General features: G+C 56.5%; 3 protein-coding genes across 4 annotated transcripts; all 3 read left to right on the forward strand.

The window, feature by feature from the left end:
* The first annotated feature begins 9597 nt into the window (after nucleotides 1–9597).
* IFFO2 (intermediate filament family orphan 2) lies at nucleotides 9598–57283 on the forward strand. Of its 2 annotated transcripts, XM_045782302.2 has the most exons (9): nucleotides 9598–10593; nucleotides 42473–42533; nucleotides 43807–43902; nucleotides 45128–45268; nucleotides 46551–46690; nucleotides 50321–50441; nucleotides 50552–50644; nucleotides 51515–51645; nucleotides 52869–57283. In XM_045782302.2, the coding sequence occupies exons 1-9, from the start codon at nucleotides 9923–9925 to the stop codon at nucleotides 52972–52974; spliced, it is 1560 nt and encodes a 519-aa protein (XP_045638258.1). In that variant the 5' UTR covers nucleotides 9598–9922; the 3' UTR covers nucleotides 52975–57283. The 2 variants fall into 2 exon arrangements, with proteins under 2 accessions (XP_045638258.1, XP_087714809.1); XM_087858683.1 differs by lacking the exon at nucleotides 45128–45268.
* A 2478-nt stretch (nucleotides 57284–59761) lies between these two features.
* ALDH4A1 (aldehyde dehydrogenase 4 family member A1) lies at nucleotides 59762–87867 on the forward strand. The gene is made up of 15 exons (XM_045782196.2): nucleotides 59762–59912; nucleotides 68801–68894; nucleotides 69476–69568; nucleotides 74253–74300; nucleotides 75077–75232; nucleotides 76592–76741; nucleotides 76826–76900; nucleotides 77969–78156; nucleotides 80436–80509; nucleotides 82563–82759; nucleotides 82934–82981; nucleotides 83808–83960; nucleotides 84677–84798; nucleotides 85591–85709; nucleotides 86361–87867. The coding sequence occupies exons 1-15, from the start codon at nucleotides 59851–59853 to the stop codon at nucleotides 86471–86473; spliced, it is 1692 nt and encodes a 563-aa protein (XP_045638152.2). The 5' UTR covers nucleotides 59762–59850; the 3' UTR covers nucleotides 86474–87867.
* An 8365-nt stretch (nucleotides 87868–96232) lies between these two features.
* TAS1R2 (taste 1 receptor member 2) lies at nucleotides 96233–115188 on the forward strand. The gene is made up of 6 exons (XM_045782237.2): nucleotides 96233–96414; nucleotides 98269–98569; nucleotides 100003–100776; nucleotides 105381–105590; nucleotides 112988–113111; nucleotides 114266–115188. The coding sequence occupies exons 1-6, from the start codon at nucleotides 96233–96235 to the stop codon at nucleotides 115186–115188; spliced, it is 2514 nt and encodes an 837-aa protein (XP_045638193.2).
* Nucleotides 115189–138747: the final 23559 nt, after the last annotated feature.

Consider the following 138747-nt stretch of genomic DNA (forward strand, 5'->3'; position numbering starts at 1 on the left):
GACTTCCCTTTCCTCACGCCAACCTTGTGAAGTAGGTATTATTGCCCCCAATTTAAAGGTGAGAAAACAGAGGCCTGCAGAGAGAATTGCCTTCTGTTGCCTCTGCTGCTGTAGAAATATTACTTATCAAGCAAGTCTGGGCTCAAAAGCTGCTTTGTCCTGAACGCGCCCCTGGGGCTGGCTGGTGGGGGTGTAGGAATGGGAGAGAAGGAGCTGGCTTTGGGGACAGGGGTCCAGATCCGGTCTCCACTGCTGCTAGCTTCACGGCTCTGGGAAGATTCTGGAGCCTTGCTGAGCCTGGATTTCCTGGGAGGGCAATGAAGGGAGTTAAGCCCATCTCGAGGGCTGCTGTGAGCCTGGAATGGCTCAGAGCAGAAGGCACATAGCAGGTGCTCAATAAATTGTTCCATTGCCCCCAGAGCTATGTCTTTGGTTCCATACTGTCTTGACACTTTGCCCCGTGCCTCTCCTGTCCCACCTACCAGATGTGAACTAGGATGCTAGTTATTTAAGTACCTGCGGCTGGAACCTTCTTGAAGTCAAGGGCCACACCCGTGCATCTTTAGATCTCCCACTTGGCCCGGGGCCTTTTATGTCGCTGGATGCAATCGATTCCTTTTTCAAAGTGAAAATGGTTTTCCATTTTTCTCCTTATAAGAGTAATACGTGCTCATTGCAAAATGGGGAAAGAATTTTATCGACCTTGTCGTCTTGAGGCGAGGATTAGATGAGAGAATACTGATGAAGCGTTACCGTTGTCCCTGGCACAAAGCTTTCGACGACTGTTCTATTATTCAGAAAGTACACAATGGTATTTTTTTAAAAGAAGTAAGAACCATCAGCTGACCTTTGGGATGACCTTACAGACTTTTTCTCTGCGTATACACACAGGCAGCCCCACAGACAGAAGATAAAGACTTTCAAAGTGGAGTTTATAGTGTTTTATCGCGTGCCTCTTCACTTCAGGCTAAATGGTTGGACCCCTTCCTATGCCGATAAATATCGCGTGTATTGGCCTCTGGATTGTCTGCATATTTCTCCTTACGGGTGCGCCGTGGCTCCCTTAGTCAGTCCCCTGTTGCTCTTGAGTTGGGCTGGAAGGTGTGAGGCAGGTGCAGACGAAAGAAGCCTCTGGCGGGCTAAGGCCCTACGGTTTCGAAACAGCCATCCGGGAAATCACCGAGGCTGACACGGTGACTTTTGCAGAGAGTCATTTCGAAGTTGTGCTGAGGACAATTAAGGAGCTGGCCCTGTCATCGGCCCGGGATGAGCTCAGACACATTCCTTCTTTTGTGGCTCTGGAAGGGGCAGTCCTCCGGGAAGGCCTTTGACTCACCCCATTCTTGCTGTCGCTTCCCAGGAGGTGTCCCCGTTGCTGGGACATCTGTTTCAGCAGAAATAGCTCCATGAGGCCACCGAGGGCCTGCCCCACCTGACTGTGAGGGCTTTCCCTGACACGTGAGGTAGCTGATTGCAGACCCGAAGTTGGAGGTGAGGCAAGTGCAGATTGACCCCGCCCCCCCCCCCCGGCTTATGGGGGCATAGCAGCTGGTGGAGGAGAACCCAGGAGGGATCCTGGGGGGTAGGGACTCCCCTGCCCTGCCTTGTGGTTTCTGGAACTGCCAGGGGTCTCCCCGCAACAATCCACTCATCCTGGTTCCCCCACAGGGCTGCAGGGCCCCGCTCCCTGACGTGGGTGTGGGCAGGGCAATTTCCGAGCAGGACCCCACCTAAGGTTTCAGACCTGTGCTCTCTGGGCGCTGGAAAGGGGGAACGAATCTAGCTGCTCCTCGCCAAGTCTCGGTTCCCCATCTGTAAGAGGGGAATGGCGGTCCTTCCCCCCGAACTGATGAGGCTGGGGTAGGCTATGCCGATGCACGTGAAGCCCTCGTACCAGGCCTTGCACGCGGACTCGGGGGCTGGGACTGAGCTGAGCAGGGGAGCACGAAGAATGACTGAGATGCCTCACGGGCAGCAGGGAGAAGGCTCTCGGTAGCTGCCGATCCTTGACATCAGGGACCCATCTCTTTGCCCATCTCTGGGCACTTCATGGAGCTTTCGGATGATGAGAAGAGCCAGGAGACTCATCTCCTTTGAGAGGCTGCAGGCTTTAGAGTGACTTCAGAGAGCCACCCCCTGCCAGGGACACTTCTCGGGACTCAATAGGTAGCATTTCAATTCATTCTCACCGCAGCCCAAGGGGCAGAGGTATCCCTCCCATTTTATAGGTGGAGAAACTGAGGCTCATTGAGGTCTGGTCTCACATACCCGGTAAGGAGCGTCTCCTGGAGCACCGGGGTCGAAATTAATTAGGGCCCCTGAAAGAGGGGGGTCCTGTGTCCTTGGGCCTGGGCTTCTGGCTGCCCTGGAAGACAGTGAGTGTCCGGGGACTGTGGTGATGGGGTCTGGCTTCTCCTTCCCAAGGGAGCAATGGGTCCCACAGATGGTGTCCTCCCCTCCGTCAAGGAGCCCTCCCTCCATGGGATGAGAGTGACAGTGAACTGGAGGAAAGGCCACGGACAAATGAACCCGCACGGGGGAAGAACAGGAGCCCCCTAATCTGGCTTGGGGGGTGCAGAGAGGCTTCCCGGGGCGGCACTACCGTTCACATTCACCAGAAAGTTTAAAATGAAAAAGACCGACTGTAGTAAATATGTACCAGCATGTGGAGCAGTCAGAACTCTCACGCACCACCGATGGGGGTGTGGATTGCGTACCCAGCTTGGAAGGCTGTTCGGCAGTATGGACGAATTCTAAACACACACATGCCCTGCGGCACAGCTGTCCGTCCACCGCCTTATCCCCCAGAGGTGCTCACGTTCACCAAAACACATACATAAGAGCATTCCTACAGCTTTACCCTGCAGGGCCCCCGGCTGCAAAGCACCCGAATGTCCATCGGCAGTAGAAAGGATCAATGATGCAGCCTGTGCTTATGCCCCCTACCACATACACAGCAGGGGGACAGAGGAGCATACTGCTACACAGAGCTACATGGATGGATCCCACATAGATGAGACTGAGCACGAGAAGCCCAAAACGCGCTGGATGATTCCACGTACACGAGGCTGGCGGGGAATCCATGGCGAGAAAAGTCAGAGTCTGATTTCCTTCTGGGAGCCTTTGGGTGTGTGGGCAACGATGTTGCGGGGGTGAGTCCATTGGGGTGTGCACGTGAAGAAATGCATTGGGCTGAACATGTCACATTTGTGCAGTTATTGAACATAAGGTCAACCTCTGTGCAAAGTCAAAACGAGACGGCCCACGAAGGAGAAGTGCTACCAAACTAAGCTCAGGAGGTAAGTAAGAACTGGCCACTAGGAAAGGGGAACCGTGCTCTCGGAGGAGCAACCGGCACATGCAAAGGCCCAGGGGCAGGAGTGTGTGGTGTTGCTTCTTGCCTTGCTCTGGGCTCATTTGATGACGCCCCTGGACCTCCATTCTCTATGCCTCTTTCTACTCATTGGAAGGTTTCCACCGTGGAACAGGCTGGCAGAAATCCCTTTGACAGTTCAGTGTTCCGGTCTACGCTGCCATGTTCTTCCTTTGCGCTGTGGAGGAGGGAGCTATAGCCAGAGTGGGATGGACAGGACTTGGAGTTCAAAGCTGGGTTCAAAGCGCACCTGGGCCATGAATTGTGTGTTCTTGGGTAGCCCTCTCACCCCCACAAAGCCTCAGTTTCCCCATCTGTAAGAAGAGTCTTTAACACATGGAGTTTTGGTAATAGGGTAAAGGGGATGCTTGACAGATGTCGGTCACGTGGGAGTCAGTCAGTAAAGCCTGGAAGTGAGGGCCACCCGAAGTCACGGCTCCCCCCTAGGGTGATCCAGCATGGCACCAATTAAGCCTCTGCAACCCTTGCCTCGATTTCTTGTCACGAGGAACCCAGATCACCACCTAGAATGGCGCCTGGCGGGGTTTCAAGGAACGTTGGCTCGTGACAGCTAGCATATTATACATGCCAGGCACTGCTTTACGCTCTTCACACATGTGGACTTGCTTAATCCCCACAGGAGCCTCACGAATGACTACCCCCCCATTGTACAGAGGGGGAAACTGAGGCACAGAGCAGTTGAGTGACTTGCCCACAGTCACACGGTTAATCGACAGAGCCTGGCTCTGGATCCCCTCCTCATCACCCCACTGCCATACAGCGAGATTATACAGTGCCGCCCAGGTTGGCCTTCATGAGACAGGCCTGGAGAAGGTGCTGGAAGCAACCGGACCCCCCCCCCCCCGCCCCAAGCCTGCTGCCCAAGATCAGCACTGTCTGGGCAGCCAGTGGGACACTCTGGCGCCTGATGGTGGTGAAACCCACGCCCTTTTCAAGGAAGGCAAACCCACCCAGAATAATTGTTGAGACAACATGCAGCTTAAGCCGCTTATAAGCCCGGAGGTGCCCAGGAGGGATGAGGCCTGGCAACGTGCTGCTGGTGCGGGCACAGCCAGAGTCGCCCTTCTGCCAAGCCTCCTTCTTCTCCTTCTTTTTTTTTTTTTTTTTTTTTGGCTGTTGTTGTTGTCGTCATTATTGTTTTCTGGGAGGAGAGACGGAACATCTCAAGAATTTGCCCGTGCTGCTGAAAGAATTAATTTTCACCTCCAGCATCACACAAGGCTTGCAGCCACTCCCTTTTGTCTGTGCCATCACATTTTACTGCACTCTTTCGTTTTATCAGGAAGAAACCTGATGGGAATGTTCTAGAAGCTGCGGCCCGGGGGGGTCGGGGGGGGGACGCAGGGGAGAGGGAGCAGTGTATTCTCCCTGGCAGCAGCACTGACCTGAGATGCCAGAGAGGGTCCCCGAGTGTTGGATGGTGGGAGATGCTTTTTTCTCCTGCCTCTTTACACATTTGTGGGCTTTCTGTAGGTGCATAAGCAAAAGAATGGGAAAAAATGAATGGTGCTAATAGCTACTATTTACCGAGCATTGACTACATGCCCATTTTACGTGTATGAACTCATTTAACCCTGACAACCACTCTATTCGCACTTGGTCCCATTTCCAGTTGAGACTGAAGTGCAGAAAAGTAAATAAGGTAATGAAGGATCCAGACTATCAAAATCTAAAAAGGGGGCGTCAGACAGGGTCATCCACGAAGGCTTCAACATGGCAAAACCATGATGCTCAGTGGAAGAAGAGAGACACAGAAGACCACGTATTGTATGACTCCATTTATATGAAATGACCCACAAAGGCCAATCCATAGAGACAGAAAGTAGATTAGTGGTCGCCTGGGGCAGAAGGCGGAAACAGGGAATGACAGCAAGTGGGCACTAGGGATGTTCCTGGGAGAGATGAAATGTTCTAACACGGATTTATAGTGACGTTTGCACAACTTGGTAAATTTACTGAAATCCAGTGAAGTGAGCGAATTATATAAGTTGGTCTAGCAAGTGTTGGAAGGTTGGGGTGGGAATGGGGTAGAGAGGCTATGAAAAAGCCAGCAAGGACTAGAGAATGTACCTGGGGCTGTCCTGGGGTAGGTGTGGTGCTAATGGAGCCTAAAGGAAGCACTCCACCCCAGACCTGGAGGGTTCTGGAAGGGCAGAGATTTTATGCATGAGTTTGGCACCTGCAGGCTGAGGGGTAGTTACCAGGTGAAATGGCAGGGGAGCGGGGCGGGGAGAATGAAGTTTTGTGTCCATTCATTTATTAATTCTTTTAGTCATTCATTCAGCAACCATTTATCGAGAGCTTGCCGTGTGCTCCTAGCACTTTGACAGAGCAGGCAGGATGGCTGTGACGGGAGGCAGAGGCCATACAGAGGGACTCATGGTTGAAGTTATGCCCTTCCACTGATGAGAAAACCCATCCTTGTTCAGCAGGCGGAGGCTGGCATCCCTCTTGGGGATATTCCTTTGTCTGTGCGAGTGATCCCCCATCCAGTGAAGACCCACCTGCGCTCCCTTTGGATGATGGATCGGGGAGGTGAGGGTGTCCAGGGCTGAGGGGATGGAAACACTGACCTCACTGAGCAGCTTGGGGTGGGACTGAACATCTGCCAGGGAGTGGGCCCAAAATTCTAGACCAGGCTTTGGCACCAATTTTCTGGGTGACCTGGGGCTAGTCCCTAACCCTCTCTGGACCTTGATTCTCTTGTCTGTAAAGTGGGAGCCCTGGGCTTGCTACTCTCCGAGGTCCATCTGGCTGACATTGATCACCAGCACTTCCGGCCTCAGAAGTCTCCAGAGCGACATGGGCTTGTCTTGGTGTGCCTGGAACTTTCTGGTTTTAGCATCAAAAACCCTGCATCAAGGGGCACCCCTGGTCCTGGGCAAATGAAGATAGTTGGTCACCCAATTAGAAGGACACTGGGTTAGCCTCGCCTCTCATCTTATCGACAAAGAGCAAGACACGTGGCTTCTCACTTTGGCACCAAGTGGCCACGGCACTATTTTCTGGCCATTTTGTTTGTACATATCATATTTCTACGACTCCGTTGGAAATTCCTTTTGGCCTGGGTACTGCTTCCCCCATTTCCTTTGGATCTTCTTTTTTTTTTTTTTTTTAAAGATTTATTTATTTATTTATTTGACAGAGATAGAGACAGCCAGCGAGAGAGGGAACACAAGCAGGGGGAGTGGGAGAGGAAGAAGCAGGCTCATAGCCGAGGAGCCTGACGTGGGGCTCGATCCCATAACGCCGGGATCACGCCCTGAGCCGAAGGCAGATGCTTAACCTCTGTGCCACCCAGGCGCCCCTCCTTTGGATCTTCTGGTCTCTGCTCAGCCACCTGCTCCGGGCCAGGTGTCCCTTCTTGCACCCCTCCCCCCAACCCCTTGCCACAGTAAGGTCTTTTGGTTGTCTTCCTTAGTTCTCCCAGGACTCCTTAAACTCTTGCCTTCTATTAGCGCAGGGTCTGAGCTGAAGCGAGTGCTCAGTGAATGATCATGGAACGCCTGAATCTCTCCAATGCCCAGGACAGGGCTGGGTGCCCCCCAAACACCCCAACTCCAGGGCAATGCTCCTGGGTAGGACATATCCTTTCCGGAACAGGGCTGCAGGGGAGCCACTCCCCAGGTGTGGCTTCTTAAACCTTTCTTTCTTTTTTTTTTTTTGTTTAATTGAGATTTCTTTATTATTATTTTTTAATGATTTTTTATTATGTTAGTCACCATACAGTACATTCCCGGTTTCCGATGTAAAGTTCTATGATTCATTACTTGCGTATAACACCCAGTGCACCATGCAATACGTGCCCTCCTTACTACCCATCACCGGTCTATCCCATTCCCCCACCCCCCTCCCCTCTGAGGCCCTCAGTTTGTTTCTCATAGTCCATAGTCTCTCATGCTTCATTCCCCCTTCTGATTACACCCCGTTTCTTAAACCTTTCTGTCCCACAAGCCCCTGGGGCCTCTTATCAGAATAATTTTTAAAAATAGCATTAGGATTACAATAAAAACAATATTTACTAAAATACAGTTATCAAAATATTTAAACAATTTTGTGATATAGTAGTAACATATGTGCTTCTTTACTAACATGTTAAATAATAAGATTTAGTGGTGAGTCTAATATCTTAATTTCAGAGTTGTGGTAGCTTAAATGATATTTTGAGATATCTACGGTAACTGTAGTTATTGCTAGGAAAATATCTTTGATTTTTTTTTTTAATTACAAAATCGTGGGGACTTCTGGTTGCCTGCACTCATGATCAAAGGAGATGCTAAATACTATTTAGAGATTAGTGAAAATAAAGATAGAACTTTTGTCCATCTCTGTGTCATACATTCTATCCTCGAACTTCTTGGGCGGGGGAGTGTTCCGGAACTCCTGCTTTAAGGCAAAGGGGTTTTGATTCTTTAGGCTAGATAAACAAAATCGCCAAGAGCTGAGAGAACAAAGAGTGGAGAACAGTGACCACACTGGGTTGGGCAAAGCAGAGGAAGGTTTTAAGACAGGTGAGTTTCGATGCTGAATGTTGTAAAGGTGAGCCCATTTCACAGGGAGCATGGAGCTGTGGTTGAGGGAAGGAAACACAGGGAGGGTTTGCTCTTGTGACCCAATCAAAAGCAGCAGGTGAACACAACAGCCACGACCTCATCCTGGAGCAAGCCCAACTCTCTTTTGTGTCTCTTTTGTCACTGAGAACATCAAACCATTGTTCCTGTAACACAGGGTACCTGCCCTCAAGCTTACACACGAGACAAAACATAAAAGTTAATAAGACAAAATTAAATTGCAATTCAAAAAATGCAGCTGGAAGAATATGGAACATGCCGCATGTCTGATTAAGTATACACAGTGCAAGCCACAGGCGTTCAAAGGTGTGGGTCCCCTCCCCTCTGACGTTTATGGAGAGGATCAAATGGGAAAATGCACAAGAGGCCGGCAGTGTAGGATTGCGGGTTAGAGCATGAGCTTTGGGATGGGTCGTTGCTCCTCTGGTCTCGGTGACCTGCTCTGTAAAATGGGGATAATAATGATGTATGGCACCTGACATATAGGAAGCGCTCAATAATGGAGCTATTATTATCATTTAGAAAATAATGATAGATATTTGCAGTTTGGTTCAAGAGACTCCAGGAGACTGGGTAACTTGGTCCTTTGGGTGGTAGATCCGAAGAGATTGAATGAACGAACGAACGAATGATTGAATCCTCGTGTTGGCTCCGCCCCCCAGACTGGTTCCGCTCGCAGGCTCCCCCTAAGTGGTTGGATGGAATGTACTCCAGCTGTGGGGTCCCCTGCATCTCAGCGTGTGAGTGTGCAGTGGTGGGGAGGTGGTCATTCAGGGCCGGAAGGGGCAGCAGCCCAGGCTGAGCTTTCAGGTGTCATATTCCGGTAGGGTCTCCGCTCAGTCTTCCCCCCCTCCCCCACCCCTCACTCCGCGCGGCTCCTGGGTGGGCCCGGGGACCAGCGGGCTCGGCAGTGCCCAAGCCAATCTCGGGACTACAAACTCGCGCCTATAGGCCGGGGCAAGCGGTGGAGGAGCCTGCCCGGGTCCACCACGTGGGGGACGTGCCGGCGGAAGCGCTGTCTTATCCTGGGAAGGTCGATCTAGGCCGCCCCAGGTTGGAGTGGGGGTGGGGTGCGGATGCACCTTTGGACGCTGTGGTCCCCCAGCCCTTCCAGGACACGCCTTGGGAATTTAGGGCCGGGGGATCGCGGTGGGGAAGGGAGAGAAGCGGAGCCTCCTAGTTAGAGGACGTGGGGGGAAGGGGCGCCCTAACGGGAAAATGTGCGCTGCTCAGGCTGCCGGTCCCTTTAAGGGGCCGGGCTGGCTCTGCGGCGGTTCCAGCTAACCGCGGGCCCGGTGCAGATCTGCGGTCCCCGTCCCCAGGCAAAGAATCCGAGCCTGGCCAGGCTGTAGGACCCGGCGGCAGGACCCGGCGCCGGAGAAGGCGTGGTCTAGCCGGGAGCTGGGCGGAGCCAGAGCTGCAGACGGCAGGTCTACCCAGCCCAGAAAGCAGCGGAGAGCGGGAGTGGGAGGAGCCACGGGCTCGTAGGCGGGGCCCGGCGCTGCGGGCTTCGGGGGCGGGGCCTTGGGCTCCGGGAGCGCCGCAGAGGGAGGTGGGATGGGCGGGGCGAGGGCGGGGGCGGGGCCTGTGTCTGCAGTGGGCGGGGCCCGCCGCAGAGGGGCAGTGCCGGTCGAGAGTCCTCTGCGCGCTGCTGCCGCGGCGCCTCCACAGCGTCTCTGACAGCCGCGGCGCTGGGACCCACGACCCTTGCCATCTCACGCAGCCTTCGCGGCCTCCACCGCGGCCCGAGTCCCGTCCCTCGCCTCGGCGCCCACATCCGGGGGGCGGTCCGGCCCGCCGTCGCTGCGGAGGCCCCATCTGGCGCGCATCTGGAACCGCCCGGCCGGCCGCCCTGGAGCCCGCGCCCGCCCTGGCCCGGCCGCGCCGGGAGCCCTGCCCGGAGCTGGAGCCGCACCTGGAGCCGCGGGCCCGGGGCCCTGAGCCGCGCAGCCGGCGCATGGTGAACTCACTACTGTTCGGGGAGATGGCCTTGGCCTTCGGCTGCCCGCCGGGCGGCGGCGGCGGGAGCTGCCCCGGCGGGGGCGGCGGCGGCGGTGGGGCCGGGCCGGGGCCGTCGCCGGTGACGGCGGCGCTGCGGGACGACCTGGGCTCCAACATCCACCTTCTGAAGGGGCTCAACGTGCGCTTCCGCTGCTTCCTGGCCAAGGTGCACGAGCTGGAGCGGCGCAACCGGCTGCTGGAGAAGCAGCTGGAGCAGCAGCAGAGTGAGCGCGAGCGGCGGCTGCGCTACAAGACCTTCTCCCGCGAGCAGGCCGTGCAGACCGGGCCCGAGCTGCTGCGGCCGCCAGCGCCTGGCGCGGGGCAAGGCAGCGGCAGCGCCATCGGCGCGGCGGCGGGCGCCAATGCCAACACCGTGGCCCTGGGCGGCCTGCCCCCCGGCGGCGGCTCGCACCCGCAGCACTACGGCCGCTTGCCCGGGACCATCTGGAGCTACACGCAGGTGCGGCGCACGGGCGGCGGCGGCGTGGAGACAGTGCAGGGCCCCGGCGTGTCGTGGGTGCACCCCGACGGCGTGGGCGTGCAGATCGACACCATCACGCCCGAGATACGCGCGCTCTACAACGTACTGGCCAAGGTGAAGCGCGAGCGCGACGAGTACAAGCGGAGGTGAGTGGGGACCTGCCCTTCCCCCCACCCCGCAGCTCCCGGGGAGGGGGCGTCCAGGTCCGGGAGGCCGCGGAATGCGTGCGTGCGGGAGGGACTGGGGGTGGCCAGCTGGTCCTAGCAGGTGGGCTGGAAGCTGTGTTTGCATAGCGCCCTACACACGCTCGGAAAACTCACTTACTAGTTCCAAGAATGGGGGCGGGTGCTGACTACCATAGGGGACACCTTGGTGCTGTCATTGGTCGAGGCCGGTTGTTTTCTAGGTGACATAATGACCACTGGTGTTTTATGTGATCTCATTTAATCTTCACGCCAACGCAGAGTATAAGGCATTCTTATCCCCATTTTGTAGATGAGGAAACCGAGGCACAGCGATGCAAGGGCTTGCCAAAGGGGGCTTGGCCCATAGTGGCAAAACTGGGATTTGAACTAGTGAATTGAACTACTTTTGGTTAGTTTGTCTCCCACTATAGGTTTTTTCCCAAGGATGTAGGCGGCAGGATCGCCTCCCTCCACGGGTGAGAAGAAGAAACTCTTAACCAACCCCCTGGCTTTTTTTTTTTTTTTTTTGTCCCTTGAATTAAATGAGATCATGTGCTTGAAAATGGGTAAATCTGTCCCTACCCACTAGGGCCACAGTCTGCCATCTTGCTCCAGCTCTGCAAGGTCTGGTTGGTGGGTCTGGATAACCAGACTACCATCGGATTGGCCACAAGCTTTCAAAAACCCCTCTCTTCATCCCTCTTCTCCACACCCCCTACGGCTTATTGAGTGCCAACACATGTAGCCCTAAAGGCGCACAGGAGGAGAGAACCTTGGGCTGGAGACTGGATGTTGACTGGACCCAGACAACCATCTCTGCCTAGTGTGCAGGACAGACTGCCTGCAGGACCGGCCTGCACATTCCTGCCCAGTCCCGATTCCCCAGCTGGGAAACTGACATTGCTTCCTGCCCGCAGCCTGGCTGACAGGACTGATGGCTCCGCTTTCCAATAAGAGGAGAGGGGTCTGTCTGTAGCCTCTCAGGCCTGGGTGGGGGCAGGGCCCTCTGCTGTCCCAGGCATGGGCAACCCTGCATTGGGAGCCTTGGCTCCAAACTCTAGGGCTTAGAGGGTGTTGTGAGAAGGCTCTTTCCTTCCACTCCTTGAGTCCTGGTGCTCACATGAGCACAGAAGTCTGCTCAGGGAGTGGGGCATGGGTCTCCTCCATCACCTGCCAGGGAGATCGTTGGACCATTTGGAAACCTATTTGCTCATCAGACAGATAGGAATAATAAAATCTACCCCCCGGTTGCAGAAGGGGAGAGTAGGTTGGTGATGCGTTTTGGAAGGGATAATCCATTGATGTTATTAAAGATGCGAGGCTCTGTCGGGCCAGCATGGAGCAGAGGCCCCGAGAGTCTCGGGTCTCTCTCACACAGGGTCTGGCTTTCTGCAGGGAGGTCTTACATCCCGCTGGGGACGAGCCGCTCTCCTGGGGCCGGTCTTCTCTTGAGGACTTGAGAATGGCTTTGTGCCCCGCCACGGCCAAGGGGAGGCTGCCTCTGCCTCTGTGGACAGCTTTGCTGGGGTGGGGTAGGGGAGCAGGCACTTGCTCTCGATGGTGAAACTCAGAGGGATGGGCCCTTCTGTCTCCCACTGTTGATTGTGTCGTCATGCCTCAGGCTTGTACTGTGTTTGTTTTATTGTGTGTGCTTTTTGGACCTGGCTACTAAGGAGATGGAAAAACCGTGCCCAATCTCAGAGGGAGATAGGTTGGCGTTGAGCAATGCTCTGTTCAAGTTGCACCCAGGGCGTGGGGTGTGATGTCAGCTTCTGGCGCTGGCCTGGAATGAGACGGGCACTGCTGGGGCAGGTGGAGTGGGGTGCCTCTCCTCCCGTCCCCTGGGCTGTGTGAGCGCCTTCTCTTCCTCCATTTTTTGGTGATCTGGGGAGGTGCATCTTTTCCGAAGTCGATTTGGGGCTCAAGTTGGATTTTTCCAAAGCAAGTGTGCTCCCTTCTTTGGGACTCAGTTTCCCTATCTGTAAAGTGAGGGGTGAGTGGCTAGCACTGTGCTCCTTGAAGCCCCAGGCTTCGTTGGAGATGGTCTTGGGCTTCCAAGACTATTATGTAAGACTTAATATTTTAAATTCTATTACAGTGTTAATATGGTTATAAAAATGTGCTCACTTTTAAGTTCTTAATGTCAACTCATTGTTAATTGTTAACTTGTTAGTAGTTGGCCTGAAGTTAAAACCACCCCGCCTGCCTTCTCTATTTGTCTGAAGAGTACTCTGAGATTGCAGAGCAAACCGCTAAAAACCATTCCCATTTGTAGCTACTTATCTGTGTGAGTCAGGATTTTTGTGAAACTCTGCAGCCAAAACAGGAGATAGAATTAAACGGAATATGGTACTGTCATCCGTGGTCCCAGTTCTAAATGTTAATGAATCAAAATAGCCTCATCAACTTTCCGGATGGAATTCAGAACTCACGTATGTGAACTTACAGTATAAGTGTATACTAGTAACATTCTGTTTTTACTTGTTTCTGTATTTGGGTTTCACGTGAGAATTTGCTTTCGGGAGGAGGGCAGGCATCTCAACACCTTAAAAGAAAAAATTTAAAAACCGCCGGGCTAGACGATCTCAAAAGGTCTTCGCAGCCTTGACAAAATATAATCTTGAGTTTGAGCTCCCAGCCCACTTCTGGTCCCCTGTCCTCGAGAGAAGTCACCGTCTGAGGGATGGGACCACGGTGTTTGCTCAGGCTGTTGGCCACTGAAGGCTTTAGATGCTTTCGGGCTGTTTAGCGCGGAGCCCCCAAACAGTGACCAGTGGAAGGGACCTGTGCCCGGAAAGGAAAGCTTCTAGGGTTTCCTTCGGTCTACCTGGAGGAACTCACAGCCTTGGACACCCCCACTTGCTTCCCCAGAGTACAATCTGGTGCATGTAGCTCTGTGTCCTCCAAGCTGGAGACGTTTGGGTTCCACCTCTGGGATCTGTGGCCATATCCATGTACCGCCACCATCTGTATTATTGCTTATGTAAAATATTCTTCCACAGCTCTATTGAGCTGTAATTTGCATACCATAAAATCCTCTTATTTTAAGCACACAATTCAGTGATTTTTTTTAAAGTAAATCCACAGAGTTGTGCAACCATCACCACAACCCAGTTGTAGAAAAATTGCATCGCCCCCAAAAGAGCCTTCGTGCGCATTTGCAGTTAATCCCCATTCCCACCCCAGCCCAGGCAACACTGATGGGCTCTCGGTTTCTATATTTGCCTTTTCTGGACACTTCATGTCAATGCAGTTATGTCATACGTAGTCTTTTGTGTCTGGCTTCTTTCACTTAGGTAATGTTTTGGTGGTTCAGCCACGTTGTAGCGTGTTTCAACAGCACATTCCTTTAGATTGGTGAATAATTTTCCACTGTGCGGACAGACCATAGTTTATCGGTTCACCTATGCAGTCAGTGGAAGTTAAATGTGAAGAGTCACTCGTGCACCATCTCCCATCATCTCAGGGGCCATCAGTGGTATGGGAACCATGCTTGGGAAACAACAACCCAAACCAGAGCCCTTGGCCTGGGGTGCCTGGGCCCTGGGCCCTGTTCGCTACGGCTTTGGTTTCCCCTTGGGCCAACCAGCTCTGAGCTCTTTACCGTGAGGGAAATGTGGTTGCCCAAACTGTACTATCGACAAGGTTGTCAAGCGTTGATTTGGAAACCAAAACAAACATTTCTGCTCTGTCACCACCCAGTGCTACCAAAATGTCCTACTCCGAGTTTGCAAGCTGGGGGCTTTTCCCTGGAGATTCCTGCTGAGTCTTATCTGAACTTTAAACAAGTGGGGATTTCTCTGCATCATCGCTTCTAAGAGACCCAGACTCCAGGTCTGGCTCAGCTACCAGGTGCTGTGTGACCTAAGGCCAACTGCTGCCCTCTCTGAGCCTTAGGTCCTCCACCTTTACAGAAGGGGGTTCCTTTTGGTGACCCCTCCCAATTCGCCCTATACTTTGGTCTGTGACTCAGAGGGGTCCAGGTCGGGGCTGTTCTTCCTGCCTCACGGACTGGCAGTCCTCCCTCTCTCCCACCCCAGGCCCAGTGTGGTTTGGAACTGTCTGGGTTTCCCTCCCTCCCCCTGCAGGTTGCCAAGTGTCTGTGCCCCTGACTGAAGTCAGCATGAAGGGCTTGGTTTGTTTTTCCCTGGTGGTTGGGTGATCGGAGCTTTGCCTTGAGAGCCGGGAGGGACCACAGTGATTGTTTAGCCTGGTGGTTCCCACAGGGGCCCTTTGGAGCCCTGGGATCCAGAGCTGGGTGCCTTGGGGCAATTCTGGGGACAGCGAGTGGGGGTGCTCAGCACCTGGGACTTGGCTCCCATCAACCATAGCAGCTCTATTTCCATGACTTCTGAGGAAGGTTTCATTGGAAAACAGGGTTCCACAGCTTAGGAGAGAGAGAAATTGCTGATTCAGCTGAGTTACTTTCATTTTTGAGGTGGGGAAACTGAGGCCCAGAGGGAGCTGACCCACAAAGCTGAGTTGGGAAGACCTTGCCTGCCGTTGAAAGCTTTCCCCACTGCTCTGACGTGATGCCCACATCGTCTGTCCTCGGTTGGGGTTTGGTAGAGTTTCCTCCACCTTTTTGTGTGTCTGCCTTTAAGCATTTTTTAAAAAACTACTTTCGGGGATGGGAGGGACTTTTGTCACAGCTATTTCTGATCATGAGCCGGAAGGGGCTGGGCTGGCGGCCTGAATGAAGGGCTCCAAAAAGGGCTGGTGGGTGAGCCAGCTGGAGTGTCCCCTGCCTTTCCCCATCACGCCCTGGGAGGCCCTTGAGCAGGTGCGTGCTGGCCCCTGAGTGCCCCAAAGCCAGAAGACTGCCCCGGAAAGCTGGTCACAAGGCTTCGTTCCCTGCCACTTAGTTCTGTTATTTCTGAAGTGTCACCGATACGGATTCTTTGTTTCTGATTTTCCTGGGAGGCAGCCTGGGATGGTGGGAAAAGGGTTCAAATCCTGGCTCTACCACTCTCTGTGCGACGGCAGGCAATTGCTTACCCTCTCTGAGCTGCCGGAGCCACTACTTTCTGTAAAAGAGGGGGAATAATGTTGTTCCCCTAGGAATCGGGGAGGAAGGAATGAGGCTCCGTGATAAGGCACCTGGGGCTTGGTAGGCTCCGGGTAGGTCCCCTCTCTGGCTCCCCGCAATGTCAGTTCCCTTCATTTTACAGGGATTTCCTGGCACAGTGCTGGGCTGCCCAGCACATCCATTTCAGGACACGTCGCAGCTCTCTCTGTCCCGTGGAAGGCGCCAGACTTGGTGTTGGGGGCGGAGAGAAAAAGGGCTACTTCTTTGTCCAGCATCTAAGGACGGTGTTCTTCCTACTCTTAGCAGTTGATTTGTGCCTCCGGAAATCTCTGCTCCCCCCTCCCCCCGCCCTTTCTTCCAACCTCCGTTGAAAGAAACACACAAACCCCCTCCATCCAGCTCCTCAGTGTCCCAGAGTCTCTTGGCTGTGCTGGCATTCTCTTTGGGGACATATTTGGGAGGGATTTTCAGAGCCTCAAGCCAGAGGCAGGGGAATGAGGTCCCAGAAAAGAAAGGGAAGCAGGAAGCCGTGAGACAGCTGACGCTGAAGATTCCTTCCCTGAGGAATGTGAGGCGGGGCTTTTGCCTTGGCCACCGGATGCGAGGCCCCTGGGCCCCCCCAGCGCACACGGGCTCGGGCGCGCGCGTGCGTGCACACACACACATGCACACGCACACCGGGACTCACACGCTCTCAGCCTCTCTAGGCCCGTGGCCCGCCTCCGCACACGTGTGGGTATTTGAAGGACATAGAAGGGTAGACCCAGAATTTGAACATGCTCTTTGCCGCAACGAGATGCGTTGACTTCTAGGGGAATCGATTTAAACTGTACCATGTGTCAGTGATACCGCAGGCTGTGGACTGTGCACTGCGAGTCCTGGTTTTTGATCACATCGGGGAGGCGAAGCCGGGCTGGTGTTCTGTTGACTTCCCGTGTCCTGGACAGCTGAAGGCCTGGGGCAGGGAAGGAGGCACTTCTGTCCCCTCTGCTCAGCGTGAGGATGCCTTGGGCTTCCTTGACTTTCTTCACTCAGGCGTTTCTGAGCGCCCAGTACCTCCCGCATCACAGCAGCCCACACCCTGAATCTCAGTGGCCTGGGATGTCTGCTCCCCCACCGACTATAAGCTTGTGGGGGCCGGCTCCTGGTCTGTGTCCTGGTAGAGCCCAGCCCGGGCCTGGCCAGAGTCCATGCTGAGCAAGCATTTCGCAGAGAGGGAGGGCGCCGTGCCTGGCTGCTGCGTGCTGGTAGGCCCCTAGGACGGCTGGGGGATATAAGGCCCATGAGACCCAGAGGGTTGACACAGGCCTTACATGCGGGCACTCACAGCTCCTGGAGGGAGGGGTCTGGATCTGGAGTCAGGAGACCCGAGCTCCCGTCCCCCACACATTGGTTTTAACAAATTTGATTAACACCCATCACTTGGTACCAGATGCTGGACTCCTGGCATAGGCGTTAAAAGCTGAGCCAGGTTGGGTTAGTCGCTTTGCCTCTCTGGGTCTCTGTTTCCTCATCTGTATCCCAAAGTTGTGGGCAGGGTAAATGGGCTCATGCCACTCTGGCACTTTATAAATGGGGAAGTTCTAAAAGAGATTTCACAGGGCAGGAGCACGAGTGCCCTAAGGGGTGAGTGGTTCTGGCTTTGTGAAGCAGGCGGAAATCAGGAACCAGGCTGGAAGCTGGAGGGAGGGTGGTCTAGGCCTTTGGCAACAGCATCTGGGTGTCATGTAGCCTCTGGGCATTGCTGGTTGCCTGGTGCTTAGAGGATTCTGGGCCAGATGGGGGGGCCTCCCCGCCAGAGCTGTGCCCTCCCACCTGCAGTGGGCACGGGGTGTTCGGCTTCCTGGGCAGGATGTGGTTACTTACCCTAGTTCCTGGTACAAGAGAGGGTAGTTGTCACCCAGCAGTAAACCTGGCGAATGCCTCTGGTCCCCTCGAAGGGCTGTGGCTTGGCCGAGCCCCTGGCTGGAGGCATGGGGCAGCTAGAGCCCTGTGGAGTCCAGGCTGTGCTCCCTGCTTGCTTGCGGTGTGATCTGATCTTCTGGTTGCCCACCTGGGAATGGGGGTGCTGGGAAGATCGGCCTGCCCAGTGCCCTGTGAATCCTGTTCTCTCTGTAACTTCGTTGAAGAATCCACTGAACCACATAATCTTTTGTACCTCGGTTTGTCACTCTATAAAATGGGGATACGTTTCCTTATGAGTTCTGCTTCCCAGGGTTGCTGTAAAAATCACCTGAAGTAGTGGAGTGTGAAGGCATTTTGCAAAAGGTTTACAAATAAACCATAATGACTTAATAGCCACCATTGATTGAGCAACTACTACATGCTAGGCTCTGTGATGACTTCTTTAAGTGAGATTTCATCATCAGACAGCCCCAAGAGGTGGGAATAATTATGCCCATTTTATAGGTGAGAGGTTCTTTTTTCTCTTTTTAAAAGATTTTTTATTTATTTGAGAGAGAGAGAGAGAGAGAGAGAGGAGGAGGAGTAGAGGGAAAGGGACAAGCAGACCCCATGCTCAGCATAGAGCCTGACGCAGGGCTCGATCTCAGGACCCTGAGATCATGACCTGAGCCGAAACCAAGACTTGGGTGCTCAACCGACTGAGCCAAGGTGAGAGGTTCGGAGAGGTGGAAGACATCTGCCCCCCATCTTGCGGCAAGTGCGGTCTGGGTCTCTAGACCCCAAGTTCAGTGTTCTTCCTAGCGGGGACAGGCTGGCCAGGTTCCATGCCTCCTGAGGGCTGCTGAAGGCTGGTCCAGGGTGAGGAGGCAAGCTGAGGCTTGGGGTCTCCCCGGCGCCTGTCACAATATTGCCACCACAGGTGGCAGAGCAGGAGGCGGCTGCTACACTGGGAAGACTTCCTGCTGTCATTTGACAGTAATGATTTCTTGAGAAACCAGTGAGTCACTGGCAACGGCAGGCAGATAAGCCTCCCAGGCCACCACGGAGGGCGGTCCAGCCCCCTGCTCCCTGGAGGTGATCCTAGTGGGGGACCGGACTCTGGGTAGGGGAGAGTTCCTGGTCGGCCACAGAGGTTGCCACATTGAGGCTGGTGGGCCTGGCAGGGGGAGGAAAAGGGGGACGGGGAGCCTGGATTATCACCTGTCTGGCACTTTCCACGTGATTGGATTCAGACCTGCAGAGTGCCAGCTCTGCAGATGGAAACCCAGGTTCAGAGCAGAAAAGTAACTTGCTCCAAGTCACACAGCAAAGCTGGGGCTGGGGGTGGGTCTCAGATTCTAAGTTAAGGCTCCTTTGATCGTGCCTGGCACCTAAGCGCACCCAGGGCAGCGGCCAGGGCTTCTCAGGAACTGATAACAAGCAGAGAGAGAGCAACGGGTATCTGGTGACGGGCCTCTGCCCTGGGGTTGGGTCTCCCGAACTTGTGCTTTTGGTTGGTTCCGTGAACCTTGCCTGGGTGCAGGGAACTTGTTACAGTCATTCCACGCCTCTTGTTGGGGAAGCTGAGCCTGCTGGGTGTGGACATCTGAGAAGCTGGGGTTCTGTTCTCCTGAGAGTGGCTGGGCAGGCGCCGTGCGCCAGGTCCCGTGCTGGGCACTGGGATAGAGCAGACATGCAGCCCCTGCCCTCAGGAGCTCGGAGTCTGGGGACACAGGCAGATGTGAAACTGCCGTGTGACAAGTACCTGCTTGGATAGTACCTGTGTGCAGTAAGGGCACAATAACTATTAATTAATTAAACAAATATTTATATAGCATTTGCTCTTTGTCAGGCTGCATTTAAAGCAGTTTAGGGACGTTTGATTCGTGTAACCTCATAATAACCCTGTGTATTAGGTACTGTCATTAGCCCGTTTTAGAGAATGAAACGGAGCCACAGAGACACTGACAGAACTGAGCCCAGAGGCAGCTAGCAGGTGGGAAGTGAAGATTTCATCCAGGAAGTCAGGCTCCAGATGGAGCCTTTTATGCTGTACCCAGGAAGGGGCATGTGTGCTGCAAGTGGCTTCTGTGCTCTGAGCCTCAGTTTTCGCTTCTGTGAAATGGGGATAGTACCTCTGACCTCACTGAGCTGTTTGCAAGATTAAATGTGCGATGTCTGCGGAAGCACTTTATAAACTGTAAAGGGTTTGCCCTTGGGGTCGAAATGATTAGAAGCCTGGGTCCTGCCTACACTCTCACGGCTGTTTCCTCCCCAGCTTCCCTTGTAGCCTGGGGCTCCTCGGAGCCCTGGGAGATGTCCTGTCCTCCCCTTGCCTTTACATTCACATGGTTCCTGGATCCCAGGACAAGCTGCACTGGGATGTTGGACAGAAACCTGCAAAACTCAGCAGCTTGGAGCAGAGTGTACGTGTGCAGGTTGGAAGCTGGGAAAGGAGGAAGTTGGAGAGTATTTCTGCTGCTTCTCATCTGTGTGAACTTGAGAGCGTCTTTTACTTCTCTGAGAAGGGGGGACGGTTCCCAAGCGTGGGCGGCAGGGAGAGTGAATGGGAACGCCCAGAAGCCAGCAGCTGCTATCGTGGGTATTAAGTGAGGCTGGGGGTTTTGGGGAGAGGAGCAGGGGTGGGGGTCAGGTTGAATGGCCTTTGGACCCTGGCTTGGGCAGGAGCACCCCCCCAACAGCTGCACTGGGTGGGGAGCTGTCTCGGAGGTCTCTCTGAGATGCTGGCTCAGCTGCACTCCGGCCTGCGTGCGCTGACTTCGGGATGTGCCCGTTCTCACAGCCCTCCCCTCCCCCCAATCCGCCACCCCCACCCCCACTCATCTGCTGCTCGGTGGAGAGACGCCCCCACAGTGGAGACACTGCCTTCCGCCCTCTTAACTGGCCATTTTTATTACTTGGGTTATTTAAGACGGTACTTGGCTCGCTGCCGCCTGTTTGCCTTCTTGGGGGAGGGGAAGAGCCTCTGGTCTAAGTGGACCTTGTGAAATTCCCCGGCAGACAGGCTCCTCTCAGGGCAGGGTCGGTACATCTTCCCAGGGCCTGTCTGCGCCTCTTCTTTGCCCCTGGCCTGCTGTGGTAATGGGCAGAAGGCCATGCTGGGCGGTAGGGGGAGACGGATGGGAATAGCTTTGGGAAAAGCTCATTGCCAAGTCAGACCACAGGACCAGAGAGCCTTGGACCTCTGGGTGGGACCCTGTAGTGCTCGAAACCCAGGGGTTCTGAAAGGTGCTTCGCTTAGGGCCAGTCAAGGAAGGCTTCCTGGAGGAGCTGTCCCCCGTGTTGGGTTTCAGAGGTCTAGTAAGAGTGGAAGAGAAGGGAAGGGTGCTCCAGGTAGAGAGAACAGCTTGTGCGAAGGCCTGGAGGTGAGGTTGCCTGCCCTGCCAGCACGCGGTCTAGAGCATGCCTGCTCATTCTTCTTCCCCTTTTCGTCCGCCCTCCCTCCTCCCCTCCTTCTTGGCGCTCTTTGTTCTGTTTTGCTGCCTCTCATCCTCTCTCCTTTCCCCCTTTCCCTTCTTTCTTGTTTTGGTGTTCACTTGGCTATGGCTGGTTCTCACCTCCCCATCCCCTGTGTGAGGCAGGGGAGGGCTGTGAGGGGGGTCCTGTTCCTGTCCCTCTGCCCACCCGATGCCAGGCCTCTGTGGGGGGTTCTTTGTCTGCTGCTGGGGCTTTGTGAGCCTGTGTGTGCACACACGTGTGTCTGGGAGCCTCGGGCTGCACCCTGCAGACTTGGAGCCCTTGGGGTCAGGACCCTGCCTTCGGCCACCCCAGACCCTTTGTACTACCCCTCGTATATCATGGTGGGGGGCAGGAGAGGCTCCCTGCTGAAAGGGATAGCTGTTGCGTCTTGGAGGTCAACGCTGGTCAAAGGAGACCTCAGCCCCAGCTCCCAGCCCCCATCAAAGATGAGCCTGGGATTAGACACAGGGAGGGGCTTGGAGGCTGGGAGGCTAGGCTGCTCGCTGGCCTTACCTCCCAGGCCTGCCTGCCCTGCCTGTCCCTGCCCCTGTAGTGACTTCATCTTACTGCCCCCTCCGTGGGCCCAGGCTATGTGAGCAGCTCTCTGAGGTCAGTCTGTCCATCCCCCTGCTTCCAGGCAGCGTCGTTCCCCTGTCACGGCAGATGAATAGACGTACCTTTGTCTTTTGAAAAAGACCTTCTGAGAGTTCGTCCCTCAGTGTTTTTACATTTTTCTCTCCACCCCCATGCACATACCCATGACCATTTTCAGATGAGAAACCTGAGGCTCAGAGAAGGAGAGTGGCTCACTTGAGGTCACACAGCAGAGTTGGGTTTCCTTTGAAACCCTGAGCTAAGGGATCCTTCCCGGTCTTATAGACATTTAAGGAGGGGTTTTGAAAACTCCTGGAGGCTGGGGCTCTTGGGGTGAAGAAGCCTCAGAGCCTGTGAGGTGGCATCCACAGAGACTGAGCCCTGTGCCTGAGCCGGCGTCCAGGTCCTGGGGAAGAGGGGCCCGTGTCGGCCTGTGGAGGAGACGTTGGAGGGCGCCACCAGCTTGTCTCCTTATAACAAAAGGCATTTCCCTGGCTTCAGCCCCGCGGTCTTGGGGTGTTGACTGACCGCCTGACCATCCCTGTCTGCCACCGTGTGTTCCACTGTGTCATTTCTCTGTGCCTCAGTTTCCTCTTGTGTAAATGGGATGATGAGACCCCCCAGTGCTGTCGATAAGCCTCGCCCAGGGAGGGCCATTCCCATCCTTTTTTCTCTGGGGTGGGCCCTGGAGTGGGAAGATCGGAGAACTTTGCGTCAGTGCTGGAGTTGTGTGAACCAGAAAGCCGGGTCCCCCCAACCCCACGGAGATCCCCGCTCTGGGGATGTGGCTGACAAATAGTACTTTTGTTGTGTTCATACAAGTTTCTATGGAGAGTCTTAATATTCTGTTGCGATTGGTTTTACACTCGTCTTCAAAGAAAATACTGACATTTGAAACATCAGGACTTATCCAAGTTGGGGAAACTGAGGCCCTAACTCAGCAGGCTACTGGCAAGTTCAGGGGACCCCCAACTCATAGGCTGTTCCTTTCTTTTTTTCTTTCTTTCCTTCCTCTCTTTCTTTCTTTCTTTCTTTCTTTCTTTCTTTCTTTCTTGACAGAGAGAGAGACAGCCAGCGACAGAGGGGACACAAGCAGTGGGAGAGGGAGAAGCAGGCTCCTAGCGGAGGAGCCTGATGCGGGGCTTGATCCCAGAAAGCCAGGCTCATGCCCTGAGCCGAAGGCAGACGCTTAACGACTGAGCCACCCAGAAGCCCCTAGGATGTTCCTTTCTGTGCCTTGAGCATAATAAATCCGCAGGCTGTCACTCTGGTGGGAACTCTGACTCTGAATCGAGACCACCCTGAGCTTCAGGTCTCTTACCTGTAAAATGGGGAAGACATCCTGACCTTACCAGGTTGTAATGAAGGTTCAGCAAAATAGTGCGTGCCAGGTGCTGAGTGTGGTGCAGACCCCCTGGCTGTTACAGCCCTGTCCCTTCTGTCCCGGGCCCCATAAATACGGACTGCCCACTCCCTCCCCCTTCCGGCTACAGACTGGCCTTTTGTGTTCAGGGCACTTCCTTTCCCCAGCAAAGCCGCCTGCCTGACCAGCAAGGAGGAGGTCACATCCCCTCTCCTCCCCAGGAGATTGTCTGCGCAGGGTCGCTGGGAGGGCAGGACCTCGCATTCAAGGCCGTCTAGCACAATGTGTTGCCTGGAGCCTGTGGCTTCCAGTAGCCTTGTTGGATGGGGGACTGTGTCCCTGTTCCTGCTGCTTGGAGGAGAGGCCCTCTCAGTCCCAGACTCCTTGTATGGATGTGGAGGCAGCCCTAGGAGGTCACATCCCTGGGCCTGAGGTCTCACCCTGAAGCAAGGGCAGAGCTGGGATTTGAACCCCAGTCTGGCAGGTTCTTCCGGACTACTTCCCACCACACTCCCAGGCTCAGTCTTCCAGGCTGGGCAATGGGCCTCACGTTCCTGGCCTTGGCCGCTGGTCTGAGATGGAGGAGCTGGAAGACAGGGATTTGAGTCCTCCCCCCCCCCGCCCAGCGTCTCAGCAGTCAGGGTGGGGGGGGGGGAGCTGTTCTTCCTGCTGGAACTCTGGAATGCCATGGGAGGATGGCTTCTGGGTTCTGGTCCAGCCCACAGATTGCCTCTGTGAGGCCTTGTGAGGCACGCTTCTGGACCTTGGCAGAGAGGTGACGTCGAAGGCCGCGTTAGCATTGTTTTTCCAGGGGTGATGTCAGGGCAGCTGGTTTAGAGTTTCGTCTCAGAGACAAAGGCTGCTTTGTAGCTTCTGCCGGGTTTGAGCCCAGGCACATCACCCCCCAAGGTGGGAAAGGAGACGGAAGGGATCGCAGGGCCCAGGCAGAGAAGCCATGGGAGCCGTGGCTCACCTTCGGCTCCTCCAAGAAGGAAGTCGGGATCTCATGATTCTAGAATGCTCATTGCACGGTTTCCCAAGAGCATCTCTTACACCCAGTGCGGTTCAAAACTTCATGGACGCGTTCTCTTGAAATCACAGCACTCTTGAAGGGTGGCTGTGGTCATGCCCATTGTACAGATGAGGACACGGTGTCTCGGCAGGTGGAGTGACCTGCTGCTTGTAACAGCTAGAAAGCGGCAGAGCTGGCATGGAAACTTGGGTCTCTCTGGCTTCAAAGATCACCACTGGGGTCCACCGCCGTTGCGTCTCATTTCGAAGCCAGCTTCGGGAGTGCACTTCAGAAAGCCGAGATGCCCTGGGGGATGGCGAGAGCAGATGAGTTTCATGGCTTTGGGGGTCCAGAGCGTTCGTCCTCAGGGCTCAGAGCTGGGCCGCTGTGCTTGGACCATGTGTTGCGAATTCAAGGGTGCACTGGTAGGTATGTGCACGTGTAAGACAGAGAAGGGGATTGATTCTGGGGGGTCTGTAGTTGTGGGAAAGCGCTCCAAGGAGGACTTGTGGGCACGTGTAGGGAATCATCCCAGGGGACACCTAGGACCTTCTGCTCTTCCTTTTTAGGAATTACCCCACTTGAGCATCCATCCGTCTACCCACCCATCCATCCGTTTGCAGGGCCCCTGTGCTCAGGCCCGGTGCTTGGGCCCCCGGCAATGAGGCTGCATGGACCAGAAGGGCAGGCTCTTGTTCCTAGCCAGCTTGCCAAGTGACTGTTACGTCGGAGCTGCAGGAGTCCTGCAGGAGATGTTTCGTTTATCCCCCAACACACACTTCAGAGATGGGCAGTGACTTGCCCAAGGTTGCACGGCAACTTGATGGCAGAACTGGCTCTCACAGCCAGGTCTGTGGCCCCCCGGCGCATATTCTCACCTCTCTGCCATGCTGAGGCTCCACTCCTGGCTGGCACCTGTCTCGTCCAGCCCTGCCTCCTCGCCTATTTTGATGTGTTCTTGGGCTTTTCTGGAGTCCTCTGTGGCCTCTGTCCTGAAAGACACCCAGGCCCCTGGCTGCAGCTGAGCTTGGCCGTGCTCTGCCCCAAGATGACAGCCCGTCTGGAACACCAGGTTGGCTGGGCAGCCGAGTGCAGACATCAGCTTGTGGACATCAGTTTGCTATCCCCAGGGGTCTCCAGAAGTCACCTGTTCCTCCCTCGCCTTGAGGTCGGGACCTTTGCAGATCCTACTTAGAGATCTTACTGCCTAGGAAGGGCATTCCAGAGTCTTCCCCTGCAAGTGCCTTGCAGCTCTTTTCATTGGAAAATGCTTCCTGGTCTCTAGCCACAATCCCATAGGCTCCGTTCCCCTCTTTAGCCTTCCATGGAGTAGGGGAATGGCTGGGCATCAATCGCCTGGGGAAGACAGCACCACTCCCTTCCGAGCCCCTAAGCTTACCCTCTTCCCTCCTAAAGTCCCTTCTGACTCATGCACACTTGTTAGGGCATGCTGTTTGTGTAGGAAGGATCTGGCTGGTCCCTTTGGGATCCCACCAGTTCCTGGGAGGGTGGCACATGCCTTCTCCCGGAGTCATGCAACCCTCAGGGCTGGAAGGGGCCCTGGGATCACTCTGGATCCACCTTTCCTGATGGGGAGACTGAGGCCCAGAGAGGTTGAGCAACATCTAGAGCCACTCAGGCAGCCTAGTGGAGCTGGGTCTCCTCTTTCCCAGGGCAGTGCTGATTCTGGGTTTTGGGCCAGGGAGTGGGTTTTCCGGCCCGGTAAAAGTGGCTGGTGGCCTTCTGGCCTGGCAGTCCCTGCCCCACATGGTTGTCCTCGAAGCAAAACGGCTGGCTCTGTGCAGCGTCACTGGGCTCCCCGGCCAGGAATCAGTGCCCTCCCCTGCTTGCCCTTTGGGTTGGCACATTCCTGGCGGTCCGGGACTGCCCTCGGGTCCCAGCGGTGGCCCCTCCTCTACTCCCACCTGTCCCATGGCTCCCTCTCATCTCACTGCCTCCCTGACTCCCTTTTGGCCCCAGGGAGGCCGCTCACCTCCAGGGGTGGAGGGTGCAACAGTGACTAAGTTGCCAGGGGGACAGTAACTTCTGAGGCTGGGAAAGAAGGGGTTAAGCCGCTCTGCCTGCTGGGGCTGGACACCCAGCTGGTGTCCTGGCCCCTCAGGCCGACCAGGCCATCTGGCTTGACAGACGCCACACCGTGTTCCATCTGTCCCAAGGCAAAGTCACCAGGAGGAAGCCCGCCTGCTGCCTTTGTCGGCTTGCAGGGGTGGGCGTGCACTTGGCTGTCTGTCCCTAGGAAGCCAGGCCTGTCGGGAAAGGGTCCACCTCTGGGCAGGCTGCCCCGGGGGTGGCTGGCCTACGGGTTTCCCAGAGGCAAGAGGAGGGAGAGCCCGAGCTGTGGGGGGCGGTCAGAGCTTCCTTGTGCAGCGAGGTCCAAAGAGGTGCTGGGACAGGTCCAGGGTCGCACAGTGAATCAGTGCAGGCAGAGGGGCAGGACTCGTACCCAGGCCCTCTCGCTGCTCTACCCCCAGGCCGCTCCTTCTTGTCCGTCTGTCTTGGACTGTCTCCTTTTTTGGCTTCTTGCTTAGTCTGGGCCAGGGGTTGTGTGACTGGGGGGGCCAAGTCTCAGGATGCAGACAGGCCCCAGTTGGCTTTGAGCTGAGAAGAGAAGCCATGCTGGTTCCTTGGCAGGGCTGGGGGTGGTGACCCTCTGCTACCTCCTTGTCTGGGCACCTGGCAGGATCTGAGCAATGCTTGGGGGACCCCCTTTGAAGGATCTCTGGTCTCTAAAGGATTTCTTGCCCGTCGATGGGCTGTGGAAGCTGAGCCAGGGCCTTGGGAGCCTCACTTCAGGGGCCACACGGTCGGGGCCAAGTTGGGCCCAGCCTGGCAGGCCAGCATGGAAGGCTCAGCACTTTGCCCTTGGGGTTTGGAGGTGATGCAACTTAGGGTCCATTCTGACCCCTGGGAGACTGAGATACATACTTTCTGACTTCTTCCTATTATGAGGCCAGCTGGCACAGAGAACAGAGCCCAGGCTTTGGGCTGGGAGAGACTGTGTTCTAATCCAGCATTTGCCACTCCAACAGGTCAGCAGAGACAGGTGAGTCTGGCGTCATGAGCTTGGGCGCTGGAGCCAGACTGCCTGTATTTGAGTCCTGGCTCTCTACCGCTTTCGAACTCTGTGACCTTGCACAAGTCGCTTTCCCTCCCTGGGCCTCAGTTTCGTCATCTGTAAAATGGGCAGAATAACAAGCATCCACCTCCTAAGCCTGTCGTGAGGACTGAATGAGTTAATAGTGCCCATCATAGACTATCACTTCATGATGTGAGCTATTTTGGTTATGTGACCTTGGACAAGTCACCTTCTCTCTGTGAGCCTCAGTTTCCCTATCAGCAGAAACGAGGGGCTCCAGTAAGGTCTCTGTCAGAGGCTCTACTGTCATAGCAGGTTCTCTGGGTGTCTGCTCCATTTCTTGCCCCTCTGTCCTTGGGGAAACGGACCTTTCTGTCCTCCGAGAGGGGTGTCCCAGCCCCATGGGTGGGCCAGAGTGTGTGTGTGTGGGGGTGTGTGTGTGTGTGTGTGCAGTGTCTCAGTGCCCTCTTCACTGGCGGGGCCCTCATGATGACAGGAGGCTGGTATTAAGCAATGAGTCTGTCCCCTCGAGCTGTGTTTAGTCACTAATCCCTCTCTTGGCACAGACGATGGCAGACTGATCACCTGTCCGGCCATGCTTGGAGCCTTCCCGGCCAGTTGTGACAATTAGGGTGCTGCACACGCAGGCGGTGTCTGTCACAGCCCATCCTCAGTTGCACGAGCCCTGCATGTAATTGGCTTCCTGGGTCCATGTCACTCTTCCCTCCTTCCTCCGATTGCTCAGGAATGTCTTCCTCCCCTTACTGCCGTGTGGCAGAAAGCATCCAGGCTCTGGGTTCCAGTCCCTGCTCAGCTGCTGCCTGGCTGTGGGACCTTGGGCCTGTCATTTAACCCTCTGAGCTTCAGACTTCCCCTTGACAAATGGCCTGGGCTTCAGAGCATCCCTTTCTGCCATCCTGGGATCCCACGGTTAGAGATTTTCTTTCTTCCTTTCCTTTCCTTTCCTTTCCTTTCCTTTCCTTTCCTTTCCTTTCCTTTCCTTTCCTTTCCTTTCCTTTCCTTTCCTCCCCTCCCCTCCCCTCCCCTCCCCTCCCCTCCTCTCTTCCCCTCCCCTCCCCTCCTCTCTTCCCCTCCCCTCCCCTCCCCTCCCCTCCCCTCCCCTCCCCTCCCCTTTCATCACATGGAATCTACTGTGGTCGCCTGTCCTCATATAACCCAGACGGGGGTCTTTCTCCCCGATTTCACGGATGAGGAGACCAAGGCCTGGGGAGGGGGCTTGCTCAAGGCTGCAGAGCCTTAGTTTAAATCCAGGGTGGGGAATGTGCCAACTGCTGTCCGGTGGGCTCTCCTTGGCTTCAACCCCTTACTTGTACAGGCTGCAGATGTTAAGGATAACTTGGACTCTGAGGCTGCGGGCCCAGGGCTGCTTGGGGTGCACAAGCGCTCCCAGTGAGTGATGTGGCTTTGATGCAGAGATTACACGGAGCTGCAGACCCACAGTGCCTTGCGCTTACCTGCGGGGCGGCACAGTCACTTGGAATAAACAACGGGAGACCCAAAGTGCACATTAGGTTTCCAAAATAGCCTTGGGAGTTGCTGTTTTCCTCCAAGCTGTAAACATAGCTCTGGGTGGGGCCTCCCCAGCCTCCTGGGCTCAGAACCCCCAGGCCTCCTGCTTCTTGGCCTGAGTGCCCAGAACCCCTGCTGGCTTCTGGACTCGAACAACAGCTGGAGCCCCAACATCTGAGAGCTTCTAAGAGTGCCTGATGCTGGGGAGGGGAATGGGGTGGAGCATCACTGGGGGCTTGGCCAGGCCTGAGCAGAGGGCAAAGACCTGGGGGAAGAGAGCTGTGAGCTCACCTTCCTGTCATCTGTCCCATGGGAGGTAGGCCCAGGTGACCAGGTGAGAGAAGAGGGTCATTGGAGGAGAGTAGCAGAGCTGCCAGGGACTGTGGAGGCTGGGGAAACTGAGGCTGATGGGGAGGGGCAGGCAGGGAGGTCAAGCCCAAGGCCACACCGTGAATCAGTGCTTCACTGACTCCAGATTGGATGTCCCAAGAAAGGCCCTGGAGGTGACACTCAATGCACCCTTTATCCAGGAAACATTTTTTTGGTGCCTCTTGTATTCCAGGCTCCGTGCTGGGCTCTGGAGTTGCAGCTGGGGAGCCAGAGATGGGCCTGATCTTGTGAGAGTTAAGTAGGGAGACCAAAAAGTGAGCAGAAAACCTGAGTAGCAAGTGACTGGGGCTTTTGGAATACAGAAGTAGGGCACTTGACCTTGACCAAAGAGTCAGGGAAGATTTCCTGGAGGAGGGGGTATATAAGCTAGGTCCTGACGTTGGTATAAGATGAGGAGGAGTAGAGAGAGATGACAAAGGGGGCACATAGAACAGAGCTTTCCAGGCAGAGTGCACAGCATGTGCAAAGGCATTGCTGGTGTGAGGTGGCTTGGCATACCGGGGCCTGGAGGGGCCATGGGGGATGCTGTTTTATCTTGGCCCCCTGCTAGCATAAGGCTGCTTGCTCCAGGGCTCATCACACACTCCATGGAAAACCTCTACCCTTTCAGAAGAGAGATGTTGGGCCCATATCTTAGATGAACTTGATCTCCCAACACGCTGCTCCTTGGGGGGGAGCAGAACGCCACCCAGTGAGGGTGAGGAAGGGCAGTGTTTATGACGGCGTCTTCTCCCACCAGCCTTTTGATTAATGGTGAAATTGAGGCACAAAGCGTATTGCTGCAGGAACTAGGATGGGGACCCAGGGACCCTGTTCTTCCTTGGCTCCCTGAGCGGCTGTCCAAGCTCCAGCAGTGGCCGAGCCCCACAGGAGTTCAGCCCTGTCACACACAGAGCTTTATAGGGGCACACAAGCCTCTTCTCGGTCTGCCCCCTTGACCCAGCCACTCATTCCACCCAGATAACTGGACAGATACACAGATCTGTGTATACCAGGATCTTCTTTGCCACGTTGTTTAGATTGTTAGGACTTGGGAATGACAGTGCAGGACCCGTTAGGTCAGGGGGGCCACAGCCACCTGCTGTGTGACCGGCCCAGAAGGATGCTTGCTGTATATGAAGTGGAGAAAGCAGGCCTGAACGCCATGTCCAGTCTGATCCTGTTTTCACTTGTGAAAGATAAGCTTTCATAAGAGGGAGCTGCGAAGGACGTGCAGCCAGTGTGAAGGCGATTCTCTCCAGTGTGGGGGGCCTGGGTGGGGTTTTAATTGTTTTGTTTCACTTACTTGATTTCTTTCTATTTCTGGTGTAATCGTGAAATACGCATGCAACGTAAACCAAAGGGAGAGCGAGCAGGTGTCTTTGTCTTTTTAAGATTTAAATGGTTTTGACTTTTTGATGAACGGACACATTACATCATTCAAAGTTGAAAAGATACAGGAGAGGAAAGTGTCATACACGCTACAACATGGGTGAACCCCGAGGACCTTACACTGGGTGCCAGAGGGCATGGGGAGCAGAGTGTCCATTTTGCAAGGTGAGGAATTCCAGAGATGGATGGTGGGTGTACTGAATGCCACTGAGCTGGACACTTAAAAATGGTTATGGTAGCAAATTTTGTATATGCATTTTACTATGACTTAAAAAAAAAGGATACAGCAGGGAACGAGTGACCAGTCTCCCTCCCAGCCCTGTCCCCCGGCCACGTGGTTCTGTTTTCAGTGTGGTGGTAGATTCCTGCTTTCCTCCCTCCTGCCCCTGGGTTTGACGGGGCAGGGGCAAGTCCCCTCCACTTGTGGGCAGAGCAAAGATGCTGCCCGGTCCCCACAGCCCAGGAGAAGCAGCCCCTTCTGTCCCTGCTTCTGGGGCGCAAGGCAGCCAGTGCCCAGCCCTTCCTGCCCTGTGGGTTGAGGGATTGAGGACCTGAGGGTAGGGGAGCCAGAGATGCTGGCTGGAGAGAGCTCTGGAACTGGCCTCCCCGTCTCAGTGGGAGGGGGATACTCTGAATCCACTTCTTTGCCCTCCAGCCCTTGGCTCCCTGAGTGGGCACTTGGGAAATGTTTGTTGAAACTGTCATGGGGGGAAGAAGACGGTATCCAAGCCAACAGCCAGACAGAGCTGGGCTGCAGTGGATACTGTGAGGCTGTCGGGCCCTGTGACCCAGAGACACCCAGCATTCATTCTCTGGGGCGTTCTTGTGCCGGGTCTTCTGTCCCTGCTGGGATTCGGTGCTGGATTGGACACCAGGGAGATGACAAGTCTTCCTGTGTCTTTGGTCGATGGCGCCATGTGTCACCAGGCATTGATAGCGGGTTTGGCATCCAGGTATCCTGTCTGGTGCCCCAGGGCCCTGGCCAGTTCACCTAGCAGACTGCCACCCCAAGCTGAGCCATCCATTCTCTGTGGCGGGAAGACCCCATCCCATGGCTAATCAGAACTTCAGTTGAGTGTTTACTGGGATCTGGGCTCTGTACTAAGTGCTTAAAGCATACAAACTCAATACACCAGCCCCATGAGGTAGGGGCTTCCATTAGTGCCCACCTTAGAGGTGGGGAACCCGGAGTGCAGGTTAGGTGTTTTGCCCAGAGGCACACATCTGCCCTTCCCAGCAGCCCAGGCTGGTGAAGGAAAGTGCCTGGGGACCTGATGACAAGCTGCAGCCTTCCCCGACCATGATTTCCATAGAGCAGCGGAGCCAGAAGAAACTGACCATTTTATAGATGGGGAGGCTGAGACCCAGGGAGGCTCAGAGCTGGCTCGTGGCAGCAGGACAGGGCAAGGGCGCAGGGCCTCCGTTTATTCAGAGCCTGTAGCTATCACCTCTTTCACAGACTGGAGCAGCCCCGAGGAGGGTCCTTCCTGATCCCCATGTCACAGTGTCCAAATAGGGAGGCTCAGGGGCAGAAAATCATCTGCCCAGAAGCCTGTGGCCAGTCATGTTGGGATTTGAACCCATTTCGATCCGACTCCAAAGCCAGTGCCGCTTTTGCTGGTCATGTGTTAGTAGTCGGGGTGGGTGGGTGGCAGGGCTGCCCGCAGATCAGATTCACCCACTGGAGGCGGAATGCTAAGGCCTTTCTCCACCTGGGTTCTAGGGCCTCAGAAGTGAGTAAACGGGCAAAGCAGATACCCTGGCTAAGCAGCTCTTTTCCAAGTCAGTGACCGAGACCCCACGAGTACACACCTGTGCGTCTGACCCTGGGGTGTGGTACTCTGGGGTGTGCTGGAGGGCATGGTGGGGAGAGGGGTTTATGGAGCTGGTAGGACACTTTTACCCCTGAGAGGCTGCCCGGCCTGGAAAGTCAGATGGACTGGCCTTGACCTGGAGCCAGGCATTGTACCTGGACCTCTGTTTGCTCATCAGTGAGGTGGGCATGCGAGCACCTGGCTCACAGAGCTAAGGTGGGAGAAGAGTGACTAGACCAGCACGTAATAAGCATTTTCCAGTCAATGTAAGTCTTCCCCTTCTCCTAGGAGAGCGAGTGTGTGGGAGAGGCAGAGAAGTGACCGTTTACAGCTTCCTGGATGCCATGAGGAAGGCATGTGCCAGGACTGGAAACCTCTGATGGACATAGTGACTCACCCTGGGGAAATCATGAAGGGCTCTCTGGAGGAGGTGATGAAGGTGTAGCAAGCCTGGAAGATGTAATGGTGCCCCAGAAACCTCATGGTGGCCTACAATTTGGGATGCAGATTCCTCCTCACCGTGAGATGTCCTTTGAGTCACTTTCCTTCTTGGAAGTGGTCTGGTTTGTGTGGGGGGGAGGGTAGAGCCCCCTCAGGTGTGGTTTCTAGACATCGGCCCTGGAAGGAGGGTGCTGCCCAGCATGCAGCTCTGGGTTACAGGCACGCAGAGCGCCAGGTCTCTGTAGATGTTTCAATACATGCCACCAAAGTGGGAGTGGTGCTGGGAATCTGGGTGAATATGGAACACGTGACTCATAGAAACAGCCGAAACCTCAGATTGGCACTGGGGAGGGTGACCGGGGGCTTCTCTGAGCCCATGAGAATGCCCTGTGCCTGCTGGGGTGGTGTTGTGAGACTAGTTGGGGTCTGGCTGGCGGGACCTCTCCTGCCTTGGTCTCTCTGGCCGTCAGGGGGCCCTTGTCGGGGCAGACAAAGGGCTGAGCACATGCCCATTCATTCTTGGGGCGTGTCTGGGGGCATGGAGGGCAGAGGCAGGACACTGGCTGGGTGTTGCTGGCAGTGGACTTGGCAGTACCAGCATCTGGTCTCTTTCCCTCTGCCACCCCTACCCCCAGGTGTCCCCGGTCACCGTCTAACTCATCACCATCACCGTCAGCGTGATTAATACGGCGGCATAGTGGCTCTGGAGTCAACCTAATATGGGGTTCAGGTGTGGCATCTGCAGGACCCCTCTCTCGGTCCCTGGACCTCTCTGACCCTCTGTCACTGGGAGGTCAGGAGGATGAGGACGATGGCCCTGAGCGCGTGCTCATGGGGTGCTAGGCACTGTGCTAGGTACCTATCATACACGGGTCCCCTGAAGAGTTACAAAAAGCCCTATGAGGTGAGTGGTCTTACCAAGGCTCAGAGAGGGTTGGTAGCTGGCTCCAGGATGTATGGCTGGGGACCCTCAGAGTCCCTGCCCTTCTCTCTACTCCACACATTGGTTTGAGCTCAAAGACTGATATCCCAGCTGGCTTGAGACTTCATGGTTTATCAGATCGCTTTGTGGTCAGCATGGGGTTTGTGCCCAGGGGCCGTGGAAATTGTTCTCTGGCCTGGCTGATTGGGCCCTTCGAATTTATCCAACTGCACACCGTTGCATTAAGAATGGGAAAGTGATGCTTGAGGAGGGAAGGGACTTGGCCAAGGTCACACAGTGAGTTAGGGACAGAGACAGGACCAGATTCGGGGCGTCCTGCACAACGCTGGCTGTTGTGTTGCCTGAGGACGTGTGGGTCTGGGGAATGGGGCCCAGTCCAGGGCTGGCCAGCCTCTCCCTCCCAGCTGTTTCAAGGCCTGGTGGCTCCCATGGAGAGCCCCAGAGGACAGCCAGCTGCCCTGCACAGGGTGCCCCTGGCCACCGAGAAACAGGGAGGGAGAGTGTGGACAGCTCCATGCAGCTCGCCTCCCAGTCCATGCGCAGCGCCGACTTTCCCCTCTGTGCTGGGAAAACTACGGGCAGCTGAGTTCCAGGGCTTCCAGATCCCCAGAGTCGGGGTGGGCTGGAGTAGTGCCCCTGCTCTGGGGGTCCGGGCCGTGCCACCCTGCGTCTGCCTCCCCCAGGCGAGCACAGGGAGGGTGACACCCGTTGCGAGAATGGCAATTGTCCGTCAGGTGTGCCTGTGTCCCTTCCTTTGAGCTTACTGAGTCTGCCCATGTACCCCGCAAGGGGGGACCGCCATCCCCATTTCACAGAGGGGGAACCTAGGCTCCTAGGTAGTGGTAAGCGGGCCTCTAGGAATCACAGAGTAGCAGACGGCTTTTGCAGCTTGCCTGCCCTTCTTCGTGGGGTCTGTAGAGACTCCTATCATCTTTGATTCTGGAAGGCCTGGGCTGCTCGTGGCAAGCCTTGTCCACTGGGCTCCCTGGAGGGGGCTGCCCTTTCAGGTTGAAAGCAGGCCTGTGTACGCACACGTGTGCGTGTGTGCGTGCGTGTGTGTGGCGGCAGCATGCTGGGTAGGGGTGCACACGCCGTGTGGTGGTACTCAAAGGCGGCCCACCACCAGCTCGCAGCCTGTGCCGCGGCCTTCCCCGGGCCATGACTGCCCGCCTGTAATGGACGCGGCCGCCCTGGTTAAGTGTGCACATTAATTTAATCCCTCCTCCGTGGAGACAATCAGTTGGCATTTAATTTGTGTTTCCTTCCGAGCATCGGAGTATGGCTGGGCCGCTGGGCCGCTGATGGGCACGTCTGTGCGGGGTCCCTTCTCTGGGTTCAGGGCTGAGCGCAGATGGGAGCGCCGGTGTCCACAGGGAGGAGGGCAGCGCGCGTTAGTGAGGCAGTGCCAGGAGGTACTGGTGAGAGCGGGGCTTGGGGACGTGGGGGGCCTCTCTGCTCCCAGGTGGGGGCCCCCAGCCCTCCTGCTGCTGGAGGGAGAAGGTGCTCACTGTGAACCCCCGGGGGGGAGGAAGTCAGGATGGAGACCAGAGTTCCAGCAGTTCGCTGCCTGGGAGGATGGCTGTCTTCCCAGCCCCACCCCCACTCCTTTTCCGCTCATCTGTCACAAGTGGGAATTGTTTGTGATATGAGACAAGGAGGTGCTGGGGCATGGGAAGTTGACTCAGTTGTGACATTGAAGCCATCTAGGGGGGCTCAGCGGACGCGGGGGCTCTGTTGACGTGCCCACTCTGATCTCCGTGGGCTTCGGTGAGACTGCATTAGAAGAAAAGGTCCCCCTGGTCTGTGTATGGGCCGGCCTTGTCCCCCAGCTCGATGTCAGTCTGGACCCCAGCTCTGCAGTGAGGCCAGGGGCGGGACATGGTCCATCTGTGTGGGAAGGGAGCAGTGGCTTGTGTATCTGTGAGTGGGGCTTACACAGAAGCCAGGGGGAGCGCCAGGGAGATGGGTGGGCAGGGTGACACCTGGACTGTCACGGCAGCCTGCACCCAGCTATGCTGCAAGGGGGTGAGCTCCCCGTCCTTCCGGGTAAGAATTGTTCTCTGCCACCTGCCCTCCAGCAGAGGCCAGGCCCACGCTTGGCCCAGAACAAAGTTTTCCACCACGGGCTCCAGCCTAGCCTCACGGGAGCTCGCTTCCCATCACCTGAGTGAGTCAGCCAGGGTGTGCCGGCCACTTACCTGGAAAGGTGTGGACCATTCCTGTGGCACCCTCCCAGCTCTCTGAGGTCTGGGCGCGGGATCCAGCCATGGCGTTCCTTGGTTCAGAGTGAGCTGCCCAACATTCACTCTCTGCTCTGCGCGGGGGGCGGGACTGGGTGTTTTTGCCCCTACTGCCTGCCTTATATAGTCCTCAGAAACACCCTGCAAAGGGGTGGCGTGCTTCCCATCTCAGAGATAAGGAAACTGAGGCCCAGAGAGGGTGATTGTTTCACACAGCTGGAAAGTGGCCAGGGCAGGATTCGAACGTAGTCCTTTGCTGCCAAGGCCTCTCCAGGACTTTCTCCCCAGCAGCCTGTGGGCTGTCCCTGAAGCCATAATTGTTTTTCTGGGGCTGTACCCACTTTCCTCTGGAGCTGGAGCCCCGGACCTTCTTTCTCTGACGGCACAGGAAGTGAAAAATCTGTGAGTCAGTCCCTTTGCCAGTGACTTCAGCCTGGCTTTCCGCCCTGCAGCAGGCCAGGCTTTGTTAGCCCCTTTCCTGAGGCTCTGTATGTCATCGGGAGCTGATGGTGGCCGGCGACCCTGGCTGGGGGGTGGGGGTGGGGGGAGGCTGGCAGTGAGGCTGCCCGCCCCTCCCCCCAGCAGCCTGCCAGACTTCTTGTCCATCCTGTGGTTGCAGAGGGTGGCTCCTCTGGAATGTGGGAGACCACATCTGGCTGGGATGGGTGCCGCCACCCCCTGTCCCGGCCCCTGGCCTCACACGTGTTCTCCTTCTGCTAAGGTAGTGGCCGAGGCCCCAGACCTCAGCTGCAGAGTCATTTTGTAGGGTCATTTTGTCTCCTGGCCCTCTTTGTCCTGACATCCCTGCCTCCCCTCTTCAGCCCCTAGGGCAGTGGGAAGTGGGGGAGGGAACTTTCTCCTTCTGCCTGCCCCCTTCCCTCCCTGGTGGTCCCTCCCCCTGGCCTTCCTCTCCCTGGAGTGGGCAGAGCTGAGCGGAAGGCCAGTGCTGGGAACTCAGCTCCTGGGAGCCCCTAACCGGGGTGGTGTAGGCGAGGGATGTTCCAGGCAGAAGGGCTGAGCAGGAGGCCTGAAGAGTGACTGTGGTTTGGATTCATTCATTCATTCATTCACTCAACAAATCCATACAACTATTAGGCTCCCTACCAAGTGTGGGTGGGTTTTAGGTTCAGGGGCACGACCGTGAGTGCAGTAATGGGAATTATAACCAATTCTTGGCCCTGGTGGAAGGGCTGGACCCCAGCCTTAGAGCCGACTCCTCTGAGGACTCGTGATGGCGCCCCCTCCTCTGAGCCTCTTCTCCCACCTAGAACAGACATCTCACTCATGTTTCCTTCATGTCCCGTCAGGCCAGGGCACAGGGGGCGTAAGACTTCTGAGATGGGTGCTGGAGGGCTTCTCCATGCTGCCCGCACACACATCCAAGTTTCCGATTCACGGACTTCAAGTCTGAGCCCCTGCTTGTCCTCTGCACTGGCAGGCCCTTGCCCGCTGCTCCGTCCAGCCACCATGCTGTGGGTCATGCTGGGCTGCCCTCTGGGGGGCTCTAGGGGTGCCATGGGTCAGTCCCTTCCTCGCTGGGATCTTGATTTCCTGTTCAGTTCAAGGCTCCAGGCAGTGGGAGGGTTTGAGCACAGGCCACTGGAGGGATTGGGCCCATGAGTCGCAGGGGGCAGGAGGCTGGGCTGGGGCTGGGAGATGCGCCCTGAGGTCCAGTCCAGCCAGAGCTGAGGGCTGGTCACATGACCTTCAGAGAGTATGGGGACAGGATGGGTTCTTCTTGAGTGTCCCTGCTCTGTGCTGGGGCCATACTTTGTCTCATGTGTAGGTGAGAAACCCAGGCTCTGAGAGATGGAGGCAGGTGCTCGGGGAGGCTGAGCCTTGGTTCAGACTCATAGCCCTCTGCCTCCCTCCTTGTGAGCTGTGGCCTGGGCTAAGAGAGTGGAAGGCACTCTGCCGTCCACTCCTTGTGTGACCCTGGGCCTCAGTTTCCCTAGCTGTACTCAGAGGTGTGGACTGGGTGAACTCTGGTCCCTTCCAGCCTTCACTTTTGGAGAGTCTCTGAGAAAAGGTGTGACATAGACACGACCCCACCCTCCTGGCCGTGTTATCTTGGGTAATGGTCTTGGCCTTCAACTTCTTCATCAGTAACGTGGAGATAATAATTGTACCTAGAGGTGACTGGGAGGCTTGTTTAAGTAAGGTTGTGCATGTGACATTCCCAGCAAGGGTGCCCAGCGCGAGGTGCATGCTGGGTCTGTGCTAACTGCTCTGTTAGTGTAACTTCCCTCTTCCTCCTCCATCGTCGTCTGCCCTGCGTGCTGCAGAGGCTGCCGTGTGTGGCTGTGGACAGAGAGCCCTCGGAGGAGCTGGCCCTCTGAGATTGCTGTCCGAGGGTGTCTGCCGGGTGGGGAGGGAGAAGCTGCGGGGGGCGAGAGCAGGTCCCCGCAGTGTGGCTGGGGCAGAGCTGGCGCTGGGGCGGGGCCCTGAGCTCTTTCTGGTGGTGGAGAAGATAGAGGGCAGTCCATCCCTGTCCCCCACATCGCGGCTGGCTCTTTGGGTGAGAGCCATGTGGGATGAGGTCCCATGGCCAAGTGGCCCAGGAGGGGGGATCCCAAGACCCGGCTGCCTGGAACCAGGGCTCAAGGAGGGAACTCAAGTGGAGTGGCCCCGAGGCCTGGGGAAGAGAGGGCTTTGGAGCCAGTGGAGAGATTGGATAGGATTCAGGAGGCTAGGGAGGAGCGGGGGAGGGGGAGGGGGTTCCGTCTGAGCCTCTGCGTCCTCATCTGCACAGTGGGGACAATCCTTGGGGGAAGATTAAATGGTACTTTCTATTTTACGTGTATATGAAACCCTAACGCGGTGACCAGCACCCAGAAGGTGACCAAGCAGTGTCCCTCCTCTCCCTTCTCGTCTCCAGCACTTTAAGGAAGAAAATTTGGACGTTTCATGAGCCAGTGGGTCAGGGTGGGCAGGGGTGGCTCAAGGGATTCAGTCCACCTTGGCCCTGGCTGGAGTTACTGCTTGCTCTAGGCCTTCATTTCCCCACCTGTAAAATGGGGGGGGGGGGTGTCTCTGTAGCTTCACAGCCTATAGCACGAGCGCCTTTGCTCAGCGGGGGCCAAGTGTGAGAGCCGGCTTAAAGGACACAACATGGACCCCCTTCTGGCCCCTAGTAGGTGTGTCCCCTTCCCAGTGGCAGTGGCTGCTCCCTGGCCTCCCTGCTGCCCATCTTTGCTTATGCGGGCGTTTCAACCCGAAACACCCGTCCTTCCTGAAACCTTATTCCCGCGGACAGATCCAGGGCAGGGGAGGGGACCGTGTCTGGGACACAGGTGTGGACATTGAAACGCCTGCAACTTGGTTGACCAGTTTTGGGTTAAGTTGCGTGCTCCCTCCGGAGCTGAGCTGCAGCGAATGCAGGGCGTCTGGGGCCCCTTAAGAAGCACACACCGCTGCTGTCCTTGCACCCCGGTCGGCCAGAGCAGCTGAAGGACATAGCTTTTCTGCACCGTCAACGCTGGCGCGGGCAGGGCCAGCTTCTCCCACCGCGGCTGGGAGGTGCATCAGTGTGGGCAGCCGATTTGGTCCATCAGGCCAGCTGCCGTGGGCACGTGGGGGTCTGTCCTAGGTCTTCTGGGAGACGGCGTGCCAGCTGCCCACCCAGCCCGGCTTTGAAACATACAAAGGCCCGTGAAATCATCGGTTGCAAAGCTCATCTGTCGGGATGCAGCTTAGAAGCACCAGTGAGATGTGGGGCCGCTCGAAGTGCTGTGTATGGTGGGGGGGGGGGGCGTAGCAGTGCGGCGTGTCTGCCCCACCCCAGACCTGCCGAACCCGGACAAGACCCTCAGGGGATTGCTGTGCCCATCGCAGCTCGAGACTTGCCGCTGCTTTAGCGCACAGGCAGCGCTCGAGTCCCGTCCCCGCTTACTAGCTGTGTGACCTTAGACAAGTTACCTCATCTCTCTGAACTTCAGCTCTTGCATCCACAGGACGGATTTGGGGAAAAATTCTGTACCCGAGCAGGTTCATAACACTTTGCATGAAAGCCAGTGAGCCGTGTAAGCGGCGCTGAACTCGGTGGGTGGGATGCAGCCCGGCCTGGCCCGTCTAGTGGTGGTTGCTTCTGCTGCTGTCTGGAGATCCAGACAGGGCTCGTGCTTTCGCCCAGGACTGACTCGGGGCAAGTCACTTTCCTTCCCTGGGCCGCATTTTCCCTGTCTGAACCACGGGTCTGTGGACCCCTGCGGCACGTCATCAGAAGGTTGCCCGAAGGAAGAGTGAGAGGGGCCAGGCCCTCTCTCCAGGAGCCTGTCTGGGAAGCGGGTGTGTGGGGGTGAGGGGTCCCTGGGTGCTCACACCTTCGCCCCTCCCCACCCCCTTCCCTGCAGCTCCTGCTGTTGGAGAAGGCAGGCTGCAGCCCTTCCCTGCACCTGCTCGGCTCAGCGGCTTGGAGCTGAGTCTCCTGCCCCCCTCACAGCAGCGTGGCCAGGAGAGATGATTCAGCTCGGACCCGTGTTCTGGGCCTTGGCCTCCCTCGACAGAAGCCCCAGAAGCCCCATGCTGCCGGGCAGGTGGAGGGCGGCCTGTGAACCTCTCCCTACCTGGGATCCCTGTCTCCCACGATCGGCCTGGGGCTGGATTCCTGGCCTTGCCCCCGACATACCTGGTAACCTCGGGCAAATTGCCTGTACACTCTAGATCTCAGTTTACTTATTTGTACCATGGGGGTGCTCCGTGAGATGGTCTCACCTGGGTTTGACCCTTACGTTCTCTCATTGCCCTTGGGGTCAGGAACCCCAGCCCCCTGCCCGCCAGGTGCTGGACCCCAGAGCCCATGGCAGGGCTAGGCCTGGCTGCCATCGCCAGGGGGGGCTGGTAAAGACCAGAGGGAACGAGGGAGAAGGGGAGCGTGTGGGGGAGAGGAGGAATTTTCCTCCGTGTGTGCAAACAGTATCCGTTTTCTCTTGTTTCCAAAAGCCAGTGACGTAACGCACCCTTCAGCCATTCCTCCCTTCTGGCCTATTTTTAGCTGGCCCCGACAGCATCCTAAAAGGCTTCCAGACTTGCCTGCTCTGAGGCCATGTAGGGAGGCGGCCATAGGATGAGGAGAGAGAGGAGCTCATCTGTCTGTCCCAGGATGCAGGGAGGGAAAGAACTTGCCCTAGGCTTCCTCGGGGGAAGGAAGGGAGCTGTGTGGGGAGCCCAGTGAGGACTCTGATGGATCCTGGGTCTACAGGGAGCCTGGCAGGGGGACCAGTGCTCAGTCTGGAGCCTCCAACCTGGGTTTGAGTCCTGGCTTTCCCTGTCCTCACCCTGACCTTGGGCCCCTGACTCGGTGCCTGGCTTTCTTCATCTGTAACATGGGCTAACAGTACCGCTGTGCTTGGGGGGGTGTTAGGAGGATTGAATTATGTCACATGGAACAGTGCCTGGTACAAAGTAAGCACTCAGTTAAGGTGAGCTGGTATTGGGATGGTGATTATGATTATTATTTTTTTTTAAAGATTTTATTTATTTATGTGACAGAGAGACAGCCAGCGAGAGAGGGAACACAAGCAGGGGGAGTGGGAGAGGAAGAAGCAGGCTCCCAGCGGAGGAGCCTGATGTGGGACTCGATCCCGGAACGCCAGGATCACGCCCTGAGCCAAAGGCAGACGCTTAACGACTGCGCTACCCAGGCGCCCCTGATTATGATTATTTTTTAAAAGACTTATTTATATTTGAGAGAGGGAGAGGCGGTGGCAGGGGAAGGGGCAGAGGGAGAGAGAGAATCTCAAGCAGACTCCTTGAGGAGCTCAGAGCCCTACGTGGGGCTCGATCTCACAACCCTGAGATCATGACCTGAGCCGAAATCAAGACTCAGACACTTAACTGACTGAGCCACCCAGCCGCCCCCAGTGATTATGATTATTAACATCCCATTCTACCTCCAGTTCATGTTGGGGGTACACTGTGAGCCCCTGTGTGCCTCCTGCCCTTTATTCTTTCCTGTCCAGCTTTAACCAGCATGTGCTTGGATGAGACAATACACAGAAAGCCCTGGAACAGGGACTGGCACGTCATAAGCACTGACGAAGTGAGAGCTCTATTTATTGTTAATGTGATAAAACAGACGTGGGTTTGGATTCCAGCCCCATCCACTAGCTAGCTGAGTGTCTTTGGGTAAGACACGTAACCTCTCTGAGCCTCAGTTTCCTTATCTGTGAGACAGGGATAATAGCTGTGTAGGAGATTTCTTTGCTGATGAGGGTTGCTGCCGGACAGAAAGACTCCCCAGGTCATGAGGACCAGCCCAGTAAAAGTTTCTTTCTTGCGGTGCTGGCTGCAGCCTGGCTCCTGAGTGCCAGCGTCCATACAGTGGGGTACGCTAATGGCAGGAACGGTGGCGTTTGCACAGCACTCTACAGTTAGTGTGAAGGGGAGATGGCAGTCCCTCCTGCCTTCCTCTCCCCGGGGTGTGGTGCTCATGCGGGGAACCCGGCACGTGTCACCACCACCTGCTACTGTGGTGGTTTGTCAACCTGGCTGTCCCCCTCCCCTAGAGTGGGAGCTCCCGGAGGGCAGGCAGAGATGGATTTCTGGCTGCGCCCAGCTTGCCTTGCTTGGGTGGGTGCTGGCATGGTGTCTGAGGGCTTGACCGGCATGGGGAGGCCACCATCTGACCACCTATCCCTCTTGGCTCTTGCAGATGGGAGGAAGAGCTCGCCAAGCGCATGAACCTGCAGACCATGGTGGACACACTGCAGGAGGTGAGCATCCCCAGGGGTCCCGACCTTGAGAGGCTTGCGGGAACCATGTGGCCTAGGGGCGCGGTCTCCCTGGGGCAAAGTCGGAGGCCATCCCCAGCTCTGCCCCTGCACTGGGCTGCCTCCTGCTGCCTCAGTCGCTCCTCGATGGAGCCACGAGGCCTCTTCCTTGTCCTCTGCTTCGGACCTAGGAAGGGACGGGCATAGTGTTGCAGAAAAGCTCGGGGACGGGAGTAGGGAAGCCTGGGCCCGAGTCCCAGTGCCGACCCCTGCCTGCCAGGTGATGTGGGTCCGTGACTCTTTCCGACCCTCTCCTGCCACCTGAGTCCAGGACTGGCTGGTCTCTTGAGCTGCCCTACCCCAGCTTGCAGGAACTGACTTGGGGCCGAATGCCTTGGAGAGGGCTGGTGGCGTGTCACCAGGAGGGCTCCCGGCCTGGCTGGGTGAGAACATTCTCTTGTGGTTCTGGCTCCGTAGCTCTGGGTCTGGGCTCTGCTTCTCACCCACCGGCCGGGTACCCTGGGCGGCAAACTTCACCTTCTCGGCCTCTGAATAGTGACCCTATGAGAAGGCAAGGAAGAGTTCTTTCAAACATTTTAAAAAATGTTTTCTGATGTTTAAAGCACTGATCTTCTAAGAGATAGAATAAAGTAATGAGAGTACATGGAAGGGAAAGGATGAATGTCTGCCCCTGCTTTGTTTTGTAACAGAAGTCTTTTTATTTACAAACATGACATGTTCGCGGTTAAATATTTGGAAAATTCAGAAACGTACGGAGAAGAAAATAAAACTGCCCTCCAGTTCTCCCCCCCCCCCACAGTTGACAAATTGCTGGGTGACCTTCTGGTCTTTTCTGTGCAAACACACGTGTATTCTACATGTTTATGTTTGGTTAGGTGGACGCACGTGGCGTTGCCTTTTTGGGGATGGGAGGTGGTCATCTGCTGGCAATTTCACAGGCATCGACCTCACATTTTAACCTATTGGAATCACTTGTTCCATTAACCTGTTCTTTTTTTTTAATTATCTCCCTGGGATTTTTCCATATGATAAATATTCCTTGGAGAAGTGTTTTAGGCTGAGCGGTGCCCTGCGGTGAACTGGCCTCAGCAGGAAGCCGGGCTGGGGTGAGGTCCTCGGCACCCCTTTCCTGGCACGCAGGTGCCTGGCCTGGTTGGTTATCGGGTGTCCAGGGCTGTGGACCCAGGTGTCCAGCCCCTCCTACCCCTCAGGGTGCCTGGTCCCCTAAACCCTCCCCCATCTCTGTCCTTCCTAGGCGGCTCAGGAGGCTGAAGCCATCCAGGAGGAGATGAACGAGAAGATCGAGCGGCTCAAGGCCGAACTAGTGGTGTTTAAGGGGCTCATGAGTGACGTAAGTGCCACCAGCTGCCGCCCCAGACGTCATGACACCCCCCCCCCCAACACCCATCATGCAAAATGCTTCATTCACTCCGAGGCTCCAGAGCTCGGCTTCTAGTTAGAGTCCTGGCTGGCTGCGTTTGCCCCGTGAGGATGACGGATGCATTGAGACCAGCCCCCCACCCCACTTCCGCTTCCCTTGGTCTGAGTAGAGATGCATTAATCTGCTGCTTAACCCATCCCGCCCTCCCCTGGGCTCCTCCGACGGTCTGTTTGTGTTTGCTCCGACTCGTCCCAGCTCGCCACGTTGAGGGAGGGTGGTGGCCGTGGGCCTCGATGTCTGGGCACAGTGGAGGGCTCAGTGGCAGGTTGAAGGAGGCCCTCGGGTCTGGTCTGTGTCAGCCGGAGAGGCCCCCAGGCCAGCGGCCTACAGGAGGGTTGCTTTGTCAAGTTGGGGAAGGCCAGCATCTGCATCCTTTTGAAGACTGGAACCTCTCTGAGTGACTGTGGTTGCCGGGAGCTGTTGGCAACCAAAGCCTCCTTCCTGCTGGGGACCCGGGTTTCCTGCCACCTTCAAGCAGCAGGCCGCATGTAGGGAGGGCCATCAGAAAGGAGAAGGAGCCCGATGGCGGGTGACTCAGCCTTGGGTGGCTTTTGGTCCTGAGGGCTATGGAGCTGGGTGTGACTGGCAGAAGCCCCCTGGGGGGCTCCAGAAGGAGCCCACCGGGCTTCCCCTCACTGGGGTCCTGGGGGACCCCCCTCATCTTTGGTGAGGCCCTGCGATCAGCCATGGGAGGAAGCCTGGGGAGAACGTGGCGCCTTGGCAGGCCCCTCTGTGTGGGGGGACAGGTGGGGCACGTGGGCTCGGGCTGGGAGAGAAGGGAAGCCTTTCAAGAGTGGGAGCTGTCTTTCTTTTTTCTTTGCTCTGACAAAATAAACACTGGCACTGTGTCTGTTGAGAGGACGCCTTCCAGCCCTTAGGGAGGCCGGCAAACATGGTCTCACATTGTCCACTTGGCGCCAAAGCCTTTAGCTCCCATGACCTCTCCACCCCCTCCCCCATCCTGAGCAGCGCTGGCCCCACCCTCCCCGCCCCGGAGAAGCTCCAGGTGCCCCCTCGGACTCGGGGCTGCGCACCCCTCTGCCCAGCAGGAGCCTGGGAGCGACGCCCCCGCCCCACCCCCCCAATGCTCACTCCAGCCCTCGCTCACGTAACCCCCCTGCTGTCCTCCCTGCAGCCCATGACAGACCTGGACACAAAGATCCAAGAAAAGGCCATGAAGGTGGACATGGACATCTGTCGCCGGATCGATATCACGGCCAAGCTGTGCGATGTCGCACAGCAACGGAACTCGGAAGACGTGTCCAAGATCTTCCAGGTGAATAGGGTCACCCTGCTCACCAGCCGCCACTCCCCCCCCCCCCCCGCCACCGCCCCCTCCCAGAGTGCCTGGCCTCCGCCCTGCATGGCCAGGCCCTCTTCCCCTCCAGTCCTGCCCACTCCCCTTCCCCCAGAGCTAGCGTCGGCCCCCACTCTGGCCTCCCCAGGACGACACAGAATCAGGGACTCGGCGACTCGTAGGCTCATCAGGCTGAATGCTTCATCCTGTGGCTGAGGAGGCCACTCACCGGGGTGGGGGGGACGTGACGGGCTCAGGGAGGGCCAGGCCGCGCTGGGACGGGCACTCAGGTCTCCTGACCCTCTGGGGCTCGGTGCACAGGCCCGCTGGGCGCGCCGCTGTGGTTGAGAGCCCTGGCCAGGCTGTGGGAGCGCCGGCCGAGCCGGCTCAGCCCCAGCAGATGAGCCTTGGAATCCCCAAGAGGAAATGTTGGCCTCTGGTTTTCATTCTCACCGAAGAGTCTCCCAGGGCCCATGCCCAGCCCTCAAGGAGCAAGTGTGCGTCCTGAGAGAAGGCAGTGGGGCAGTTAGCACTGGTGGGCTGTCCTCCAGGGAGGGCCTGGGGGCGAGACCAGCGGCCCGCAGGACACGTGTCATTCTCTAAAGGCTTCTTCTTGAATTCAGGGTCGTGGTTTGGCTTTTGCTTGAGCCCGGGGCAATACCGCGTGTTGTCGCTTTGAGTGTGTGACTTTGGGTCTAGCGGGAGAGATCTGGGCTCATCCACCTGTGTGCCTTCTTGCTGCCCGTCTGCTGGGAAGCAGGGGTGACCATTCCAGGCTCTGTTTGGTCTGCTCGTGTCTTGTCTGCTTGGAGTGGAGGAAGCTTGGTGACCCTCGGGCTGCCTGCCCATTGCCTTTGCATGTGAGCAGGAGGGCTCTGAAGCATGGAGCCCTCTGGGCCTCTGGGAGGGGTTCTCTCTCTCTCTCTGGCTGGCTCTGAGACACCCCAGGGGACTCTGCGCCCCGGTCTGCCCCACTCCTCTCCCCAGATCATGGGGCTGCTGCTCTGGTGAAGGGCCGAGCTGAGCCGGCGCACCCACCGGGGGAGGGAAGAGTCCAGGCCGTCTGTCCTCCCTCCTGCATGTGTCCTGCCTCACGCTGCCTGCTAACGCCACCTGCTTCTAGAGGGACTCTGCTTCTTTCCCAGCAGTGGCCGCCCCAGCCACGCTCCATCCATCCCGTGGGATGCCGACTCCCTTCCCAGCCCACCCTCCCTCCCAGCAGAGCCTCCCACTTACCTCCATCTCTTCCTTCCCGGGTCAGGTGGTCCCCAAAAAGAAAGAGCGTAAGGTGGCTTCGGATGATGACATCTCCGAGCAGGATGGCGAGGTGAACCGGTTCTCGGACGACGAGGTCGGCTCCATGAACATCACAGACGAGATGAAGCGCATGTTTAACCAGCTGTGAGTATCTCCACGGCCCCGGCTCCCGGGGCTTCGCTCCTGTTGCCCATATTGTTGGGGGCAGGGGTACGAGCTGGTGGGCCTGCGCTGACAACAGCCTGCGTATATACCAGCCAGCCAAAGATTTATTTGCAACGTTTATAATTTGGGGAGTTTCACATTTTCACAAGAGGTTAAATGGTACCAGTGTGTCCCGCGGGCTCGAGCCTTACACTCTCACCGCTTGTCCTCGGGGTGGGATCGCTGGGTCAATCCCCTCACCAGGGCCCACCAGGCTGGCCAAGGGCGGGCTCCTGATATCTGTCTGCGGGCTGCTTTACAAATGTGGCTTCGGTGACTCCAGTCAACTGAGGGGAGGTTGGGTTATCACACGGTGCCTTGGTACATGAGGACGCGGAGACAGGCAGAAGGGAGGCACTTGGCCGTGACCGCTCCACTGACACGTGGCGGAGTCGAGGTTCAGAGCCAGGTCTGTCTGCCGCCCGAGTTCTGTCACTGAGATGCTGTGGGTTAGTGGCAGTGTCCAGGGCTGGCTCTGGTCCATGGTGGGCTGGAGCCGGCCCGTACCAGCTCATGAAAGCTGATTGCTCATGTGGCTGCCCCACTCCAGGTTCAGCGATGGCACAGAAGTAGCACTGGCAGGTGCTTGCCCTCAGCTACCCTCCCCTCCCCTGCAGAAAGCTGGTTTACTAGAACCTCACTGGGTGCAGTCACGTGGGGCCAGGGAGACACTGTGGCCTTGGTCTGTCAAGGGCCATATTGTCTATGCGAATCCATCTTTGACTCTAATCCATGCAGTGCCCTAAAGTGGGGTGGGGGAGGGGAGAGGAGGGTGCAGCTGCGGGCATTAGGTGACTTACCTGAGGGCCTGGAGTCGAGGGTTGGGCTGGGACAGGGTCTCTGGGGCCCACATTTATTCCTCCTGCCCGTCTGGCTGCTCGTACGCGTTCTCTCTCTGGAGCCCCTTGCAGTTGGGCCCCCGAGCCCTGAGAACTCCACTTTCCCCCTGGGACTCTGGGTTTCCAACAGCAGGGCTATGTTCGAGCTCTCGGCTCTCACGAGTCATCACGAAACCCCACAGAACCCTCCCCAGCGGCTCCTGTCTTTTAGGCAGTTGCCTCTGACATCGTACTGGGTTCAGAAGCCAGGGCGCGGGTCTCCCCTGCTGCTTCGTGCAGAGCCCTGGGGCTGGCTTAGCATTACAGAGTCCAGAGGCCACTCAGCCCAGCCCCTTCACATTCAGGTGGGGAAACTGAGGTTCAGAGGGGCGTGCTAGGAGTTGGAACAGAGCTGGGCCCCTGACCCGTGGTTGAGTCCTTTGTCCCCAGCTAGCTGTCTTCGCACTCAGAAGAGAGTCCCCGTCGGCCCTCTCCGCAGCACCATCCCTGCCCGGGTCCCTTTGCTGCTGAGCCGGGTGACTCTTAGGGAGGCAGGAGTCAGCCCCGGGTGGGGATGGGTTTGTGTGATACCTCCTTGTACTTGCCATTCCCTGGGAACAGAACTGGGGTGGGCTGTGTTTTGGGGGCTTGCTGTTGGAGCGCAACAAAGAGACTCCTGAACTCCTGATTCCATCTTTTGACATCCCCTCCAAATGTCGCATTCTCATCCTATGCTGACGACAGGGGCTTTGGAAGGGAGCCCTTGACTGGATCCAGGTTTTCTGAACGTGGTGCTGGGCATTCCTGAGCCAAAGGCGGGATTGGCCACCCCACACACCCAGGCTGGGTTCATTCGGGTGAATGAAAGGGCTTCTCTGAAGAAGTTGTCCCTGTTTGCAGAAAGTCCCCTCGGGATAATTAGGCTGCCTGGGAATGGGGTGGGCTGAAAAGAACAATCCCCAGAGCTGGGTCTGGGGGCTCCACCAGCAGCGCTACTGTTGTACAAAGGAGATCCGATGCAAAAACGGGTGCCCGGATTGACGGGTCTGAACTAGGTTCAGTATCCAATTAGATTTATTGGCTGGTGGAGTTGCCTGGGTTAAAAAAAAAATATATCCTCTGATCGCCCCTCCACCCTTGCAGTGCTAGCCAAGGCCATGCTGACCCCACCGTGGGCAGGGCCCTGCACCCCCCGCCCCCCTCAACCAGCATCTCCACCGGCTATGGGCTGGGCTAAGGCCCAAGCCAGAGGCTGCCCCCGGCCAGTTCCACTGAAGTCTTTGAATAATGTGCCCCGTGTCAGGGCTGTTTTGTTTTGATCAAAATCTGTTGCTTGGGCTTCAGACCAAGGAGAAGGGGAGGAATTTGCTACTTTCCCTGCACCATGACCAGCGCCTCAGCCCCGCCCTCCCGATCTCCTGACCCCTTTCTCATGCCCATCTTCCTGTCCTTTCTGGCTCCCCATTCCTCAGCTGGGGTTTCCTTCAGATCCCAGACACTAGAAAGGAAGTGAAGTCAGCGGTTGAGTATGTGTTGCGGTGACGGTGGACCCCAGGGGCTAAGCTGGAGCTAGTCCAGGCCAGCAGTGCCTTCCTATGCAGCTCTGGCCCTGCTCTGGTCCCCGGGCTCACAGAGCCACCTATAGGCTCTGGCAGAAACTGCTTTTTGGTGGGGGACCTGGCTCCAGGGGGTGCTCTAGGCAGCTTTTAACCAGAAATTCTTCGTGGGCCTTGCCCAGTGCCCCCCCGCCCCAGCCTGATCCATCGTGGGATGGCAGGGAGCAGTGCCCTGGAGGATTGGGGGGGGCGTTGATAGAGAGCCCTGGGGCCCACAAACTCCTCTGTGGCTGATTCGATGGATCAAATGATTTAACCCCTGTAGACATCATCAGCCTTTCCATCTGCTCAAGTTTCCCTTCAGCTGGCGAAACCAGGGCATCTCCAGAAACTACCCTCAGTCCCGGGCAAGCCTGTAGGGTCCATTACCTTACTTCTAGTTCCAGTGAATAGGGAAGCCCTGAAATTACTCAGGCTTTGAATACAAGCCTGATTTCCAGCATGTCTTGGTCCAGAAGTCCACCTAATCCCTGTGCCCTTCAGTTCGTTCATCTGTAAAATGGGAATAAGAATTATGCTCGTCTCATAGGAATGTGGGGAGGAGGGAACGAAGTGCAATTTAACGTATGCTTAGCGGCCAGTCCCGCGCCCAGCACGTAATGGGTGCGTGGTGGGTTTTACTCGGGGAGGAAAATGCTGTAGGAGACATCTGGGTTTCCACCCCGGTTTCTGTGACAGGCTAGCAGTGTGACTTCGGGCAAGTGGTTTATTCTTTCTGAGCTGCACAGTCCTTGGCTGTAAAATGGGAATGATATCAACCTTTCCGAGTTGTGGAGAACGCTATAGAGATGGCCTCCTGCAAAGTAGGGGCTCCAGAAATGAGCTGTGACGTGAATGAAAACAGTCACCAGATTGGAGTTGGGAGGAAAATATCTTTAGTCTCCACTGATTAAAGACTGCCATCTTTACAACGAGACATTTTAAATGGTATAAGTAATATATCAATACTTTCTGCATTTTAAAAGAGCTGACCCCGCCCCTCCATAAGGCATGTGTCCCCTTTGACCAGCACCCCTGTCTGTGGGATGGCTGCCTGGCAGGAGTGTACCCATTGGGGCAGTGCCCCTTTCTTCCCCCCAGCCCGGCCTCTGGAGCCTGGCTCCGGGTCAGCCTTGCCCTCTGCTGTCATCCCACAGGCGGGAGACCTTTGATTTTGACGACGACTGTGACAGCCTGACGTGGGAAGAGAACGAAGACACGCTGCTGCTCTGGGAGGACTTCACCAACTGCAACCCAACCATTGACCTGCAGGGCGAGGTGAGCCCCCGGCCCCGCTGCCCAGAGGCCGGCCAGCTCTCCTCTGTCCCCGCTCTTTCCGGCAGCCCGCGCCACCTAGCTCATTTGTCCCCTGTGCTCTGTGTCCCCAGCAAGAGGAAAATTTGGGCAACTTGATCCACGAGACAGAGTCCTTCTTCAAGACGAGAGACAAGGAGTACCAGGAAACGATTGGTCAGATCGAGGTGAGGGCTCGGGCTCTGGATGTGGGGGGATGTGGGGTCTCGACTGCAGTTGAGGGGGACAGGGGGCTAGCGGGGTGGGGTGGGCACAAGGTCGTGAGTTGGAGGCCTGCGGTTCCCTGACTGGTGCTGGGTGGGTCATAACTCTCCTAGGGCCTCAGGTGTGAGATAGATCACATGGGGGTGGTGATTCCTGTCTGTCCCAGGGAGTTTTTTAAGTTATTCAGTGGAGATGGTGATCCCAAACAATGAGAAAAGATGTTTGAGTGACATCGAGTGACGCTAGGCACTCAGCCTCCCTGGTACCCACATGCCCTATGAACGGGCCTAGAGGTAGCTAGGTGCCTCCAGCCTGCCCAGTGGGTACCGTGCACCCCATTATGCAGAGAAGGAGATGAGATTGACGGACCCAAGTGGCTGGCCCAGGGCCTCCAGCCGGAAAGTAGCCTTCAAGCCTGCTGTCTGCACCCTAGAGCCTGTGCACTTGGCCATGTCTTTCAGTGACAGTGACTGCTGGAGAAAGAGAAGGCTGGCTCTTTCCCTGGGGGCTATGTCGTTGGTAGAGGAGAAGGGTCAGAACTACAATGAAGACCTGAGAACTTTCCGAAGCAAGTCCCTATAAACCAGGGCGGAATGCTGAGTGGGGTAGGGTTGGTGGAACTGGCCAAGGCTGCCCCTAGGGTTGCTAAGCAACTATCCCCTTTCACTGGAAACAGTTCTGGAGGCCAGGGTCCAGCATGTGGAGAGCAGAGGGCGTGGTGTTCAGGGGTGGCCTTGGCACAGTCACCACTGAGGACACGCAGAGGAAGTGGCCGAGGGTTCCGGAATGAGGGTGACTTGGCCTCACCTTTCTCCCGCACTGGGGCCTTTCAGCTGGAGCTGGCCACGGCCAAGAGCGACATGAACCGACACTTGCACGAGTACATGGAGATGTGCAGCATGAAGCGCGGGCTGGACGTGCAGATGGAGACCTGCCGCCGGCTCATCAAAGGCTCTGCAGACAGGTGCCCAGCCCCCTCCTCCCTGCGGGTTCGGCGATTGCGTCCTTGGGGGGAATTTGTGGGGCTGCACCTTAGAGCCTGGCCCATTTCATCTGCCTAGCCCATCCGTCCACCGGTCCACCCATCCACCCGTCCATCCATGCCTCCAGTGTTAGCCACCTGCTGGGTGCTGGATGACTTGTGCATCTGATCTCACGTAACTCCCACAACCTCCCTGCCCCCACTGATGCGGCAGCTACTTGTCCCGCGCAAGGCCTGCTCTGTGCCAGGCTGCGGGGACAGTGGTGAACAGAACAGCCACAGCCCCTGCCCTCTTGGGGCTCATGCCCCACTTTCTGCCCAATTGCCGGGCGGAGGAGGTTTGCAGGGCGCTCCTCTCCACCAGTGCTGATGGGGCTCATAGGGTCCACGGGAAGCAATTTCCCTTCTTTCCCGTCTTCTGACCAAGGGCCACTGGCCTGTCCGCAGGAGACTGACATGCCCCAGGCCCCTCGTATTTGCCGGGGAACGCCGAAACAGAAACAGAGCCCCTGCCTTCAAGGAACACACAGCCTTTTGGGGGGAGACAGATATGCCAATAATAAAATGAGATGACAGGTAGAGAGTGCCGGGCACAAAGCACAGATATGTTCACTGTAATTGTTCCTCTTATTATAACTGTGGTTCAGGCTATAAAGGAGGGAGGGGCAGCTCAGTGGGAGGCTGCGTGGGTCCCTACCTTTAGCTCACTGTTGCCCCCGGAACCCACTGTCATCACCTCCGTGTTCAGACGGAGGAGCAGGTTAAATAGCTTGCCCACGGCCCCCCAGCTCCTCAGGGATAGGGTCAGAATCCGAACCCAGTACTGTTAGCCACTGTCCTGTATGGCCTCCCGATGAGCTCTGAGTTCATTGGGGTTTACTGAGCACCTACTGTGTGCCCAGACCTGCATGAGATGGTTGGAGAGTAAGAACCGAGCTTGATCCATGGTTCCTGCTCCCAGGGAGCTCTTGGCACCCAGAGCACTTACAGGGAGTTGCAGGGGGTCCCGAGGGGTCTTGAGGGTCATGTTCAGCTCGTGAGCTTCGAAGATTCTAAGGAAAGCAGAGTGAGGGCAGAGTGTCAGGGCAGGATAATCAACGATTAGATTTTACACAAGGGGCCGCTCAGTCCTTCCTGCCCCTCGGATCCCTCCAGGAGTCCCCAGGCTGCCCTCTGCGTGACCCCCATTCTCTCGTGCTTTCCAGGAATTCGCCGTCCCCCAGCTCTGTGGCCAGCAGTGACTCAGGAAGTACAGACGAGATCCAGGATGAGTTTGAGCGGGAGGCGGATGTGGAACCCATGGTCAGCTGATGACGGAGGCCCCTGTGCCTGCTGGTCTTGGTGATGGGGCCTCTGCCTCCTCTCCCCGTGGGGCCAGGAAGGCTCCTCGGAGTGGGGCTCCAGTCCTCACCACACAGACTCCCTGTGCCCTCCCTTCTCTGGAGGCCCCGAGGGACCGCTGCTTCCTTCCTCCCACCCCACCACCAACCAGTGCCCCTTCTCCGTGCACCCACCCAGGAATGGTGCTGTCGATTTCTATCGTCCCCCACATTACAAATGCAGACTTCTGTCCGGACGATGCAGTGCTAACTGTGCCTTTTCCCTTAAGCTGAGCCACTTTGAGCTCCGAAGAATTCTTCCTAGCAAGTGTTTTTATACAAAACTCTAAGGTGAGGGCGGGGCCCCTGGCGTGGTATAATGTGGATTTCTACCCTCCCACCTGCTCCTCTGATTGGCTATGAGCTCTGCCTTCCCCCCCTCTGCCTGGCCAGTGCTGACCGAGTTGGCCTTGGGGTGGTCTACCTCCCCACCCCCAGGAAGGAGCTGTGAGCCTTGGCAACCTTTCCAGGCCTGGGCGGGGGCCTCCCAAGTGTTTTTACTTACCGACAGAGAAAAGATGGAAGGAGGGAGGGAAGACAAAATTTTATTTTCTTTCTGGATCGAGTGGCGAAGCAGAGGGACAAGGCACTGTGGGGGAAAGTGGAGTCTCACTGTGTTTAAACTACTATGCAAAAAAAACAAAACAAAACAAAAAGCAGCTTGCCTTATATCATTGTGGAAGGTAGGCCCTCGCCCAGACTCCTGGGTTTCCCCTGGAGCTGGGAGGGAGGCCGACGCTAGGGCGGTCTCTCTTGCAGCCTCTGGACCAGGGTGATGAGCACTGACTTGGGAGGGGGGTTGTGTCAAGGTCGGTAGTGAGGCCGGGGGCCTGCGAGGCCATCGGCCCACCTGACTGCTTGCTTTCTTGGGACCTTTGTGGGGTGGGAGGCGTCTTTTATTCCCTGATGACTTGATGTTTTTCTCTCCCTTCCCAGCTAATGATAAGGGGCTATGGGCCTGTAATTTCTCTGTGAGAAAGGCTGAAGGGGGCTAGGCCTGGGATCCACCCCCGTCCACAGTGGAGCTGGGTTTGTACCGCCTGCCGCCATCTTGGTTGGTTCTCCACTGCCCTCAGTCGCCGGCTGTTTGGCCACTGGCAGTCACTGGAAGGGGAGGTGGAGGGAGGCAGCGAGGGCTGCTGGCAGATCAGAGGAGGCAGGAGTGGAGCTGGAGTGAGAACCCTCCTTTGTTCTGCTAATGGACATACGCAAGCCTGTTTCCATACTTCACTTGATGGACCGACCAGTGGGGAGTTAATCTGAGCCAGTATGTCCCCCGACACTTGGGTGGGCCTGTGTCAGAAGGCGCTGTGTGGAGGCCACCTGCCAAATCTCAGCTTGGACCCAGCCGAGCAGGTTTTGCTTTTTTGAAAAAATTTCTTTTTGTACCCACTCCTGTGGGTGTGATTGCAGATTTTTGTTTTTTTATTGGCCCAGGAGCTCCCCCTGGAGGTCAAAGGAGCAAAATGTGCCGGAGGCCCAGAACTTCCCACCCACTGCTCTCCCGTGGAGGCGGAGGAGGGGCTCTGGCTTTAAATCTGATTGCAGCCCCCTGTCTTTCTTCCTCAGGGTACCAGCGACCTGTAAGGGCCTTCTCTCTCTTCTGTGTCCCCACCTGTTTTGCAGTCTTAAAACCATTGTACATAATATTCATATAATATATATATATATATGGAGAGAGAGAGTGTGTGTGTGACTGTATGTAATTTTTATTTATCAGAACTTGGTGGCTTTTGTTGTGAGTTTTTCTCTTTTTCTTCCCCTGTTGTTGTTGTCGAGGGAACCTGCTGGTTCCCTGTGGCAGTCTGGCTGGGAGGCTTCCATTCCCAGCCCAACAGTCCCTGGGGTAGGTACGCGGAGGGATGGTGGTTTCAGAGAAGAACCAGCCCCTTCCCCTCCTCCTCACTGACCCTTGTTCTAAAGGTTACAGGGTTTAAACATACCTGATTATTATTGCCATTAGTGTTATAATTGTTTTAGTTTTAGTTTTATTTTAACCAAAGGTTATCAGAGCCAGTCGGGCTTGGACCTCAGCTGCTGGAAAGATTTTCCGTTTCCGGGAGGACCCTCACTCCCCCCGGGCCTCCTCTGTCCAGGGCTGAGGGGGTAATGCAATGGCGTGGTTTGGGAGGAAGAGCAGAGGCCAGCCCTGGGTTTGGTGGGGAGGGTGACAGAACTATGTTTAGTGTTAAGACATAAGGCGACAGTGTAAGAATTCGGGGGTAACTAAGGTGACCGCGACAGTCAGTGTCCAGTGGTATTATTTATGCTTGCCCCCTCATGTACATAGGACGTTTGTCTCTGGGACTAGGGTGCTTGATGTCTGTCCAAGAGGATGGAAGTGGCAGGAGCCAGAGATAGACGCTGGCCACGCAGCTCCTTCCTGCTGGTTTTCCGTAGCTGCTCTCCCCCGGGGAGCAAGGGTCCGGGGCAGGTGGATGGGGCTGGGGGACGGCAAGGGTGTGGCAGACTGGCCTCCCAGCTCGGGGCCCAACTGCCTCTCTCCCCACCAAGTTCTTTTTTGAGTTTGTTGCCAGTGGGCCCTTGCTCGTGCCCCCGCCATGAGCCCACAGCTTGCCAAGAAAGACCCCAACGCTCGCTGGGGCAGCATCGGGTCCAGTTGGGACGAACTGGTCCGTCCTTGTAAAGCTGTAAATACTCAAATTTCTATTTCTAAGCCCAGTGTCATATTGACATTGGTATTTTAAGGTTGTCTCAGATGGGCTCTCCTGTGCTGCCCTCTCTCACTCTCCTATTTTTGGGGGTTTTATAAAAAGAGAGGATTGGGGAGGGGCAGGGAGAGTAGCTTCCTTTTGGCTCCCTGGTTGTGGAAGACACATGAGCACGCACGCACGCACGCACACATACACACACACGCTCTTCTGAGACTCCAAACGGGGAAAAAAACATTGGCAAGTAAACACATTTTGTTTTCTTGTAGCAATATATCTTGAGGTCTCTGAAGGGCCAGTCCATTGCGGATGACCTACAGAGAAGCAAACCACTTTGGCTTGGAATGGGGGAGAGGGTGTGGGGTAGGGGATAATATAAGGTGTAATTTAAGCTAAATGTAATCTATTTATAAAGTAAGAGATTCTCATCTATTTTTATGAAAGGAAAGGGTTTTTAAATCTAGGGTAGGCACTTAGGGTAGCCCAGCGTTCTCCTGTGAACAAGATGCATGTCGCTGCTGGACCGAATATAGCCAGTGCCCCTCCCGTCTCCCCGGCCTCACCGCCTACTCACCCGCACTCTTGAGCCTATCAGCAGAGCCTATGTCCCACCTCACCCCGTTTCCCTGTTCCTCGACCCCTTAGCTCCTTGGTCCTTGAAAGTCTCTGGGGGGGCACTCGTGGGAGTGTGTGGGCAGTGGGGAATTCAGAATTGAGGTGGGTGGGGACGAGGGGCCGGGGGCACCCGGTAGGGGACAAGCTCTGCTTCAGAGGGTGGGCTCTGGTCGGGGACTCATGCTCTGGTCTGCCAAGGTCCATTTCCAAGTCGGTTGTGTTTGGGAGACATTGAGAAGCAGCGGACCGTGGGTGGCCATGGGATAGTTGGTTCAGGGAGCACTTGGCTTCCTTGGGGCCTGGGCCCTAATGGGTCCCAGGTGGTTAGGCAGCTGGAGCAGGAATGGAAGGGCCAGGAGATGCCCATGACCTTGGCCTGGGCTGCAGTCCTTGATATGCTCCTCCAAAGCCTGGGGCAGGAACCGGGATGCTGGGAACTTCCTCAGATCTGGGTTCACCCTCTCGAGACACTGAGCTCTGGTTCTAGAAGGGCATTCTCCTGACGTGGGGAGTCTGGAGGCAGCTGGGTGGGTATGGGTAAAGGCAAATTCTCTCTGAAAGGGAATTTTCCTTGGCTGGAGGATTTCCAGGTTCAGGGTGGATCGTGTGTTAGTCTTGGGAAATCCCTCACCATTCCCGCGGCCGGGCCCTCAAGGAAATGAGGCAAGGCACCGTCCCCACCCCCAGCAAGACCCCTTCGTGGACATTTTAGCATCTACCTGATTTTTAGCCCCATCCAGGGAGACTTTATATCCCGCAGTCCCATCCCACCCCACTGTTGCTGTTTGTCAACCAGTCGGGTCTAGTGTCAAGGGGAAAGGGGGGGTTTATACTCATTGAAAGACTACTGATCCTACCGGAAACCAACCTGTTTACTGTAATGTTGTAAATATCATGCCCTTTATATCCTGTATATTGGCTTCTTTTAAATAAAGTGAAATGTCTTAGAATTGATGGTGCTGCTTTTTTTTTTAATTGAGGATAAAGCAGTGATGGGGGAGGGGCAAGAGGACTGAGGGCCACATACACCTCAAAACAAAGTCATTAGTCAGTTTTTGATAAAATAAGGAAATTTCACATCCCCTGTTATATGGGCACCTCACGATGAAATCTTTGGAAGGCGATAAAGCGGGATTTATTATCATACACACTTTACGGAAGGGAAGAGCGAGCCAGAGAGATCGCAGGCTGAGAAAAGTGGCATCACCTGGTTTGCAATTGAGGTCCTGCATTATAATCATAAAGCCCCCCGTTTGTTTAACCTCCTTTTATGGTGCCCATGACGGGCCACCTTCTGGGACTCTGGATTTGACACTGGCCAGTGTTCTAGTTTCTTCTCGTTAATGGCCAAACTCGGGGAGACACTGCCTCCTGTGAGCTGCCCCGCTCCCCACTAGGGTTTTCTCTAAGGATTCAGAGAGACAGCTGCCAATTCCAGTCTATTTTTTTACCCACTTTAAGACACGCTTAGGGGCATCTCAGTGGCTCCTTTGGTTAAGCATCTGCCTTCTACTCAGGTCATGATCCCAGGGTGGTGGGATCGAGCCCCCCTCATCGGGCTCCCTGCTCTGTGGGGAGCCTGCTTCTCCCTCTGCCTCTGCCTCCCTCTCTCTCTGTGTCTCTCATGAATAAATGAATAAAATCTTAAAAAAGACTTGGGCTTAATGGAGCTTCCTTTTCTCCCCACTCTTTAAACTCCCCAAAGTGTCTTAAAGGGTGTGACTTGGAGAAAGAGGGGTAGCGTGAAATAATGCAGGCGATACCCCCCTTCTATAGACATGGAAACTGAGGCCCAGGAAACAAGGTATTTTGCTAATGTCCTAAGGAGATACCACAATCAGCATCCGCACGCTCTCTCCCCTCAGCAGGCTCTCCGTTGCCTTTGGAGAAAATATGAACAGGTAAATTGGAAGAGTGTCCTAAAAACTGATTTAGGAATGGAATGAATCCCAAAGAGCCCGCCATCAGGAAGTCTTCAGAATCCGATTTTTTAAAAAAAGATTTATTTGAGAGACCAAGAGCGGGCACCAACAGGCAGGTGGGGTGGAGGGGGGGAGGGGCAGAGGGAAAGAGTCTCAAGCAGACTCCCCGCTGAGTGCGGAGCCTGATGTGGGGCTTGATCTCAAGACCCTGAGATCATGACCTGAGCTGAAATCACAAGTAGGTTGCTTAACCCACTGGGCCACCCAGGCGCCCCCAGAATCCAAATTTTAAATAAAGTGTTCAAGCAAACAATTTCTCCAAGAGAAAACCAAAATTTTGATTCAGGGGTTGGGGGGTGTGGGGTGGAGCTCAGGCACAACCGGTTCTGAGTGTTACAGGATTTCTTTTCCTTCAGTGCCCTTGGTTCTTGGTCAGGCTGCTTGGAAGAATGAAGAGGGAGACCGGAGTGGTGCACAGCAAAGCAAGGTTTATTGAACGGCAGTAAAGTTTATTGGATGATAGAGTACAAAGCTCCCAAAGAGGGAGGGGACCTGGGAGGGTTGCTGATTTGGCATTTAGATCTAGGGGTTTTATGGACTTTGTTGGTGGGCTGTTTTAATCTGATCGATCCCCCCATGTGCCTGTCATCCAATCAGATTTTTGTCATCTATCTATCACAGTGGGAAAGGATGGGGGCTCCTTCCAGGGTGGTGTAAACTCCTTTTAGGGCGGTTTCCTCTTAGGGCGGGGCCCCTTGTCCCTGCCTGCCTTTCTTCCAGCTTTACTTCATCACGAGGTCAGGAGCTTTGAAGGGAAAGCTAAGCCTGGACCGCCTGGGTTTTCTCTCTCGCTGATCCTAGTCGGCCAGGAAGCAGGCCGATTTATCTAAGCTCCGGGCCCTAAGGTGTGGGGTGGCTGGGTGTCCACCAGGTGGAGGCTGGAGGCAGGGTCGGTAGGCTCATCCCAGGGCCTGCAGCCCCGCGGGTGGAAGCACGGGGCTGGCCGCGGTGTGGTCCCACGGGTCCAAAAGTGTGATGGCCACCACGCCGAGGGCGGACCCAACAGACAGGCCGGGATGCTCACTACACCTGACGCCCTCACTCACGGTCCTTCCGCGGCTCCCCACACGTGTCCCATTCCGGCTCTCTCATTGGCTCTTTTCGCCCCCTCGCCGGCCCGAGAAGGCAGCAGCAAGACCGCCCATCCGATTGGCCCACAATCTTCGGTGTGTCATTCTGATTGGTCGAGGAGGCTCACGCCCCCTCTCCCCGCCCCCCGGAGGGCGACTGGGCCACACCATAAAAGACAAGGGGGGGACATGGGTAAATGTCAGCACTTCTGTTTTGGGCTGCGTTGTCCTGTGTCGCATACTTGCCGCTACAGTGCCCTCAAAATCAGGGTTATCGTATTAACAGGAGAAAATACGGAGGCATTTTGGGTGAGTCCGACGCGGAGGAAGGTCGCGTGATCCGATCCCCCCCGCCCGCCGACGTGGTGCGCTCCGGGCGGGGCTCCGCCTTCTGGCCGTGCCCAGGGTTCAAGGTCTGTGAACAAGCCCGGGGCTCACAGTCGCCGAACAGTTCCGCCGCGAGCTTGGGATGCTGCTCCTGCCGCGAGCGCTCCGCCGTGCCCTGCTGGCCCGCCCCTGGAGGGAACCCGGGTGAGTGCGCCCCAGGCCTGCGGCGGGCGGGAGGGCGGTGCCCGGGGGCCCCTCCCTGCCAGATCCCGGCCGCGGTCCCGAGGGCTCCCCTCGCCGGGGGTCCCTTCCTCTAGCCCCCTGCCTCTCACTCAGGCTTTCCTCCCGCTGCGACAACCCCCTCTCCCCCCTGTCTCTTTCCTTCCGCGAGGGGGACCTCTCCCGGCTCCCACGCTCGGAAAGTCACCTCCTTCGCGCTCGTCTTCCCCCTAATAGGGAACCCGCCGACAGAGTGCATCTCGATTTTTCGCACGGCGCTTCTCAGCTCCCCACCCTCGGTCTCACATTCAGGACTCGCCTCTGGGATTCTCTGAGTCTCCTGTCCCCTCTCTACCGGGACTCCTCTTTCCTCTTCTCCCTTTTCCAAATTAAGTACTGGGCAGAAAAGGGACCCTTCCTTCTGATAGGTGGAACAGTAATATTTACGGAGTGCTTCTAATGTGCCAGACGCTGGGCTAGGCACTGCGTGCGTGCCTCACTGTGACGGCTAAGGGAGAGACACTGCCTGCCAAGTGCATTGATCGGTGCCTGGCCCTTACTGCCCCGTTATTATTAGGGTCATTGTTTATCACTCACATTTAAACTGTGCGGGAGATATTCCAAATTACAGATGAAGAAACCAAGATGTAGTTTCGGGGTGGATCTGCCGTGCAAACGCCCCTGCGGTGGAGTTGGGTTCCTGGACCCTTGCCCACTCAGTGACACATGTTCTTAGAACTCCTCTGGGCTAGATGGGGGCGGGGGCGGGGGCGAGGGCGGGGAGGTAGGTAGGACACAGACCCTGTCCCAGAGAGGCTCAGTCTGATGGTTTCTGTGGGCCTCCCTTTCACGGCTGGGCAGCCCCCGCCCCCAGTTCAACTTTTGTTTGCCTGACCCCTAGGACTGTGACCAGCTCTGTCGCCCCGGCTGAGCTATGCCTTTTCTGAGTTAATCAGTTTCTCAAGGGTTGGTAGGAGGTGAGTGGTGCCCTGGACATGGGTCAGTTTCAATACTGCTGCGTGTCCTTTCCGGCTGGGGGCTTGATAGGTTAAGGGCACGGGAAGAGCACATGGGGGAGAAGGGCTTCTCTCCCAGGCCAAGGCTGGGGGCCACACTTGGCACACTGTCAGCACGGTCTCTTCTGCAAGCTTCTCCCTGCACTTGGACGCCCCCCCATCATAGGGGAGGAAGCCCATAGTTTCATGTATTTACTGAGCACCTGCTATGTGTCATATTGTGCTAAACCCTGGAAGAGAGGGGTACGCAGGGAACTTACACGTGGATGGGGCCTTCGGAGGGTTTTCAGTTTAATGGTGGGGGGGGTGCTTAGCCATAAAAACTTCTAATACCTGGTAGAAAGCAATCCACATTCTTTAAAAAAAATGCTTATGATAGCAATAACATCTATCAAGGAAACAAGAGCCAGACACCAGGCACTGTGCCGATAAGCGCTGGATTATCCCCATTTTTACAGATGGGAAACTTACCTGCCAGTTCAGGCCCACGGTGAGCAAAAATTGCAGTCGGACTCCATCTTCGTGCTCTTAATTACACAGCCTCGGGAGTGGAGCTAAAACCTTTTGCAACCAGATCTGAAGGCTCAGATTACCTCTTTCGATGGAACAGCTGGCCCAGTGCCCTAGACAGGGTTTCTTAACCTTGGCACTCTTAACATTGTGGGCTGGGTAATCCTGCATTGTGGGGGCTGTCCTGTGCCTTGTAGAATGCTTCACAGCTTTCCTGGCCTCTGCCTGCCCGACGCCATGAACACCCCACAGTTGTGACAATATGAAAATGTCAAGACACTGCTGAACATCTCTGGGGCCAGAATTGCTCCTAACTGGCAGCCACTGCTCTAGAAAAACAGGTTTGATATATGGCCACTTTTTCGTTTATTCAACTAATATTTGGGGGTGCACCTGGGCCATTTGTGGAGAAACAGTTTGAGAACATGTTTAATAGTATCTGTCAGTGTCCTGTTAGTAAAACTAGTGCTGAGGAAAGCCACCTCTTTTGAGGACCTGGTGTGGGTGACATTCATAGTGTTTCCCTTTTTGCTTGGAGTGCCAGGAATCTCAACCAATTTGTAAAAATACCTTTTTTCTTAATTTCTTTATAGGGGTGGGGGGAGGTGCAGAGGAAGAGGAAGAGAGAATCTTTCTTTAAAGATTTTATTTATTTATTTGCCAGAGATGGGGGGGTGGAGAGAGTGAGAGTGAGCCAGCGAGCGCGCTCAGGAGCAGGGGAAGCGGCAGGCAGAGGGAGAAGCAGATTTCCTGCTGAGCAAGGAGCTGGATGTGGGCCTCGATCCTAGGATCCTGGGATCATGACCTGAGCCGAAGGTGGACTCTTAACTGACTGAGCCACCCAGGCGTCCCAGGAAGAGAGAATCTTAAGCAGGCTCCACCTTAAGAACCCTGAGATCATGACCTGAGCTGGAATCCAGATTTGGACACTTAACTGACAGCCTAAGCCACCCAGGCGCCCCTAAAAAGACTCTTGATTGTGCATTTTCCTTTTTTTTTTTTTTTAAAGATTTATTTATTTTAGAGAGAGAGCGCGCAAGCGCATGAATGGGGGGAGGGGCAGAGGGAGAGAGAGAATCCCAAGCAGGCTCTGGGCCCAATGTGGGGCTCAGTCTCACAACCCTGAGATCGTGACCTGAGCTGAGATCAAGAGTTGGACGCTTAACCGACTGAGCCACCCAGGAACCCCCACTCCCACATTTTCTTTTTAATTACCGTGTATCCGTTATAAAAAGTATAGGTAAAGCAAAAAAGACAAAAGTGACCTGGAATCTCACCATGCAGAGGTAACCACTGTCCTCACTTCGATTATTTTCCTTTTAACTTTCCGTGAATATATCTGCTTAAAAAAACCCAACAGTATAAAGATGGGCTCATCTGCAAACACTTTTTTGTAGTTTACTTTTTTATTTCATAGACTTGTCTATTTTACTGTCCCCAGGGCCTCGTACTTTTTAATTAAGTGGATTATTTTACTGAGCTCCTCAGCAGCCTGGCATGGTTTTATAGGCATTAGTATTCCCATTTCATGGATTAAACAACTAAAGCCCTTGGAAATTAAGGAAAATTTGTCTAAGGCTTTAAGCTAGTAAACACCAGGTCACCGTTGACTGCCTCCTGTCTCCTTTGGCCCTGACCTCCTGCTTTTTTCTCTGTTCCACTGACTTTGTCACAGGTGTCCTCAGTTATGTCTCTGCAGATTCTTGTTGGAAAGAGCCAAGATATATATTTATAGTTATGTATAAACTTAATAAGTAAAAGAACTAGCCCGGTCACATAGTAGGCTTGTACTGAATGTGAATTTTTCTCTATTATTTGCTTTTGTACCAGACGCTGCTGGGTGCCAGGGGTCCCCTGCCCGCCACCATCAGGGGGTGGGCGGGCTGAAACTGGCTACTGTCCTGTTCCCTGCAAGAATCCCGGGTCGCTTTGGACTCCTCGCTTTGGACACCTGCCTGCTTAGTTTTCGGCATTTCAGAACTCCCCAGCGCTTGTCCCAGCCTGCCTGTCCCTGGAATGGGCACAGGCTGTGCTGGGCAGGGGGGCTGGCACACCCTGTTGCTCCCTGCACGTACTCTGCTCTCGGTCTTCCTAGCTGAGGCCAGGCAGTGCCTTTTGCCTGGAATGTTCTCCCCTGCCACCTTGGTGAACCCGCACTCACCCAGTGCTTTGTGGCCTTGGCAACGTGGTTCTCCGTTGGCCCCTTAGTGTCCTGTCTGTAAAATGGGCGGATTCCCATCAGCCGTGTAGCAGAAGGATTAGAGATGATGTGACAGGTACCCATTACGTTATTGAGTGAAGGAGTAACTGGAATCTACAGTGATCCTAATAGTGGCTTCAGAGGTGGTTAGAATCCCCCCTTGGGCAGCGTTGTCGCTGGCGTACCATGAGCGCCTGCTTCTGGTGCCCAGCCCCTGGCCCGGCACATAGTAGGTGCTGCACGCTTGCTGTTGGAATGGCCTGGAGGACAGCGTGGGGTGGGTTCTGGCTCCGCCTCCTAGCCGCTCTGTGGCCCTGGGCACGTTATTCAAGCTCGCTGTGCTGCCTCGTGTTTCCATGTGGTAAGGTCAGGAGGAGCCCACCTCATAGGACGGCCTTGCAGAGGAAATGAGTTCATACGCAGAAACCACTTCGAAGAGTATCTGTACCTGGACAGTGTTGCTTTTTTTTTTTTTTTTTTAAAGATTTTACTCATTTATTTGACAGAGAGCACAAGCAGGGGGAGAGGGAGAAGCAGAAGCAGACTCTCCTCTGAACAGGGAGCCTGACATGGGACTCGATCTCAGGACCCTGGGATCATGACCTGAGCCGAAGGCGGGCACTTAACCCACTAAGCCACCCAGGCGCCCTGACAGTGTTGCTTTAAGTATTGATCTCTTCCCCCAGCCATGGGCTGTCCCGAGCGCTCGCCCTGGATCAGGAATATTCAGACAAGAGGGTCCCAGCGGCGCAAGGATGGAGGCAGGTGTGGAGCTCGGATGCCCTCGCTGCTCTCCCGTTGTCGCCAGTGATGACGCTGAGGCAAAACCCTTTCTGTCGGGGTTGACCCTGCGCATCCAAGGGGAGGGGGCAGACACCTGCCCATCCTGGCGGTTTCTTACCCCGCCTCCCCCCCAGGCCTTTCTTTTCCTGGCACAGAGGGGACAGCACTCGGCTGAGCTGTCGGTGCCCGTGGACAGCGAGTCACTGCCCGCCCCTTTCGTGAGCTGGGAAATGCTGGGAAGGAGGCGGCCCCAGCTGGGCCGAGAGGAGGACTGTTTCCTCAGCGGCGCTGCTCAGGGGTCTCTGACAGGTGGCAGGTGCTTCTGCCATAGCGCCCGTCTCCTGAGTGAGGAAGCCCTGGGTTCGGGTGCTGCTCTGTGGGGCAGGGAGCGGTGCCCTGAGCCATGCATGAGCACCGGAATCTCAGAAGTCAGTTTTCTCATCTGTAATAATAATAATAATAATAATAATAACAATATTAATAGTAGGAATCCTGGCACTTTCCTCATGTATTCGTAGCTGGATTCAGGAGATAAGCACTTCGCGTAGTGCCAGGCATGTTGTAAGTGCTTGATAAATATTCCTTGATGTTTCCGGGGCGATAAAGTGGAAGCAGCCGGCCTGGGCCTGATGCTCCTCCCTTCTGGACCTGCCCGGGGCCCGGCACTTTCTCTCTGCTCACCGCCCCTTATCTTGGCGATAAGGAGGATTTGCCTTATCAGGTCCCAGATAAGAGCTGGGAAAGTCTGGAAGCTGAATGAAGCAAGGGTAGTTTCCTTTCTCCTCCTCTCCTTGGCTTTCGTCCCCCCTGACCCCAGCTACTAGGGGCCTCCAGCTGTTAGCAGAAGAGCACTGGCCTGGGAGTCCAGTCCTGGGGGCTTGGTGTTGCTGTGACAACACTTTGGGTGTTCATTGTTTTCTCCCCCCCACTTTTTTTTCTTGATGAGTGTGATAAGAGGTTTATCAGTGTGTTCTTTGTTTTAGAAGGTATTTCTCCAGTGTTCCTGCGTGCCAGATGGGGTGTCCGGGGGTGAGCGGCTCGGGGAGGGGGCACTGATGGCTTGGTTGGAGCACGGACAGGCAGAGCTCCGTGAGTTGTTGGTGCTGTGACCAGAGTGTGGAGCTCAGAGATGACCCAATAGGTCCCCGTCCAGGTGCCGGAGGGTAGCATCCCGAGCAGAGGGGACTCCAGAAAGACCCAGGTGGCCTGATCGCAGCAAAGTGGGCAGAGTGGAGGGGTGATGGGAAGTGAGACTGAAGGCCTCCGTAAGGATTCCGATTTTTTGTTGTAGAAGCGTTGAGAAGGCCCTGAGTAGGCAGGTTTCACTGCCTGTGTCTGAGTTGTCTCTGTGTCCTTGAGATGTGCCATCAGTGTGCTGATGAGAGAGGAGGAATGCAGTCCTGCCTGGAAGGGCCTCGCAGGTCCTCACAGAGGCTCCGGGTTCCGTGAGTGGTTCTCCTCTGCCTTCCCCTAGCCAAGGGAAGGGTGCTCATGTTAATCCCCAATGGCCCATGGGCCAGAATAAAAGTGGGGGGATTGGTTTTGTCAGGTGTCCTGGGATTATTTTTGGCTCTAGTTGACTCAGGCTGATCTTTGAATTCTGTTCCCCACATTCGGACGGATGGGCAGCTGGGCTTGGGCTTGGAGACTTTCCAGGCAGAGGGGAAGCCAGGGGGGAATGGGATCCTGTGGTCACAGTGGGCCTCTGCCCTGGGGAAGGTAGAGAGAGGCCTGCAGGATTTCTGTTTTGGACACTGCCTGGGAAGGAACGGGTTCGGAAGGGCTGGTAGCTACCGCATTTTAAGCTGGGGGGAATGTGGTGCTAAGTTTATTCCAGCATTATCTGTTGAGTGCCCGGGCTAGCCCCTGACTGTGGTGACCTTGGGGGCATCTGAGAACCATTTTGCCATTGAACGCCTGGCCTGGTGTCGTAACCTGCGTGTGTATATACATACATACACGTATATGGGACACATCTAAGAAGACGATTTTCTTAGAAATACAGAGGAGGAGGGGTGAGGAAGGGCAAGCATTTTTAACCTCACAATGCCCCTGCAGGGCACACAGTACCACCCCTATTTTTCAGGTGGGGAATCCGAGACCTGCCGAGTTGGTAATAATGGGCTGATGTCTTAGAGCATGTGGGGGTTTTGGTCCCACAGATGTCTGCTTCCGAAGCTGGGCTTTCTGCACACCCTGCGAGCCGGGGTCCAGGCTGGGGTTGGGGCACGCACCTCCAGGCTCCCAGTCCACATTCCTCCTCAGCGGCACCCTCCTGGCTATAGCCGATTGACTGATCAGTGGTGGTGTGCTGCTGCTGGAACCTTCCAGGGGGCCCTGGGGGCACACGCTGCCCCTGCTTTCCTGACTGGTGTGGAGGCTTATGGTGGCTAGAGTTTTGCAGCCACTCTGTTCCTCCCCCACTGTAGGTGGGGGGTCAGTGGGAACCTGAATTTATGGCGTACCTGTAGCTTTGTGTGACTGTCTCCTCGGCTCTTTGGAGTAAGCCAACGAAAGGGCTGGTGGGAAGCTGGCCTAGCCCCACATTTCTGCCCTTGGTTAGGGGAAGGGTGGGGCATGAGGAATGTGACCGCCCTCCTCGGGTGGGGTGGGTGCTGCCTGGGAGGTGGGGTGGGGGAGGAGGGAGAAGGCCCAGCTCGCTTAGAGCCGTTAGGCAAAATCTTGGGCAACCCGGGCCCTGCCCTCCTCCCTCCTGGGCCGCCCGGGCCCCTCTCAGCACTTCCTGTCATGCTTCCTGCTCTGGGCCTTTGTCCTTGCTCTCCTCTGTGCCTGGAATGCTCTTTCCTGTCCTTCTCAGATCCCAGATTGCACGCAGACGACACCTCCCCTGAGAGGCCTTCCCTGATCACCTTAGTTGGAGCAGCCCTACCCTTCCCCTCGTTCTCACATCTCCTCTGTCCTCACCGTGTTTATTTCTTGCCCATGGTCTCCATTGGGGGTTAGCTGCTTGTGATGAAGGATAGTTGGTAGGGACCCCCCCCAACAAGAGGAAACCACCCTTAAAAGGATTTTACACCACCCTGGAGGGAGCCCTCCATCCTTTCCCACCGTGATAGGTAGATGACAAAAAACTGATTGGATGGTGGGCTCAGGGGGAGTTAATCACATTAAAACAGCCCTGAACAAGTCCATAAAAACCCCTAGACTTAGAAACTCTGCTGGCGACCCTCTCAGCCCCCTCCCTCCTCGGGAGCTGTGTACGATCCCTTTGCTATCACTCAGTTAACCTTGCTTTGCTGCCCACCACGCTCGCCTACCTCTTCATTCTTGGAAGCAGTGTGACCAAGAACCCCGGGGCACCGAAGGAGAACAAATCCTGCAGCCCATGCGGCCGAGGCCTTGCTGTCGTGGTCGCTGCTCTGTCTCCAGTGTTCAGAGCAGCGTCAGAGACATAGCAGGTGCCCAGGAACCTTGCAGAATGAATGAGGGACCTGTCCTCATGGCCCCTGGTTTCGTGTCCTTCCTCCAGGCCTTCCAGGCTGGGTCCGTGAACCTCCAGACCCTTTCCCGGGGAGAAAGAATAAAAAGTATAAAAAGTGCCCCCCAACACTCACAGCCCAAGTGACACTGAGGCCTAGAGGACCCTCCAGCTCAGGAGTGAATGACCTCAAGTCCTGGCTCTTACCCACCTGTCCCCCCACCTCGCCATCCGCAGACATGTTAGGGGCGGTGGTCACCAGTCAGTGAGGTCATAAGGTTCAAGACCGAACAGGGCCTCCGGGACAAGGAGTTCTTGAAATTCAGGACCCTGGAATCAGACCCTGAACCCCAAAAGCCGCCCTCCCCGTGGCTGTGAGCTAAGCTCAGGGTACTCCTCCAAGGTCCTGACCCACATCTTGGATGTTCTTGCCCACCCGGAGCTCAGCTCTTCGTGCCAAGGGAATCCCAGCTGGGTTCCATTCTGATGAGGCTGAGCTCTGGAACAGGCTCCCTTTTCAGCCCAGAGAAAGCAGTAACTTGGGGCCCGTTGGGATGAGGGCTGGACGGTGGGGAAGGAAAGGAAGAGCCCACCCTCTCCATGTGCAAAACACTTAGAAGTGGTTTTGTGTTGATGGAATGTAAACTTCAAACGGCCACGCATGTTTGAATGCTGGTTCTCACAGACCCAGAGGAGGCCGGTCACGTGCCCGAGGACACACAGTAACAGGGCTGGGCCTGGAACTTGGATTTTGGACCCCAGGGCCAGTTCTTGCCCCCCCAGTTCTGTACTTGCTCTGGATTTCAGGATTCTGGGCCAACCCAGAATCCCCCCCATCTGCCCCCACCATTGGAGGTAGAGGGGCCGGGTCTGGCGGCAGCTGCCACTGACCTGTGTGCCTCTGTTCCCTGCCCTTGTACCCCAGGATATGGTGGAAGCACACGTCCTCCCTGAAGGTAGCCAACGAGCCAGTCTTGGCATTCACACAGGGCAGCCCCGAGCGAGATGCGCTGCAAAAGGTAATGGGCCAGTGGGGGCACCCAGTGGGGGTAAGGTGTGGAGCGAGGACAGCCTTCAGCAGCCCCCCAGGATGCCTCTCCGTGCCTACAGCCATCACCCCCCTACTGCACCTGCCCCCAGCCTTGGAAGGAAACCGGGTCTGGGACAGCCGTGCGTCTGGAGGACGGGAGAGGCTGGAGGCAGCAGGGGGGGCAAGCTGGGCCACTTTGGGACTCCCTCCAAAGGTCAGGGGTTGTAAGCCCACAGACGTTTTCTGCTTAAAAACATTGTCCCGTTAATTGCCAGTATTTTAAAAATCGTGAGATGTCATGTACATTTCAGATACAGTTTTCTATTCTGTTTATAATGGGAGGACCTGGCAACACTGGCCTCCCCTTCTGGCAGGACAGGAAATGACAGTGGACAGGGGCTGAGTCCTGCTGCCCCCTGAGCAGACCAGATGCTCTCTGACCTCAGAGCCCAGCCTCTTCATATTTCTGTTCTGGCCTGGGCATCTGTGTTTGCAGGCCCTCCACTGGGGTTTTACGTGGGGCAGAGAGGGGGGAGGAAGTACCCATCCGCCCTCTTGTCCCCTCTGCAGGCCTTGAAGGACCTGAAGGGCCAGACGGAAGCCATTCCATGTGTGGTGGGGGACGAAGAGGTGTGGACATCGGATGTGCAGTACCAGGTGTCGGTGAGTCCAGTGGGCTGGTGGGGCTTGGTGTCTCCCTGAACCTGGGGTCCATCTCTCAGGCAACAGATGAGCTTGTCACACAGGGGGTTTCTGCCTCCAGAGGGGTTTATAGTCTGCTCTCAGATTTTGAATTCTGTGCGTGGATGTAAAACTTGCAAAAGCAGTCTTCGGGGTATCATCGTAGAAGATGCCGACTTCACGCCTGCCAAGGGAGTTAAAATAGTGACTGCCACCAGCTTTGCTGTCTCTTTAGAAAAGTGGACCCATGGGCCACCTTGAGGCTAGGAAGAAAGGACAGAATGTCAGAATTGCAGAGCATCCTTCCAAAGAAAGGACAGTCTCCAAAGCCCTGGCCTCTATTTTGCAACTGTTGCTCTGGGGGAAGATAAGCTCGTAGGATATGAGCACCCAGGGGGTGGCCAGGTGTTGCCTCCTCCTAGAAGCCCTCCGGCTGGAGCCATGCTCCTTCAAGAGGCCCTGTCCCATCTGCACAGTCTCCTCTTTCGGGCCTTGCCACTCCTCTTTGAGGGAGGAAGAGCAGGAGTTAGCTGCCCATTTTATAGATCAAGGGACAGGCTCAGAGATATTAAATGACCCGCCCAGAGTGGCACAGTGAGGTCCGGAATAGGGATGATTATTCCGGGTTCTGCAGAACCGCATCCCATTGATTTCGATTCAGGTGCATTTTCTAGGGAGGATTTGGAAGCAGCAATATTCACTCATACGTTGCGGTAGGATCATCTCGCTGTGGCCTCCGGGTCACGGAACGAGAACCACGGAGCCCTAGGTGCCGGAGACAACCCAGACTTGCCTTTACGCCTCCCGGTGACCACAGGGAAGTGAACACATCACTTACAGTAGTCAGAGTGTTCTCGAAATAAATCCCAGCTGCACGACAGGGGAAGCACAGCCCTTCCCCGTGGTGGGCCCGGAGAGAAGTTTCTCCCGAGGGTGTCCGAAGGACATGGCGATGAGACAGGCAGGGTCCACACAGGCGTCTCATCGCATGTGCAGATGTTTCGCGGAGCCACCTTTTGCACACTGTCCCTCCGTGCAGGCCGAGGACATCCCCAAAGCCCAGGGCCTAGGGATGCCGGGGGTCACCCCGCAGGCCCGTGTCTGCTGCCGGGGGAGCTTTTCTGTCTACAGTTCGGGGTGCAAACGGACAGCAGCAGCTTTGTTTCCAAACCTAATGAGGGGGAGAGTTCACCTACACATTCAAACGGAAGGTGGGACCATGTGGCCGCGCCAGGCTGGCATGGCTGCAAGGCACCGCGTGGCTAGAACATGTCCGTGGGCCGCTCTCGGCGGGGGGGTTGGGGGGGATGGGGGGTGTCCCCGCCTCCCCCAGTGCACGATGCCAGCAAGCAGATGGGCACACGTGGGGCTTCAAGCTTTGTGCTGAGCAACCTGTTGCAAAATGAAAGCCGTGGTACGTGAGCCAGGTGGCCCCCTCTGTGGCAGTGTCTCCCAGAAACCTGTTTGAAGCTGGAAGAGACCCCAGCCCTTCTTTCCAGCAGGGCACATGTAAGTCATGATAATAAAACCCAGCCAGCCGGCCACGCCTCTCGGACCCAGGCCCAGGGCAGATGCGGGCTCTGCCCTCTCAGAGCCACCCTGCTAGAGAGCCGGTGGCCCCCGGGTCAACAAAGAAAGAAACGGGAATTCCAGCGGGTGAGGGACTGGGGACGGCGTGGGTGCTGTGCTGGCAACGCGGGGGCACATCAGGCAGGGCTCCCTGGAGGGGTGACCTCTGAGTCAAAGGCCGAGGATGAGGGTGGGTGGGGGTTCGCCGCCGGGCAGAGGGGCCCTCGGGCCGAGTCCTGGAGCTGGGAAGGGGCTCAGTGAGTTGCGGAACAGAGAGGAAGCCAGTGGGGTGGAGGGGTGGGTAGAGGTGACTTCCTGAGGTTCTTGTCACCTGTGGTTAAGGAACCTATTCCGAGAGCGCTGAGGAGTCACTGGAGAGGGTCAAGGGGGGCGAGACTTTCCGGAAGAGCCCCGTTGCTCCTTACAGGAGAGTGCTTTCTAATTTCAGGACAGAGTGAAGAGGGGAGGGCTTGGCAGGACCTGTGAGTCCAGACTTAGACCTGTGGGTGTCCAGGGCTCCCGGGTGGCCGGGCAGTTTGGGGCGGGAAGGTGAGGAGAAGGCCAGGTGAGGAGCCGGGATGCAGGGGGCCGGGAAAGAGCCCAGAACAGAGCCTGGGGAATGTCAGTCCAAGGTGGGGAAGTGCTGCGCACCTCTGTGGAGGGTCTGCCCAAATCTGTGGGCTCCCCGCCTGCCTCCACAGTGGTGGGTGGTGGGCGCCTTTGAAGCCATGGGGTTCCACTCCCTGGGGCTGCTTGACCCAGAAATGGGCACCCAACCCCAGGTGGGCCGGTTGGATTTACGGCCATGGCACTTAGAACGGGCAACTGGCATCTCGCTTTGAGGGGTTAGAAGCTACGGGGAGGACACCTTCCACCTCTGAGACGCGTGACCATGGTGGGTCTCTTGAAAGGTGCAGGGCGCCGCCTGTCAGAGGAGCAGAGAGGACGAGAGCACCTCACAGTTTTCTGGCCGGGTTCCTTGAGTCTTCCTGAGGCCCAGCTGCAGGCCATCCGCGTCACCATAAGGAAGTCCCTGTGCGTAATAAGTTCCCCTTCCTGCCCGCTGCCTGGTCATGAAGCTTTGGGCTACTTGACCTCCCTGTGCCTCAGTCTTCGCATCTGCAAAATGGGATAGCAGTCGTGCTGTGTAGGGTTGTTGTCAGGACAAATGGATTGATCTGTGCTGAGACTCGGTGCCCGCATGCAGACCGCTGAACAGACTTCAGCTGTGACAGCAGCTGTCCCTGTTTCCCTCAGAGCCTGTAGCTGGTTCATCAAAAAAAGCACTAGGGGCAGACCCGTCGGTGTTTCAGACCTCAGGAAGCCATTCACCGTGGTGTCGGGAGGTTTTCTCCTGCAGGTGTGGTGTGGGTTTTCTGTGGTGTCACTCACACACCAGATGGCCACGCTGCCCAGCCCATAACTCAGTCCTGCCCACAGGCAAGGAAGGGCCTGAGGAGTTCTCACAGCAGCTTCCATGATTCCCGATGGATTTCTCTAAAAGGGAGTTTCGGAGCTAATGGTGGGCTAAGCCTCATGCTGACATTAGCCTAAGAAGCCACCTGCTCAGGGTTCATCGAGCCAGGAACTGGCCTACACTTTGGATGGATCAGGAAACTCCTAGATCTGTAATTTGGGGGAGTCAAGGGTTGGCCCTTCTGCGGATGGGGTAGGCACATTCTGGCTCTGTCCAGATGGAACCTTGATCAGGTGCGTGCAGGGTAAGGCTGAGGACCGTGGGCCCCCAGCTCTTAGGGTTCTGAGGGTGCCCCGGGGCAGGAGTTGCCCACCCACAGGGGGCGTCCTGGAGCCCCCACTCCTGGATCAGCGACCAGAGGGTCCCAACACCTGGAGCCCTGGGAGCACAGGCTGGGATCACTAAGTTCACCCGGCCCCTCTGCGCTGCTCCAGCTTCCCGCTAGGATTTTGGTAACTCTCTGGGCGGGCATTTCCCATTCTCATGGCCCGTGGTGCCTCACTGACCTGGCCACACGGTAACCAGGGGAATGCAGGCATGGGAGGCAGCGGCCAGCGCCTGGCTTCTGGCGTGGGGGAGCTGCGGTCCGCTGGGGCTTGCTGAGTCGAAGGGCCTGGCTCCGAGCTGCCTCCTCAGCCCCCGAGCATCACAGGCCAGTCTCAGGTGTGGACAAGATACAGGTGACTCTGCTGGGGGGTCAAAATGAGGGGGAAAGGGCACTTTCTCCTGAACCCTAGACCAGCACTGCCCCAGTAGAACTTCTCTGCAGTTACAACGATCAGTATCCACACGCTGTCCCACTACGGCAGCCACGGGCCATGCGTGGTCGTCCGGCCCATGGAACGTGGCAGGTGCAGCCAAGGAACGGGGTCGAAATGTCAGCAGGCACGTGTGGCTAGTGGCTGCCATGTTCGACGGGAAAGCCGCAAACAGCCCATCGGCAGACTGCTAGGTGGCGAAAGTGTTGAGGAGTGTGGTGGAAAGAAGTGAAGTTTCTCCCCGCTTTATTGCGCACGCTGGCTTCTGGCGCTGAAGGGTCCATTTGTGTTTGTGAAGGGTCTTCCCTTTTCGATGAGTATATCTGGGTCCCCTGCCAGGGGCTGGAGAAGCGGTCGGTGTGTCCCCCGGGCACTTGGGACAGCAGAAATCCTGAGCGTCACCCATGCCTGAGCCACAGCCGCGCACCGCACCCGCCCCGGCAGCATTTTCACCCGTGAGCCCATTTGGCCCTTCTCCCCATGCTGTGAGGCAGGGGGTCCCCATTTCCCACAGAGGGAGACTTGGAAAGGGAACTCACTTTACTCCGGCCCCCAGCTAGTAGGCGGCAGAGCTGGGATGTGAACCCGTGTCTGTCTGACCACAAAGTCCACACTTTTCCTGAAAGACTGTATGGTCCATGCCTTTCTCTGGGACCGTGAACCTGCCAGAGCGGGGACAGTCTTACTCACCAAACAGCAGGTGCTCCGTGACCCTGTAGTCAGAGAGATGGATGTGGGGATTGGAGGAGAGAGGGCGAGGGTGCTGAGGACTCTGGCCTGGAAGGCGAGCTCTGAGCCCAGCCATATCCTGTCCTGGCACCTCCCCACTGAGCAATGACCTCACTCTTCTCTCATCTTGCAGCCCTTCAACCATGGACACAAGGTGGCCAAGTTCTGCTATGCAGACAAGGTAAGTCCCTGATGACTTCGGGCTGGGGCACTGGCCCTCTGTTCCCCTCCTGGCTGCTGGCATGCAGGCGGATGTCAGTCGCTGCTTCCCTCTCTGGCCGTGGAGGGTGGAGTCTTTGACAAGGCTGGGCCTGTCGGGGGTTAATTCAAGTCAGATGAGAGCTGCGTGGGCCGCTGCTGACATCCCCTGATGTGCCTATGGCCTCGAGGCAGCCTGGTTTCCAAGGGGGGTAGATTCTGCAAGGCTGAGTCAGGGACATCAGAAGCACCACGGATGGGAAGGCCGACAGAGGATCGGCATCGTGGAGGGGCAGCGAGAGGGGTTGGCGTGCACTGTGGCAGGGGGGCTAGGAGCTGGCGTCATGTGGCAGCGAGGGCATGCCGGCTGTGGTTCTGGCCTGGCAGGTAAAGGCCAGGCACCTGACCTTGAGGGCTGGAGGCTCTAGCCGGTGGGATCGGGGGCCCCAGGAAGACGGTGAGGCCCTAATGAGACCACAAGAGAAAGGAGAGCTGGTTTAACAGCTAAGGGACTCGATGCCAAGTCCCTGGCATGCAGACCTCCCTGGCAGGTCCCTCAGACCTCCAGACGGCAGCAGGACAGGCTCGGAGCCTGCGGTTGGCTAGCAGGTGATGGGGACACTGTGTTTGCCACTTAGCCACTGGGGCCGAGGGAGCCACGGGTCCGTGGGTGGAGGGTGACCTCCAGTCTCCCTGGCCCACTCCCCCGGAGCCCTTCCTGCTGTGGGAGATAGCCCTGAACCTTTTCCTCTTCATTAGGCCATACTCAACAAAGCCATTGAGGCCGCGTTGGCCGCCAGGAAAGAGTGGGACCTGAAGCCTGTTACAGACCGGGCCCAGATCTTCCTGAAGGCAGCGGACATGCTGAGCGGGCCGCGCAGGGCAGAGGTCCTTGCCAAGACCATGGTGGGACAGGTGAAGTACCCGTGGGCACGGTCGGGGTGGGGTGGGAGGCTGTCATCCTCCGTCCGATACAGCAGCCATCGGCTGGGCTGCTTCTGGGAGCCGGGATGGCCCCGTGCCGTCCTCCAGGCTCAGTCAGACCTCCACAGCCCTCAGAGTGGGCTCTCTGACACCTCCAGCCAGTCACTCCAGGCTTACAAACCGCCACGGTCTCTCTGTCGCCGACAGTCCTGTCCCAAGTCCTGTGCGCAGCGCTCAGGGCCCTTTGTTTCTGGCCCGTGTCCAGCTTGCCGGCTGCTCGGCCCATGAGGTCACCCGTCTGGATTTAGCGGGACCCTGGACACTGCAGCACCCCGTCTCCCTGCCCTGCCTCTACCCCAGTGGCTGTGCCTGGAATGCTCGCTCTCTCTTCTTTGTCTTGTGAACTCTTCCCTTCGAGCTCCAGCCCAGATACCACCTCCTCTGTGAGGCTTCCAGAATCTTCTCTGTCAGGAAGGGTTCGTCCCGCCTCTGTGCTCCCGTAGCATGCTGTTCATTTGTCGGTTACAGCTCAGATCGTGTTGGGTATAATGAGTTCCTGTGTGTGTGTCAGCTCTTTGCAAGCTTTTTGGAGAAAGTAATCCCGAGGTAGCTCTTCTCCATCATCCTGGGCCTCGCAGCCTGTCTTTCTGGCGTTGTAGAAGCTCCTGGTAGACGGTTTTGTGAGTGCATGTCTGGCACTCGCAGCTCCAAGTGAGAGCCCAGGGGGCCCAGGGAGAAACGGTTAATTTCACCCTCTCCTGGAGGGAGCCTTAGGCTCTTGGTCCCCTGGTGGGGTCAGTGCCCCGTCCTGTGGTGAGGGCCCCCTCTGCTGCACAGAGGTGGTATGACAGCTCCGTACCGGCTAAGGGTCTCCTGATTCTCAGCGGCTCCTGGGGTGGTTGTGGGCTCCGCTGTGTCCCTGGTGAGTCACACACACTCGACGGCCAGATTAAGGTGCCTTATTAATGGACTCAGGAACTTGTAGGAAGGGTGGTGGCCTCACAGAGCCGGGGCCAGAGCATCTTAGCTGCTGTATCTCCAGGTCCCAAGCAGGGTGACCGCTGCCAGTGACCCTGTGCGCCAAGAAGGAGCTGCCCTGATCGAGAGAAGCCCCATTCTTGCAGCCCAGAGGCTCTCCCCCGACCCTCACGTCTTTTGGGAGGAACGGGCAGCGGAAGGAGATGTTTGCTGTTGTCAGACCTCCTGCTGCTTGTTCAAACGCCTCTACTGAGGGCACCTGCTCACCTGGGGGAAGGAGCCGCCAGCACCGTGGGCACACGGTCAGTGTTGGAAAAGGGCCAGCGGGAGGCATGTCTGTCGTGGCTGACCCTCTGGTTGTCCTGCACGCAGGGTAAGACGGTGATCCAGGCGGAGATCGACGCGGCAACTGAGCTCATCGACTTCTTCCGGTTCAATGCCAAGTTTGCCGTGGAGCTGGACGGCCAGCAGCCCCTCAGCGTGCCGCCCAGCACCAACAGCATCGTGTACCGGGGACTGGAGGTACCCACAGGCGGCGGGGTGGGCAGGAGCCTGCAGGAGGAGCCTCGAGCGTGGCCTCACCACCTCCTCATCCCCCTTCCCCAGGGCTTCGTGGCGGCCATCTCCCCCTTTAACTTCACGGCGATCGGTGGCAACCTGGCTGGGGCGCCAGCCTTGATGGTGAGATGGTGACCTTGGTGAGATCGGGCAGGGTGGTGGGCAGGGGCAGGCGTGCAGCTCTCATTCCTGCCTCCACAGACGACAGGGCCTGGCCCTGGCTGCGGGGAGATGCCCAGAAGGCAGAGGCAGTGCCAGCCCCTGGAAAGGCTTTGGGGTCCGAGACTGGGGTGACTCCCAGCTCTGCCCTGCACTGGGGGATCCCCAGGCAAGCCCCCAAACTTCTGAGGTGGTTTCTTCCTCCTCCTCGAGGTGGAAATCTCGGCAAGCCCAGAGTGCAGGGTTGTGGGAAGTAGGTGAAGCTGCGTGTGGGACACACGCCTGGGACACGTCTGGCCCGTTGCAGGCTTCGTGTACAGGGACTGTTGATGGTGATGGCAGACCACGTTCCAGGCCTACTGTGTGCCCCGCGAGTGATCTGTCAGGTCTAGGAAATGACCACACAGATAAAGATTCGGACTTAGCTTCTAAGGCCCCAGCTACACTGGCCTTGTCAGGGAGAAGGTGGCTGTCGCCCTCATGAGCTCCCACCATAGGGGGTGATGCACCCCTGCCCTTAGCGGGCCTGTGTGGCTCGTGGGGCAGCAGGAGGAGGGCTGGCAGGTGGCGGGGGCCTGGGCCCCACAGGTGGCGGCTGGCTGATGTCGGGGCTGCTCCTGCCCAGGGCTGTCCTTGCGCATCTGTGTGCAGACAGACACACACTTGGGTGCCTGTGTGTCCTCAGTCAGGACACGTGCGGGGACAGCCCTGTGAGCGCTTGCCTGCCACGCCCAGTGAGCACCCAGCGATGTGGAAACACCCAGAACAGACCTGCCCAAGGGGTGCTGGCAGGACGAGTCCATACAGGCTTCTAGAAGAAGGGGGCCTTGGCCAGAGTGGGGGGGGGCAGGGTGTGGTCCCACTGGCGGGGGTTTTTGGAGCCCAGTGCCTGACACCTGGAGCAGTAGGGACATCCCGGCCTGCCGAGGGGCCTGGTGGCTCCACGTGAGCGATGGCTGCGCTTCAGGATGGGGTGGCAGTCGGGGGCAGTGACCCCTGGCCCTGTGAGTCATCAGCATGCCTCCCGGGCAGGGCAACGTGGTCCTGTGGAAGCCCAGCGACACCGCCATGCTGGCCAGCTACGCTGTCTACCGCGTCCTCCGGGAGGCTGGCCTGCCCCCCAACATCATCCAGTTTGTGCCAGCGGACGGGCCCACATTTGGTGACACTGTCACCAGCTCGGAGCACCTCTGCGGGATCAACTTCACAGGCAGTGTGCCGTAAGTCCCTGGGGTGGGGTCGGGTGGGGCAGGCAGCGTGGGGACGTTCGCCAGGCGGCAGCCTCATGACCTCTGTGCGGGAGCTGGAGGTCAGGTACTGACCGTACCCGCTGACTCGCTGTGTGGCCGTGGGTGGCCCACTTCACCTGTCTGAGCCTTTATTCCTTGATCTGTTCAATAGGAATATGGTCCTACCTCGCAGAGCAATTGTGAGGGGCCAGTGAGTTAACAAAGAGGAAGAACTCTGGGCTGGAAGCAGCCTGCAGACGTGTGGTGATGCTGATTTTGATGCCACCTCTGTCACTGTTAAGGGCACAGGGGAGCTTGGGATGAATTGGAAGAGGAGAGTCAGGAAGGCTTCTTGGAGGAGGCGGTATCTGGGCAGAGGAGATAGCCAAACAAAGAGGGGTAGGGAGAGTGCTGTGGGAGAGGGAACAGCACACGCAGGGCCTCAAGGCTAACACTCCTATGCTCGGGGAGCCGCTGGTGGTTCCGCGGGGCTGGAGTGTGGGGTGCCGGGGCCGAGCTTAGAGTGTGGGCAGGAAATGGTTCAATCGTGACTGCTCCTTTATTCAGTAACGAGCAGGTGTATATGTCCAGTGAACGTGTGGACAAGTCCTGATTCTTAGAGGGTTTAGTCCCGTGACTGTAAGGCCTTGTGAGCCCGCAGAAGTGTCTAGACTTTATCCCGAAGGTGACTGGGAGCCACGGAAGGTTTTACACAGGGTGTGCGTGAAGCAGCTTTGTTTCAAACAGGTTGCAGACGGTAGCTGTCTAGCTGGACCTGGCAGGTGGTCCTGTCTGCTCTGACTCCTAACTGAGACGGACCGACCTCGTACGGTTGGCACAGTTCCATGCAGAAATCCTTTTGAGATTCCAGGCTCCTTTTGAGAACCTACCCCTCTGGGCCTGCGTGTCCACAGGGCACCGCTGGCTGGAGGAGGGGTGGAGTGCTGGCCGATCCTTGCCAGCCTCCCCAGGCCCTGGGCCTCTGTGTGCCTGGTCCTTCTTCCCCTGCCTGGCTGCTGGGCCCTGCATTCGCAGCCTCTGTCCCAGGTGATCGCTCTGGCTGCTCTGTGCCCAAGTCACCAGTGGCCAGAAGCGGGAGACCAGTGAGGAGGCTGTCCACGTCCAGGAGGGGACAACAGAGGCCTGAAGCAGGGTGGAGACGGTGGGAATGGATTCAAGTGAGCAAGTGGCAGGGAGACGGGAACCCACGTCCATGGGGTTGGATAAGTGGATGGGGGTGTCCATGGGAAGGTCCAGGCTCTGGGCAGAGGGGGGCCAGGTGGGCACCTGGGTGGTGTGGGTGGACACGACTAGTCCCATGCCGGTCCCTTGGAGTGTGAGGTGCCCGAGGGTCATCTGAGTGGAGATGGCGGGGTCTGCATTAGGCGGTCCTTCCCGGTGTCCCTGGGGCACCTGCAGTGGCTTCCAGTCTCCCTCGCTCGGCCTCAGGCTCTCCTACCCCCCGTCCCCAGGGTTTGCCGGGTGTGATGGCGGCATTAGAATTGCTGAGGAGGACCATTTTCCAAAAAAGCCCACGCTGCCAAGCGCAGGCCCCACGGGTCCCCGCCTGTTAGCGGGCGGAGCGGGCCTGGCCCCCATTTGCCATGCTCTGATGAGCAGCGGGCTTAAAGGTAGGAAAGTCATAAATTAGTATTAGCTACTGTGTCGCAGGCTCCCTGGTGATTAGCATTTTTATTGTCTTGTGGCGCTAAGGTTGGTCACACTTCGGAGCTTGGGGAAGGGGGGGCTGCACTCCCTCTCCTAGGACCCTCCTTGGTTTGGCCTCCGGGGCTGGGGCGCTGGGCTGGGGACACCCCTCCCAGACCATGGCGGTGTCTGTCCCCCCACCAGGCACCTGCACCGTATCTGACACGGACCTAAGCACTTGACTCCCATTAGAGCCATCCCAGAACAGCTCTGCCAGGTGCGACTGTTCTCTCCAGTTCCCAGATGAGGTGCACGATTTGAGGTTGAGTGATGAGTGCAGGCCATGGCCATGTGGCCATGAGGGTCAGAGTCGGGACCCTGGCCTTGTTGGCATGATCTTGCCACCAAACCTACCTTTACTCCTTCCCCACGGGCCCCAAATGGAGCCTGTCTCCAGCTGCCCCCGCCTACCCCATTCCCCCCCCCCCACTCCAACGCTCGCTCTGACCCCTGTTCCCACTTGCTGGGCTTTGGGGCCCCTTCATCTAGTAGGGCCTGCTCCCCACCCCCCAGGACCCTCCCTGTCCCAGGGCCCTGAGCCTTGCCCTGTCCTCTACTTTCAGCACCTTCAAACACCTGTGGAAGCAGGTGGCCCAGAACCTGGACCGGTTCCGCACCTTCCCACGTCTGGCCGGAGGTAAGGGTCCCCTCTCCCAGCACCCTCCCTGGGGCCCCAGGGAACCCTCCCTGACTGTCCTGAAGGAGGAAAAGGCCGAGGTGGTGCCCCCGTGGTGGGGGGGGGCAGCCCTGCAGGAGCTGAGCAGTGAGGGGCCTCCGGGGCGGAGCCTCGGCTCTGCTAGATCCTGGGGCTTGGGCCCTAGAATGTGCGGTTCATTCATTTACTCATCACTCAGCAAATGGAATATTAAGCCGCTGTGGAGGCACTTTCTGGACACCAGGGATGCTGGGATGGCGAGAGGCGCAGACCCAGCCCTCGGAACTTGTGTTCGGTAGCAGGAAGCAGATGGCAGCACACAGACGGTGTGGAGAATCCACAGAGAGGAAGACAGCGTGCAGAGACCCCCGGGAGGGCGTCATCTAGGGTGGTGGGTCGGGTGGCCCTCTTCAAGGAGGGAGCCTTTGAGCTGAGACCTGGATACAGAGAGGAAGCCAGCCAGCCTCCGCAAAGGTCTGGGGAGCCGAGCCGTCGCGGGCCCGGCGCTGTGTGGTGGAACCTTGGGTGCTGATGGAGATGTGCCGTGTGTGTGTGTGTGTGTGTGTGTGTGTGTGTGTGTGCGCGTGTGCGCACGCGTGCACTGTGTGGCCCGGGGGCCGGAAGCCGCAGGTGTCTGTCGAGCACTCGAAAGGCAGCTGGTGTGAACGACGAAGTGAATGGTTGGTTTTGCTTCATTTAAATGAGTGTGAATGTGAGTAGTCCCGTGTGTCTGGCGGCGGCTGTTCACCGAGATGGTGGCAGAGGGACCTGTAGGTGCCGGGGCCACGAGGTGGGAATGAAGCCAGTGTAGGTGACGTTGGGAGGCAGGGGGCCAGCAGGACAGGGGCCCGAGAGCTCCGCAAGGCTGGAGCTTAACTGAAATACTGCGAATTTTCCCACAAAGAAACACGTGCATGGTCAAGGAGATTTGCTGTGTGGAAGCAAAACAGATTCCTTGTCTGCAGGACTTCCCAGAGCCTTTAATGCTTTTAAAGGCATGACGTATTTTTAGGAGCAAGGACTGATACACGTTTCCTAAACTCTCTGGCCCCCATGGACCAAGATTTTTGGGCAAAGGGCTGAGTCCCTAAGAGAAGGCCGTCCAGGTGGAGGGGGCTGGTCGTTACACGTTCTTGCTCCTGGGGATGACGTGGGGCCCACGGGGAGACTGGACCCACTCCTGAGCTGGTGGACGCTCTGATGGTCAGGGAAGGTGCGCCCTCAGCCAGCTGTGGCGTCGCCACCCTAGTCCACCCTTCACAAGGTGGGAGCAGTGAGCTGTGTCTGGGTTTCTGTTTTCTGCCCCCTTCCCGCTGCGCCCCGAGGGAGGGAGGCCGCTGCTTCTTGACCACCTCCCAGCCTCCAGGCTTACTCTGTGTCTCTCTTTTTTCTTTAAGTATTTATTTAAATAATTTCTACGCCCAACGTGGGGCTTGAACTCACGACCCAGAGAGATCAAGGTTGCATGCTCTTCCGGCTGAGTCAGCCAGGCGCTGTTTTCTTGTCTTTAGAATGGGGACGACAGGGTTGCTGTGGGGCTTTCAGGAGACAAAGCAGGAGGTGCTCTGAGCAGAGTTTGGCAGGTGGTTCGTGCTCTGTGACCAGGAGCTGCTGGTCACTAATGTTTCATGGAGGGAGGAGACCAGGGGCCAGGGACTGAGAAAACGAGGGGGAGGCGGTGTTTGCTGCCGTGAGTAGGGAAGAGGGACCATCCCTGGTGGCCGACGTGGAGTAGACTCCCTCCTTCTCCTCCCACCGGGTTGGGGGTCGGGAAGGTGCCAAGAAAGCTATGTCCACTTCTGGGAATGGATTGGCTCCTGGGAGCCTCAGATTCTGGTCCTTCTGCCTTGATGGTGGGAGCAACCGTGCCCCAGCCTCAGTTTCCCCAGCCATAGGGTGACAGATGGGCCTGGCTCGCCGGCTTCCGGGGTGCTGTCCAGCCATGACCCAGGGTTGGGGCTGCACACACCTGTGCACAGGTACAGGCGGGGCTGGCCGGGAAGCTGGCTCCCCTCACGCCCCCTCTCCACTGCAGAGTGTGGGGGGAAGAACTTCCACTTTGTGCACCACTCGGCTGATGTGGACAGCGTGGTGAGCGGGACCCTGCGCTCGGCCTTCGAGTACGGCGGCCAGAAGTGCTCAGCCTGCTCCCGCCTCTACGTGCCGCAGTCGCTGTGGCCGCAGATCAAAGGGCGGCTGCTGGAGGAGCATGGCAGGATCAAAGTGGGCGACGTGAGTGGCGCGTCCTCCCCGCCGCGGCCCAGCGGGTGGCTGATGGGATTGGAGGCTCCTGGGCTGTGGCGGTAGCAGTGGCAGTGGCAGCGGGGCTGGGGTGTGCGGGGAGGGGGCTCCTTTGTCTGCGGCCCGTGGTGACTCCAGCTCTCCTGGTGTCTCCCTTGCCTCCAGCCCGCAGAGGATTTTGGGACCTTCTTCTCGGCCGTGATTGATGCCAAGGTACGGGCAAGAAGCAGGTGTTCCCGGGGGGCCGGGCCCATGCCCTGGGTGGGAGACTGGGGGCCTTGACTGGGGGCGACCCAGCCCCACTGCTCCGGGCAAGGCAGTCCGATGGCCGCACGGGCGCCCCCACCCTGAGCTTGGAAACCGGCAGAAACATCTGTAACCAGCTTCTTCCGTGCGTCCTGCACCCAGGCTCGACAAACCCGCACGGAGTGCCCACATGCACACAGACAGGCCCGTGTGGCTGCAGTGTGAGCCCGAACACGAGCACGTGCCTGTGTGTGCCCACAGCACACTGATGAGCTCGGTGCGTAGGCAGGCGTGTGGGTCACCCGCAGACACACGCCCACATACACACCAGTGCGCCATCTCCAACAGATACACCTCCGAACAGATACACCTCGTGTGTGCACACGTGTGTTCGTGTGTGTGTCCGTATGTATATCGGTGGACGTCGTCTGCATTCATACACGTACGTGTAACACGGGCACATGTATAAACACGTACTTAAGCATGAAGGCTTGTGGTCATGCATATGCCTGTGTGTACATTCGTGTGTGTTGCGTTTCTGTACGTGTAATTGTAGTTCTGCTACACACACACACACACACACTCACACTCACACTCTTTCTCACATGGGCGTGTACGTCTGCCCCTGTTTCTGCCATGGCTTAGTCAGACTCTGGCTTTGCCCTCTCCCCATTCCAGAATTTGGGCCCTTCAGGCATAAATGCTTTGGGGTGAGTGTGGGTGGGGGGCACTGCTGCTGGGGATGGCCTCGCAGCCGGTCTATGACACCCCTTCCCCCCCCCGCCAATCCCAGTCCTTCGGCCGCATCAAGAAGTGGCTGGAGCACGCCCGCTCCTCACCCAGCCTCACCATCCTGGCTGGGGGCAAGTGTGACGACTCTGTGGGCTACTTCGTGGAACCCTGCATCGTCGAGAGCAAGGACCCTCAGGAGCCCATCATGAAGGAGGTGAGTAGGGCGGGCAGCCTGGGGCGTAGAGAACAGTCTCTGCGCCGAGCGGAGCACGCGCAGGACCCTGGAATGTGGCTTCTTGTGGTGTTACTGCATTTCACAGATGGGAGTGTGAGGTCCCAGAAAGGGAGTGTCTCACTCCTGGTGAGAGCAGAGCCAGGCCTGGAAGTTAGGCCTCCTGACCCCAAATCCAGGGCTCTGTCCTTGACACTGTTGAGCCTGGCAATGTCCCAGCACTTCCACTGCCCGTGGCCACTAAGGCCACTGTCCCCATCTTAACTCTGGGCCGGCCACAGCTGGGCCCTTGACTGAGAGGAGAGGGTGTTATCATTCCCATCTTACAGATGAGAAATGGAGGCTCTGAGGGGTCAAAGCACTTGTCCAGGATGGCAGTGGAGGGGTGGCAGAGGGGACAGTGATATTGCTGGGCAATTCCTGTGCCAGCTGCTGCCAGGAGTCTCGCTCTCGGGTGTGGGTTTGGTGGTGCGGAGAGCCAGAAAGTGTCCTTGGATCTTCGCCAGGTTGGGATGCGGTGGACAGGGCAGGAACTAGGACTTTGCTCTGTCCTAAGGGAGCCCAGCGGGAGGTGCCTGGCCCTTCGAGCTGTGTGGACCGGGAGGGGGGTGGGGGGGGAGGCAGAGGCCAGAGCAGGGGCCTGAGAGGCTTTGGGGCTCTGGTCCCAGTGGGGTCTGACTCCCGGGCTTCTGTGTCAGGAGATCTTCGGGCCCGTCCTGACCGTGTACGTCTACCCGGACGACGAGTACAAGGAGACGCTGCGGCTGGTCGACTGCACCACCAGCTACGGCCTCACGGGGGCAGTGTTCGCCCAGGATAAGTGAGTGGCCACTGCCCTTCTGCTCCTGTCCTGGTGTCCTGCCCCACCCTGTCCCGAGACCACCCTCCTGGACGAGGATCCTAGTACTAATGCCACCCCTTCCCCTCACTTCAGCCCCCACTGGCAGGCGGGCAGGCAACCCAAGCACGGGGACAGAGGCAGCCGGGCTCTCTACAGAAACGCAGATTCTGGGGTCCCATTTTGGCCACGGAAACTAGATCTCTGGGGATGGGGCCGTGGAATCCGAGCTTTGGACCAGCTCCCGTGGGTCTGATGGGGCCCCACTCCGCAAGGTCATTGCCTCCTGCTGCCGAGCAGGAAAGCTGGGCTCGGGCCAGGGGCACGCTGCTCACCCTGCCGCAGCTGCGTCTGAGCCAGGACGCCGTGGTGCTAAGCCCTCGGCTTCTCCTTCCTCCGTGGCACTAGCTGCTGCCCCCTCTGCCCCTAAGAGGGTGGAGAGGAGATTGGAACCTGGGGTCAGGGTGGGGGCCTGGGGGATCCTCCAGCTCCCAGGGGTGGGGGCCACTCCCTGAGCGCATGCAGCCTGATGCTCATCTTCCCGTTCAGCTCTTGCAGCAGCCCTGCAGGGGTGGGGGGGGGCATGCTAACCACGTTCCAGAGGAGGAGGGGGCGCAGAGGCTCTCAGACCCTGCCCGAGGGGTCTAGAGCCCCTGGGGCCGGTCCCCGTCTGCCGGGCAGCTGGCGTGGGCTGGGCAGCTGGCTGCTGGAGGTCGGATGCGGGGCTGGGGGCAGGCGAGCCGGGGCCCTTGCTAACACCGCCCTGCTGCCTAGGACTGTTGTCCAGGAGGCCACAACGGTGCTGAGGAACACGGCCGGCAACTTCTACATCAATGACAAGTCCACTGGCTCCGTGGTCGGCCAGCAGCCCTTTGGGGGGGCCCGAGCCTCTGGTGAGTGCGTCCTCCTTTCCAGGGCGGGGGCAGGTTCTGTCCGGAGACTCTCAACCCCTCACTTCAAGAGTGTTAAGAGTAATAATAGCAAACGCTGTGGGGCGGAGCTAGGGAAGGTACCGTTGTTCTTCCCATTTTACAGAGGGGTAAACTGACGCACAGGGAGGGGGAGCGACTTGCTCAAGAGCACGTGGCTGGGAAGTGGTGGAGCTGGCATTTCGGTTCAGCACCCACGCCTTTTACCACCGTGCTCCGGGGTCACTTGAGTGCAACTCCTCCTCTTTACAAATGGGGAAACTGAGGTTCAGAGAGGGGGCGGACAGTGACTTGCCCTAGATCACAGCTGCCTTGGTGCAGAGCCAGGGCCAGTGGGTCCCAGTGGAGTGCACTCTTCACAGTGCTCCCAGACACCCCTTGTGGGTGGGGCGCACGGCCCCAGGGAGCCTGGGTCCCGCCTCACCTGACCTCTGACCGAGCGCGCCGCACAGGTGAGCTCAGGAAACCCTGTCGTCGTGGACACATTCGGTTTTTGTTGAGCTGCTTATTGCCTGTGCCGGTGCCCGGGTTAGTCTGTCAGCTCTTCCCACCCCTTCCCTTCTGCGCGGAGCTGCCGTATCTCTTCAGAGAAAAACAGAACTGTCCTTTCCACAGGAACCAATGACAAGCCAGGGGGGCCCCACTATGTCCTGCGGTGGACGTCGCCCCAGGTCATCAAGGAGACCCACGAGCCTCTGGGGGATTGGCGCTACGCCTACATGCAGTGAGCCCTGCTTGGCACCTCTGCTGTCTGTCCACCTGTCTGTCCGGACGGTTGACCTCAGTGCACTGGCCCCGCTCCAGCCCCTTTGACCTGCTCCCCGTGGGACGGCCCCCTCTCCGGGGCCGAGACTGCCCCCTTGCCCTGCGCTGGGCTATATCCTGGCCTGTCCCCTCCTCAGGGGCAGGTGCGGGCTCTGATTGGAGACCATGCTGGGGAGGAACAGGGCTGCCACCCCTTATCTCACGGCTGTCCTAGAGGTTCTTTCTGGCAGGTTCTCCACCTGTTTTCTTTCTCTGCACTGTGGCCCAGTGGCTCAGGGACCTGGGGAATGGCAGTAGAGTGCCTCCCAGGGTCCCTTTGGGACAAGGAAGCAGCTCTGGGCCCCTTGGCAAACCTGAGCATCCAGAGACTCCTGGCCTTGGCCTTGGTTCCCCCAGGACTCCAGGATTAGGTGTGACCCAGGGTGGCTGCAGGGCATGGGGGCACCAGCGGGCCTGGCCCTCTTTGGTCCTGGCTCTTCCTCACCAGGGCTCAGCCCACGCCCAGCTGGGCCAGCGGGTACCTGTGCCTGACCATATGCCTTAGACACCCGTGTGCCTTTCTCCAGGGCACCTCTGTTTTCCGGAGGCCCGCATCATTCCTGGCCGTCTCCGTGTGGTGGGCTTGGGGGCAGGCTACCTGCTGAGGTGCAGGATGGGTGGTCCTTCCCATTTGGGCTGTGGTTTTGGAAGACCCTCGGTGGACCTTCGTGCCATCTCAGCTTGCCATCGGCTCTCGGCTCTACCTTCAGAGACGGCCGTGCTCCCCACCTGTGTTGGCCCAGGGTTTCTCGCAGGAGCTCGGCCCCCACTGGCTGTGGTAGAACAGGCCTGGGGAGACTGCTCCCACCTTCTCCCAGCCTCGACACCTGGCCTTGGGTTCCCGTCCAGCCTGGGCCGAGGGTGGCCCATAGAACCTTCCCTCCTTTGCAGAGGTGGCTCTGTGAGTGGACTGGTCCCTAGGCGGCCTGTTCTGCAATGCAGCTGGCTGGTGGACACACAGAAAAAACCTGCCAATTGGATTGCAGGGGGGGTTGGGGATTGATAAGGGGTGACTTGGGGACAGTTTTTAAGGGGCCCTAAGAGTGCTGGCCCTTCCTCAAGGTCAGCCAGCATGGGTCCCCTGTGGGGCTGGCCGCCGAGCACCATGGTTGTACACTGTGGCCTGCGGTCCGGTGGTCACACCGCCGGGGCGGGGCGTAGGATCTGCTTCCTTCCACGTTCCTCATCGCTGCCTGGCGTGGCCAGTCAGCTGGGGAGAGGTGCTGGAGGTGGTCCTGGTTCTACTGATTCGACACTGGGAGGTGGCGGTGGGATTCGCTCTGCTGCCACCCTAATAAATGCTTGTTATGTAATCAAATCGCTGGTCTTTCCTGTCGGGGTGTTGGGGGCTGGCCAGCTTCTCCCAAGAAACGCTGATATACGGGACATTATGTTGCTCGTGTGTCCTTCACGTCAGGAGCGCGGGGCCCCCAGCGTGATGGAAGGAAAGGCGGGCACTGATGTTTGGGAATATGGGCTGGAGGTGTGGGAACTGGAGTCAGATGGGTTCCAATCTGGGTTCAAATCCTGCCTCTGCCCTCAGAAAGTTGTGCAACCTCTCTGCACTTCTCTCTTTATCTAAGGTGGGTAATTATACACATACGCACATGCACGCAGGCTGTCCTGACGACTGAGTGAGTTAATCCGTGTAGTTGTTTAGAACAATGCCAGATACGGAATGAATGATTCAACCATGTTAACCATGTATGTACATTGTTGTGAGAGCCACTGCTACTGTGTCGTGGTGGTTAAAGTGTATGTGACAACTTAGCTGGGCCGTGGTGCCCAGGTATTTAGTTAAATATTCTGGATGTTTCTATGAAGGTGGTTTTTGGATGAGGTTGACATTTCAATCTGTGGACTCCGAGGAAAGCCCATTGTCCTCCCTTCTGTGGGTGGGCCTCATCCAATCAGTTGAAGGCCTTAATAGAACAAAGACTGACCTCCTTCAAGCCAGAAGGGATTCTGGTGATGGACAGCCTTTGGACTCAGCTGTGACTCTTCCCTCTTCCTGCTGGCCGCTCTGCAGATTTTGCACTTACCAAACCTCGAAGATTGTTCAAGCAGTTTCCTTATGGTATATCTGTATATTCTGTTGGTTCTGTTCCTCTGGAGGACTGTGTTTTCTCACAGCAGCCTGATGGAGTACACGCTGCCATGCTCCCATTTGGCAGAAGAGGAAACGAGTGCGGGGGTGTGGGGACTTGCCAAGGGTATGGCCTACCGTGGGGATGGTCTGATTCCCAAACCCATTCTCTGTCCTCCCCCCAGATGTCCATACCCGGCACTGATCTGCCTTGGAAAGACCTCAATTGGCCAAATGACGGGGGCGGGAGGGGGGATGGTGGCGAGCAACCACGGCCAGTTAGCTTGAGCCAGAATCTGTGGGTCTAAGTCCACAGGGGCCGGCTGACTTGGAGGGGAAACTGGCCTGGCCTGCCCCCAAAGGACATAAAATGAGCTCCTAGCCACGTGACACCTCCCCGTCCCAGGGTCTGTTGAGCCACGGGGTCCATTGATCGGGGCTGTTGGCGGCAGGATCTCGGAGCTGTGGGGAGGGGATGGAGACTCTGCCCTTGGCAGCAACCCCCCCCCCCGCTTCCCCAGGTGGGGATTTGTGCCAGAGGGGGCTTCTCTTAGGATGTAGGGCAGCCCCCAGAGGGCCCGGGCTGGAGTTCCCTGGCAGAAAAGGTGGCAGCTGCGTTTCTAGAGGCTGAGTAGGGCCCGTTAATGTTTGGGAGCAAATGGAGTGGCTTGTTCAAGGTCACGCTGACACAGCAGAGGTGGCTTTGTCTACGTGGTCTCATCTAGCCTGACATTGACCTTACTGGCCAACCGTTATCTGCCTTCTGTGGAAGGGCTAGTAGGGGGTCCCACGGCTCGTTCATAGGGGGGCCGGAGTTTGAACCTGGGGGCGAGTGCCCACCCCCCGTGCTCTCTGCCAGCTGCTCTGTCAGGTCTGTGATTTCCAGCCGTTCCTCTTCCACTGCACCCCCTCCCCGCCCCATGTCTTTGCCTCCTTTTAACTGGGGGGGGGGGGAGCTCCAAGCCCTTGCTTTACCTTCCTCTGCTCTGGCGCCCCTGACTCGCAAGGCTGGGGGCTCCTGTGGGCCCAGCACCCGCCCTCTTTGCATGGCCACCCCAGGAAGGGCCCGTGTCCGCAGTGGCCCGAGGATCCTCTTCATTTCCCTGTGGTGGTCGGGGGCCTGGCCACCAGTCCAGGCTCAGAGCGTGAACCATTTGACTGAGGCCGGATGTCCCTGCCACCGCTGTCCCACGGGCTGCCAGTCGGGCGTGCGCTCTAGGGAAATGAGGGGCCACCTGTGCCGGCTCCTGGCCTTCCAAGCTTACCCAGAGCTCCCGGGCTGGGGGAGGGGGGCTTGAGGAAGAGGCAGGGTGGAGACCCACCCTCTTCACAAGCTTGCGTCTTCGTTTTCATGAAGCCACCATGGGCACCGTCCCTGTGTGTGGTCTGTTGGGGGCCGGCACGGTAAACAGCAGGAACCACGTTATGTGGGCGCAGTCTGTGTGCCGGGCCTTGCACCATGTCTTTAGAGCCTCGCCGCAGCCCCTGAAGGCACATCTGCTACTCCCCTCTTACAGATGGGGAGACTAAGGCATGGGTGGGTGAAGGCACTAGTACACCAGCAGGTGGTTCCCATCTCTGCCTGCCAGGCCTTTGCTCATAAGCACAGCCGCGGCGCCTCGGAGTGCATGCAGCCCTGGCATCAGGCAGGCCTGGGCTCCAGTCCCGTCTTAGCCCCCCCATTCCCTGAGCCCTGGACCCCACTCCCACGCTCAGACTTGATTGACATTTCTCAGGGAGCTGAGGATCACATGACGTGCCCTGCAGACTGAGGTGAGAACCTGCTATTTCCCACATGCCCTCACACCTGCGTCCTGGATACCTGTGCACAGGCGTCACCGAGCACCTGTTACTGGGCCAGCTGCTCCCTCCAGCTATCGGGGGCCACACGGGCCTGTGAGGGAGGCGGTATTCTTTCAGCCCCATTTCCCAGATGAGGAAACAGGCCCAGGGAAAGAAGACCTGCTCAGTGAGGGGCAGGGACAGAACTTTTCCTGGTGGCCATAACAGCACCCCCTGGTCTCTTTGCCCTGGTCCCTTGTGGGAACCCAGTGGCTTCGGGGTGGGAGCCATCCAGCGAGTGGGTGGATGAGACACGGCTGTCACGGTGGCTCCAAACACAAGCAGCCCATCTCCACTCTCACTCGTGTGGTTGGCAGTCACCCTGGATGGTGGCACAGGTGCCGTACGACCCCCGGGTGCCCGACGCACGTCGGAATTCTGCCCGAAGGCTCTGCCATGTCCTCCCTCCAGGCCCCACGTGCTCAGGCAGTCGCCCTCAGCCGCTGGAGCCCTTGGCCCACGGGGGCCGGGGCACAGCGAGGGAGCTGAGGTCCTGTCGGGCACCCGCTCCGTGATGCGTATCCAGGCAGGCACTGGGAGCAGAGCGGGGCTCAGAGAGGGACATGCCTGGGGGGGCTCACACAGCCAGTAAGTGGCAGAGCCAGGACTGGAAACCAGGCTGGGCAGATCTGAACCTTAGAAGGGTTGTACCGAGTCCTAGACCCCAGCCTTTGATCGGGGTTAAAATCGGGAGCCCCACGCCAGGAGCAAAGCCTTCGACACTGGGGTGCGTGATGTTTGCTATCCTGCACCAAGCAGGTTCCTGACGCCTTCATCTCATTCACTCGCCCCATCGAGGATGGCTGGGGCCATTTAGCGGCGAGGAAGTGGAGAGGAGTCACAGCCTGCTGCCTGACCCCTGGCCCCTGGCTCCTGGGCTGGGCTGGGCCCTTAGAGCCGTAGGGAACAAGACCACCCCCCTTCCCCATCACGGCCCTTTCCTCTCCTGGCAGGAGCTCCCTGAGTCTTCCTCCCCTGGGTTCAATGTCCCCATTCCTTCACCTCCTCCCTGCGGGACGCGGTTTCTGCTTCTTTCTCCAGCCTGTGGCCTCCTCCAGGGGCCACGCCGTCCGCTCCACTTTTACTTAGAAACTTCTCTCAGAGGAGTGACTGGTGAGGCTGGGGTTCCTGAGAACTGGCTCTGAGGCCTCCCCAGGGACCCTCCACTGGGGTGTCTCTGAACCGGGCTGGCTGGAGCCGCCTGTCTGCCAGACCTTCCTAGGGGCGGAGGCCCTGCTGCCCCTGTCCCCCGCTGAGCCAGACCGGAGCTCGGTTTCCAGCTGCCCAACTTCGTCCTAGACGAGGCGGCACAGGCAGGAAAGAAAGAGAAGGAAAATGCCGGGGTGGGTGGGTGGGTGGGAGGGCGGGTTGGGGGGTGCAGAGCAGCAAAGGGAGCGATGGGCAAGTTGGTAGAGAGATTGGAGGGTCGGGTAGAGGAGAGGAGCTGATAGAGCACCAAGTCCCTGGGGTCAAGCCTCTCTTCGGGGCGCCCCCTGTGCTCCATCCCCCTCCAACCATGGCAGCAGGGGGAGGAGGGAGGTTTGGGGCGGCTCCTTCTAGGCCAAAACAAATGTGGCCAGTTTCTTTCCGTGAGCACAGGGGGAAGCAGATGCAAGGCAAATGGGCAGCTTTTCCTGACCCCCATGTCCTTGTCCCCTCTCCCCCGCGTACTTTGCATAAGCCTGTCATGGTTCTCTGCCACCTTGGCTGCCGATGGCCACACAGGTGTGGACACGGGGACTCAGGCCTGGACTGGGCCATGAGGGTGACCGTTGTGCCGGGTCCTGGCCACCTTGGAGCACATGCTGTGCGTGCAGCCTTGAACGAGAGTCACAGCGCTGCGGGTTTCCTGGGCGCCTGTCCTCAGAGCTGCCAACCCCCCAGCCTCACCCACCTGCCCCTCTGTGTGTGTCCGTGTCCAGGCTTTCGTCGGAATCTCAAAGGGATCCTCGCCCCTGAAATGTTAAGAAGCACTGGTAGGGAGACTGCAGCCCAGAGAGCAGTGGTAACTGGCTACAAGGGTAGTTAGGGCAGAGCGGGCCCGGAAGCCAAGACTCCTGACGCTCTGTCCTGTGCTCCTTCTTCAGATTTTGGTCTTCAGAGAGATCATCCCTGTCAAGGGGGCCCCTTATTCCTTTCTCATGGGAGCCCCTCAGGTGCCACCACTCCCTGCAGCCCCCATTAGGGTTTCAGATTTCTCCAAGCCACATACTTGCTGTGTGGCTTTGGGTAAGTTGCTGTCCCTCTCTGGACCTCATCCTTCTTATCTGCCAAGTGGAGACATAACAGCACATCTGGAAGGATGAAGGAGATGGAGAGGGCTCCACTCAGTGCCTGGCACGTTGTGACCCCACAGAAGACATCAGCAATGGAAGTGACCATGTGCACTGCCACCATCGTCCCCCCAGGCTGCGTGGCACAGACCCTGCCTCCCCCACGGAGGCCATAGTCCTGTGTGTCCCTGCTGTGTCCCTTGGACCCCACCTGGCCCTGCCACATGGCAGGCTCGCCCGTGCCCACTGGGTGAATGGCTTTCTTGGCCATCCCCGTCTTCCACGCCCCCCACCCCCCGCAACCTGGTGTCGGACCCTCACCCAGGGGCTCCAGTTCATTTAGATGCTTTCTTTCTCTACCATCTGCTTACCGCCCTCCCCCCAAGCTTGGCTGATTTTTCTGGGAGTCTCTAGAACGTCCCAGAGCCTCTCAGCAAGCGGCATCTTCCTTCCCCCTCTTCAGAACTGCCGTGTGCAGTCACCGTGCCCTGGAACTGATGGGTCCTTCTCCAGCACCTTGGCCTCCAGGCAGACCTGCAGTGGGGGAGGGCAGCACCCCCCCCCCTTGGTGGGCATCATGGTGACAGCTGCTATGGGAAGACCACACTAAAGTCAGGTAGCTTGGGAAGTCTGGGTCTAAGTCCTATTCACTGTGTGACTCTTGGCAAGATGTTTAAACTTTCAGCCTCAGTTTCCTTGTTTTTTTTTTTTTAAGATTTTATTTATTTGAGAGAGAGAGAGCATGAGCAGGGGGAAGGACAGAGGGAGAGAGAGAGAAGCCAACTCCCCGTTGAGCAGGAAGCCCAGCTCAGGGCTCGATCTCAGGACCCTGGGATGATAACCTGAGCCCAAGGCAGATGCTTAACCCACTGAGCCACCCAGGCGCCTCTCAGTTTCCTTGTTTTTAAAATGGGAGTAAAAATGGCTACTTTGCAGAGTATTTGAGAGAATTAAACAATATAATGCATATAAAGTGCTTGACACAATGCCTGGCCTATACCAGGCCCTGGAAACGTGCTCTTTTGTTATCCTCCCAACGGCCCACGTGTCTGGTATGGCAGGTGACTGGTCTCAGAGGCTCCAGCAGGCCATCCTGGGAACAGCCTCCAGGGACCCCATGCCCAGGAGGCCAGTGTGGGTGTGGTTTGGGGCACGTGATGCAGGAGAGAGCAGGCTGCAAAGGCAGGGTCGGAGACGATGGAGGAGCTGGAGCCAGGCTGGTGAGGCCTCAAATGCCAAGGCCAGGAACCCAGCCATGGTCTTGCAGGCCATGGGGAGCCCCACGAGGTGGTAGAGCGAGGGATAGAGCTATGCTCCAAACGGTCAGCGTGAGGCTGACGGAGAGGTCTAGAAAGGAGGCGAGGAGGGTCTGAACTTGGGTGTAGCAAGAGGGGGACAAAGGGTCTGGAGACAACCCCAGGTACAGAGGGTGAAGTCGGGCTGGGGCTTTGGACTTGCTGATGAGGTGGGGGTGGATAAGGGCAATCCAAAGAGGGCCTCCCCTTATATGGATGAGGAAACTGAGGCCCGTGGAGTTGAAGCCAGGTCCAGAACCCACCCTTCCAGACAGCCAGGCACGGCTCTTCATTTTGTTTTATGGGTTGGGTCTCCCCTCCCAGGCACTGGTTGACATGGGCCCAGAGAGGGGCGGGGACAGACTCAAGATCACACAGCAAATTCTGCGTGTTTCCACAGCACCAGAAGGCTTTCCCTGTCATTCTAATCGTCTGTGGGACGACTCCGTCCCAGGAGGGGTCCAGGTGAGGGAGGGGTGCTCCCTCTGGAGCTGCTAAAGACATGCAACACCTTTCAGGGTAGCTTCTCGAAGCTTTGGGCTCTTTCTGCAAGGGGTAGCGTCCCTGGTGCCAGCCCCCCGCTCGCGGAAATTCGTTTCCTTACAGGAAGGGACAGTGTTGCACTTCAGCCAATTTACCTTTCTCTGGGGGCTGCTCTGAACCCCCCGGTTCCCATGTGCCGTCTTATGTAATACCCACACCCATCCCATCAGGCTGGAATTATGGTCCCCATTTCAGAAGGGGAGAGAGTGGAGGCTCAGAGAGCTTAGTACCTGCCTGTGAGCACACAGCAAACAGCTGCTGTTCACTCCAGGTTGGCCAGAGTCATGTTGCCTCAAACGCTAGGACACAGTCATCGGCGGGAACCAGTCAACCACACCAGGCTGTGAGCCGTGCCCCGTGACGACGCAGACGGGAAGGTCAGCTCAGAGCCGGGGTGGGTCCTGTGCACTCGGGCCAGGGACGGTCTCCCGGAGGAGGCAGGGCTCCGACCAGCCCTTGAAGGAGAACACGGGCTTGGCTGGAGTGGGACAGGGCGAGACCGTGGGGTTTGGGGTCAGTTTTTTGTGCCTTGAAGCCTCCTTTCCTCGTAGCGCTGGACCCCGGGGGGCCCCGATGGGACCTGTCTGCTTTGAGACCTCCACAACAGGTGTCCCAAGGCCCCTGCTAGGCCACGCATCCTTTGGGCGGGCAAGGACCAACACGACATTACGTGGGCAGGGTCTCTGATTCAAACAGGTGCCTGGTTTGCTGGAACCATCCCCCTCCATCCCACTCCTTGGGTGTAGTCACCTTTGAGTTTGGAAATTTTCAGCTTTCCTTTTTGACGGTGCCCCCGCCCCTGGTGCTGGGTGCAGAGGGGGCTCGCTCAGCAGAGCTGACTGATGGATTGTTGGGCTGACAGAGGGCAGCTGCCTCCCACCTCCCTCCCATTCTCTTTGCTGCTGCTCTGCTATTTTTTTCTCAAAGGAAATAACTTCATGATGTAATATATCATGGAGATTAAGAGCCAGGCCCTAGAATCTGACTGTGGGATTTGAATCCCAGCTTTGCTGGCTGTGCAACCCTGGGCGGGTTTCTTAACTTCTCTGTGCCTCAGTTCCCTCATCTGTGAAATGGGGCTGGTAACAGTCCTGGTTATCGCGAGCATTAAACGAGATGGTGAATGGCAAGCACGCAGCATGGTGCCTGGTTCTTATTGACAACGGCTGCTACTTCTGGAACACCTGCTGTGGGTCACATGCCATGAATTACTATATGCCAGGCTCCACTTGATCTGGCTCTAAAGCTCGGGCTCCATTTGCCAGCCTACTCTGTCTCCTGGGTGAGTATCTGTGTCCTTGACTCCCAAGTGTCAGAAACATTAGGGGCATGAGACCTGTCCTCAACTCAGTGGCAGAAGGCTAGGGAGTGTCCAAGTTAGCAGGACATGCTTTCTCTACTTCCAGGTGGGGGTCTTCCAGACCACCCAGGTCCCAACATGCCCTAGGAAGGGATCATCCTAGTTCCAGCCTCCTCCTTTTCCCCCGGAGTTCTCAAACCTCTCCACCTGTCCCAGGTGCTTTCCCTGCCCCATGAGCCATAGCAGAGCAGTCATTATGTAAATGTCTGTGCAAATCCCCTGGTGTCAAGCTGCCAGCTCTCTGATGAGGCAGGGCCACCTCCAGGGACCCCCACTTCCCAGCCATGGAACCCCGGGCCAGGGCGGTCTGCTTCCTGTTCATCCTGCTGCAGGTCCTGGCTGTGCCAGCTGAGAACTCAGACTTCTACCTGGCTGGGGATTACCTTCTGGGTGGCCTCTTCACCCTCCATGCCAACGTGAAGGGCATCGTCCACCTCAACTTCCTGCAGGTGCCCCAGTGCAAGGAGTGAGTCTCCAGTGTGAGGCTGGAAGTGGTGATGGGGGTGGGGTGGGAAGCCTGTGCTGATCCTGTGGTCCTCAGGGGACCAGGCCAGGACCCAGGGTTCGAAATGCTCCTCCTCATTCATTGCCAACCCCCCATCCTGGATTATCCCCACTGGCCCGCAGGGAGAACCCACAGTTCATGTTACCAAGATCCGCAGCAATTGTGTTCTGAAACACAGAGACCTGGTTGTCCCAACATCACATCTCTTAATAAAGAGTTACAGGATATTTGAGCCTGGAGGGGTTGTAGGGACTATCAAAACCACCCCCACCTACTTTGGCAAGTGAGTCCACGTCAGGGCCCAGTCTAGAAACCAAGGGTTATGCCTTTGGAAAGCAGAAATGTGGTTTTTCTGTAGGAGGTTCTCAGACTGGAGGGGAAGGTTTGCATTTCCCTAGGGCTGTGGTTAGGTGGGTGGGGATGCTTCCAGGACTGGAAGGGATTTCCTTCACCTACCCTTCCCCTGTGAGCCCCACAGGGTGGCAGCATCATTCGAGATTAGGTGGGCTGTCTTTATGGAAGCATAGGACTATGAATTAGTGACCTGGTGCAGAGAGGGTGAAGGCATTTTGAGAGAGAGAGATAAAGGAAGGAGTGTGCAAAAGATGATAAAGGGCTGACTCTAAGAAATGCACCCTTTCTGCGATGTGGGGGAAGGTTATATGCTGATTTGAGAATGGTGAGGGTGATGGTGCCAGTGATGGGACTGGGCACATTATTGAATGTTCTGATGACTGTGATGATGATGGGGAGTTCCGTGAAGTGACGGTGGTAGGGTTGGTGATGCTGATAATGTTGATAGCAGTAATACTGATGATAATGCAAATGGTGAAGAGTATGATGATGATGGTGGTGGTGGTGATGGTGTTGCTAGTGGTGGTGGTAAGGATGGAGGTGGTGGTGAAGATGATGGTAATGATGGTGATGAAGATGATGATGGTGATGATGGTGATGAAGATGATGGTGATGATGGGGGTAGTGGTGGCAGTGGTGGTGATGGTGGTGATAAAGATGATGGTAATGATGGTGATGAAGATGATGATGGTGATGATGGTGATGGTGATGATGGTGGTATTGGTGGCAGTGGTGGTGATGGTGGTGATGAGATGATGGTAATGATGGTGATGAAGATGATGATGGTAATTATGGTGATGAAGATGATGATGGTGATGATGGTGATGGTGATGATGGTGGTATTGGTGGCAGTGGTGGTGATGGTGGTGATGAGATAATGGTAATGATGGTGAAGATGATGATGGCGATGATGGTGATGTTGCTGGTGGTAAGGATAGTGGTGGTGGTGAAGATGATGGTAATGATGGTGATGAAGATGATGATGGTGACAGTGGTAGTGATGGCAGTGGTGGTGATGGTGATATTGGTCGTGGTGGTCACAGATATATGGTTTTAGTGATGGCAGAGGTGATGGTATTGTTCATAGGAATAGTAGGTGTGACAGTGTGACAGCGATGAGAGTGACGACAGAGATTGTAGTGGGTAATGGTGATCACATTGGTGGACATTGATAGAGCAGTGATAGAGATCATAGGAGGGTGGTAGTGGTGACAATGGTAGTGACCGATGGTAGGCACAAAGATCATAGTATGAGAGGTGGTCATAGGGATGATGGTGATTCTAGAGCTGTGGTACGGTGTGGCGACCATGATGTGATAAAAATGCCACAATCTTCTGGAGAGGCTCCTTCTCAGACAACTCCTGGGTTTCTTATGGGAGGCAGAAGGGACAAGCTGGCTCTCCCATCCCTGCCCCTTCTCACTGTGGACCTGCACCCCCCGCCCCGTGTGGCTCCCGCAGGTATGAAATGAAGGTGCTGGGCTACAACCTCCTGCAGGCCATGCGCTTCGCGGTGGAGGAGATCAACAACCACAGCCGCCTCCTGCCGGGTGTGCTGCTGGGCTACGAGATGGTGGATATCTGCTACATCTCCAACAACGTGCAGCCCGTGCTCTACTTCCTGGCTCGGGAGGACTATTCCCTGCCCATCCAGGAGGACTACAGCCACTACGTGCCCCGTGTGGTGGCCGTCATCGGCCCTGACAACTCCGAATCCACCGCAACTGTGGCCCACTTCCTCTCCCTCTTCCTCCTTCCCCAGGTGAGGCCCCTGGCTCCTGGGGGAAGGAGCAGGGGAGGGTGCGGAGGAGGGGTTGTCCAGAGGACTCACTTCCCCCACTAGTCATGGGGGCTAGGAGGAGGCAGGAAGCAGAGTTGGGATGTCAACCCCGGCCCTGCGAAGGCAGCCCGGCTGGTGGGTTAAGAGCTCAGGCTTTGGAGGCAGACAGACCTGGGCGTGCATCTTGGCTCTGAGTCTTGGCCATGGTGAGGCCTTGAGAAAATCTCTTAATCCTTCCGAGCCTCAGCTTCCCCACCTGTAAAATGGGATGATAAGAGTTCCATCCCAGGACTGTCTGAAGGTTAAAGGATTTAACCTCTGTAGGAGTTTGTGTGGTACGGTAGCTCGTCAGCGCTGCAGTGGTCATTAGGTAAAGCACTTGGCACAAAAACGAAGACTCAGAAAGTGCTCATGGTTATCCCGTACAGTTGCCTAGCAGAGGATCTGCCACAGAGCAGGTCCTCGAAAAAGGGCCATTAGTATTAGTACTATTATTGTAAGTGTCATCGTCATCATGATTAAAAATGCCTCAACCAGAATTGGTCTAAAGTTTTTATGCGTTAAGGCACAGGAAGCCAGCCCATAGTAGGTAGTTAAAAATACTATAATTTTTGCCATCATTTTTATTATGTAAAGCACCAAGGGTCTGACACATAGTAGGTGCTTAGTAAATGTTAATATGCTTATGTGAGACATCTAGTCCGGGACTAACCTCATTCTTTCATTCACTTAACCAATATTTATTGAGCACCTCCTGTGCTAAGTGCCGTTGTCGGGCTGGGGATACAGCAGGGGACAAAATGTAAGAGCCTATCTCCTAGCGGGAGAGACAGGCCATGTCGGTAACCACGTGATAAGGCTGCGGGAAAGTGAGGAGTTCAGTGCACAGAAGTGAAAGGCAAGCAGGGTCCGGGAGGCTGGACAGGTCGGTGGGCAGGTGGAACAGGTAGAGGGGGACTGCAGTTTCCAGCAGGGTGGTCAGGCAGGTCTCGTTGACAACTGGACCAAGACCTGAGGCAGGTGAAGAGGTGAGGGTGGCTAGAAGAGCCCTCTGGGACGAGGGGGCAGAGAATGCAGAGGCCAGCAGGTACCTGGTGCATTCACAGAACCTGGGAGCAGAAGCGGGACCCCGGGGGAGAGTAGGAGGAGATGAGGTCGGAGAGGAGAGGGCTGGGGACAGTGATGGAGCCCTCTGGGGGCCACTAGGACTCTGGCTGTCCCTGAGTGACTTTCGGAGCCATTGGAGGGTTTTGAGCAGAGAAGTAAGGTGACTGACAGGTGTGTGCTGGGTCACCCGACTGCCATGTTCAGCAGAGACCACAGGGGGAAGGATGGGGGGGGTGCTGTGGGGGCAGGTGGGGCGACGGTGGCCTAGGGAGGCCCTCGCTCATGCTGGCGGCGGTCCCCTCCGGCAGATCACCTACAGTGCCACGAGCGACGAGCTGCGCAACAAGCAGCTCTTCCCAGCCCTGCTGCGCACGGTGCCGGGTGCAGATCACCAGATCGAGGCCATGGTGCAGCTCATGCTTCACTTCCGCTGGAACTGGATCATCGTGTTGGTGAGCAGCGACGACTATGGCCGCTACAACAGCCAGCTGCTCAACGAGCGTCTGGCCACCCGCGACATCTGCATTGCCTTCCAGGAGACGCTGCCCATGCCGCAGCCCAACCTGGAGGTGACGCAGTGGGAGCACCAGCGCCTGGAGGCCATCGTGGACAAGCTACAGCAGAGCTCGGCACGCGTCGTGGTCCTGTTCTCACCCGACCTGGTCCTGCACAACTTCTTCCGTGAGGTGCTCCGCCAGAACTTCACGGGCGCCGTGTGGATCGCCTCTGAGTCCTGGTCCATCGACCCGGTCCTGCACAACCTCACCGAGCTTCGCAACACGGGCACCTTCCTGGGCATCACCACCCAGAGCGTGCCCATCCCGGGCTTTAGCGAGTTCCGCATGCGCCCCGCCCAGGCCGGGCCGCCCGAGCCCAACAGGACCAGCCTGGGGGCCACCTGCAACCAGGAGTGCGACACCTGCCAGGACACCGCAGCGTCTTTCAACACCATCCTCACGCTCTCCGGCGAGCGCGTGGTCTATAGCGTGTACTCGGCCGTCTACGCCGTGGCCCACGCGTTACACAGCCTCTTGAGCTGCACCCAGACCGCCTGCTCCAAGAGGGTGGTCTACCCCTGGCAGGTAAGGCCCCGCCCACGGAAAGTCAGGGCCCCGCGGTCAGGCGTGGAGTGGTTGCCGTGGAGACCGCCAGGTGCACGGGCTCTGTGCTGGCCTTCCCGTCTTCTGCTGGGTTCTGGGCAAACTGGTGGGAGAGGCCATGGGACCATGCCCTGCCTCCAGACACATAGAACCAGACAGAAGTCCTTCATGGTGACAAAACTCCTTTTTGTATTAATGTAATCATTGCCATCCAAGATGGGAGGAGATTTGGGTGAAATTCCCTGGAAGGAAGCCTGGCAGGCAGTGGGCACCCCAGGTCCCCTGCCGTCTCCCTCCAGGCTGAAGGCCTTGGGGGTGGACCTGTGTATTCCGTCTGCTCTCTGAGGCCCTGCTTCTGGCTTATGCATCTTCTCTTGTCCCAGCTTTGTGTTGTCTGGATTCAGACTCGGAGTTTAAATCTGTGTTTTTCTGATTTGCACACACACACACCCCCCAAACTATGAAGTCTTCCCGGGGGTAGAAGGTTTTCCCAGGGGTCTGGAGGAGCACAGGGGATTTACATCAGAGATGTTCACTTCATACCTTGCTATCCAGCATCTCTGTGCTTGAATGGCTCCCTGGCTTTTTCATACTTTGGGGTTCAAGCACTCCCCCAACCCTTGCCTATATTCTGTCTTTATTCTCCCCTTCCTCGCTTTTCCTGATCCCCCAACTCTGAATATCTGTTCACTTCCTTCACAGAGCAATTGAGTTCGCTCTTTCAAAAATTCCCCCTTCTCTTCATCTATTTATTTGTACCTCTCTGCCCCATAATCTCAGAGCCTAACTTTGCAACTCTAAGTGCTTATTTTTTTGAAAAATGCAATTATTCTTTAAAAGGAATTCTTGTGCCAGCCAGCAAAATATTCTATTTTATTGCATGTGCTGCTGCGTTAATATACATAACTGTCACGAGTGTTTTACTGTCTTTCGAGCCTCAGTTGTAGGCACTGAGCCCCTGGTATACATCGCCCAACTCGTGGCCATCCTGCGAGGGTGGTAGTCTACAGATAGGAAGACTGAGACAGGGAGTCAAGGTGACCCATCGGGGAAGGTTTTAGTGGTAAGCGGCAGACCATGGCTTTGAACGCTGGTCGGCCCTTTGACCCCACCATGGTGTTCCCACCGCGCTCTGCAGCTCTCCCAGCCACGAGTGCAGTGGCTGTGATGAAGGACCAGTCGACTTCTTTCTTCTCCTAACAGTGGAGACCCAAGAGCTCCGATCATAGCAATCAGAACACAACACGTTGACTGAGCTAACTTCCAGGCCCTGGCTGGGCACTGTGGGAGCAGCAGACCCTCACCCTAGGAGGGACGAGAACAGCCAGTAAGATCCGTCTCTGCAGCAGGGGGTCAGAGTTGCAGTGTGTGTTCAGGGGCCGGGGAGGTGTTCAGGGGGCATCACTGGGAGCGAGAGGGGTCAGGAAGGCATTGGACATTCCAAGAGGAGAGTGGTGGCCTGGTCGTGTGGTCAGGCCACTGAGGCCAAAGGACAGGGCACTAGGGGAGCTGCAGGTGACATTGGAGGGCATCACGTGCCAGATGAAGGAGGTGGCGCTTTGTTCCGGACTCAGTAGGAGCCCACGGAGAGTTCCAAGCCAAGCGCGGAGATGCTGTTTTTGAGGTGATCCAACCAGCCATCTGGGGTTGAGGTGGAGGGGGGACAGAGACAGAAGCAGGGAGCCCAGCACTCCCTCTGTGGATGTCCCCCAGGATCTCCACTGGTGCGAACAGTGTCACCGTGGGAATTAGGAAACAATGCCCTTTTGTGCGGACCCGTTAGACCACGAGCCCCTTTGCTCGGGATGGACGCCGCCCTACCCCAGAAGCGTGGCTTGGAGGGGGGTGAGCTGGGCTCCAGCTGTCCCTCCCCTTTGTCCTAACAGACCCACTTGTGCGGGACCCTCCACCATGGCTGGGTCATGCCACGCCACCCTGCTGATTTTTGTCATAACACTGACCCCAAATTATTTTATCGTGTTTACTTCCTTACTTGTTTATTGGCTACTCTCTACCCTGCCTCCCCCTTCCCCCCACATGTAAGCCTGAGAGAGCAGAGACCTTTCAATCCTATTCCGTGCAGTAACCTCAGCTGCTGGAACTGGGTTTGGCTCAGAGATGACTTTCAGTGAATGTTTATTGAATGAATGAATGAACTGATCGAATGAGCAGTTACCGTGTGCTAACCCCTTTGTGTGAATTGCCCTCTACCCCCAGGTAGGCTGTGAGTAGACACTGTTACTCGGTGATTGCTCTCCCACATGCAGGTTCAACGATGTGATGGTCACCCAGCTAGGGAGTGGCTGGGGGGTGGTGATGCACAAGGGCGGGGGCAGGGGCGATAGAGGGGAGGGCAGCTCTGGGGTGGAGGGGTGAGGCAGAGGGAGAGGCCTTGGGTGACAGGGAGACTCGCGGTTGGAGGCAGGGAGGACACCCGGCCGTGGTGATGGGGGGTGGGGTTGTGCTCAGGGTCAGGCTGGGGAAATCCAGGCTGGTGAATGGGAGAGGGCTGGGCAGTCCCTGGGCAATGTTCGGCAGGGTATGGAATCACAGAGGGTGGGGATTGCAAGGTCTTCTCAGACTCTTAGGGTCCAATCCTTTCGTTTTCCAAATGGAGATGAGGATGGGGCCCTTGGGGCTCTCACAGCCACCGGCCAGCCAGGACGGCACGCTGGGTCATGGTCACCTGCTCGCCATCCTCACTCGCTCTCGGCTGCGCCCTTCTCTCTGCCTCGGTCCGCCCAGCATCGCAGCCACGGCCCGTCTGTGCATCTGTTGGGAGGCCGAGCTTTGTACCCAGGCCGACCTGGGTTTGAATCCCAGCTTTGCCACCACTAGCTGTGCGACCTTGGGCAAGTTATGGGATATCTCGGAGCCAGGGATTTCTCATGTGTGAATAGAAGGAATGATATGCACCTTGCTGAGTTCTGGAGAGGACTGACCATGCTGTGTGCCTGGGACCTGGTGCAGAGAGAAGCTGAATGTCTTCCTCTTTGTCTGCATTCATTTCTGACACCAGTGTCTGGACGATGATAGTCCAGGCCTCCTCCCACTCAGGAGAGTGGCAGGAACTCTTTCTTTCTTTCTTTCTTTCTTTCTTTCTTTCTTTCTTTCTTTCTTTCTTTCTTTCTTTCTTCTCTTTTTCTTTCTTTCTTCTCTTTCTTCTTTTTCTTTCTCTTCCTTCCTTCCTTCCTTCCTTCCTTCCTTCCTTCCTTCCTTCCTTTCTTCCTCCCTCCCTCCCTCCCTCCCTCCCTCCCTCCCTCCCTTCCTTCCTTCCAAAAGATTTTATTTATTTATTTGTCAGAGAGAGGGAGAGAGCACAAGCAGGGGAGGTGGCAGGCAGAGGGAGAAGCAGGCTCCCTACTGAGCAAGGAGCCTGATGTGAGACTTGATCCCAGGACGCTGGGATCATGACCTGAGCCAAAGGCAGATGCTTCACCAACTGAGCCACCCAGCCGTCCCAGGGACAATACTTTCTGACTGCCTACCTTGGAGCCCTGGAATCCCAGGTTGCTCAGCCCGGCCCAGCCATGTCAGTATGGGGATATGACCTGGACACCAGGACCTGGCTCCCCGCGGACCTTCACCATCTTGAACCCCGTCCAGAGACCTACCACCTGGGAGGAGCCTCCCTCCTCTCAGCTCCCAAGACCATTGCCCTCAGTCCTAGCAACATGTGCAAATGCCAGAGAAGCTTCCAGATTCAGGACCTCGCTCCCTGGACAGGGTGGGAAGAGGGCTAGGGCCCGGTTTCCTTGACTATCTGTCTGTTGGACCCAGAGGAGAGGTGAGCTCCGGGCCCCCAAGATATAGCCCAATAGACTCTTTCATTTATGGAGGGAAAATCTAGGAGCCAGATTGATCGAGCTGGAAGCTCTTTTGGGGCCAGCTCAGAGAGGCTCAGTGACTTGCCCAAAGTCACACAGCACATTGAGAAAAGAGCTCAGATTGGAATTCAGGCCAAATGATGCCCAGTCCAAAGCATGTTCCAGTTTGCACCAGCTTCTGCATACTCGGAGTGATGGGGGATGGCATGGGGAGAGACTGGAGAGTGGCTTCTAGCGGTGGGGAGGCAGGAAACACCCAGGGGGCAGGGGCAGGTTCAAGCCGGCCCTTGCGGGTGAGAGAGGCAGCGGGCTCTGGAGCCCAGGTGATAGGTACCCCAGGGATGGCCGAGGTGACTTCTAGGGAGAAGGAATACAATCAACACCTGGGCCGGACGTGAGTACTTACTGGTTTTCAGGCACTGTCCTCAGTTCCCACCATAGGTAAACTCACTGATGGCTTCAGAGCCCAGGAGACAAGGTTTTTGTTGTCCTACTTTGCCAAAGAGGAAACTGGGGCTCACAGAGGTCAAGCGACAGGTCCAAGGCCTCAAAGCGGGTGGCAGAGTTGGTGTCTAAACCCAGAGGTATCTGACTCCAGAGCCAGCGCGCTCAGCCACTGCCTCCTGGACGGCCACCTGTACACTCCTACAGCGCCCTTGGGCAGGTGTGGGAATCAAGGCTAGGGGGGTGGGAGAACTTCCCCCAGGCATGGCCCAGGCTTGATGCCAGCCTCCCTTCCTTTCCCTTTGGCCCCTGTAGCTGCTTCAGGAAATCTGGAAGGTCAACTTCAGCCTCCTGGGCCACGAAATCTTTTTCGACAAGCAAGGGGACGTGCTCATGAGTCTGGAGGTCATCCAGTGGCAGTGGGACCTGAGCCAGAACCCGTTTCAGAGCATCGCCTCCTACTACCCTGTGCTGCGGCAGCTGAAAACCACCCGCAACGTGTCCTGGCACACCGCCGACAACACGGTCAGCTCTCCGATGGCTTCCAGGGGAGCTGGGGCCTGGGGCTGGGCGCTGGCTGGAGCTAGGGTGGCCTGGGTGCTTCGGACCTGAGATCCCTTATCAACAGCCGGTGGGGAACGTCTGGGCCCTGTCCCTCCCAGTGACTAAGCACTGGGGATGTCTAGGGCTTTCTGGCTCCTCAGGACCCAGGGACTCAGGGGCTGTGCCAAGTGAACATTTCTCCTTGCAGGTGGGTCTGTCTCCCAATCTCCCCTTTTATAAAGACATCAGTCGTATTGGAGTACGGGCCCACCCCACTCCAATAGGACCTCATCTTAACTAATTACATCTGCAATGATCCTATTTCCAAATAAGGTCACAGTTTAGGTCCTCAGGGTCCAGACTTCAATCTATGAATTTTGCGGGAAGGCGATTCAACAAATAACAGTGTCTTTGCCTGGGTTTCTCTTAGAAAGCAGAGCCTGAGGCAAGAGTTTACATGCAGATAGTTTATTCCAGGGTATGTTCCATGGCAACAGGAGTAGGTAATGGGGGAGAGCTCGTTAGGGACACAGGGAACGTCAGTAGAAGGAAAAGTTCTCAAGCTGGACGCTGCTGTGAGCTCAGTCTTACCAGGACCTTCTGAAGGACCACTTTAGAATTGTCCCCAAGGGAGGGAAGAGGATGGGATGGATCCATGGGTCTGTACCACGCCCCACCCACCATAGGTCAAGGGTCTCCCCACGGGGCTTCGACTCTCTCGTGCTTCCTGGTCACACGTGTGTGAGTGCCCAGCAGTTTCCCACGAGCATCTCACACCCTGGCCCCAGGGCAGAGAGCGAAAGAGACTGAGTGTCACTTAGGTGAGGTGCTGACAGGTAGCGTCCACACAAAGTGGTTACTGTGGCTGTGGCAGGAATAAAAGGAGGTTTGAGATGTGAGGGAGTCCACAGAGACGTCCATTCCTCGCTGCGCTCACTGTGGTGTTGTCTTTCCCCTGGCCCGTGGGGTGGGGCTTTGAGGGCAGCAGCCAGCCCAGTCCCCCTGGTGGGAGCTGAGCGGACCCCCCACAGGCCCTGCTGCCTTAGCGGGGTCCCAGGTGGAGCCCCTACTCCTCATGTCTCCCTTCTGCCACCCATCGTGGAGTGTCCTTCACCCTCAGCCACTTGGCTGCTGGGGTGATCCAGACACTCATCCCCAGGTGTCTGAGCCCGTGGTTGCCTTGTCCTTGCTGGCCTGTGGCTGTGGCAGGTGTCCAGCGGCGGTGGGGACTGGGCCACCGTGGCCAATCTCCCGGATTCCAGGCCTACTCCTTCCTTTCCCCTTGAGTACCAGCCACCTAGCTGCTCACACGAATCCAAGTCAGTTACCTCCTCCTTCCTTGGCCGTCTCGTTCACTGACATCAGGCCCCTGAAATGACCAAGGGGGGACCAGACAGCCTCTTTTGTCTGCTGGTGGAAGTATTCCCTCTTTGGAGACCAGAACCTGTGTTCTAGCAGAGTCCAGGCTTGTGGGGATGAGACGCACCATAGGGAGCCCCCGAGAACCATGGTGAGTGTGGTTAATCCTTCCACCCCGCGGTTGCTGGACCCCCGTATTCTAGCTGTTGGGGCCACAGTGCTATATACCAGCCTCCCAGTCCATGTTTATACCTCATCCTAAAGGGCAGTGGCCCTACCCTCAAGGTGTTGTCCCCAAGCTGGACCTTACCTGAACCCTTAGTATGCCATTCCATCATCTCATTAGGCCTGGCACTTCCAGGTGACATGGCATATGTTGGGATCAGTAGATCTGGGGGTCACATGCCCATGTCACACCCCCTTTGCCATATAAGGGGTCTCTTGTCTGAGGTGATGTTCTGGGGGGACCCATGATAGTAACTCATTCAGTCCATCTGGCCTCGGATCGTGGCACCCCACTGAGGACGGGGGAGGCGAGTTCTTACACGGACGCATCAGTGCTCCCTCCAGGGAAGAAGACACCCGATGTGGTAGACATGCCAGTGTGTACGTAGACTGGAAGCAAATCCAGGGCTCAGCGCGGTCTCTGGGCTGGAAGGTTAGGTGCTTGGCAGTGGCTATAGCTACGCCGACCATGGAGAGAGGGGCCCACACTGCTGCACTCATACCCACACCCTCCATCCCTGACACTGTGGGCGCTCTATCTGTGGCCCATTGTGTGAGCCCTGGGGTGACAAGGGCAGAGGCCAGCCAACCTGTGCTGGAGGCCTCATCCTTTCTGTCTGGTTTTTATGACTCCCTGCGTTCTTGGATTGGCATTCACACGAGACACAGAGGTTTGAGGAATGTACTTGTTCCCCCTGGCTCTGCTTTGGCCTCATCCAAAGTGCATCCTTTCCATTGCATGGGGACCTGCCACTCCTCCTGCCCGACCCCACAACTCCGTGCATCTGAGGGTCACTTGAGGTCCTGAGGCCACGTGCTCATTTCCCACAAAGGCCCAGCAGGACACGGGAGCTGATTTGCAAACAGTGAGTTGTACCTTGTGGAAGGCGTGTTGTAGCGGCACCATGCAACTCTCTTCCTAGGGCTTGCCCATCTTGTCCTCTGCACGTGATGTTCGCGTCGACACATCTGCCTGCCCAGACGGCCCGAGTGGCAAGGAGAGCGCGCCCTGCACCCAGGGCCGCCTTCAGAATCTTTTTGTAGGCTTGTCATTCTCTACCTTGAAAGCAGAAGCCATCTGAGCCGCCTGCTAAATGTGGGTTGGAGCAGTATTGCCAAGAGCAATTAATGTCCCCCACCTGGAGAGGTCCATCAAGGGCCATACTTGTTTAATGGTATGAGGTGTAAGAGGTAATGACTCGTCCTTTAGCGTTGAGAGGATGTCTTGGCATTCCCCAGACCACGGGACCCCTAACAGCATCACCGGTGTGGCAGGCCCCCTTTGAATCTTTGAAAGGTTTATCCTGATCCCTAAGGATTCATGTCCTGGTGGGGCATAAAGAGTACTTGCTACTTCCCACTCACCAGATTCAATGAGTGCGATGCTGTGGATACAGCGGACCAGCATGAGGTACTGAGGAATGCCAGAGTGATCTAGCTCCGTGTAGACCAACCCCTGATGGAGAGAAGTGTAAACGTAACCTGTGAGATAGTAAACGCTAAGGACTTGAGAGCTTTCTTCTCTTTTCAGTAGGCATTTAGGGCTGTGTCTATCCCTCTAAGTACTGTGTTCACTGCATTCTAGAAGCTTCGGTATATATTAATTAAAAATGGAAATTATGGTTAAAAAAACCAATTTTTTCCAAATTTTTCTATTGTGGCAAGATATACATAAATAGTTTACGTAATTAAAAATGGAAATTATGGTTAAAAAACCAATTTTTTCCAAATTTTTCTATTGTGGCAAGATATACATAAATAGTTTACGTAATTAAAAATGGAAATTATGGTTAAAAAACCAATTTTTTCCAAATTTTTCTATTGTGGCAAGAGATACATAAATAGTTTACATAATTAAAAATGGAAATAATGGTTAAAAAAACCAATTTTTTCCAAATTTTTCTATTGTGGCAAGATATACATAAATAGTTTATATAATTAAAAATGGAAATTATGGTTAAAAAAACCAATTTTTTCCAAATTTTTCTATTGTGGCAAGATACACATAAATAGTTTACATCTACACCATCTGAAAGTGCACAGGTCAGTGGTAGTAGGTGCATTCACATTCCTGTGCTAGCACCACCAGCCTCCACCTCCCGCACTCTTCATCTTCAGAATGGAGACTTTACACCTGTTCAACACTAACTCCCCATTCCCACCTCTCCCCAGCTCTGGAAACCACTGTTCTACTTTCTGTTTCTATGAGTTTGACTAAGGATCTCCTATGAATGGAATTACTCAGTAAGCCAGTTCTTGTGACTGGCTTATTTCACTCAGCATCATGTCCTCAAGGTTCATTCATTTTGTAGCGTGTGTCAGAATTGCCTTCCTTTTTAAGACTGAATAATCCATTCAATCAATGGATTATGACTATGAATAATCATAATCCAATAAAAAAATGTCACATTTCGCTTATCCATTCATCCATCAATGGGCACACTCAGGTGGCTTTTACCTTTAAGCTATTGTGAATAATGCTGCTATCAACATGGGTGTGCAACTATCTCTTTGAGACCCTGCTTTCAATTATTTTGCGTATCCACCTGGAAGTGGAAACTGGATCATGACTTTATTCTCTTTTTAATTTTTTGAGGAACCGCCATATTGTTTTCCACAGCGGCCGCACCATTTTACATTCCCAGCCACAGACAAGAGTTTCCAGTTCCTCCACACCCTCGCCAACACTGCTTATGTTCTGTTATTATTATTATTAATTATTATTATTATTATTATTTTGGTAGTAGCCATCCTTTTTTTTTTAAAGATTTTATTTATTTATTTTGACAGAGATAGAGACAGCCAGCGAGAGAGGGAACACAAGCAGGGGGAGTGGGAGAGGAAGAAGCAGGCTCATAGCAGAGAAGCCTGATGTGGGGCTCGATCCCATAACGCCGGGATCATGCCCTGAGCTGAAGGCAGACGCTTAACCGCTGTGCCACCCAGGCGCCCCTGGTAGTAGCCATCCTAATGGATGTGAGGTGGTCTCTCGCTGTGGTTTTAATTTTCATTTCTCTACTAATTACTAATTGAACATCTTTCCAAGTGCTTATTTTTCACTTGTATCTCTTCTTTGGGGAAATCTCTACTCAAGATCTTTGTCCATTTTTGAATTGAGTTATTACGTTCTAGGAGTTCTCTATATGTTCTGGATATTAATCCCTTGTCAGATATATGATTTACAAATATTGTCTCCCATTCTGTGGGTTGCCTTTTCACTTTCTCGGTAGTGTCATTCGATGGACAGAAGTTTTAAATTTTCATGAAGTCCTATCCAGGACATCACTGCCAGATCCAGCATCATGAAATTTGTGTCCTCTGTTTTCTTCTAGTTGTTTTTATGGTTTTAAGTCTCCCATTCAAGTCATGGATCCATTTTCAGGTAATTGTATATGGTGTTAGGTCCAACGTTATTCTTTTGTATGTGGATATCCAGTTTTCCCAGCACCATGCATTGGAAAAACGATCTTTCCCGCACTGAATGGTCTTGCAACTCCTGTCAAAAATCATTTGACCTTATGTGTGAGGGTTTGTGTCAGGACTCTCTATTCTATTTAATCAGTCTGTATGTCTGTCTTTATGCCATAACCACGTTGCTTTGATTACTGTAGCTTTGTAGTAAGTGTTGAAATCAGGAAATGCGAGTCCTCCAGCTTTGCTCTTTTTTTAAGAGTACCTTGGGTATTCAGGTCTCTTGAGATTGCATCTGAATTTTAGGATGGGTTTTTCTATTCCTGAAAAAAAAATCACTGGGATTTTGATAGGGGTTGCATTAAATCTGTAGATTGCTTTGGGTGCTATTGACATTTTCACCATGTTAAGTCTTCCAAGGCATAAATGTGGAATGTCTTTCCATTTACTTGGGTCTTAGTTTCTTTCAGAAGTGTTTTGACCTCTTCTCCTCTGTTCTGCTGCTGCCTATTTAGCTGGAGCCACCACTGTTTCTCACCTGGGCTATTGTGACAGTATTCTACCTGCTCCCTCGCTTCTGCTCTTGTCCCTCACAATTTAAACTCAACATGGAACCCAGGACATCCCTGTTAAAAGGAAGTCAGATCCTGTCACTCGTCTGCATGGAATCCTCTCATAGTTTCTCATTTCACTCAGAGTAAAAGCCCAAGTATTTTGACACCACCTCTTTGAGTTGATCAGCCCTGATCAAGCTCAAGCTACACGCCCTTGCTGCTCAGTGACCATGCCACGTGCCCCCTGCCACGGGGCCTTTGCATATGCTGTTCCCTCAGCCTGCATAGATCTTTTCCTGGCTTGGTCCCTCACAGCTTTTAGGTTTCTGCTCCAGTGTCAGCTGCTCAGTGAGGCCATTCTTGCTACCCCATTCGAATTTGCAATCAGCCCTTCCATCACTTTCCATCCCCACTGCATGGCACGACTTTCCCTCATGATATTTATCACCGCCTGTCAAGATACATATTATATGTGCGTTGTGTCTTTTCCCCATGAAAGTATTAATTCCTTAAGAACAGAAACTTGGCCTCATTTGGTTCACTGCTGTATTCCCAGTGCTTGTCATCGGTATGAGCTCAATACCTTTTTGAATGAATGAATGAGTGAGTGAGTGAGTGAATAGCAAGCTGAGAGTCCATGAGTAAGAGTAGGATGAAGTTAGTTACTTAGGGAATAGCGAAGAGATGAATTTAGAGGGTGGTGGTGGGGACGATCCATGGCAAAAGGGTGGTAAAGTGTAGGTCTGGATAAGGTGATTGTGCGTGTTGGTGTGCACGTGTGTGTGGTCCCGTGGAGGCAGAGAAGACTGCTGACAGCCTGGAGAGGCTGGCAGGGGAACAGATGTTTCATTTTGGCTGATGGAGAGCCCCTGAGTTTTATCCAAGAAGGAGCCGCAGGCAGGAGAACAAGACGTCTGGAGATATCGTCTGATGGCCGTGAGCAGGAGGGATGACGGGTGGAGCAGGAAGACAGGTGACCTCTCAGAGGCAAGAAGGGAGGGGCTCTGAGATCAAGTGGTCCTACTGTAGCTCCCCTTGTCTGGGCCCTGGCCCTTCATACGTGTGCTCTTGTAACACCCTCCTATTTAGGCATCAAAATGACTTTTGTACCACCTGAATCTAATCAGGCTGCTCCCCCACTCAGACGCCATCATTGCTTCCCACTGCCCCTCCATTCTTAGTGTCCCCCACATGAGCCTTCAGGATGGGGCTCTCCCACCCTCCACCCTTCTCTCAGAGCATGCTGACTCCCTTCCATTCCCATGCCTCATTGCCCTTACTGTTCCCTCTGTTTGTAATTCATCCATGGGCTCAATAAACCATCAGTGGGGGCTCCTCTGTTCTCTAGAAATAGAGCAGTAAGAACAATAGACATGGCCACTCCCTACCCACTCTTGTTCATCTGAAAACCCCTGCCCCTCCACAAAGGCCGTGTTAATTAGACTCTTAGATGGCAGAAGGTGACATCATTGAACACTCCAAGGGTAGACCATGAGGACTTCAGGCACGGATGGATCCAGGGTCTCTCTCCAGATCTCAGTTCCTTCCTTGGGAGTGTTCCCCCTCTGTGGAGACAAGGTGACTGCTAGCAGCCCCAGAGTCACATCTTATCTGCCTGGGAACCTCAGAAAGTCTCAGTCTCAACAGTTGGGTGCTGTTAACCTGAAGAAGGTGAATTAGGTCTCAGGGAGGCCAAACTAAGATCGTCCCTACAAAGGTCCAGTTCTAATGGCAGTCCCTGCTCCCTCCCCATCCCAGACAGGGGCCAGGTTTTCTTCCCCTGAGCATCCTGCTAGTTGGGCTCCAGGTCTCTTGTCCTTTTCCCTCCAGATCCCTGTGTCCATGTGTTCCAAGGACTGCCGCCCTGGGCAAAAGAAGAAGCCGGTGGGCATCCATCCCTGCTGCTTTGAGTGTCTTGACTGCCTTCCTGGCACCTTCCTCAACCGAACTGCAGGTAGGACTTGCAGACCCGCACCCCTGCCCTGCCTTGCCCCACCCCACTCTGGGCTCTCAGAGCCCTTCATCTTTGGGCGGGGGGTTTCTGGAGTCTCCTCCAGGGACCCTGTCTGATTTCAGTGTATCTCCCTAGGAGCTGGTGTAGAGAAAAATCTTCAATGCACACTGTTAGGGAGGGTGGGAGAAGGAACAGCCCTCAACCAGGCAAAGCTGTCACTGATCCCCACTCCACACACATGTAGCCGAGGGCCCAGGGGTGTCAGACCAGAGAATGTCCACTGGACGGATGAATGAATGAATGAATGAATGAACGAATGAATGAATGAACATCTCTGTCCACAGAAGAAATGTTTCTGGCAGATGGGGACAGGATCTGATTTATGTCTCTATCTTCCCAGTGCCTAGTGTAGTTCAGAGCATATAATTTTTCTCAGTGAATATTTATTGAGTAACATCCTTGATTAGAAGAATTAACATCTCCCCCATAGATCATAAACTCCAGGAAGGTGGAGACAATGTCTTCTCTCTGTCCATATTAGTGTTGAGCACGGTTCACAGTTGGGGCTCAAATTACTTTTTTCATGACTTCCTTGATTAGTCAATTAAGTGGATATATCCATCTACCAGAGTCCTTTTATGTGCCCAGCAGAGCCCAGGGTACAGAGTAGGTGCTCAACAAAAGTTTGAACGATTTCACATGCTTTTCCTCTCCTGGTTGGTCAGTAGCCTGAAGGCGGGGGACTAGGTTTTATCCATGTCTGTGGCCTCCCATGTCAGGTGCTCGAAAAAGAATTTGTTGAAATGAATTCTTTGACTAAATGCTTGAATGTCTATCCCACCAGAGGGTAAAGTCTTGGAAGGAAGGAATTACAGTTGCTAAGATCTGAGTCAAGGGAACCTCAGTTCAAATCTTACCTCCGTAACTTAGTGGTTTCCTGACTGCCTGGCTGAGCCTTATGTTCCTCATCTGTGAAATGGGGTGGCAGTGGGGAGCTGATGGGCCAGTGGATCTGTGAGGGGTGGCTAGGACTGTAGGCGTTGCCCTCAGCTCACCGCCCCCCCACCTCTGAGACCTGGCCCGATGCAGGTGCAGAAGATGTGGGTGCTAGCAAGATGGGTGTGGCTGACAGGAGCTGCCGTGGGCTCTTGCAGACGAATTCGACTGCCAGTCCTGCCCAAGTTACGAGTGGTCCCATAGGAATGACACCTCCTGCTTCAAGCGGCAGCTGGCCTTCCTTGAATGGCACGAGGCATCCACCATCATTGTGGCCATGCTCTCCGTCCTGGGCTTCCTCAGCACCCTGGCCATTGTGGTGGTCTTCTGGAGACACCTGCACACGCCCATGGTTCGCTCGGCCGGGGGCCCCATGTGCTTCCTGATGCTGATACCGCTGCTGCTGGCGTATGCCATGGTGCCCATGTATGTAGGGCAGCCCACGTTCTTCACGTGCCTCTGCCGCCAGACCTTCTTCACCCTCTGCTTCACCATCTGCATATCCTGCATCACCGTGCGCTCTTTCCAGATCATCTGCATCTTCAAGATGGCCAGGCGCCTCCCACGCGCCTACGGCTACTGGGTGCGCTATCATGGACCCTACGTCTGCGTGGCGTCCTTCACGGTGCTCAAGGTGGTCATCTTGGTGGGCAACGTGCTGGTCATGAGCGCCAACCCCACCGCCCGCGCCGACCCCGATGACCCCAAGATCATAGTTCTGTCCTGCAACTACCGCAAGGCGCTGCTGCTCAACACCAGCCTGGACCTGCTCCTGTCCGTGGCGGGCTTCAGCTTTGCCTACATGGGCAAGGAGCTGCCCACCAACTACAACGAGGCCAAGTTCATCACCTTCTGCATGACCTTCTACTTCACCTCCTCCATCTCCCTCTGCACCTTCATGTCTGTCTATGAGGGGGTCCTGGTCACCATCCTGGACCTCTTGGTCACTGTTCTCAACCTTCTGGGCATCAGCCTGGGCTACTTTGGTCCCAAATGCTACATGGTCCTTTTCTACCCGGAGCGTAACACGCAGGTCTACTTCAGCAGCATGATTCAGGGCTACACCATGCGGAAGGACTAGCATTGCCCACAGGCTGCCCAGGGGGCCGGAGGGCTCCACTCTGGGGGATGGAGACCGGGGGGGGGGGGCTTGCTTATTCAGCCCCAGCTGGGCGCAGGGATGCCATCCCTGACTATCACCTCCTCACCCTGCTCTGATTTGGCCCCTCCCCGCCCTGCCCCAGGTTCTCTGCATCCTGGCCATGTTTACGCACCTGGTGGTGGATGCCTAAAAATATTCACACTTCTCCTATAGCTGTTTGGCTTGCCAGGCACTGCCACTCATTCTAGGAAAACCACCCAGGGTGACCTACCTATTGGTCTCCAAGGCAGAGGTGGATTTCAGCAGCCAACAGTCGCCATCTGGTGGTCACAGTTGGTGTCTGCAGGTTCGGGCTCCTTCCTTTCAGTCCTGTTCAGGAGGTGAGGGAAGGACACACTGGAGGGCTGGGCTGAGGCTGGTGTGGGGAATGTCTGCCCGGGGGCCAGTCACTAGCTGCCCAGTAGTGTCTGTGCCTCACCTCCCAGACTCCCCCAGAGCTTGGGACCCAGGTTCTCTGAGTGACGTCTGGGCATTGGGGCTGCTTTATAAACGCATGGGAATAAACCTCACTTGGGTGAAGTGATGAGTTTCCTTCTTGTTTCTAGAGGTCCTCCGAGAAAGAAGATTTTAATCGGAGACCTCGGTTTCTGTCCCAGCATTGCCGTTTCTGAACTGTGTGCTTTGGGCCAATAATTTACTCTTTCTGAGCCTCCACTTCCCCGTCTCTACAATAGGAACGATAGCTGCTTCACCGGGACATTGGAAGATCAGAAGGAATGGGTGTGGGGCGCATACAGTAGGTACTCGATAAATGCCAACCATCGCAAATCCACATATCCCTTGAATCATCAGGGTCAAGAGAAGGCTGTGTTTCCTTTTTACACCCAAATGTCCGTGGTACATGTTCTAGTTTATGGGATTAGCCTCCGTTGGAAACTAGCTTGGAACCCAGCAAATTCTGGGTGCTGTCTGGGGGGGTGCTTGGGCCTCACGTGTGCTCCGGAGCCAGTGTGGGCCATGGTGCTGCCATCTCGGCAGTGCTGAACCTGGAGAAGGTGCTGTCCTGGCTGTGGCTGTGCCTATGCCCATCACCCTCGGTGACTTTTCTGTCCGGGGGTCACACCTGGCCTCTCACAGAGCCCCAGGGAGCCAGAATTTCAGTGCCGAGGCCTCTGAGCTGCTTCCCAGAGAGGCAGAGTGACCAGCTCAGGGGCGGCCAGCTGGAAGGGGGGAGCAGGGCTGTCAGAGCCTCAGTGCACTCAGGCAGAGAGACAGGCTCCCTGAAGACTCGGTTACCGGGGTGACCTTGTGACTATCCCAGAACTCCCCGGGAACGGTTTCTAGATGGGCCCCACACCGACCCTGGCAGGAGCAACTTCCCGAAGCTCATTTGCAGCAGGGAGGGCAGGACTATCTCCTTCTTGTCCTGAATTTACCCCTTTCATGCTTCAAGGAGGTGGGTGGTGGGATCTTGGTTTGAATCACCTGGAGTTTGGGAGAACAGCCGTCACATCTTGGGGCTGCTTCTCCACCATGGCGGGGACAGTCCCCGTTTCTCTTGCTGGCCCACAGCAGGGGCTCCATGAATACTACATCACTCTGCTGCCCTCCCCCTTCTCCTCCACCCCCGCTCCCTTGAGCCACAGTGTCGTTAATCCCGCGCATCTCTCGTGGCCTCGGGTGCCGGATCCCGAGCAGCCCTGAGAAATACAAACCAAACGCTTGTGCTCGCTGTCGACGAGGGCAGGAGCGAACACGAATTACCCTCCCCGTGGGCTTTGCTACTTGATTCACTATTTCCTCCCCAAACTCCATCAGTCCCGTACCGTTAGAGTCCCTGTTTTACAGATGGAGAAAGAAGGGCCCTCCAAGAGGTCATGAAACCTCCCCAGGCCCTCACAGCCCATCCTTGGAGCCACGACCCTCTGTGGAGTAAGACCCTGATGCCTGCCTGGGGAGCTGGTGTGGGGGGCTGTAACCACGGTCTCTCCACCAGGTTCTATGGTGTGCTGGGGGGCCTCAGATTATAGGGAGACAGCTGGGGGGTGCGGTGCCCAGGGAAGACCCTAGGGGAAGCTGGCATCTGGAAAGAGCAATGAAGGGCTGGGAAGTGCCTGGAAGGCAGGGAGTCTGAGTATGAGGGTAGTGGGTGGGGACAGCAGAAGCAAAGGTGAGGTGCCAGGAGGCCTGGGGAGCCTGAGTAGGAGCACGGGCCTGAAGGGTGGCCGGTGTGAGAAGCGGGTTTGGAAGGCTAGCTGGGGCTAGACGTGGGGAACCCTGACTGGGCATCTGACCTTGTCTTCATGGCACCCACTGCCAGTGTCCTTGCGCACGCCAGCTTGTCCCATCCTGGGTCCCCCGAGGGGCTGTTCCTGGCCGTCCCTTGCCTCTACCCTCTTCCCACAGTCCTGAGCCCTCGCCTGGCCTGGCCCACCAGCTGGAGACTGCGGGGGAAGACCCGAAGGATGGACTGGTGTGTGTGCTCATCTGTCCTCCGTCCCCTGCTCTTGGGTCCCAGGGGGAGACCTCACCCAGCCCCGAGCTTCCAGCGAGCAGCTCTGCCGTCTGTTCCTGGATGTATCTGTGTCCCGGCCCCCTTACCCTCGGGACCAGATTGTCAGGCTCAGGGAGTTTTAAGCTCTTAATTCTCTTTTCTCGCATGCTTCTGACGCCTTGGTTTAAAAATTTTTTTAAGAGATAATGACCTCCTTTTCCTGGTTCTGCCTCGCGGACCGCCATTAGAGAATCCTGGAATCCCACCGACCTCAGAGCCATCCACTCCTTCCACAGCTGCCCTGAGCTGAGATCCCCATGCTTCTTGTTCCCCTCCAGCGACAGGAGGCTCACGGAGCACGCCAGCTGTTTGAAATTTTTCTTAGATTGACTCAAACCCAACCCATCTATTTACGGACCTTAGTTTCACCTTTTGGGGACCACAAATTCAATCTCATTCCTCGTTCTCAGGATGGTCTTTTGTACGTAACTGCAACAATAATAATTGCCTCTCTAGGGGTGCCGACCCTGCGACAGGTGTTTCACACCCGCGAGCTCTAATCTCCACGATGCCCCTGCCTGATGGGAGCCCGGACCATCCGCGGCCCCGGGCTGATGCCTGCCAGCATCCCCTCTTCTCCCGCCCCACCTGGCAGCCCGTGTTCTCCCAGGAGGGATCTATGTTGTTCTGGGGAGGCTGACTCTGTCCTGGCTCTAGGCAGTGGAGCAGGTGTCCCCGGCCGAGGGTTGGTCTAATCAGAGGAACTCTCAGGACTTTTCCTGGGACAAGGGTTCTTTCTCTAGGAACTAGTAAGGCTGAGACACCGGGCAAGTCAGCCTTAGAGGGAAGCTGGACTTTGCAGAAGATAAAGTGGCAGGATGGAAAAACTGGGTTCCTGGGAGCCTTTTGAGCTGCCGGATCCTGCCTGAAGACAGCACCCCCTGTGAAATCTTCCTGAGCCCCTCCGCGTGCACTATGGCTTACGGTGGTTGGAGTTGGGTGTTCTGCCCCTGGCAACCCAACACATCTTTATCCTCCCGAAGAGGAAACTGAAGCTCAGAGAGGCTGATTAACTTGCTCAGGGTCATCCAGCTTAGAAGTCGGGGAGCTGGGATTTGGAGAATTGGGGGGTATGGTGGTGTGTTTTCAGATCATCTCTTTTTGGTCTAAAGATCGTCAGTTGCGCTTTGGATCTGATTTTGAGCGCCTTCCTGGTCGTCTCCCTTGGGCACACTCTGACCTGTAAACATCTCTCTTAGAGCGTCTCTCGAGCTTCCCTCTCCTGGGCCCCTGACTCCCTTCCCACACCGTCCAGCTGAGTGATGTCCCCTTAACCCCGTGCCGGTCACGGGCTTTCCCAGCTCAGACGCCTTCCGTGGCTCCCCGGTGACTACATGACAACGCCCGGCCTCCTTCGTGGCTGGTCAGGTGCTTCAAAATCTGGCCCCCGCTCGCCTCTCCAGCCTCACCTCCCAGCGGCTTCGGTGGGCTCCTGGCTCTTCCCCCAAACACATGCCTGGCTTCACACCTATGCTCAAGCTGTCCCTTCTCTCTTCTCCCTGGTGGACTTACCTTGATCCCTCAAGGCCCAGTTTAAATGCTTCATCCCCCAGGAAGTCTTCCCTGCCTTGGGGCAGAGGAAATCCTTGGTACTCCCAGAGCTGCTTGAGTTTAACTCCCGTTGGTCCTGCTGTCATGCCTTTCTGGTCTGGGTCCACCTGAGTCAGGGGGCAGGCTGTTCTCTGTGTGGCCTTTGTCTCACCTGTCATGTCTCCTCCAATGCATTTGCTGCTTGAGGCGTTGGGCACTTGTTGCCTGGGTGGGGAAACGCCAGGGCCTTTTGCAGGACTGGCACCAAGCTGGTGGGAGCTGGTAGGAGCTGGTGGGAGCTGATGGGAGCTGATGGGAGCTGGTGGGAGCTGGTGGGAGCTGGTGGGAGCTTATAGGACCTGGCTGCTGTCTGGGGCCCAGGGACTGGGCCAGGCTAAGTGTGCTCTTCCCTCATGGCTGGGCTGCAGGGGAAGTGGAGAGGTGACTGAGGGAAGGCAGAAAGCTGGAACTGGGACTCCCAGGCAAGGACAGGTCTGCAACAGGCTCATTGACAGCCTCTCCACCGCTCAGACCAGAAACTTCTGTCATATCTGACTCCTCTCACTCATCCTGCATCCTATCCGTCAACAGAACTGGGGGCTCTACCTTCAACCCCGGGGTAAGCCTGGGTTCCAGCAACAGCCTCCTAGCTGCTCTCCCTGCTTCTGCCCTATGCAGGCTGCTCCTTGGACAATATAGGTCACTTCCTAGCCCTCCTCTGCCCAGTGCCCGGGGGTCCCCATCTCTCTCAGATGAAGAACCATGGTCCTTGTGCTGGCAACAGACCCATGGGGCTTCCCGCCACCTCTCCCACCTTGCTGGGGACACCTCTCCCTCTACACTCCTTTGCAGTCACACTGGCCTCCTCACCATCCCCAAATGTGCCATGTGTATGCCTCAGTGCCTTTGCACTGGTTGTTCCCTTTTCTTGAAATGCTCTTCTTAGATTGTCATATGGCTCGTTCCTTCATTTATTTTCTCCTCCTGCTTAGCCTTTTCCCTTAACACTTACCACTAACACACTATACGTTTTACCTCTTTGGCTTGTGTATTGTTTTCCTCCCCCAGTAGACCACAAGCTCCTTGAGGGCAGGGAGTTTCATCTCTTTTGTTCACTGATGCATCCTGAGCACCTAGAAATGTGCCTGGCACAGAGGAGGCTCTCTGCAAATGCCAGTTGAGTGAATGAGTCAATGAGCAAGCCAGAACTATGACAGATTGCACGGATGGAAGCCAGGAGAACCGGCGCTGGTCGGGAGGGGAGGGAGGTAATGATCAGGATAAATGGTTCAAGTCCGAGAGCAAGGGAAGGTGTTGGAAGGGGCAGTCACTGGTGCATTCATTCACTCTTACTCATTAATTCATTCTTTCAACCAGTGGTTCGTGAGCACAACTAGGGTCAGACCCTCGCAGCATGGAGGAGAGAGAGTCGCCCAAGAGGACAGTCACTGTGCCCAGGCAGCTCCTAGTGGAGGACTCAGGACACAAAAAAGAGGGAGAGGAAGCGAGAGAGGGGAAGGGGCAGAGGGATATAGAGGGAAAGAGAGAAAAAGAGAGGGAGGGAGGGAGACCGATGGGGCAGAGAGAGACAGAGGCAGAGGAGGGAGGGAGGGGCGTCTGGCTGCGTGACTCTGGGGTTCACGGACACCCCTCCCTGCCCCCAGGTTGCAGTTTCCTCCTCTATAGAATGGGGTGATGGTCACAGCACCCACCGCCCAGGGGCAAACATGAGCTGCCCCATGACAACATTTACAGGATGACTGGCACAGAGTGAGTGTCACGTGTTAGCAACGATCATTGTCAGGAGCTTGGACTTTGTCCTAAGAGAGACACTTGAAGAGCTTTTGAAGAGAGAGACAGGCAGTGTGGGTCCGAGAGAGGAGGCGGGAGGCCCCTTGGGTGTCAGCCACCAGGTCCAGCTGAGTGAGGATGGTGGCCTGGGTCATGGTGCCATGGAGTCGGGATATCAATGGTCCTTGGTGACAGGTGGGTCCTGGAGGGATCCTGGTGTGGGTGTGGGTGGCTGGAGAAGTGGTCTGTGGGTGGGTCTGGGCCACCCCAGGGACCTCGTCATTCACACCACCCCTGCCTCTGTGCAGCCAGGGCCCAGCCCCACGGCCGGTGCTGACCCGCTATGTAAAGTTCTCCCGGGGTGGGCCCGGCAGCCCTGGATGGAGGGAACCGGCAGCAGCTTGTAGACCTTCTGGGAATTGGGGGCCACGTGGGTGGATTCTCATCCCAGCTCACTCCACGTCCAGCAACAACAGTGTCCTCCAACTCTGGGAATAGGAGATGAGGCTACCCTCCCACCCCAGACCCCCCAAGAAGGCCCTCAGACCTGCTGCCGTCCGGGGGCATGTGCAGGGTGGGAGGGTGGAGAAGGGCTTCTGGAGGGGAGAGGGAAATGCAGGGTTTCCATACAATAACGTATAGGCCCATCTGCTTCCAGTTAGCAGCTCTGGGTGAGCCTAATTGGCAGATCAAACCATTCGATGTTCCATGTTAGATAAGTAGTCAGAGGAGCCCCGGTGGAGTCTGACACTTTCTGGATGGAGCCCAACCCCTGCGTCCGACCACCGCAGGGCCTGGGGTGCTAATGCGAACCAGACCCTCTTGCACGGAAGCGGGAAGACATTAACAAGTGTCAAAGAGCTTTGAAGCTCCAGGCAGATGCAGCTCTGCTTCTGTCCCCCGCGCTGATGAGGGGGCCCCGGCGCTCCCCACGCGGGCTCCGACGTCGAAGAGGAGGGAGGAGCTCTCGGGCAGGCGGGCAGCTTCCTGATGGTGGTGGCCATGGCTGGGACATCCAGGAGTCAAAGAGATGCTTGGCGCAGGGGGACCTCAGTCCTCGCTCCCTGCGGGACCTGCTGGGGGTCACGCGACACCAAGGTGCGGGCTCTAGCTGTGGGACTTCGGGGCCCCCACCTCACGGGGCACATTTGCAAGGCCCAGCACGGCACTGAGGCCTGGCTTTCCCGTGTTGGTTGACGCAGGTGTTTTAGGAAGAGAAAGAGCAACCATGACAGTGGCAGTGGGGGCCACTGGGAGACACTCCCATGAGGGGGTGGCGTCTAGCATCTCACACACATCATCCCTTTTAATCTCATAGCCCCCCGCTGGGGGGTTCTTATCCCCACTTTGCAGATGAGAGGACTGAGGCTCAGGGGCGTCCTGGGTCCCCGTTTGGTGATGGATCCAGGTCTAAGTGAAAGCGGCGGGAACCCTTCTAGTCACTAGGGCAGACATACTGTGGAGTGGCCTCCTAGTGATGCGGGGGCAACATGCAACGTGATAAAGTCCCCACAGCAATGGCCACCACCGAGGAGACAGCACACAGCAGGGTGGGGAGGTGTGAAGGAGGGTAGCACTTTTTGTTCCTGTCATCTGTACGCTATTTTGCTTCATCCTTATGGCTACCCTGTAACACGCTGGTCATGTCGTCAGGTCAGTGATGTAGGTGGTGGCTGCTCAGACGGGGTAAGGGAGAGCAGGCTACAACCAAGAGACCCTCCAAAATGCTTAAGCACAACAGAAGTTATTTCTCATGTAGGTACCAGTCTGGAGGCGTGCAGTGAAGAACTGATGGGCGACTCTGCCACCCTCTACATATAGCATCAGTCTGGGCCCAAAGTGGCTGCTCTAGCTCCCACCCTCACAGCTGCATCCCAGCCAGCGAGCAGGAGAGGAGAAAGGGTAACACATGACCATTCCCTTTCAGGCACAACTTGGAAGTGGCACATAGCATTTCCTCTCACATGCCACTGGCCAGAGTTTAGTCCCCCAGGTACACCGAGCTGCGAGGGAGGATGAGAACATAATATTTAGTGGGCATCTCTGGTGGACATTGTAATGTGTCACCCAGATCCCCCTTTAGGACTGAAGGACTTCTTTCTGCAGCTGCTGGGAGGGCTGCCAGCCGGTCAACCTCAGCCCTCTCCAGAATGGCTCCGGGCCGGAGAGCTGCCTCCCCATGGGGCAGGTTGCATGGCGGAACTGGAAGCTGCGGGAATACCAAAGAACATCAAGGCCTAGTCTCTCAGGTACAATGCAGGACAGCTGTGAAGAGGTCCTCATGGGGTCTGCTGAGACCTTCGTTGAGCCAGCATTGTAGCCTAGTCTCTCCCCAGGCCCAACCCCACTCCTTTCCCCAATGAATCTACCCACTAATGTTCATCTCTGCTCCGCTTCCCAGGAGAAGAAGCTGCAAGGACATCCATTAAGTACACGAGGGAGCGTGCCACTACGGGAAGAAGGGAGAAGGGCCACGGATAGGCAGCAGCAACCAGCTTCGGGAGGCTGGCTTCATGGCGGGGTAACGGGATGTGTTGCGCTGTCATGAGGCTGCTTGTGGTGATGGTGCTGGCCATGGCCACAACAGGAGTGGGAAGCCATGATGGTGTAAGGATGGTATTTTCTCCCATGGGGTAGGCTTACCTGCCCTCTGAACCCCAACCGAGAAACCATTCACTCTGAGCCCTTGCCTCATGAGCAGGCTCCTGGGGGGCTGCTCTCCTCTCTCCATCTGAACCACCGTCACCTGCTTTCTAGCTGCCAGACTCCTAGTCCTTTCTCCTTGTGGTCAGCCTGACACCTGCCCTGGAGAGGTCCTGTCTGCTGCTTCTACTCTCTGGTTCCAGCACTAGGCTCATCCTGTCCTCCCAGCTCCATTTTCCTTCCCACTAATCAGGCCATCTGGACTTCCCTGGGGGGGGGGGCGGAGACTCAGTCGTCTCATTCTCTCCAGCAGGTTTCTGGGTTCAATGTCAGCTGCAGGGGGCTCCCTCAGCTCCATGGTGCAACCCAACTTAGGTCCACTCAGCAATGATGGTGGAAAGGTGTGGATGGTGATGATGATGAAAATGAATATTATGATGGTGTTTATGCTGGGGGTGAAGGTGGTGGTGGCAGTAATGACAGTGGTGGCAGTGTTTATGTTGGTGCTCGTGCTATTGTTAGTAACAGTGGTTGTGATGGTGATGGGCTGGTTGTGTTGGTGATGTTGGTGATGGTGGTGGTGATGGTGATGGGTTAGTTGTATCAGTGATGTCAGTGATTGTCCTGGTGATGTTGGTGGTGGTGGGTGGTGGTGGCTGTATTGGTGTTGGTGGTGGTGATGGGCTGGTTGTGTTGGTGATGGTGATGGTAGTGGTGGCTGTATTAGTGTTGGTGTTGGTGATGGTGATGGGTTGGTTGTGTTGGTGATGGTGGTGGGTTAGTTGTATCAGTGATATCAGTGATTGTCCTGGTGATGGTGATGGTGGTGGTGGTGGTTGTATTGGTGTTGATGTTGGTGATGGTGATGGGTTGGTTGTGTTGGTGGTGGTGATGGTAGTGGTGGTTGTATTAGTGTTGGTGTTGGTGATGGTGATGGGCTGGTTGTATTGGTGATGTTGGTGATGGTGATAGTGGTGGTTATATTGGTGTTGGTGATGGTGGTGGGCTGGTTGTGTTGGTGATGTTGGTGATGGTGGTGGTGTGATTATATTGGTGTTGGTGATGGTTGTATTGGTACTCATGGTAGTGATGGTGGTGGGTTAGCTGTATTGGCGATGTCAGTGGTTATCCTGGTGATGTTGGTGATGGTGGTGGTGGTGGTTGTATTGGTGTTGATGTTGGTGATGGTGATGGGTTGGTTGTGTTGTTGGTGTTGGTGGTGGTGGCTGTATTGGTGTTGGTGGTGGTGATGGGCTGGTTGTGTTGGTGATGGTGATGGTAGTGGTGGTTGTATTAGTGTTGGTGTTGGTGATGTTGGTGATGGTGGTGGTGGTGATTATATTGGTGTTGGTGATGGTTGTATTGGTACTCATGGTAGTGATGGTGGTGGGTTAGCTGTATTGGCGATGTCAGTCGTTATCCTGGTGATGCTGGTGATGGTGGCAGTGGTAATGGTGGTGGTGGTGATGGTGAAGAGCATGTTAATGCCGATCCTTTTTTTTCTGGCTGGATGTCTTCATTAAGCCTCTGATTTAGGGGTCAAAGGCCAAGATCACTTCGTTTGTCTTTGCTTACACCAGCAGGGTGTAGACTTTGCTCTTTGCCAGACCTGGGTCATTAGAGGATCCATCCAAATTCTGGTTGGGGCGGAGCAGACCGTGGATGGAGTAGAATGAGAATGAAGTTTGGTGGACAAAGCTGCGTTCCTTCCCAGCCTCCACTTCAACCCCCATCTGTAGAAAAGGGTGGGCAGGCCTGACCAAGCCCCTGACCTCTGTCACCACAGTCCTAGGGGCAGGCCTTGGACTTGCAGGACAAGAAAGAGAGAGAGCACTGGTCGGGGAGCCAGTAGACTGTGTCCTGGTTCTGACTCCCTGCATGAGTGGCAAATTCCTTTGCTCTTCTGTGCCTCAGTTTCCCCACTTATGTAAGGAAGGGATGGGACAAGAGCTGAAGGTTTAAGCTGCTTCTTAGAGCGGCACGGGCCTGCGTCTGGGGCAACAGTGACGCAGGAAGTCCACACTGGGCTCCCTTGGTCACCCTGCCTTGGCGTGCCATCAGCTTGCCTGGCTGGGCCTCTGAGCTGGTGCCGTTTGATCACCTGAGAACCACGTGAGAGAGCGAGTGGTTTGGCTTAGCTGGTCCCTATACAGCTGATGGTGGGTTCACTCGTGGCTTCCCCTATGAGTGTGCATGTGTGTGTGTGTGTGTGTGTGTGTGCGTGTGTGTGTGTCTACCTTCAGAACAGATCACAAATATGACCTCTTCCAGCCTGACCCACCCTCATCGCTCCCCCGGATTTCTGGGCGGCCCCTCAACGCTCTCCCAGCTTCTGCCTGTGCTCCCTCTACAGTCTGTTAAGCACACAGTATCAAAGTGCCTTTTGACACCTAAGTTAGATCTTGCCACTTGTCCTGCTCAGAATGGCTCCCCATTCCATCAGAGTGGAAGCCAGAGTCCTGATGGGGGCCCACAAGACTCTACCCGGTTCCCCTGTTCCCTCCTGCTCTCACTCCCACCTGTTCTCCCTTCTGCTCGCTCTGCTCTGGTCACAACGGCCCCTTGCTGTTTCTTGAGCACATTAACCACACATGTTCCCCCACCTCAGGACCTTTGCACATACTTGTTCCTCAGCCTGGAAGGCACATCCGCCTGGCTGGTTCCTTCACCTCCTTCAGGTCCCTGCTCAAACAGTGCCTCCTCAGCTACACCTCCCTGAGCCTCCTCCTGTGTAGGGTCACACCTGCACCCCATACACGCGCTCCCTATGCTGCCTCCATGCTCTGCTTTGCTCCACGACCTGTATCGCCACCTGGTAGGGTGTGTCTTTCACTGATTCATCTTGTTTTTCTGTCTCCCAGTAGACGAGAGTTTCGTTGGTTTAATTCTCTGCTGTATCCTCAGCACATGGGACTGTGCTGGGTATACAGCAGGTGCTTAATAAATACTTGTTAATGAACTTCTGTCGTGTTTGCGTACCCATGTGGCAGAGGGGCGCCAATACTGCTGAATGGATTCAAAGACGCGGGCACTGTCCTGGCCTGTGTCTGGCACAGGGGGCCAGGGAGGGGCTCGGACTTGGGGCGAGAGTCCCAGCACTGTTGAGCCCTGGTGCAGCCACTTGGGGTGCTGTGTGGGCAGGTGGCTACTGCAGCTCCCCGAGGCTTGCTTCCCTGGTCTGTAAGTGGGATAGAAGGGTACACGTGCAGGAGACGGCCCCACACTCCCTAATCAACAGTAGCTACTGTGATCTGACCACGGATGTTCAGAACCCTCAACCCTGAGAGTCCATGACACAGACCACTTCATAGGAGGCCGCCAGGGACAGGATATGGGTTGGCCTCAGGCTGGGCTTAGGAACCTGCTCAAGGCCACCGTGTCCCCAGGCCTCCTGCACTATGAGGCACATCAGAGCCCTCTGGTCAGACCCTCCCAGGGGCTTCCTCAGCCATGGCTGCCAGGGATGCACAAAGAGTCCCTGCCCCCAGAATGGGTGATTCTGAGCCCAAAGGAAGGAGGGGGCCAGCCGCGTGGAAGGCAAGAGCTCTGGGCTGGGAGTCAGAGGGCCTGGCCTGATTCCCAGCTGGTCATTGGCTCCTGTGACCTTGGGAACCACTCCACCCTCTGGCCCTGAGGGTCCCCATCTGCAGAGTGGGGGACCACGTTGCCTCCTGCACTGGGCCAGGGGCCCGCGCCGTGGGACTGAGGCCTGGCCCTCCTCACATCCCTCATCCCTTCGCGGTTTTCTGCCTGGGCCCCCCACCTCTGCGGCTCCTTTCACAGGGGTCAAGTGTGTGTCCACCTATTTGGGTGAGGACACCGTGGGCCTTCCCGGCGAGGGCAGGGCCCAGCGTGTCCCCCGCTGCCTCACCCCAGCCTGCCAGAGCCACCACGCGGCTCCCCCAAGGGAGTCTCTTGAACCCAGTCTGAAGATGGGAGACAAAATGAGGAATTTGAGAAAGCACTCCGCTAGTGAAATGCCATGTCTTTCTTCCCGGGACAACCAGTGATCTCGTCACTCCCTGACTTGGGGCCTCGGTTTCTCCATTCATAAAAGGGGAGTGGTGCCCAGCTTGGGTACGAACCTTCCCGGGAGGTTCTGACGATGATCCTTTTTCTAGACCTTGGTACCGGTGTGTCCCCTCGACCCCAGCTTGTTCTCAGGATCGTGACCCTGGCCCAGGTGCTCCTGGAAAGCCAGCAGAGGGCCAGGCAGAGGCCCTCTGAAGGACAGTTCCAGAAGCCGACAGCAGATGGTGCTGTTGACCCCAGTCCTGGGCAAGGGGCGGGCTCACAGCCTCTGGTCTCTGGGGCTCCTGGCCCCAGGACGTCTGGTTGTCCGCCTTGGCAGGGCTTGGGGTCCCCTCTCCTCAAAGCCCGAGGCCAGACTCAGGGCACACCCTCTGGGGCCCGTCACCTGTGCTGGGGAAAGGCCCGGGTGGGAGACACCGCTGAGTGGGGAGCATGGCTGTGCAGACACGCGCAGACACGCGCAGACACACGCCTGCAGGAGCACACACGGCTGTTCACCTCTCTCTGCGTGCTGCTGAATGCCCAGTCTGACTGTGTCCACGGATCACGCGTGCACTTCCCCATAACCGACGTGCACAAGGGTCTGCCAGGCTGGGAGCGTGTGAGGGAGAGCCCTACTACGTGCCAGGAGGGCCCTGGTTGTGTGTGTTCCTGTGCATAAGCAGGTGTGTGCAGATGCTCACGTCTGTGGTCCGTGTGTGTGTGCACCTGTGAGAGGTGTGGTGTGCGGGCGTGGGCACACAGGTGTGTCTGCGTGTGCACATGTGTGAGTGGGTGTTGTGTGTGTGTGTGAGCACACCAGGGCTGCATCCCTTGGGGCACAGCTCTGCAGCTGTGTGTGTAGACGTGTGAGTCCACGGCTGCCCACGCACGTGCCTGAGTGCACGTGTGCTAGTGTGGGGATCGCAAGCCCCAGGCTGGGCTGAGGGACGAGCAGCCCTGAAGGAATAACACGGGGTCTGAGCAATGCAGAGGGTGTGGACAGACAGGTTGGAAAGACAAATGAGCCTCTTGTGAGGAGAGTGGGGCTGAGGCAGGCAGACCCGCCACCCCGAGACCTTGGCCCAGACCCGGGAGGGATGAAGTGGTCGTGTAGAGCGGGCAAGCATTGGTGGAAATGGCATTGCGCTTAGGAGTTAAGGGGTTGTGCGCTCTGTACCTGCCCGGTCCTGTATCAGGCTCTCACCTGACGCCTCCTGAAGTCCCTCCCCCTCTTCCAGATGAGGAGACCGAGGGTCAGGGAAGCAGAGACACTTCCCAGGAAGCAGATGGAGAGGAAGTGGTGGAGCTGGGTCTTGAACAACTATCCGGCACCGAACCTTGTCACGAAACCACCTCCGCCCCAAGCAAGCCCAGCCGGCAGGCCCTGGTGCCGCAGAGCGTCCGGCCTGAGGCAGGGGTGGGAGAGGAGGTCACATGTCAGGGCAAAGGGGGGATGGGGGAGAGGAGCCCGTGCCACTTGGTGTGGAAAGGAGGCATGCGGGGCAGCGGAAGGATCCCAGCTCTGTGGCAAGACCGCCTCCGAGCCTCTGTCCTCCACCGTGGGGCAGCCTCTGGGACCCTCAGTTTCCCTGTGTGCTGAGCCCTGACTCCACGCAGGAAACTTGGTTGGGCACTGCCCATCCCCATTCTTCAACACATGTTTATTAAGCACCTACTACGTGCCAGGCACGGCTCTAGATGCTGGAGACATAGCAGGGAGCAGGTCGCACACACTCCCAGCACGCATGAGCTGACATTGCAGTGCCCAAGAGATGATAAAGAGAAAAGAGAAAGCACGAACGAGACACGTCAGACCGAGGTAAGTGCTGGGATTGTGACAGTGGCGGGGTCAGGGAGGCTGTCTCAGGGGGCAGCCAGGGGCTGAGGCTGGGGCAGAGGAAGCAGAAGTGCCCCCGGAGGTTCTGCAGGGCAGGTGGCAGCAGCGGATGGGGCAGGACCTCCCAGGCCACACCGAGCTCTGGGGATTTTATCCCCAGGTCATGGGTAAGCCACGGGAAGGTCTAAGCAGGCAGAACCCTGACACCCAAACCTAAGACGAGAGCTTCCCAGAAGGCAGGAGCTCCACGAAAACCCGCTGGGGCCTAGCAGGCAGGAGACGCGGGCAGCTGTGCTGGGAACTCTGGATCCTGGGCAAGCCTTCCCCCCGGTCTCTTCCTTCCGCTCAGGGCCGGGTGTCCTGGGACTTCAGCTCTTTCCCAGAGCCAGTTTTCCTAACCCTGTCATGTTTCCTTGGCTGGCTGAGGGCTGCCGGTGTAGACCTTCTCCCCGGCATAGAGTTTCACTCCCGGCTCGTCTCTTACTGGCAGGGTGACTTTGGCCCAGTTACTTCTCTGCAAGCCTCAGTTTCCCTGTCTGTGCAGTGGGGTTGGTGATGCCTCTCAGAGCACCAGATGGTGTGGGGATTAGATGTGCTGGTGCATGGAGAGGGCTCCTGACGGTGCCGGGCCTGGCGTCAAGGCTCGGAAGCATTTGCTGTTGCTCTGGGGTGATTCCTTAGTCACCCGGATGGCCTGTGTGGGCTGCTTCTCTCTCCCGACTGCAGCGCCTTGCCCTACAGATCACACCTGCTTTGGGAAGGTAGAGCCAGAAGTTCAAACGGGACCTGGGAAAGTCCATGGCGCAGAGTAGATGCTCAGAAAATGTGCTTTCGGGCTGCTGTCTCTGGGAGGCAGGCACCGTGCCAGCTCCGCAGAGAGGTGGCTTCCGGGGGCAGGGGTGCAGCCAGGCCCCACGGGCCCCCCTCCACCTCCCTCGGGCTCTGCCTCCATCTGCCTCCCTCCAGCTGCCTCCCTCACCCTGCAATGAGCCCCAGAGAGCAGGCGGCTGGCAGTTTCTCCACTCTCGTCCCTGCTCCTGATTTGCGTGTTTAAAATGTGTCTGCAGAGGATGTGGCGTCTCTGGCCCAGGCTGCCTCCCTCCCTGCCTGAGTCTCCGCGGGCTGAGCTGTCTGCGTGCACAAGAGCCCAGGAAAGCGCATCCTCCCGGCCCTTCCATGCCAGCGCCAGCTGCGATGCCCCGTTTCCACGAGGGGGTGTAGGGGTTTCTTCTCATTTTCCCATCTTTGCCTGCACCCGTGGGGCCCTGCACTCCCTCGCCGGCTGCTGGGCAATGCTCTCGGATCACAGGCCTGACATTTTGGTGTTTGTGTCCCTGTGCCAGGCAGGCACCAGCCTGCACAATCGATTCTCCCTGCATAATCGCCAAGCACCAGCCATAACGTTTCCTCCGCCCCATCGGCCCTTCCGGCTGCTTCCTATGGGCCTCACGCTGGCTTGCCCGGCCCCTCTCTTCTTGGACTGGGCACTCTCTTTCCAGTGCCAGAGAGAGCCAACCCCTGTCCCCACCACTGTCTGTCCTCCATTCTCCGTGAGGCTGATAGGACTTCCTCAATTGCTGGTCGCTCCCACCTTCCCGTGTCCACTTGCATCGTCAACTCATGCTCCCTTTGGTTCTTCTAGGAGGTGCCTTTCCCACCTCAGGGCCTTTGCATATCCTGTGTCCTCCACCAGAACTCTGGCCCAGTAGCCCCCACATACTCTCCTTTTTGCCTAAACTCACTCCCACTTGGCATTCAGGTCTCAGCTTAACTGTTACTTCCTCCAGGAAGTTCCCTTGGATTTCACAGACTAGGTTAGGTTATTCCATTCCACTCCCATTTTACAATCAGCTCCTCTCTTTGTTGCTCTGTCCCTCCTGTTATGATTGATTTGAAATCTGTCTCCCACATTCCTTTTGAGTAGGCCCTGTTCCTCTTTGTTTTCTTCTGTGTCCCTCGGGCTCACCCAGTGGTGCTCAATCAATGCAGATTGAATTGAATGAATGCTTATTGAATGCAGTCATTCAAACAAAGGCCTGACCTTTTGTCCAGGAACATTTCCTTCTTGGGCACCCTTTGTACGGAGGTGGCTATTGGGGATGGGGTGGAGTGGCCGTGGTGGTGGGCGGGGCGGGGCTCCCGAGACCAGCGCCCAGGCTCGCTCCTCTGTCTTGGGCTCTGAAGAATAATGATGCAAAGTGGTGATAGTTTTGCTGTGGTTTGGGGGTGATGGTGTAAAGCAATTTGGAAGATGCACTCGACTCGGACAGGCCTCCTCTCCTGACTGCATCACTTTAAGGATTCAAGGAACCCTTCAGGGAAGCAAGCTTGGTGTCCATCAGCGGACAAGTGGGTAAGGAGGATGGGCTATAGAGACATAGACATAGACATAGACATAGACATAGACATAGACATAGACATAGACACATACATAATACGATGGATGTGACGCAGCTATAAAAAAGGATGAGATTGTGCCATTTGTGACCATACGGATGGACCTAGCGGGCGATGTGCTAAGTGAGGTAAGTCAGACGGAGAAAGACAAATATGATTTCACTCCTATGTGGACTCTAAAACACAAAACAAATGAATAAACAAACAAAAAGCAAAAAAAAAGAAAAGAAAAGAAAGAAACCCTTCAGTGTCTCAGTTTCCTTATCTGTAAAATGGGTACAGCAGATACGAGTACTCGCTCCACAGGGCAGGGCCGGGTTGCTGGGAGGAGTGGAAAGCTCCCGGCACAGTGTGTGGTCTGGGTGAGGCGCTGAGTAGACACATCTGGAAGGAAGCAGTGGTGACGGCCTCAGGACAACGTTGGTAGCATTTGTGACGAAGGTGATAAAGGGGGCAGTGCTGGTGCCTTTCCTGCTGCAGGTGGCTGGCAGTGGCGAAGCAGGGGTGGGGATGGGGGGAGTGGCAGGGGTGGGGATGATGGGGGCGGGGATGGCGGGGGTGGGGAGTATAGTCTGACTCAATCTGTCAGTTAAACAACCAACATGGGTTTTGCGCCAACAAATTTTTGTGCAAAAATGAATACAACTTTTCATCTTTAGGAATCATGGGTGAAACAGCAATTTCACACACACACACACACACACACACACACACACACATGGTAGGAAACAGGTGGCAGGTGACCAATGTCAGGCGGATGGATGTGTTGTGTCAGAGGAGACGCAGGGCTTGGAGGATCAGGGCGGCCAGCCAGGGGGAGGTGGTTCGGGGCTGGGCATTCCAGGACAGGTGTGAGCACAGATCAGGTGCTCGAAGGTCCAGGGAGGGTGAGAGGCAGGGAGCAGAGGCGCTGGAGAAGGAGGAAGAGAGAGCATCAGAGAGACAGGAGCCGTGGCCAGGTGTGAAGGGTGACAGTGCCCTCTGTCCCCATGAGGTACCCGGTGCCGCCTGAGGAACTCCAGCCTCCGATCTGGAGCCCCGGCTCTGGTCCCAGCTCTGCCACACAGCCCGGCCCCCTGTGTGACCCCGGGCACGTGCGTTCCCTTGAAATAGGCCCCGGATTCCCATGACTCCAAGGCTCTTGACTTAGCTCCCATTGTACAGATGGACACACTGAGTACGTTTGGACTGTCACTTGACAAAGCAGGGTGACCTTGCCGAAGGCCCCCTTGGAGGTGCTGGGCTGGCACGTGTCGCGGCAGGGTTGGGTCAGATTGTGAGGAATAATTGCTCCGGACTATCTGAGCATCCTCCCCTTCGTTCTATCTGCGTGTTTAAAATGTGTCTGCGGTGTGTCGTGGGTTGCCAGCCTCCTTCCCTGCTCTGTCTGTGTCTCTGGGAGCCAAGCTATCTGCGTGCACCAGAGCCCAGAAAAGCATATCTGCCCAGCCCCTCCACCCCAGCACCTCCCCTTCTGATGTCAGGGTCCAAGATATGAGTCGTGACCAGAGAGGGCAGTGCCTTGCCCAGCGCCACACAGCAAAGGGAGGCAGAGCATCGGCTCCAGGAGCACAAGGGAGAGGGGGGTGTGACTCCCACTTTACCCAGGGCTCATCACGCTGAGCAGACTACAAGGGCGGAAAGCCGGTGAGGGCTAGAGGATTAGGGACAAACAGAACTAACCCTTACCTAGCAGACCCTTTAGGGGTCCTTAAGCCTGTGGACTTTGGGGCCAGAAGGGCCTGGGTTTGAATCCCAGCTTTGAATGGGATTCACGTGCACGTGCTAGCTGTGTGACCTCAGGCAACCCACTCAACCTCTCTGTGCTTTGGTTTCCTTGTCTCTACGATGGAGAAAACTCTACCTCAGGGTCCTTGTGAGGATTAAGTCAGTTCGTACCTCGCCCGGAGGACAGGGCTGCCTGTGGTATCGGTGCCTAATACTACATTCCCTGCACTTCCTATCTACGGACTTGCCTCTTGAATGTGCCCCTTGAGATAGGGATTGTCCCCATTTTGCAGGGGAGGAAACTGAGGATCAGGGGTTGTGCCCAGGCCTGGCTGGCCCCATGCCCACTAAGCTGCCTTGCAGAGGGGCACGCAGGAGGGGGGTCTGGGGAACTGGTCCGGGTGGGGGGTCTGGGAGGGGAGTGGGAAGCCAAGATCCTGACACAGGCCCTCAAGAATGCGATCTACTTCCTCCTGGGCCCCCGGGGGGCCTGGGAATCCTGGGGCGGGGATGCGGGAGACAGCTGTGCAGGGTGTGCTGGGGGGCAGGATGGAAGGAGGCCCCGGGAACCTGGATCCCCCTTCTCTGTTTCTCCTCCAAGGGGGTGGGGGAGGCTGCAGGCTGATTAACCCTGGCAGGGCCAGAGCCAGGAGGTGGGAGGGGAAGGCTGGAGGTGAAACAGGCCTGTGGGGGCGCCCGCCCTGGGGAGCCCTTCCCCAGGTGTGGCCAGCTGGCCCGCCCAGGGAGGTGCCGGGAGACTCAACTCCCGAGCCTCACAAAGGAGGAAGAACAGGTCATTAACAGGGTCGCAGCTAGACGGGCCATCGGGGGTCAGCTGCCCCAATCCCCTTGCTTTACAGAAGGGGAAACTGAGGCCCGGAGGGGGCAGCCACCAGCTCACACTCACACAGGAGTCGGTGGCTGAGCCGGGAGTGGGCGGCCCGAGGTGTGCCACATCCCTCTGTCCTGTCTCGCGGCAGGAGTTCCACGGGGCAGTGGGTGCCCCCCCACCGCTGGGAGCTTCCCCCCGAAGTACAGTCACGATGGCACTGATAGTATGTCGTAGCTTTTGATTTCATCATTTACGGTATTTTACAGCTTCCCGAGCCGTCTGTGTCCTTTACCTCATCTGGTCCTCACCACACGGCGCGTGAGATGTGCAGGCTCCCAATCCACAGCCGTGGCCACCGAGGCTCAGAGAGCTGAAGTGACTTAGTCACGCCCAGAGCAGTGACGGTGCTGAAGCTGTCCTTCCTAGAAGAAGCGCCAGGTTTCCCAGACGGAAGGCCCCACCACGACCCTGCCCTGATCTCATCTCCCATGTTTTTCCCCCCAACTCTCGTTGCTGTCTTGTTGCTTCAGACACAAGGATCTTCCCTCCTCTTGCATGAACCCACTAGCCTGGTTCCCCACCTCAGGGCCTTTGCACATGCTCTTCCTGCCTCTGCTTGGAGTGCTTTGCCCCACATCTATGCATGGCTGTCTTCTTGTAGGTTCTGCCGACTTTTGCTCACCACTCTGGCTAACACTGGTCGACAGTCCCATCACTGGACTTGACGTTCTCCCTAGCACTCTCCAGTGTCCGAAATCATCTTGCTTATTTCTTTCGTTCCTGAGTTTGTGATCTGTCTCTCTCTGCTAAGATGTAGATTTTCTGAGTGTGGAGTCTTCATCTGTTTTGTTCACTGCTGTGACTCCACTTCTTAGGACAAAACCAGCACACAGTAGGTGCTCACTAGAGAAGTGCCAACCGACTGACTCCAAGACCAAGGCCGTGAGCTCAAATGGAGAATGTTCCCTCCCGACCAGCCCACCTGGCATCTGACACTGAGTCCCGCACTGGGACCCCTCTCCCTGCATCACTGCTGCTGCCAGCGGGCAAAGGACACTTGGGGCCCAAACCCCAGTGCATGGGGACTCAAGCTTCGTCATTTAATGTTCAAATCGCGGACTCTTTGTGATGTGCCAGGTGACCCTCTGGGCCCAGAAGTAAAAAAAGAGGTGAACACAAGTAATATCCAGGTGCTGAAAATGCAGAGCCTGAGAAGAGAGAGAGAAACACAGGTGAGGCAGCCCTGATTGAGCTCCTACTGTGTGCAAGGTGCTTTGCAGACATCGGTACATTGAACCTTCGTGGGATCGGTAGCTGTTCGGTGGAGAATGGGATAAATCCTCGCCCCCTCCCAGCACAGCGGAGACCTTGGCCTCCATGCTACAGATGGCGAAGGTAAGGTGTACAGAGGACAGTGACTCGCCCAGACATGCCCAGCTGGTGAGTGACAGAGCTGGATTCAAACCCAGGTCTGCCTGACTCTGAAGTCTATGCCTATGAGAGCGCGGGAGGTCAAGTGTGCCTGGGCTGGGGAAGGACACGACGGAGCTGAGTCTAGAAGTAGGTTAAGATTTGGACCTGGGAAGGGGGACTTCCTGAAGGGAGTCCAGTGAACTGGGGCAGGGGGGCAGGGAGGCAGGGAGGAGGGCTGGTCACGGAATCAGAAAGTGGCTTGGTTTTCCTGGGGCATGCAGGGCAGTGTGAAGAAGGACGGAGGGAGACGAGGAAGGAGGGCGGCCTGGGCCAGCCCCTCGTTGTTTTAACATCATGATGGCTGTGTGGGGCCACAAAGGGAAGTGTGGGGTTGAAGTTGAACCCCAGAAACTTTCTAGCCTGTGGATCCAGAGGACTAGATTGGGTTTCTCCTGGCCCGCCGGATCCCCAGCCCCTTGCTCGAGGCAGGCGTTGGGTTGAGGCACTTGCCGCGTGTCACTCTGGAGTGGGTTAGGGTCCCTGGGGCCAGAGGATTGGGAGTGCTGAGAAGCAGGGAGATTAGGGCAGGGCTGAAGGCCGGCTGCCAGCTGGGGGTCCTTCTCCCTTCAGAGTCTGTTTGTGAGATCAGACTGGGCCCTGGAAATCACCATCACTCAGATGCTAACTGAGCACTTACTGTGTGCCAAGGATAGACAGGAGATCAACAGTCTGCACTCTCTCACCACTGTTATCCCCAGCTAACAGAGGGGGAAACCGAGGCTTGGAGAAGGGACTTGTGGCTGTTAGATGATGGTGGGATTTGAATCTGGGTAGCCAGACGCTCAACCCGGTACATTTAACACCCGTGCAGTCACATGACCAACGCTGGGGGCAGAACCTGAGACTGATGGACACCGAAGGGGTGTGGCCTGGGCTTTGGTCAGTGGGGTCTGGGCAGTGCTCCCCATGGGTGCTGGCACCCCCGGGGCCCTGGGGAGCTTCAGAGAGCAGTGGTGGTCCCTGGGGGGTCTTCGGTGGGGTCTGGTTTGTGTCTAAAGAGCTCTCTCCCAGCTTGGTTCCTTGGGGGCTGGCCAGGGCCTGCTGATGACCTGGGCCAGCTCCCAGGGTGTCCCCAGGCTGGGTTCTGCACATCCATGGCTGACCGGGGGGGGGGAGGGGCGAGGAGAGGGACCACACTGCTTGTGTAGACTGTTTCTCCTTGTGCACCTCCAGCAAAGGCCCTGGGGCTGCCGATCCTCGCCGACCCTCTTTATCAGACTGGGAGTCAGTGATGATGAAAGTGGTAAGTCTCCAGTGGAGGCCGGCAGAAGAATGGGAATGCTGTTGCTTTAGCCTCAGTTTCCCCACATCACACCATCATGGTGGAGTCAGATGAACTATCACATGGAAAACACCTAAGGGAGGGCACACCTGCTTCATTCATTCACACAGAACTCCAGGCCCTCTCCCAGGATCTGAGATCATAACGGATGACGTTAATTACCTGCTTCCTCAATGCCAGGCCCAGTGGCGAGAGCTCTACGTTCATGACCTCTTTGGCTCCACACCCGATGTCCACACGGTGGACCCTGTTCTCAGGCCCGCTGTACAGATGAGGCATGGGAGGGTCGGTCCTACATGGAAGACCTGGGGTTCCAGCCCAGGTCAGCCTGGAGGGAGAGCCCAAGCCCCAGGCAACACTTAACCCTTGACCTGGTCCTCAGTCCAGGACACCACAGGTGGGAACGAAATTCTAGACTCGTTCTTTTGTGGGTCTGCTGGATCGAAAGCTCGTGGGGCCAGGGACTATGTCTCGTTCTGTTCCCTTCTCCGGCACCTCGTAGGTACTTGGGAAATGAAGGGATGAATGGACAAGCAGCCGCCCAGGCCAAGGCTCCCAGGAGTACTGAAGGGGACCCTGAGGGCCATTCTCAGGGCAGGTGCCGGGCCCAGGAACCCACTGCTTTGGGGCGATCTGTCTGGCCTCCCCACTACCCGGCCTCCTCCGGGGCTCACAGGGTCCGTGGAGATGGGCCCGTGGCGGGTTCCAGAAGGCCTCGGATAGAATATCAGTGGCTGAGCCCTTGAAAATCTGATCTCGCCCCAGCCCACCTCCCCAAGATTCTCCCCAGACCATCAATCAGCAGTGAGACACGATCGTATTTTATAGCCAGGCCGGGGGGGGTGGCATGAAACCCAAGCCCCCATTCCTCCTGCCTGCTTAGGAGGGTCAAGGCAGACCCGGCAAAGCCTTAACTCTTTGTGACCCTGTTCCTACCAGCTGTGGGCCCAGCTCCTCTGTCCCACAAGCCCCTGCCAAACTGAGCCCCTCGGGGGTGATGGAGGGACTTATGGGGAGGAGGATAGGTGTTCTGGGGTCTTAACTACTCGCAGGGACCTGCAGGAAGGCCTATGGATCAGAGTAGGGTTCTGGCCCGACACTTGGGAAACGTAGGCTCCAGCTCAAGGTCTACCCGTTGCCGCTGTGTGACCTCAGGCGGGTGGCATCCCTTCTCTGGGCTCGACTCCTCAGCTCCAACCCTGGAATCCTTTTTTTCTTTTTTTTAAGATTTTATTTATTTATTTGTCAGAGAGAGAGAGAGCGAGTGAGTGCACAAGCAGGGGGAGCTCAGGCAGAGGGAGAAGTAGGCTCCCTGCTGAGTAAGGAGCCCAATGCAGGACTCGATCCCAGGACCCTGGGATCACGACGTGAGCCGAAGGAAGGCGCTTCACCGACTGAGCCACCCAGGCGTCCCTCCAATCCTGGAATCTTCCTAGGGTTTGCCCTATGTTCGACAT

Source organism: Ursus americanus, chromosome 33 (assembly GCF_024610735.1).
Source record: "Ursus americanus isolate L20-20 chromosome 33, mUrsAme1.1.p, whole genome shotgun sequence".
In the NCBI taxonomy this organism is placed as follows: Eukaryota; Metazoa; Chordata; class Mammalia; order Carnivora; family Ursidae; genus Ursus; species Ursus americanus.

Coding starts and splice junctions, on each gene's coding strand:
- TAS1R2 (XM_045782237.2), top strand. CDS start 96,233: ATGGAACCCCGGGCCAGGGCGGTCTGCTTCCTGTTCATCCTGCTGCAG. Junction 100,777..105,380: donor GGGTGGTCTACCCCTGGCAG/GTAAGGCCCCGC, acceptor TGGCCCCTGTAG/CTGCTTCAGGAAATCTGGAA. Junction 113,112..114,265: donor CTTCCTCAACCGAACTGCAG/GTAGGACTTGCA, acceptor GGGCTCTTGCAG/ACGAATTCGACTGCCAGTCC.
- IFFO2 (XM_045782302.2), top strand. CDS start 9,923: ATGGTGAACTCACTACTGTTCGGGGAGATGGCCTTGGCCTTCGGCTGC. Junction 42,534..43,806: donor TGGTGGACACACTGCAGGAG/GTGAGCATCCCC, acceptor TGTCCTTCCTAG/GCGGCTCAGGAGGCTGAAGC. Junction 50,645..51,514: donor AAACGATTGGTCAGATCGAG/GTGAGGGCTCGG, acceptor GGGGCCTTTCAG/CTGGAGCTGGCCACGGCCAA.
- ALDH4A1 (XM_045782196.2), top strand. CDS start 59,851: ATGCTGCTCCTGCCGCGAGCGCTCCGCCGTGCCCTGCTGGCCCGCCCC. Junction 69,569..74,252: donor ATGTGCAGTACCAGGTGTCG/GTGAGTCCAGTG, acceptor CTCATCTTGCAG/CCCTTCAACCATGGACACAA. Junction 82,760..82,933: donor GCAGGATCAAAGTGGGCGAC/GTGAGTGGCGCG, acceptor CCTTGCCTCCAG/CCCGCAGAGGATTTTGGGAC.